Here is a 141643-nt window from a genome sequence, read left to right on the forward strand (position 1 = left end):
AACCAGACTGACCATTCTCTCAATGACCTTAAAACATGCATATTGCTTCAAAGAGATTTTAACTCCAGACTTCAAAGAGAAGCCTCAGAACTGTCATTCATGCTTAAATTTGACACTTTACGTATGGGTCTTAACAAAGATGCTAGTTATCTCACTCATTACAAAGATAGCTTCCCCAGTTATCCCCCCTAATGTCATTACCTCACAGATGCTAACATTCCCCCCCCTCCTTACCCCTCCTCTGTTCTTAAATCTGATTCGTCAATTTTATGTATTTACTTTTTTTATTGTATCACTTTGGTATATATGGTTGTGCTAATTTTCTTCCACGTATTGATCTGAGGATGTGGGTGTGGCCCACGAAAGCTCATCATCTAATAAACCATCTTGTTAGTCTTTAAAGTGCTGCATAGTCCTGTCTTTTCTTTCAGCTAGACCAGACTAACGCAGCTGCATTTCTATCACTAGTGAAATAGTTTTTCCTAATATCCAACCTGGACCTCTCCCACTGCAACTTGAGACCATTGCTCCTTGTTCTGCCATCTGTCATTACTGAGAACAGCTTTTCTTCATCTTCTTTGGAACCTCCCTTCAGGAAGCTGAAGGCTACTTTCAGTGTCACACTGAAAGTAAAATTTATATTGACTTTAGATGTGATCTTTATTTTTATGTTTAAGTAAACTTTATTTTGATTTGATATTTTGATATTTGAAAAAAAAATTAGATAAAAAAGACAGGAAAAATTCTCCAATTTTTTTCTTACAATGTAAGCTGACATATATATATAACAGCTCTTTACAATACATTTTCTTGACAATAATTTAGCAGTAATTGAATTGCACTCCCGGTGTCAACTTTTTCTGGCCAGCCAAATGTTTTCATAGGGGTTTCTCGGGATATGAAAAATTATTTTAGGGGTTCCTCCATGGGAAAAAGGTTGGGAATCACTGGTGTAGCCAGTGGAGAGGAGGTAGTGCTGGGCTGAGTGTTTGCCACAAAACAGGAGGCCAGCACTAGAGGCACTGCTGCCACTGAACCTCTGGCCTCCAAGGCCAGCCCATGGCCACAGCCATAGAATCTTGTGCTTCCAGGGCCATATAGCCATGGCAGGGGTGCCTCTGGGGCTGGTCCTGGGCTGCATGGCTGTGGCAGCAGCATCTCTGGCCCTGGGCTGAATGGCTGCAGCAGTGGTGCCTCTGATCTCTAGGGCTGGTCCTGGACCATGTGGCTGCTGCAGTAGCAGAGCCTCCCTCTGGGGCAGCCAGGACAGTCTGCCTAGAGATATTGCTGCAAGGTCACGGGGGCAGATGACCCTCTGGAGCAGTGATAGAAATGTAGCCGTGTTAGTCTGGGGTAGCAAAATGCAGGACAATGTAGCACTTTAAAGACTAACAAGATGGTTTATTAGATGATGAGCTTTCGTGGGCCAGACCCACTTCCTCTGGAGCAGCACATCATTGATGGTACAGACAACCTGAAGAGGGCACATAGGAGCACAGGGGATGCATGGAATAAGACGCAGTGGGTACATGTATGCTAGGGCTCCCTCCCCCAAGGGTATTCCCCCTCGCCACCAGTAGGGCTATGTGAGGGCATGCCCCCTGGTGCGGGGCTTTCTCCTACCCTCACAGCTCCCCTGCCTGGTCTGGCCCCTTCCCTCTCCTGGGGTGGTCCCATTATCCCGTGTGGGCCTTAGCTGCCGGACAGCTGTGCTGACAGTGGACCTGCCCATCCTGAACTGGTTCCCCACGGAGTGGTAGCTGTCCAGGATGCCCAGTTTCCAGAGACCCTCTTCTCCACGGGGAAGGCAGGGTACAGGCAGGTGTCTTGCCTCCGAAGCGCAGGGGTGAGCTCATGGAATGTTCCCCTGCTCATCTGGAAGTTCTGCACCCACTGCTGGTCACCCCATTGTCCCCACTGGTGCTGTGCCTCCACAGGTGCCTGTCGATGGTGGGGTGAGGTGCCCGAGCACAGCTGCACAATTGATGAGGTCCTGCAAGTGCTGCCCGGTTTCCAGCTCCTGCTAGAGCAGTGAGGCTCCCTGGTGAAGGAGCTCCACAGCCTCGATGATGGCCAAGAGGGGACACTGCTGGCTGGGGTCCTCCTTCAGCTCCATAGCTGTAACGGGGGGAGAAGGGGGTGAGGGTGCCCAGAGGCACTTGACAGGGGCTGAGGTGGCAGGCGCGGCTGTGGTGCTCAGTCCCTCAAATAGGTGCCTAAGCATGCAGCCACAGGGAAATGGTTGTCCAGGGGTCCCTTTAAGTGTGTTTCTCTGTGGGATCTGGTGCACGCCCACAGAGGCTGCTGGTGACCTCTTGACATGGCCAACGTTGTTCTGGGTCCAAGTTATTACTCAAGGGTATCCCACCAGTGTGGACGCTTTCTTGTGCAAGAACTCAGCATTCTTGAGCTGCGCTTCTGGCCAATGTGGATGCCCAACTGAGTGACTTCACCACTTGCTCCCCTGGCTCAGGGGCCTCCACTTCTCTATCTGGGTTGGCTGGGAGGAAGCCGGAAATTCTTCCTATGAGGGGGGCCCTGCCTCCTTCTGCCCCCTCCCCAAGTGACTGGTACTTGTTTTGAGTTTAGGGTGCTGTGTAGACACTGCTAAAGGATTTTGTCCCTCAGCCTCCCACAGAGCTGAACCGCCCCAGCTTTGAAGAAGGAAAGATTCATGATATGGAAACAACTGAAAGATTTAAAACCCTGTTTCCTAGATAATAGGGAGCAATATGGGCACAAACAGCGCTCTGAACCAAGCCCATTAAATAACAGAATCTTTCATTTCCAGCATAAAGTGTAACAATTATTTAATTCTATGTATCCATATTGTTGTAAAGCAGGCTTTTTCTGATTATGGCCTTCGTGTATAGCCTATCCTGCCACACAAGGCCCCTCACAGAAAACCCAGACCATGAGATACTAAGAGATAAGGCTTGTTTGACCGTGGCTTGACCGGTCCTTGAGGCAAGGGAAATAAACATAAGGTAATAAAGCACAACTGTTTCACACTGACCATGCCCCATCTGGTCCTGTCCATGAGGGGATCATGCATGCACCATGAAAACTCCTAGAGGGCAGTATTGTCATATTACCTCATTACCAGCCTATCAGACCCTGCCAAATGCAGACCTTAGCATGACATTAGACATCAAATTTTTGTATAAAAGACCCTTTACCCCTTTGTTCGACGGAGGTTCCGTGTATTGAGGGCATGTGTTTTTTTTTGTTTTTTTTTTTTTGCCTGGCTAAATGATTGATTAACCTGAGGTTACCTTCCCCACCCTCCGAGTAGAAGTAGGGGTGCGCGAGTCCTGAGCATGCTCCGAGTTTTTGTGTGTCTTCCTGTTGTTATCGTTGCTGGATTTGTAAGTATTACTTACATTTATTAGCTTAGTCAGTAGTTAAGCTGCATTAATCATATCTTGTAATCTTGTGAGGTATAAGCAAGTTATATGAATTGTATTGTATAGATAGTGTGATTTTGTGTTATGTGATAGTGTTATGTTTTAGTCCAGGTACAAGTGTTAGAAGAAAAACCCAGGAGTTTTTATCTTGTAACAGTAAAAATCAATGACTAACTCCACCAGCTGTCCTAAAGTAACATTGGAAGGATTGGCTGTGGGTGGCCTTTTTAATAATTATTATTATTATTTTGGCTTTGTTTTTTGTATTTTTCATTTGTATGCTGCGTTGCCTTAGGCGAATTAGAGATAGTGATTTAATATAAGTGAATTGTAAGCAAGGAATTGTAATCAGTTAGGTATAGTTATGTTTAAGTTTTCTACCCTGTAAAAGCATTGGGCAATTGTTAGTTTAAAAAGCCATTTGCTAATTGTTGGTTTTGATAAAAGAATCATTCCACTTAATAAAAAGATCATTAGTTTCACTATCAACCAGTTGTTTTCACTGGGTAGTCAGCTTTAACCCTTGAGGCTCCCACCACATCACCGAACCAAGGTGTAACATGGCGTCACGAACAGGCTGTGGTGAATGCCCCTTGGGAAGCAGACCCCCGAGTGAAACTCAGGAAGATGTATTCAGTCACTTAATGTATCACAAATTGGGAGATAATAAGAGTAGTGACCCTCTGATTATTTTTTAACATAAAAGTGGGAACTGGGCCAGTCGCAAAAACATGGGCAGCCCCCCTAACAATGACTTCTCTGGGGTGTTTGTTAAAGACACACCATTCCATCACATTTTATCTGGAAGAAGAGATGAAAGTCCCCACCTGTGTCACAACAAGATCAAATGGAGATGAAGTAGATTCGGCAAAACTTTTGACCACCACAGAAAAGATTTTAAAAAAATCATAGCCATGTGTCATCCACCCTTCCAGCTATCCCTGTTACCCATGGTAGTCCAGGGCACACTCTCTTAATAGAGTTAGTTAAAAAGTTAGAAGAATCCCGAGAGCAAAAGAGATTAAAGCCTGATAAATTTATACCCGAGAAAGTAGCAGAGGTTTTGTGGGTTATGTTAAAAAAAAACCTCCGAAAACTGGACTCAAGTCATGTGGCACTAAGTTTTGCGGCATGTAGCACCCAGCAAAAGAGCAAGGCTAACAATTCCAGCCGAGATCTGGATGTGTCTGATATGCCCCCTGAGGAGAGAGCAGGGTCAGCTGAGCCCCCCTCCCCTTATCCTTGGGAAGCTCTCGAAAAATTAAAAACACCAAGTACTCCACCTTTAGTAAAAGAACCCGAGGTGGAGGCATTTCCAGTGACCGTCACAAAAACAACTTTCGATGCTGCGACAGGACTTACTAACCGAGTCATGGTCCTACGCACCCGATCCAAAACTGGATTAAAAACCATTTTAGAGGACACACAGAGTAATGCAGGAGAGCCCCTGTGGTATGATTAGGGCATGTGACCTTAAATAATGGATCAGAGCTTGTAGACAAAGAAGAAGCAGAACACCTAGTAAGAGCCCCTGACTGGAGCAAAGGGGCAGGCACCACCTCACTAGTCGTAGGCAACGCCCTATACCCGTTAACAGTCCCTGGATTAATAAATTTAGTGTTAGGCGGGTCACTTCAATCGGTAGCTATGCAGCAAGGGGCTATCGTCACCAAGGAAGATTTAATGTACGCCTGTGCTGGCTTCAGCATTATGTTCTGGGATGCCCAAGCTGTCCCATTAGGACTTACGCCTGCACAGCAAGTGCAACCAAACCCCTTTCGATTTGTTTTGGACCCTCGCTGAATCCCTTTAAGTGGGATGACCATTCAGACAGCAGTAGAGGGCATGGTAAAAAAGGACCCAGGAATTTTGATGTGGCTCCGCATGGTGGAAGGCTACAGCCTCCCCACATATATCAAGTGGCGAACCAAATAGAAATGCCCAGGCCCCAGACAAAGGAGGCATTGCTGGCTGACATGAAACCAAAAAATCATGAAACCGTGAGATCCAAATACGAAAGAGCACTGTTTGGCTTTTTGTTAGGCCAAGGGCTCACGAAAGAAAAACTTAGGACCATGTCAAAAGAGGAACAGGAGGACACAGCTGTAACACTGGGTTGGAAAACCCGGACTCCCACCGATCAGCTTCCAAAAAACGAGTAGAGGCCAAATGTCATCCAGCCAACTGGGAACAGAAAGACTCTCGCCCTTATGTAAAAGTGCAAGTTAGTGAGCAAAAACGGCCTGTCAAATTTTTATTGGATATGAGGGCACAAGTTTCTATCATTACCCCCGATGTCCCCCACAAAACTACAGGAAAAAAGATGTGGCTACAAGGCTTAAACCAAGCCGCCCAAACCTCTGTTGTAAAAATAATTGTGATGGAAAAGGGAAAACCATATGTAATCAAGGCTCTCCCCGGCACAAAAAACTTGTTGGGTGTAAATGAAATCCGAAAACTCCAGTTAAAACCCGCATTGTTCGAAGCCCTACCAGCCAAGGCGGGTCCACCGGCACATGAACCGGAGCTTGTAAACGGAAAACCCTGGCCATATAAAAACATCCCCACCCCACAAGAAGGTATCCCAAATATCAGAGCTCTGCTGGAACAATTAATAGAGGAAGGAAAACTGCCAAAGGTGTATGGGGGCATGTATGTGTCTGCCGGATGGGGTATTAAGAAACCCCATTGCTCCCCCAATAGCCCGAAATACCAGCTGGTAATAGATTACCGCCAGGCCAATATACAGGTTCAAAGCATACCCATGTGTCTGCTATGACCATTACCGATATCCAGGCTGATTTAAGAGACAAGCAGTACCAATGGGGTGCCACCTTGGATTTAAAAGACATGTTTTATCAGGTACCCATGTACGATCAAAAAGGCATTCTAAACTTTAGTTTCGAGGGGCAGATATATAACCGGAAGGTCTGCCCGCAAGGGTACAAAAATTCGCCCAGCATATGTAGTATGCATTTGCAAAATACACTTGATAAGGTAATGGCCCCCAGAGGCACAAAAGTATTGCATTATGTAGATGATAGTTTAGTTCTGGGAGAGACACACGAGGGCGCTGTCACTCTGCTCCATGCTGTTAAAGCAGCTTTAAAGCAAGATGGATGGAGAGTGAATTAATCTAAAAGCAGTAGTTCCCCAAGCCCCACTTTTCAGTTCTTAGGCATACAGGTATCACAAGATAACATGCAGATAACCCCCCCCCCCCCCAGAGGAGAATCCCTTTAACCAATGGCTACAGAAACCCCCAAAAATCCAGAAAGAGGTTCAAAGTTTGTTGGGGGTGATCAATTATTACAGAAGCACATTACCCCCGGAGGCTGCTAAGCATTTAAAGACGCTACAGTTGTGTATCAGGGGAAAAAAGGATGCAGTAACTTGGGGGGGAAGAGGAAGCGGAGGCATTAAGTAACATAGCCACCCGTGTAATGAGTCCAGCTCCGATGGCATGAATTAACCCCGAAAAGGGTAACATAGAGGTTCGGCTTAACTGGGACCAACTCACACCTAACCCTGCAGGTGGTTTAAAAAGCCATTTGCTAATTGTTGGTTTTGATAAAAGAACCATTCCACTTAATAAAAAGATCATTTGTTTCACCGTCATCCAGTAGTTTTCACTGGGTAGTCAACTTTAACCCTTGAGGCTCCCACCACATCACCGAACCAAGGTGTAACACATGTGAATTATCATATCTTGTTTGCTAGATCAAGAAGATGGACAATTTTGTTTTATGCCTCAAAGGAACAGATCCTCAAAGGAACAGATCCAGTCGTTCTTCCTGAAAATAAACGGCAGAATGGCTCTGCGCAAGAGGGGGTTTTTTTGTGCAAGAAGGAGCAGAAGCCCATGCCGCAAAATGGGGGTTAATTAGGTATGCAAATGAGCTGCAGCAATATTTATCCCCATGCCTCATTTGCATATCTTATTGCACAACAATGCACAGTGTAGATGTAGCCAGGGTGTTCTCTTATTGCTGCTCCCTTTGGTGTCCAGGTAAGTGCTGCTGCTGCAGCCTGGCCTGTGCCTGGAACGAGCCCAACTCCCACATGCCAGAGGGCAGACATCAGCCAAGACTGCCCCTTGGTGCCAGCCTGGGAAAGCGAGACGGGTCAGGCCAGGCACCTGTGGGAGGCTTGTGGCTTGGCCTCCCCTGCCCTCGGAGGCTGGTGTATGGGACTGGCTCTTCCTGCTGCCTCCTTGTGTGACTGGCCAAGGAGACTATGAGGCAGGAATGTGGCAGAGGAAGGAAGCCAAGCTGAGGGAGGCAGGGCAGAGTGATTCAGAGGGACTCAGTGGAGTGAGCAGAGTCCCTGCTTTGTTCTGACAAAGCCTGCAGGATGGGGCAGGCTGGGGAGGGGCAGAGTCCTGTGCCTGTCTCAGGGCCTCCCAGGAAAGCTCCTTGCAGCCCAGGAGAAGAAGGGGGATCTGGGTGGAAGGAAACAAGCAAAGCTGGTCCCAGTGGGCATGAGCCAGGACTCCAGTTTAGCCGAGTTGAGGAACTGGGGCTTGTTGTAAGTCCCATGGTGTAAGGGGCAGCACTTAGGACTCTGAGTCCTCCAAGCTGATCTCAGTGGGACCTTTTATTGTTGGGCTGCAAAACCCTCCCACTTCCAGTGCTTTCACTTCCTTCCCCTTAGATTCATGAGAGACAATTTCTTACCTCATGCTGGGTGTCTGATGCCCTCTGGAGTGTGATTGCTGGCTCAGTGGGTGGCTGGGATCCTGGACTTACAGCCTGGCAAGTGGGCTGAGGTTGTGTCTCTTGCTGCTGCCACTGATGCCCTCATGTTTGGTGCCAGCAGCTGCAAGGCTCTACCTCTTGCCCTCTGGCACTAACAGGAAGGAGCATTAGGCCAGGCTGACTGGCCAAGGAATGGCAGGAGCCCTGCCCTACCAAGGAGGGGAGGGGCCACTGTGTGTGAGGCTGTCACCCAGACAGGCAGACCCAGAGTGGAAGGACAGAGCTGCCCGACATCTCGTGCTCCTGAGGCCGAGGGGATCTCAGCACAGACACAAGAGCAGCAGCCTTGGTCAATGGTTCCAGGTTTGCAGGGACTGTCCCTGGCTCCCTGCTCAGACTGGCTGGGGGGGGCTGGGGCACATTGGTGCTAACAACATGCTCAAGTGGTGCCATGTTCCAGCCAGGCTGACAGGGAGTGTTTCTTGTGGCACCACCTGAAGTGGGACCATTGCATGTACCCTCCCCACCCCCACTTTCCCCTGGCCCCCATGGGGCTGATAGGAAAGACACCCAGGGTTAGGCTGGAGCCAGGGGAAAGCAGGAGGCAGAGAAACACCCAGGGCCCAAATGTGCTATAAAATTAGAATAATAGAATCATAGAACCATAGAGCTGGAAGAGACCTCAGGAGGTCATCAAGTCCAGCCCCGCTGCTCGAGGCAGGACCAATCCCAACTAAATCAACTCAGCCAGGGCTTTGTCAAGCCAAGACTTAAATACCTCTAGGGATGGAGACTCCACTACTTCCCTAGGTAACCCATTCCAGTGCTTCACTACCCTCCTAGTGAAATAGTTTTTCCTAATATCCAACCTGAACCTCTCCCACCACAACTTGAGACTATTGCTCCTTGTTCTGCCATCTGTCACTACTGAGAACAGCCTTTCTCCATCCTCTTTGGAACCGCCCTTCAGGAAGTTGAAGGCTGCTATCAAATCCCCCCTCACTCTTCGCTTCTGCAGACTAAACAGACCCAACTCCCTCAGCCTCTCCTCATAGGTCATATGCTCCAGCCCCCTAATCATTTTGGTTGCCCTCCGTGGGACCCTCTCCAATGCGTCCACATCCTTTTTGTAGTGGGGGGCCTGGAACTGGACACAATACTCCAGATGTGGCCTCACCAGAGCCGAATAAAGGGCAATAATGACTTCTCTAGATCTGCTGGCAATGCTCCTCTTCATGCAACCTAATATGCCATTAGCCTTCTTGGCTACAAGGGCACTCTGTTGACTCATATCCAGCTTCTCATCCACTGTAACTCCTAGGTCCTTTTCTGCAGAACTACTACTTAGCTGGTTGGTCCCCAGCCTGTCACAATGCTTGGGATTCTTCCGTCCCAAGTGCAGGACTCTGTCCTTGTTGAACTTCATCAGATTTCTTGTGGACCAATCCTCCGATTTGTCTAAGTTACTCTGGACCCTATCTCTGCCCTCCAGCGTATCTACCTCTCCCCCTAGCTTAGTGTTATCCGCAAACTTGCTGAGGGTGCAATCCATCCTCTCATACAGGTCATTAATAAAGATATTGAACAAAATCGGTCCTAGAACCGAACCTTGGGGCACTCCGCTAGAAACCGACCACCATCCTGACATTGAGCCATTGATCACTACCCGCTGGGCCCAGCCTTGTAGCTATCTTTCTATCCATCCTACCGTCCATTTATCCAATCCACATTCCCTTAACTTGCTGGCAAGAATATTGTGGGAGACTGTGACGAGTCGATCCCGTCACTTGCGCCGGGTCTGCGCGCGTGGGCGGCTCAAGCAGCGAGCCGGAGGAGCACTGGCTGTGCTGCCGCGCATGCGTGGCAAGCCAGCGGCCACCTTTAAGCGTGGCGTTGGCACACCTGGGGGGGGCACACCCACGGAGCGGAGAGCGAGGCGGAGGGCGCAGAAGGAAGGGCGCCGCCAGACCGGGGAGAGGTGCAGACGGCAGGCGTGCCAGCGGCCGTCACCCCTCGTTCCCCCAACAGAAAGGGTCGGGGGGAAACCGGAACAGCGTGTCCCTGCCCAGACCAACGGGGCTTCGGACCAACGAGGACCGGCCAAGGGACTCCTGCCAAGAAGCCCGCAGAAGCCACCTGGAGCTCCACAGAAGCCTGCCGACCGAGGAGGTACCCAACGCCCCTTTCCTGGCAGGGCGCAGAGTCGGGACAGTGCCCCAACTCGCAGGACCGAAGGGGACCCCCCGACGCCGAAATAGTCTATAGGCAGAGGGCCCCGGGGTGTAAGTAGGAGGGTGTGAGCCCCACCGGAACTTCCCGGTACGTGGGAACCCTACTACGCCCTATAGGCCTAGAGCAAATGGACCGAGGGTAGGGGAGGGCCCCTCCGTGAACAGAACGTGGGCCCACCCTACCCCACACTCTTGCGGGGTTAAGAGGGAGGGGGGTGGTTACCACCGTGACAGAGACCTCATCAAAAGCCTTGCTGAAGTCAAGGTGTATCACATCCACTGACTTTCCCACGTCCACAGAGCCAGTTACCTCATCATAGAAGCTAATCAGATTGTTCAAGCATGACTTTCCCTTTGTGAATCCATGCTGACTATTCCTAATTCCTTTCCTCTCTTCCACGTGCCTCAAAATGGATTCCTTAAGGATCCCTTCCATGATTTTTCCAGGAACCGAGGTAAGATTGACCGGCCTATCGTTACCTGGATCGTCCTTCTTCCCTTTTTTGAAGATGGACACTACATTTGCCTTTTTCCAATCATCCGGGATTTCTCCCGATCTCCACGATTTTTAAAAGATAATGGCCAAAGGCTCCTCAATGACATTTGCCAACTCCCTCAGTACCCTCGGATGCATTAAGTCCGGACCCATGGATTTGTGTACGTTTAGCTTTTCTAAATAGTTCCTAACCTGTTCTTTACCCACCAAGGGCTGTCCATCTTCATTCCATCTTGCATCACTTAGCGCATTAGTCCAGGAGCCCACCTTGTCTGTGAATACAGAGGCAAAGAAAGCATTGAGTACTTCAGCTTTCCCCACATCATCTGTCACTAGGTTACTTCCTTCATCCAGTAGGGGCCACACCCTCTCTGATCACCTTCTTCTTGTTAACATGCCTGTAGAAACCTTTCTTGTTATCCTTCACATCCTTAGCCAGCCGCAATTCCATTTGCACTTTCGCCTTCCTGATAACCCCCCGGCATTCTCGAGCTGTTCATTTAAACCCCTCCCTGGTCATTTGTCCAAGTTTCCACTTTTTGTAAGCTTCCTTTTTTTGCTTAAATTCACCAAGGATTTCCCCTGTAAGCCAATCCGGTCTCCTACCATGTTTGCCTCTCTTGCTACGCGTCTGGATGGTTTCTTTCTGTGCCTTCAATAAGGTTTCTTTCAAATACTGCCAGCTGTCCTGGACTCCTTTCCCCTTCATGTTAGCATCCCAGGGGATTCTTCCCATCAGATCTCTGAGGGAGTCAAAATCTGCTTTTTTGAAGTCCAAGGTGTGTATTTTACTATTCTCTTTTATTCCTTTGGTCAGGATCCTGAAATCTACCATCTCATGATCACTGCTTCCCAGGTTGTCATCCACCTTTACTTCCCCTATTAGTTCCTCCCTGTTTGTGAGCAGAAGGTCAAGCTGCGCATGGCCTCTGGTCAGATCCTTCAGCACTTGTACCAAAAAGTTATCCCCACCATTCTTCAAAAACTTCCTGGATTGCTTGTGTACTGTCATATTGGTTTCCCAACAGATGTCAGGGTGATTAGAGTCCCCTACAAGAACCAGGGCCTGTGATCTGGAAGCTTCTCTCAGTTGTCTGAAGAAAGCCTCGTCTACCACATCCACCTGATTCAGTGGCCTGTAGCAGACACCAGCCACAACATCACTGCTGTTGCTCCTTTAAACTTAACCCATAGACTCTCAACAGGTTTTTCTCCATCTTTATACTGGAGTTCAGAGCAATCATAGTGCTCTCTTACAGATAGAGCAACTCCTCCTCCTTTTCTCCCCTGCCTATTCTTCCTGAACAGTCTATCCCCTTCCATGACAGCGCTCCAGTCATGCGAGTCATCCCACCAAGTCTCTGTTATCCCAATTAAATCATATTTCTTGGACTGGGCCAGGGCCTCCAGTTCTTCCTGTTTATTGCCCAAGCTTCTCGCATTAGTATACAAACACCTCAGATAACCAGTTGATCGCCCTATCTTCTCCATTCGAATCAGGAGTCCTCCTTTGTTGCTCGTTCCTTTTTGCATTTCTTCCCGGAATCTGACTTTCCCACTCCCCTCAGGGTTTGGTCACCATCCCCCAACGAACCTAGTTTAAAGTCCTCCTCACTAGGTTTGCAAACCTGCCCGGGAAGATGCTTCTTCCTCTCTTGGGGTATGTCTACACTACAGCTAATTCGAACTAACGCGTCTAGAACTACAAACTAGTTAGAATTAGCATTTTGCTAATTTGAACTAGCAAGTCCACATTGAGTGGACCCTGAACAGGGCTTAAGGATGGCCGGAAGCAGTGCCGGCAGGGCATCAGAGGAGGACTTAGAGCGTGGAGATGCTGTCTCAGGCTAGCCGAGGGCTGCACTTAAAGCAGGGGTGTCCAAACTTTTTTCAAAGAGGGCCAGATTTGATGAAGTGAACATGCGTGAGGGCCGACCATTTTACCTGACATTCTTTGAACCATTAAAATTAAATGCAAATTAACTATTTTATGCAAAGTTTATTGCAAACGGCATACTTTTCATTTCGTCACATGGGTGACAAATCTAAACAGGCGTTAAATCACTCTGCCTTTCATATCTGAAGGCCAGATGAAAAAAAAATCCAGGAAGCTGAAATATATGTCAGGAACATTGTAAAGTACATTACATATTATTGGTAATAAAGGTTGTCAGTCAACTTTTAAGTTCAAAAAATATGAACAGGAACATAACACCAACTATACATGTTGTGTCCAAATATATTTATAACTGATTTAGACCAACTGACATTAACTGAGATTTTACAATGTATTCATCTCAATACATATGGATTCGTTGGGGGCCATAAAAGATAGATATTGCCAAATTACCTGTGGGGCCGTATTAAACCAGAACACGGGCCGCAATTGGCCCGCGGGCCGGACTTTGGACATGCCTGACTTAAAGGGACCCGACCCCCACCCTGGACACACAGTTCTAAGGGGTGCCCCGCTTGCAAAGCAGTCCTGGCTTGGATTGCCCGGAGTACCCACACTGGGCATATCACACCACTCGGCCATCAGCCCGGCTGCACTTGCCGCAGGCTGCCATCTGGGGAGAGGGAGCAATCGGGGGGCTGCAGGAGAGCTTCCACCCCCAGAAGCCCGCAGAGCCAGCCCAGTCCTCCCCATTGGGGGCTCATACCCCATTCCTCCCTCACCTCCTTCCACTTACCCTTCCCTAGCCCCCTTCTTATTGATGTACAAAATAAAGATAACGTTTCTTCCAATATTGACTGTCTTTATTGAACAAAACTGGGGGAGATGGGGAAAAGGAGGTGGGAGAGGGGAAGAGAAAGGCTGGGAGAGGGGAGGGCAACTAACATGATCAGGGGTTGGGAACAGGTCCCAGATGAAGAGAGGCTACAGAGACTGGGACGGTTCAGCTTAGAAAAGAGGAGATGGAGCGGGGACAGGATAGAGGTCTCTAAAAGCAGGGGTTGGGTGGAGAGGGTGCATTCAGAAAAGTTCTTCATGAGTTCCCATAAAGAAGGACTAGAGGACACGAAAGGAAAGGAATGGGTAGCAGGCTTCAAACTAGTAAGAGAAAGTTGTTCTTCCCAAAGCAAATAGTTAACCTGTGGAACTCCTTGCTGCAGGAGGCTGTGAAGGCTACAACTAGAACAGAGTTTAAAGGGAAGTGAGATCAAGTCATGGAGGTTGGGTCCATGGAGTAGTCTTAGCCAGGGGGTAGGAGTGGTGTCCCTGCCCAAAGTTTGTGGAAGGCTGGAGAGGGATGGCATGAGACAAATGGCTTGGTCACTGTCTTCGGTCCATCCCCTCCAGGGTCCCTAGGGTTGGCCGCAGTCGGCAGACAGGCTACTGGGCTAGATGGACCTTTGGTCTGACCCAGTACGGCCATTGTAAGTTCAGGGCTCAGGGTTGGGGGTCTCAGTGGACCCCCTTGATTTTCATGCCAACCTGCTCCTGGGTGGCCAGGCTGGCAGCTCTCTTGCCCTAGACGGCCACTTTCCTGTGCCTAGTGCGGAGATCGTGGACGAGGTCCACGATGACCGCACTAGCCCAGGAAGGTGCCCGCCTCTTGCGGTCCCGGGCAAGCTCCCGGGAGCCGCCAGCCTGGTCCCGGGAAGAGGGGGTGGGCTGGGGGACATCGGGTGGGTGGCTCTGTGCCGTGCCAGGTGCAGGGTCTGCTGGCTGGGTGCTGGCAGGCTTGCACCTGGCACGGGCACCGTAGCCAGCCCGTGCCCCTTTAAGGGGTCCGGGGCCGGGAGGGGGGCATAGAGTTTCCCTGGTGTTGGCCAGAGTGGCCACCAGGGAAAGCTGGGGAGGGCTAGCCTCCCACTAGTTCGAATTAAGGGGCTACACACCCCTTAATTCGAACTAGTAAGTTCGAACTAGGCTTAATCCTCATAAAATGAGGTTTTCCTAGTTCGAACTAAGCGCTCCGCTAGTTCGATTCAAATTCGAACTAGCGGAGTGCTAGTGTAGCAGCTATGAATGTTAGTTTGAACTAACGTCTGTTAGTTCGAACTAACATTGTAGTGTAGACATACCCTTGGTTAGTGGATCCCATCTCTTCCTAACACTCGTTGTGCTCGTAACAGAGTCCCATGGTCGAAGAAACCAAAGCCCTCTCTGCGACACCACCTGTTCAACCACGCATTTACTTCCTCAATTTGACGATCCCTGCCCAGTCCTTTCCCTTCAACGGGGAGGATGGACGAGAACACCATTTGTGCTCCGAATTCTTGGATCCTTCTTTCCAGTGCTACATAATCCGCAATAACCCACTCAAGGTCATTCTTGGCCGTATTGTTAGTTCCCACATGGAGAAGCAGAAAGGGGTAGCAATCCGAAGGTTTGATCAATTTGATAAGCCTCTCAGTCATATCCTGAATGCGAGCTCCCGGTAAGCAGCACACCTCTCGAGATTCCAGGTCTGGATGGCAGATGGATGGCTCAGTCCCTCTTAGGAGGGAGTCCCCGACCACCACCACCCGTCGTTTTCTTTTGGGGGTGGTGGCCATGAAACCCCCATCCATAGGACTACGCATCCCATGCCTTCCAGTAGATGGTGTTCCCTTCCGGTTTCTCCCTTGTGAGGTCCTTTCTGAAGCATTCAGCACTGCAGAGCCTGTAGAGAGAGCATGAGAGTGATTACTTACCTCTATAGCATTGGGGGATTCCTGTGCTGGCCTTTTTCCCCTTCTAGAAGTTACATACTTCCAGTTCTCTTCCTGGTCCTGTACTGCCCTCTCTGGCTCTTCTGCCTGCTGTGCTTGAAGGATCAAACGCTACCTTCTATCGAGGAAGTCTTCATCCTCTCTGATCAAGTGTAGGGTCGACACTTGGGCCTCCAGTCCTCTAATTTTTTCTTCCAAAATGGCAACCAGCTTGCACTTAGTGCAGATGAAATCTGTTCTTTCTTCTGGGAGGAAGACAAACATGGCACACTCCATGCAGATAACACCAGCAGACCTATCACCATCCATTGCTGCTGTTCAGGAGAAGGGATTTAAAAAGAAAGGCAAGAGTACCTCACCCCTTCCCTCTCCCCTTCCAAACTCCCTCTCTAAACTCCCTCTTAGCACTCACCTGTTCACAAGTTCCTTGGTCGCTTGCCCACTGCCTTATAAAGCCCTGGTGTGCCTGAAAGTCCCTCCCCCTACCAAGGCTCAGCCAATCAGCAGATGCTTCTAGAATTCAAACTTTAATTAGAAGCCAACAGTTTCCACCTGCCAATCACAGCACACACTCCATGAAGGGGAGAGGGAGGGGAAGGGGAGGGAAAAAAAGAACACACACCAACCCTCACTCACAAACACAAGCTCAGCACACAGCAAGAAGCCCCAATAACACCACACACTTCCTTCAAGAGTCCTGTATCTGCTTCTCCTTTACCTGGAGAACTCCCCCTCTAAACTCCCTGTTAGCAGTCACCTGTTCGCAATCCTTTGCTGTGTTCAAAGCTAAATAGATCCTCTTGTTTTGTGCTGGGGAGAGTTGCTCTGGTCTAGAGAACAGGGTGGCACTATTCCTTCTGGGAGTGGAGGCCCCAGGGGTCCAGAGGGAGTGGACACCCCAAAGAGGCTCACAGCAGAGGCAGGCTGCTAAAGGCCCTGAGAGATGCTATCCTGGAGGTGGAGGGGCAGACCCCCCAGGTGAGAGTGGGACCCCTCAGAAAGGGGTATCTCTCTGCCACTGGAGTGGCATGGGCTCCCTAAGAAGGGACTGCTGTACTAGGGAGGGGGGTTTTGCCTTTATGAGCCGAGACACCATAATGAAAGAGCAAAGACTTGGCAGATCACATAAACACAGGTTTGGTTGTTTTCCCTGACTGGAAATCGAACCCAGGTCACAGCAGCAAGCCTACTGAATCCTAGCCACTAGACCACCAGGGAAACAAGAAACTGAGGGGTTTGCTCAGCTATACTAGCCCTTCACAGGCCACTTTCTGTTCCCTTCAGGATGTGGGTCCATTCTCGGAGAAGGCGCATGATGCCGGCATATTTTGTAGCTCCAGCCTCTACCAGAAGATGCCTCCCAGCACTTTTCCCCTGGCTGCGCCCTCAGGGCCAGAGACATGGACATAACCCTCCCAAGGCTAAAAGTTCCACAGCCCAGCAGGGTGTTCGGGCAGGATGGCTGCCAGCTGCGGCCCCATATGACTGGAGAGGAATGTTTGGCATCTAGATCTGGTGCAAGGTGTATTGCCCACCCCGAGCAATGCTGGGGGGGGCGGTCATTCCTAACCAATTTTCCTTCACATCTGGAGAAATTTATCGGTGACAACTGTGGGATCTATGGACTTAAGTCCACTTGTACTTCAATGTCAAAATATAAAATATATTTTAAAAATATCTATCCCAACACCAGGCAGGCAGTTTTCAGTACAATCCAACCAGGAAACCAAACCCTAGAATAAAATGATCATACCTCATCTCCCAAAAACCATAGCCCACAATACTATTATAACAGTGATAACTATATGTACCCCTTCGTATATTCTCCTGAGAACTTCAAATGGTGATGAACATCTGTCCTCGTGCAAACTAATTCTACCGAGGAATTTTGGGAGTGGGGAGGGGGAGAAAAAAGGGTAGATTGAAAAAGAGGGGAAAAATGGTGTTGAGACTGTCGAAGCAAACGCCTCACTCAGTTTACGCGGCTAAACAGACATTTTTATTGGCCAATAAAAGCAAAGTGAGCCAAATGTGGTCTCAGCAAAGCCGGGCCCAGTAAGGCTGCTTAATACAATCAATCCTAGTATCTTTATACCCTTAACCAAACAGTCTGACGTCAGGGCATCCAATTACAGAAATAATCAATTAAACTAGGAAAAACAAAGCCTTATCAACAAGATGGCGGACAGGTACGAGGGAGTACCTCTCCTCTCTGAACCAGCCCAATTAACACATTCCAATAGCACATCTGTCTTGGCCTGGCGCATGGGGTGATAGAAAGTTCACTCTGGCCTACGTGCAAAGACAAAAAGCTGAAATGGTTTCTGTTATACAAGATGGCTTCTAGCTAAACATAAAATAGCTTCTACAAGACAATCAGAATGCAGTTACCCTAGAGGAAAATGGGGACTATGAACGCCAAAGAATAAGGAATCTAAGAACAGCACCTAAGAATATAAGAACGGCCAGGCTGTGTCAGACCAAAGGTCCACCTAGACTAGTGTCTCAGAGGGATGCCTCAGAGGGAATGAAAAGAACAGCGAATCACCAAGTGATCTACCCTCTGTCATCCATTCCCAGCTTCTGTCAAACAGAGGCCAGGGACACCAATCTTACCCATCCTGGCTTATAAGTACTGATAGACCTAACCGCCATGAATCTATCTAGTTCTTTTTAGAACCCTATTAGAGTCCTGGCCTTCACAAAACCCTCTGGCAAGAAGTTCCACAGGTTAACTGTGCGATGCATGAAGAGATACAGACACAGGCCACCTTGTGGAGAGAGTATAGTAGCCAGCATGGACCACTATGGAGCCTGAACGTATCCGGGGCTTCCCAGTGCTACAACAACAACTAAGAAGTAACCAAAGTTCACCTACCTAATGGATCCTGGGCAGACATTTCCCAGAGTTCTCTCACTGATGCTTATGGCCACGGCTTGACAAACGGCAGCGAAAGCCGCTTGCCAGCCCCACACTGCACATGCGCAAGATCCGCATTGTGCGTACGTGCACCGCCGGTAAACGGGGTGCACAGCTGAAATCTACTCGCCACGGGCGAGTAGATTCTATAGTTTGTCGAGCCCTGCTTATGGCAGCTTTTGGATCCTCATCTTTTCTCTCGCATTGCAAGCCAATATTTCTAGTTATGGGCCTGCATAATGAATCATTCAGACCAGCTTCTCTTCCAGGATTTAACTAAAGGGTTCAGTTTGATTGTGACTGGCCAGAAGTCTCTCGCTGGACACTTTGACCCACTCAGAAAATCAACGTAGAAAAGGAACAGGAACAGGACAGTCTTTCAGTCCATAAGTTCGTGCGCACAATCCTGCTGAAAGGTAAGTTGACAGGGCGGTACCAGGCTATTTCCCAGGCTCTCCCTTCAGACGAAGGAAAGAGGTTTAAGGAGCCTCTTCTGCTGTTCTTCAAACACTGACTATCCCAACACCAGGCAGGCAGTTTTCAGCCTTGTTTTTCAACCCTTTCTTCACCTCACTCCCGAAATGAAGCCTGCCATGGCAAACGCACCAGAAATAATCTTGCAGCTCATCTGGTGTTTATGGTGAGTTTTTATTCCTGTTAGGTCTGAAGTTCAAAGCCCAGCCAGCTTCTGTTCCCAGACACTAGTCGCTCTGTCACTGGAAGGAGACACTATAAAGCAATATGAGGACAACTATCTATAGCATGAACTTGGCATAAGACAACGCAAGTTGGAATTATTACTGTTTACATGTAAAATTACCTGGCGTTGCCTGGTCAGTGGCTGCTCCCCAGGACAGGGTGGCAGAGGCCATGCTGCCAGGCAGCAACTCCTCTCCAGGGCTGCAGTGCTTGCTCCCTCCATGGTCATTTGTGAGTATAACTGTCCCAGCTACCACACCCCTCCCTTTCCATTTGACATGAAACAATCCCATTCCAGCACATCCCCCTGTATTGGCACCACCAATCCCTTCCCTTGCTGTGTGTTAGGATAAGAAGCAGGTGCATAGCAAATGTGGTGGTCCTAGCTCTTCCCATTTAGGAGGAGTTCTTAAACAAAGGAAGACACATACAAACTAAACATTTAGTAGAAGATTACAACCCACGTATAACACCATCATTCCTCCAAATCAAACAGTGGTCCCAAAACTTTTGAAGGTAGCGCCCCTCTTTTATCCATCCACCTCCCCTTCCAGGAGCAGGACCACAGCCAGAGGAATGGGGCTTGGATACATTTGAGGGTAGGACCAGAGTAGAGCTGGGAGCAGACTGGAGCTGGACACAGATCAGATATTAGGAATGGCAACATACAAAAACATGTAGGGGAACACTTCAATCTTCCTAGACACACAATTGCAGATCTAAAGGTAGCCATCCTGCAGCAAAAAAAATTCAGGACCAGACTTCAAAGAGAAACTGCTGAGCTACAGTTCATCTTCAGGTTTGACACAATCAACTCAGGATTAAACAAAGACTGTGAATGGCTCGCTAACTACAAAAGCAGCTTCTCCTCTCTTGGAATTCACACCTCCAGATCAGCTACTAGAAATGGGCCTCATCCTCCCTGATTGGATCCACCTCGTCATCTCCAGCCTGATTCTGGCCTACATATTTATACCTGCCTCTGGAAATGTCCACTACATGCATCTGACAAAGTGGGTCTTTGCCCACGAAAGCTTATGCTCCTACACTTCAGTTAGTCTATAAGGTGCTACAGGACTCCTCGTCGCTTTTGCAGATTCAGACTAACACGGCTACCCCTCTGATACTGGAGCTGGATAGTTTCCCCAAGCTATCCCCATGGGGCTGGTCCAGATCCCACCCCACCATGCCCAGCTAATGGAGCATATCCCACAATTTGGAGACATCTGAAAAAAAAAGGCCACTGATTTCCAGCTACAAAGCAGGAATGTGTCTCAGACCCAGGAGGAATTCCCACCAGAGGCCCAGCATGGGAACAGGCAAAACAAGAAGGGGAAAGAGCTCTTGGTAGACTGGGGAATCTTGCTGTATAGAAGAGACAGAAAGTGGTGTGTGTGATACCCTAGCACAGTCCCTCTACATCTCCAGAACTGCCAGCAAACATGTCTGTCATCGCTGTTCTAAAACTGCCCCTGTCCCTTCTGAATTCTTTGCTGTGTCGTGACTGCAGTTCCCCAACACATTGAGGGTACATCTACACTACAACGTTAATTCGAACTAACTTAGTTTGAATTAGTTAATTCGAACTAAGCTAATTCGAACTAACGGATCCAGACTAAAAAACTAGTTCGAATTAGCGTTTTGCTAATTCGAACTAGCATGTCCACATTAAGTGGACCCTGAACTAGGCTTAAGGATGGCCGGAAGCAGTGCCAGCAGGGCATCAGAGGAGGACTTAGAGCGTGGAGATGCTGTCTCAGGCTAGCCGAAGGCTCTGCTTAAAGGGCCCCGAACTCCACCCCAGACAGACATTTCTCAGAGGTGCCCCACTTGCAAAGCAGTCCTGGCTTGGAGTGCCCGAAGTACCCACACTGGGCACATCACAGCACTGGCCATCAGCCCGGCTGCACTTGCCGCAGGCTGCCATCTGGGGAGAGGGGGAAATTGGGGGGATGCAGGAGAGCTTCCACCCCCAGAAGCCCACAGAGCCAGCCCAGTCCTCCCCATAGGGGGCGCGTACCCCATTCCTCCCTCACCTCCTTCCACTTACTCTTCCCAAGCCCCTCTTCTTGATGTACAAAATAAAGGACAATTGTGTTCAAAAACAGGTCCCATCTGAAGAGAGGCTAAAGAGACGGGGACTTTTCAGCTTAGAAAAGAGGAGATGGAGGGGGATAGAGGTCTCTAAAAGCAGGACTTGAGTGGAGAGGGTACATACAGAAAAGTTCTTCATTAGTTCCCATAAAGAAGGACTAGAGGACACCAAAGGAAAGGAGCCCCCGATGGGGAGGACGGGGCTGGCTCTGTGGCCTTCTGGGGGTGGAAGCTCTCCTGCAGCCCCCCAATTGCCCCCTCTCCCCAGATCGCAGCCTGCGGCAAGTGCAGCCGGGCTGATGGCCGAGTGGTGTGATGTGCCCAGTGTGGGCACTCCGGGCACTCCAAGCCAGGACTGGTTTTCAAGCGGGACACCCCTGAGAACTGTCTGTCCAGGGTGGGGGTCGGGACCCTTAAAGCACAGCCCTCGGCTAGCCTGAGACAGCATCTCCACGCTCTAAGTCCTCCTCTGATGCCCTGCTGGCACTGTTTCCGGCCATCCTTAAGCCCTGTTCAGGGTCCACTTAATGTGGACATGCTAGTTCGAATTAGCAAAACGCTATTTCAAACTAGTTTTTAGTTCTAGACGCGTTAGTTCGAAATAACTTAGTTCGAATTAACTAATTCGAACTAAGTTAGTTCGAATTAGCGCTGTAGTGTAGACATACCCAGAAAGTTGTTCTTCACAAAGCAAAGAGTCAACCTGTGGAACTCCTTGCTGCAGGAGGCTGTGAAGGCTACAACTAGAACAGAGTTTAAAGGGAAGCGAGATCAAGTCATGGAGGTTGGGTCCATGGAGTGCTATTAGCCAGGGGGTAGGAGTGGTGTCCCTGCCCAAGGTTTGTGGAAGGCTGGAGAGGGATGGCACGAGACAAATGGCTTGGTCACTGTCTTCGGTCCATCCCCTCCAGGGTCCCTAGGGTTGGCCGCTGTCGGCAGACAGGCTACTGGGCTAGATGGACCTTTGGTCTGACCCAGGACGGCCATTGTAAGCTCAGGGCTCAGGGTTGGGGGTCTCAGTGGACCCCCTTGATTTTCATGCCAACCTGCTCCTGGGTGGCCAGGCTGGCAGCTCTCTTGCCCTAGCCGGCCACTTTCCTGTGCCTAGTGCGGAGGTCGTGGACGAGGTCCACGATGTCCGCACTAGCCCAGGCGGGTGCCCGCCTCTTGCGGACCTGGGCAAGCTCCCGGGAGCTGCCAGCCTGGTCCCAGGAAGAGGGGGAGGGCTGGGGGGCATCGGGTGGGTGGCTCGATCCGTGCCAGGTGCAGGGTCTGCTGGCTGGGTGCTGGCAGGCTTGCACCTGGCACGGGCACCGTAGCCAGCCTGTGCCCCTTTAAGGGGTCCGGGGCCAGGAGGGGGGCAGTAGAGTTTCCCTGGTGTTGGCCAGAATGGCCACCAGGGAAACCTGGGGAGGGCTAGCCTCCCACTAGTTCGAATTAAGGGTCTACACAGCCCTTAATTCGAACTAGTAAGTTTGAACTAGGCTTAATCCTTGTGGAATGAGGATTACCTAGTTTGAACTAAGCGCTCCGTTAGTTCGAATTAAATTTGAACTAACGGAGCGCTAGTGTAGCGCCTATGAAAGTTAGTTCGAACTAACGTCCGTTAGTTCAAACTAAGTTTGTAGTGTAGACATACCCTAAGGGATATAATATTGTAGTTGGTTAAACAATTAACCAATAAGTGAAAGGTTATCAGTTAATAAGTTATCAAATTATCAGTTGACCTCACGAGGTCCCTTCCAGTCCTAGTATTCTATGATTCTATGATTCGAATGCTACTGATCACACACATCTCCCCACCCCACTGTCATAGAATCACAGAATCCACAGATTCAAGAGGTCGAATCCAGTCCCCTGCTCTCATGGCAGAGCCAAGAACCATCGGATCATCCCTGACAGGTGTCTGTCTAACCTGCTCGTGATGGAGATTCCACAACCTCCCTTGGCAATTTATTCCAGTGTTTAACCACCCTGACAGGCAGGAAGTTTTTCCTAATGTCCAACCCAAACAATTGCTGCAGTTTAATCCCATTGCTTCATGTCCTGTCCTCAGAGGCCAAGGAGAATGATTTTTGTGACACCCTCTTAGATACCGAACAACCGTTATCATATCCCCTTTCCAAACTAAACAAGCCCATTTCTTTCAGTCTTTCTTCAGAGCTCATGTTCTCTAGACCTTGAATCATTCTTATTGCTCTTCTCTGGACCTTCTCCAATTTCTCCACATTTTCTTGAAATGTGGTGCCCAGAACTGGACACAATACTCCAACTGAGGCCTAATCAGCACAGAGTAGAGCGGAAGAATGACTTCTTATGTCTGGCTCACACCACCCCTGTGAATGCAGCCCAGAATCATGTTTCCCCACCCCCAGTAAATTTTTAAGCAGGCTGGCCAGCAACTTGGCTCAGTCCTGGCTTGTGCCAGTTCCAGGACTTACCCACACTGTGGCTCTGCAAGGAAAGTATTGTTACAGAGCCACAGTAGGGGTAGCTGCTGGACCAGGTGCAAGTTGGGACTGAGTGCTTAGAGTGCTAACCTTTTTCAGTTAATCATGTAGTCCAGCGGTTCCCAGTCCCCGAGTGCAGGGGCGGGTGTCACGCTAGGACCCACCAGCAGGCAAGGAGGAAACCCCCAGCAGCAGGAAGCGGCTCATGGTTATTCTGGAGCCAGGCTTTAGGCCAGATCCCTGAGCCCTGGTGGGGATTGCTGTGAGGCCTTGGATGCCAGGCTGCAGCCCGGAGGGGGGGAATCTCCAGCATGGTCAATTCCCAAGAGCCTCTCTCAGATCAGTGCCCCCAGCCCAGCCAGAGCACTGCCTGACCCAGCCCCTGCCGTAGGGTGGGCAACGCTTGGGGAGCAGGTAAGGGAGACCCCCTGGGAGCAGTGCCCCTGGGCTGCAGGGAGAGCATTTGGCCTCAGGTTGCTCCCAGTAGAGGAACTTGTGATCCCTGCCTGTGCCAAGAAAGCGGTTGCCAGCTCCCAGCCTGTGGAGGGAGAGTGGAAGCCAGCCCTGGGGGGCTCAGGAGGGGACTGAAGTGGGGAAAATAAGGGGACAGGGATGTGTGGAGCAGGAAGAGGCACTGAAGGGAGGTTGGGAGGATTCAGGGGACACTTATGGAGGATTGCAGGGGTGCAAGGGAAGGAAACTCTGAGGAAGGTCACAGGAAGGGACGGGGGATGAGGGGAAGCAGGGAGGAGATAGTGGGGGCAATTGCCTTAGTTGCCTCTCTCCGGTCGCATGGCGAGGGCTGTGATGGGTGGCCCCTACTCAGCATTGCCACAGCCCCGTTAGCACTGGCCAGCCGAGCTCTCTGGGCTAGAGAGAGGCTGATCTGGCTGCTGCATCCTGGCCTGGGCCCTGTGTTACTGGGGAGCAAGCTGAGCCCTACGGGCCCCTCATCTGCTCAGCGTGAGACTGGTCAGTGATTTGCTGAGTGTGGCTCTGTCACTGTCTGAGCCTCAGCTGTGTAATTGCAGAAACTATTTTCCGTAGGACATTGCTACAAAGGGTGTGTCTAGACTATAGGGTTTTGTCGACAAAAGTGGACTTTTGTCGACAAAACTAAACCTGTGTCTACACTACCGCTGAGTTCTGTCGACATAACGTCGACAGAACTCAGCAGTTTTGTTGACGCTGGTAAACCTCATTTTACAAGGAATAACGCCTTTTGTCAACAGAGTTCTGTCGACAGAAGGCATTATTGCATCTAAACTGTCCTTTGCGTCCATACTATTATATCGACAAAGCAGCTTGCTTTGTCGACAGAACTGAATGTAGTCTAGACACTCTTTGTTGACAGAAGCTTTGTCGACAGATACTGTCGACAAAACTTCTGTCGACAAAACCCTGTAGTCTAGACGTACCCTTAGTGTGCATTGCGCATGCCCCTGTGAACTCCCTCTCTCTAGTCCCAGGCTCCAGGCTAGGTGAGCTCTCCTGGGATCCCTTCAGCACCTCCCTGCCTCTGAGTCCTGGTCTCCCTTCATCAGGCTCATTAGCTGTTTAGCCTGAGGAATTAATTACAGCCAGGTGGGACTGGCTGGGCTGGTTCTCCCTTACAGGAGCCTGTCACAAGTAGGCTGAGCACTGGCTCCACTTAAAGGGCCAGCCTTTATTAGCCCCCACCCACACTGACCTGCACCTAAAGGTCCTCCCACCCACTGATGCCCACACATTCCCTTGGCTCCCCATTTGTCCCCAGTGACTTCCCCATCCCACACCTCACCACTGTCCTGCTGGCATATGGGTCTCCCCCACTTTGCCCCTCCTCCTTCCCTCACCTGCCTCCCCAGCCACCTTCCCTTTAGTGTCCCCCCAAATTCTGCCCCCTTCACACCACTCTCTAACCCAGGGCTGGGCTAAATACATCCCAGGGGCTGGATCCGGCCCACCAAGCCACCAGATCTGGCCTGCAGACCATCCTGCCGGGACCCTCAGGCACACAGTTGCCTGGTTTAAAACCCAGTAACTGTGGAGCTCTGCTCTGCGGGGCGGGAATAACTGTGAGATCTCTCCACCCCCAAGCCCAATCCTCAGCTCCTATTGGCCAGAGACAACTGGCCAATAGGAATTGACCCCAGACCCTCTCAGCTCTTAGAATCAATCAGCCAATAGGAGTGAGAGCTTGGACTGGGGGATAGGGGCAGTGCAAGTCTCTTCCCCCTCCCGGACCTTAGAGTCATGCGGGGAGAACTGCCTGCAGTACCCCCAAGGCACTGCAGGCTTAGGTAAGTGCCTCCGAGCCAGAGCCTGCCTCTGGCACCCCAACTCCCTCCCCCAGCTCACCATCCAAACCTCTATAGTCCCCTGCCCCTGGTCACAGCTCCCTCCCAGCCCCTCTACCTCCCTCCTCCAGGTCAGAATCCTCCCCTGCACAAAAATACCCTCCCGGGCACTGCATCCACACCCTCTGCACCCCCTTTGCCCCTTCTCCCAGGACACAGCTCCCTCCCAGACTCTGCAACCGCTCCTAGTGCCCCTCCCCCAGCCAAAATCCTTTCCTGCTCTCCAATCCCCTGACCCAGGTCACATCCCCCTCCTTCACCCAAACTCCCTCTCCAACCCCACACCATCTCTTGCACCTCAGTCCCTTAACCCATACACCCTTCTGCACCCAACCTCCATCCTAGACCCTGTGCCTCATCCACAGAAAAGTGCAGCCCTTGACCACTTTCCAAAATCTCTCCCTTTGTGACTGCCCTTTCCCTCTCCGTGGCCTTGGGAGTCTGCCCTCTGGCACCCACTCACCCCCTCACCTCTTTGTCCCCGGGTCCCCTGCACTCTCTCCTGCCCCCAGGACCAGCTCCTCCTCCTGCCCCTCTGCTTCACTGGCATTTGTCCCTCCCATTACAACGGTGTCCCCTTGTGCAAGCCTCTGCTCTCTGTGCCTCATTGCTTGCCCCTTCTCTGCCCACTTTTCGTCATGATGCCTAACACACCCCCCCCCACACATCTCTTTCCTTTGGCACCAGCCCTGCCTCCCATGCTGAGTTCTAACCCCTCCCATCACCCATTCTGCCCCCTGCACGTGCTCCTCTCCCCACCCCTTCAGAATCTTGGCACCTGCCCCTCCTCTACCCACTAGTGCCTGACCAGCCCTTCTGCACTAGGTTCCTGCCGCTTCCCGTCCCCTGTGACCACCCATTCATTCTCCCTATGGTTTTTGGCACCTGCCCCACTCCTCATTCCCCTGCCTCCAGCTCCTCTCTCCCCCCTTGAGTCCTCTGCCCCACTGGAGATTGCCAATTCCCTCACACCTCTTTGCACCCTGGTGCCTGCTCTATTCTTCTGAATTGGAGTCAACTGCTCTCATCCCCCCTACAATCTGCCGCTCGCTGTCTTCCTGATGCCCACTCCTCTTGCCTCACCCCATTGCCCTAGTGCCTTCACCTCCATATTCCTCCCCCACTCCGACTGACACCTTTCCACCCCTGCTCACTGCTTTTGCACTTCCTCTGCTCAGTCCACTCACAGGCACAGGGCCCATGACTCCCTGCAGGCAACTCCCCTCCCCACTCCAGTGATTAATGGGAAGGCAGGTGAATTACCCACTGATCCCAGAGACCCACCGCCTGCCCCAGGCCCTGACTTTGTGTGTGAGATACGGAGACACACGGCAAGATCGGCCCGACAAGCCTGAGAGATTTGATACTTGCCTCTGTGTGCTGGGTGCCGAGGGCTTTGCGGGCGGGAAGCGTTACTGGGAGGTGGAGGTGGGAGACAAGACTACCTGGGACATGGGGGTTTGCAGGGAATCTGTACGCAGGAAGGGGAAGGTAGCATTTACACCTGATGACTACTGGAGACTCACACTGAGGGATGGGGAATACAAAGCCCTCATCTCCCCTTCTACTACCATCCCCGTGAGCGCCAGGCCCAGCCGGGTGGGGATTTTCCTGGACTACCAGGCGGGCGAGGTCTCGTTTTACAATGTGACTGACAGGTCCCATCTCTTCACCTTCACTGACATCTTCTCCGGGATGCTCCGCCCATATTTCAGTCCCTGTAACAACACTGAGGGTACAAATGTGGCTCCCCTGACAAACTGCCCTGCCCCAGCCCAGGGGGGAGGGAATCTCAGTAAGGTGGAATGAGGATGCTCTTATGTCACTGCCTTTGCTCTCGCTGCTGGGGTAGAGCACCATGGGCAACTGCAGAGTGATCTGCAGTCAGTTTGGTGGGTCTTCACTAAACCTGTTATATCCATCTCCGGGATAGATTTAATTAATTTCAGTGCATGGATATGGGCTGCTGGGTAGATGGAGCCAGTGATCCCTGCAGCTCAGACTGTTTCCTCCTAGCACTGACTCCAGGCATGTTCCCATGGGGATAGTGCCAAGGGCATGGTCTACCTTCCTCTCACCCTTTTCCCTCCCAGTCCCCAGCCTCAGGCCTCTGAGTTGGGGGAGGGGAGAATGAAGTAAGGGGTGAAGGCTACTGGAGTGTGGGGTGCAGAGACAGTATGGGGTGATGGCTGCTGGGATGCAGACAGCTGGCTCTGGGCATGTGGGGGCAGGAGGTTGCAAGCAGGGGGAGCAGGGATAGAGGGTACAGACTGCAGGAGTTCTGGGGCAGAGGACTTGAAGCTGCTGAGATGTGGGGTGCAGGGAGATGTGTGAATGCAATGCAGGGCTAGCTGCTGTGGCCAGGTGTGGGGAAAAAGGAGCAGCAGCCAGAAGAGCAGAGCCCAGATGGCGGGTGTGGAGGGGACTAATCAAGGGGGGAGGGAGAGAGGCCCCAAGAAGGAAGAGCCCCTGGCAGAAATGACTAAGGGGGGCAGTTGTATCCCAAAGTAGCTACCCTGCATCTTAACAAAGCCATCTGTTATTTTGTAATATTTTTCAAAATAACAGATGCGCCATTTTAGCAGCTCTGCAATCCTCATTCCATAAGGGTTAAGGGATGTCTGGAAATAACGTATTATTTCAAACTTTGGTGCTGTGTAGAAGTGCCAAATTTCAAAGTACACTATTTTAAAATACAATTGAAATAAGAGAGCACAAATGGAGTATCTTATTTTGAGTTTAGGGTGTTGTGTGGATGCACCCTCTGCCCTGCAGACTCAGCTGGTCCCAACACACTGTAAAGCGGGGGTGAGGCAAGCTGGCAAAGTGGAGGAGGACCCCAGTTACAGGCCTGTGTGAGCGATGGGCCTAGACAGGGTGGCTGGAACCCCCACTCATGGGAAGTAGTCCATGCAGATTTTCTTCTCCTCTTTTCATAGACTACTTTGTTCTGGCTTGTCACAAGTTTTCTGCCTGTTTCCCTTGCCAAACACTGATGCATTAAAATGTTACCAGTCTATATTTGAACATTTATTATCTGTATAATGAATATGCAAACACGCAAATAAAATGTTACAAGGCCTCCAAAGGTTTATGAATCAGTTTTTTAGTCCTCGGGATGGAAAAAAAAAGGCTGCAAATCACTGCTACAGTCGACAAAATCTTTATTGACTACATGATTAATAAGTTATACATTTGTTAACATCCGTACAACACACACAGCCCCCTTCTGGGGGGCTGCAGACAGAGGAGTTTGAGAGGGACTGCAAGGGATCCCACTGCTGAGCCTCAGAGAAAGCCTGGCAAGGGTATTTGGGTTTGAGGTAGATCAAAAAGTGATCTTGTGGTTAAAAAGGTTGGAGACCACTGATCTATACCAATATCTAAATTGTTGATGAAGATATTCAACAGAACCAATCCCAAAACAGACCCCTATGGGACCCCACTTGTTATGCCTTTCCAGCAGGATTATGAATCATTAATAACCATTCTCAGAGAGTAGTTATCCTGCCAGTTATGCATATGCTGACCATATGGCCCCCAAAATCTGGGACTGTCCCGAATTTTAATGTGCTGTTCCAGGTGCCCCACGTAGCTATGATTTGTCTCCCAAGACCTTCACCCCCACTTTGGGCAGGAGCAGGCAGGCTTAGGGGAAGAGAGTAGCCCCTGGCAGACACGGCGCCCATGGGAAGGGGCAGGAGGAAGCTGACGCTGGGGCCAGGTTTTTTGCGTCTCTTTTTGTGCCCTCCCTGGCAGGAACGCAGCTGTGAGCGAGGCTGGAAGGAGGGGCAGAGGGAACTTCCCCCAACATGGGCTGGGTGGAAGGAGGGGGAGAGGTTGGAGCGGGCCCAGAGCTCAGGTGTCACAACGCAGCACGGGTCCTAGGGGAGGAGAGACCGTCCTGCGGCTGTTTCCACTGCCTGGCAGCGAGATGCACCAATCGGCCGACCCAAGGGGACCCAGCCTGCCGCACGCCAGGCAGACCCACGATGGGAGCGGGGCCCGTGCGGGCAGCTTGGCCCTGAACCGCCCCCACCGGGCTGGAACGGCGCCAGCAGCTGGTCTGGAAGTTCGCGCCTTACCGAGCGGAGCATGCGCAGTCGCCGCTACCCTCACTCTGCGCGCAGAGGCTGGAACGCAAGCGGGGGGCGCGCGCGGAGCAGGGGAAGCCCGCACGTGACTCCACCCACCTGAGGGCAGAGCCCGCGGCCGCGCGTCCTGCCTTGTGTTGCTGCGAGTTCTCGGAAGTCACGTGAGTGCCGCCGCGGGCCGGGTCCCCGCCAGGAGCCGGCCGAGGAGCGGAGGTGACGGGGTAGGTTAATGTCTGGGCCAGGGGTGGGAGCTTGTGCGTTGGAGCAAACCTCGCTTGGCTGGCCGGGGGGGGGGGCGGTTTCAGATACCAGGGCACCTCCCCCCCATAATGTTAATGGCTCTCGTGGAGCGGGAGCGGGAGTGGGGGCGGGGGCTGCTTCTGCTTCCTTGTGTTTGAACCCTGGAGGTTGCCCAGCCAGCAGAGTTTGCAGAAGCCGCCACTGCAGCGACTTGACCGGCCGGATCTCCACCACCCCCATCTCGGCCTTGCAGGCAGGGAAACAGTTTCTTCTCCAGCCCAGGGTGGTGAAACTGCCCGAGGGAATCCGCTAGAGGCAGAAATCTGCCTTCTACAAGGCATAACTCCTTTTTACGCTACAGCGCTTGTGCGAAAAGGCAAGTGTGGATGCTCCAAATTGGAGGAACTAAGGAAGGCAGAGAGGTTCATAGGTGAGGGGGTTGGGGCTGAAGGTGCAGGGTCTGAGGGTATGTCTACACTACAAAGTTAATTTGAACTAACAGCCGTTAGTAATAGAAATGTAGCCGTGTTAGTCTGGTGTAGCTGAAGTAAAATGCAGGACTATGTAGCACTTTAAAGACTAACAAGATGGTTTATTAGATGATGAGCTTTCGTGGGCCAGACCCACTTCCTCAGATCATATAGTGGAAGAAAATAGTCACAACCATATATACCAAAGGATACAATTAAAAAAAATGAACACATATGAAAAGGACAAATCACATTTCAGAACAGAAGGGGGATGCCGAAGGGGGGGGGGAGGAGGAAGGAAGGTAAGTATCTGTGAGGTAATGAAATTATAGGTGGGGAAAGTTAGATGTCTGTGAGCTAATGGTATTAGAGGTGATAACTGGGGAAGCTATCCTGGTAATGGGTAAGATAGTTGGGGTCTTTGTTCAATCCGCCCCCCCCCCCCCGGAGAGTGTCGAATTTTAACATGAATGACAGTTCAGAGGATTCCCTTTCAAGTGCAGATGTAAAAGGTCTTTGTAGAAGAACGCAGGTGGTGAAGTCGTTGAGACAGTGTCCTTTCTGGTTGAAATGGCAAGAAATAGTTTTTTCTTTGTGATCTTGTCTGATATCTGTTTTGTGGGCATTAATCCTTTGGTGAAGTGTCTGAGACGTTTGTCCAATGTACATAGCAGACGGACACTTTCGGCACATGATAGCATAAATTATATTTCTGGATGCGCAGGAATATGTGTTCTTGATCTTATAACTCACTTGGTTAGGTCCAATAATGGTATCAGCAGAATGAATATGCGGACAAAGCTGGCAACAGGGTTTGTTGCAAGGGAAGGTACCAGGGTTGGTATTAGTATGGTATGTCCTGTGGTTGTTGGTAAGAATCATCTTGAGGTTAGGTGGTTGTCTATAGGAGACTATGGGTCTGTCTCCCAGAGCCTCTTGGAGTATGGTATCCTGTTCCAGTATAGGCTGTAATTTATTGATAATGTGTTGGACAGGTTTAAGTTGGGGGTTGTAGGTGATGACAAGTGGTGTTCTATTGTTGGTTTTCTTGGGTCTGTCTTGAAGTAGATGGTTTCTAGGTATTCGTCTGGCTCTTTCAATTTGCTTTTTTATTTCTCCGGGTGGGTAGTTGAGATTAGTTAGTTCAAATTAACTTTTATAGCGTCTATACATGCAAACCACTAGTTTGAACTTAATTCAAACCTCATTCTACGGTCCATCTAACCCAGTAGCCTGTCTGCCGACAGCGGCCAACACCAGGTACCCCAGAAGGGATGGACCAAAGACAATGACCAAGTGATTTGTCTCATGCCCTCCATCTCCAGCCTTCCACAAACAGAGGCCAGGGATAGCATTCCTATCCCCTGGCTAATAGCACTCCATGGACCCAACCTCCATGAATTTATCTAACTTCTCTTTAAACTTTGTTATAGTTCTAGCCTTCATAGCCTCCTGTGGCAAGGAGTTCCACAGGTTGACTGTGCTGTGTGAAGAAGAACTTTCGCTTATTAGTTTTAAACCTGCTGACCATTCATTTCATTTGGTGTCCTCTAGTTCCCATAATAGAAAGACTAATGAAGAACTTTTCTTTATTCACCCTCTCCACACCACTCATGATTTTATAGACCTCTATCATATCCCCCCCTCAGTCTCCTCTTTTTTAAGCTGAAAAGTCCCAGTCTCTTTAGCCTCTCTTCATATGGGACCTGTTCTAAATCCCTAATCATTGTAGTTGCCCTTTTCTGAACCCTTTCTAAGGCCAAAATATCTTTTTTGAGGTGAGGAGACCAAATCTGTACACAGTATTCAAGATGCACTAATTCGAATTAGCTTAGATCGAATTAACTAATTCGAATTAAGTTAGTTCAAATTAGCGCTGTAGTGTAGACATACCCTAAGAGTGTAAGTGTGCGGGGTCTGGGCAAAGCAGGGTAGGACAGGGGGCTGATTATCTGGGTCACCTCCTCAGAGGTGTGCAAACTGCTGTATATTAAGGATGTAAACACTGGCTAAAATGTAAGCATGTAACTGTTAAAAATTCTACCAATTACAGAGCTACATGCTCTGCAGACTAGGGATGTAAAGGACTAGTCGCTCCCCTTCCCCACTGCCTCTATTAGAGGCAGCAAGGGGGGGAGGAGAGGAAAGGAAGGGACTTAAAAGCAGCAGCGCCGCTTGGAGCCTGGGATCAGCTGGGGACTCCCCAGCTGACCCCGGGCTCCATGTGGCATTTCAAAGTGACAACGCTGCATGGAGCCTGGAATCAACTTCCCAGCTGACCCCGGGCTCTGTGCAGCATGCCAGCTTTGAAATGTAGAAGAGTCTCCAGCAGGGGCTCTTGTGCATTTCAAAGCAGAAGCACCTGCATGGAGTCTTGAGTCTGATTTGAATAAATTATTAAAAAGGAGCTTTGAGCAAATTAAAAAGCCCCCCTGCCGTGGCCCTGCCTGTACTGGGGCTTTGCCCTCTCTGTTGCGGAGTTTACCTGCAGCTCCTCTCCCCACCAACCCTGAGTTTGCCCCAGTACTGATCCTAACCCTGCCTACATCCGCTTCACCCCCACCCCTCGGCCAGTCAGTTTTCATCCCCCACCTCTCTTTAGCCCCTTAAAATGAAGTCAGCAAATACTTATACCTAGAGTGTGCAGGGCAAAGGGCAGGGGCTTCAGCAGAGTTACTGAGCGTACTCAGTGCCTTTAAATTCTCCCTAAGTAGCACAATCTCACAGGTAGCAGCTCTCCACATACCATAGGCCCTACCAACACACACCCCCTTCAGTTGTGCAGAATATCCTGACATTTGGCCAGCAAATTGCCCCAAGTTTCCTGGTTCCCCTGCCACTGGGCACTGCCCATGGGCTCTGGTGTCCCACAGCCCCACCCCCTGGCAGGCTGCACCCAGCCCCACTCGCTAAAGGCAGCGAGCAGAGTGAGCACAGGTCAGAGGGCCCCAGAGGGGCAGGAGGTGGCCATGCAGCCGGCAGCTGGAGAGAAGCAGCGGTGGCCTCACGCTGCTCATTGGAACACGTGGCTCGTTGGTCTCTTGGTTGCTGCCATTTGCCTCTGGGATATGCGGCTGGTTTGTTGCTGTATTGACCATTTAGCGGTTCCCTTCTCCCCTGGGGCCCACTCTGAGCCCCCAATGCCTGGAGCTGCAGTTCCTACCAAATCTGACAAGAGAGGAGAAAAGTCCACACCTCCAGGCTCCCACTGAACACGGCCTTTCCCCTCGCCAAAGTCCACTCACACCAATGAGAATATTTCCCTTCAGCACAGTCTATTTCAGGGCTAAGTGACATCATTTCTCCTTCTCTCTCCAGCAATGTGAGCGCCCTACTGGGACCCCACCTCAGCGTGCCAGGTGCTGAACGAATGCACACAGCAGAGGAAGAAGACCAATGTTGTGTTATGTGTCTCTCCTCATGTGTGGCTTCGTGTACATGTATCTCACTCAAGAAATTTAGGCCAGTCAATCATTACTACAGAGACTTCCGAAGGGTGCTGGACGACACCCAGAGCAATCTAGATTAATTTCTTTCAGACACTTTATTTTCTTTGTGCTCTAAATAACCAAGGTAAGTACAGGGAACTCTCCCAGAAATGGCATATTCAGAACTGAGTAATTGCATTTGACAGGTTCATACTGCATCAAGTTTAAAATAAAAAAAAATAATCCTAGCAGTGAGGGATCATTTACATCATGTGACAACGTTTTGTAAATTAGAACATGTGTATTTCTGTCTATATGTTAAACTGAGATCTCACAGGGGTAAGAAATTCTTACAGAAGAGGTCTCCGTCACCATTTGCTGCCCTGAGCCAGTGGTTCGGCAAGGGAAATGGGCAGAAAACTTGTGACAAGGCAGAATAAAATAGTCTATGAAAACAGGAGGAGATAATCTGCATGGACTACTTCCCATGAGTGGGGGGTTCCAGCTACCTTGTCTGGGCCCATCACTCACACAGGCCTGTAACTGGGGTCCTCCTCCACTTTGCCAGCTTGCCTCACCCCCGCTTTACAGTGTGTTGGGACCAGCTGAGTCTGCAGGGCAGAGGGTGCGTCTACACAACACCCTAAACTCAAAATAAGATACTCCATTTGTGCTCTTATTTCAATTGTATTTTAAAATAGCATACTTTGAAATTTGGCACTTCTACACAGCACCAAAATTTGAAATAATATGGTATTTCAAGACATCCCTTAACCCTTGTGGAGTGAGGTTTGCGGAGCTGCTAAAATAGCGCATCTGTTATTTTGAAAAATATTTCAAAATAACGGGTGGCTTTGTTAAGATGCCGGGTAGCTATTTTGGGATATGTCTGTTTACATGACAAAGGCGGGCAGTTGTAATTTCTGTCAGGGTCTCTTCCTTCTTGGGGCCTCTCTCCCTCCCCCCTTGATTAGTCCCCTCCACCTCCGTCATCTCAGCTCTGCTCTTCTGGCTGCTGTTCCTTCCCCACACCTGGCCACAGCAGCTAGCCCCGCATTGCATTTACACATCTTCTCCCTGCACGCCACATCTCAGCAGCTTCAAGTCCTCTGCCCCAGAAACCCTGCACCTTCTATTCCTGCCCCCCTAGCTTGCAACCTGCTGCCCCCACAGCCAGCTGACTCCACCCCAGCAGCCATCACCCCATACTGTCTCTGCACCCCACACTCCAGTAGCCTTCACCCCTTACTTCATTCTCTCCCCCTCTCCCAACTCACAGGCCTGAGGCTGGAGACTGGGAGGGAAAGGGGCGAAGGGAAGGCAGACCATGCCTTTGGCACTATCCCCATGGGAACATGCCTGGAGTCAGTGCTGGGAGGAAACAGTCTGAGCTGCAGGGATCACTGGCTACATCTACCCAGCAGCCCATATCCATGCACTGAAATTAATTAAATCCATCCCGGAGATGGATATAACAGGTTTAGTGAAGACCCACCAAACTGACTGCAGATCACTCTGCAGTTGCCCATGGTGCTCTATCCCAGCAGCGAGAGCAAAGGCAGTGACATAAGAGCATCTCCCACTGATCCCACATGGTGCAGCCCCTGTTGTAACATGAGCCAGGGCAGCTGGAACAGACAACCTCATTCCACCTTATTGAGATTCCCTCCCTCCTGGGCTGGGGCAGGGCAGATTGTCAGGGGAGCCACATTTGTACCCTCAGTGTTGTTACAGGGACTGAAATATGGGCGGAGCATCCCGGAGAAGATGTCAGTGAAGGTGAAGAGATGGGACCTGTCAGTCACATTGTAAAATGAGACCTTACCCGCCTGGTAGTCCAGGAAAATCCCCACCCGGCTGGGCCTGGTGCTCACAGGGATGGTAGTAGAAGGGGAGATGAGGGCCTTGTATTCCCCATCCCTCAGTGTGAGTCTCCAGTAGTCATCAGGTGTAAATGCTACCTTCCCCTTCCTGTGCACAGATTCCCTGCAAACCCCCATGTCCCAGGCAGTCTTGTCTCCCACCTCCACCTCCCAGTAACGCTTCCCACCTGCAAAGCCCTCGGCACCCAGCACACAGAGGCAAGTATCAAATCTCTCAGGCTTGTCAGGCCGATCTTGCCGCGTGTCCCCGTATCTTACACTTTTCCGATCCTCAGACAGGACGAGTTTGGGATGAGCCGTGTCTGGATCCAGAGTCACATTCACTGGGGAGAGTCACAAAGTCAGGGCCTGGGGTAGGGGGTGGGTCTCTGGGATCAGTGGGAAATTCACCTGCCTTCCCATTAATCACTGGTGTGGAGAGGGGAGTTGCCTGCAGGGAGTCTTGGGCCCTGTGCCTGTGAGGGGACTGAGCAGAGGAAGTGCAGAAGCAGTGAGGGGGGGTGGAAAGGTGTCAGTCAGAGCAGGGGGTGGAGGTGAAGGCACTAGGGCAATGGGGTGGGGCAAGAGGAGTGGGCATCAGGAAGACAGGGAGGGGCAGACTGTAGGGGGGAGGAGAGCAGTTGACTCCAATTCAGAAGAATGGAGCAGATCCCTGGGGGCACAATGCAGCCAGAGAAGAGGCAGGCACCAGGGTGCAAAGAGGTGTGAGGGAATTGGCAATCTCCAGTGGGGCGGAGGACTCAAGGGGGGAGAGAGGAGCTGGAGGCAGGGGAATGAGGAGTGGGGCAGGTGCCAAGAACCATGGGGAGAGTGAATGGGTGGGGACAGGGAACAGGAAGAGGCAGGAGCCTAGTGCAGAAGGGCTAGTTGGGGCAGGGGCAGCCACCAGTGGGTAGAGGAGGGGCAGGTGCCAGAATACTGAAGGGGTGGGGAGAGGAGCATGTGCAGGGGGCAGAATGGGTGATGGGAGGGGTTAGAACTCAGCATGGGAGGCAGGGCTGGTGCCAAAGGAAAGAGATGTGGTGTGTGTGTGTGTGTGTGTGTGTGTGTGTGTGTGTGTGTGAGGCATCATGACTAAGAGGGCAGAGAAGGGGCAGGCAGTGAGGCACAGAGAGCAGAGGCTTGCACCAGGGGACACTGTTGTGATGAGAGGGACAAATGCCAGTGAAGCAGAGGGGCAGGAGGAGGAGCTGGTCCTGGGGGCAGGAGAGAGTGCAGGGGACCCGGGGACAAAGAGGTGAGGGGGAGAGTGGGTGCCAGAGGGCAGACCCCCAAGGCCACGGAGAGGGAAAGGGCAGTCACAAAGGGAGAGATTTTGGAAAGTGGTCAAGGGCTGCACTTTTCTGTGGAGGAGGTGCAGGGTCTAGGATGGAGGTTGGGTGCAGAAGGGTGCATGGGTTAAGGGACTGAGGTGCAGGAGATGATGTGGGGTTGGAGAGGGAGTTTGGGTGAAGGAGGGGGATGTGACCTGGATCAGGGGATTGGGGAGCAGGAAAGGATTTTGGCTGGGGGAGGGGCTCTAGGCAGGGTTGCAGAGTCTGGGAGGGATCTGTATCCTGGGAGAAGGGGCAAAGGGGGTGCAGAGGGTGTGGATGCAGTGCCCGGGAGGGTATTTTTGTGCAGGGGAGGATTCTGACCTGGAGGAGGGAGGTAGAGGGGCTGGGAGGGAGCTGTGACCAGGGGCAGGGGACTGTAGAGGTTTGGATGGTGAGCTGGGGGAGGGAGTTGGGGTGCCAGAGGCAGGCTCTGGCTTGGAGGCACTTACCTAAGCCTGCAGTGCCTTGGGGGTGCTGCAGGCAGTTCTCCCCGCATGACTCTAAGGTCCAGGAGAGGGAAGAGACTTGCACTGCCCCTATCCTCCAGGCCAAGCTCTCAGCTCCTATTGGCTGATTGATTCTAGGAGCTGAGAGGGTCTGGGGTCAATTCCTATTGGCCAGTTGTCTCTGGCCAATAGGAGCTGAGGATTGGGCTTGGGGGTGGAGAGATCTCACAGTTATCCCCGTCCCACAGAGCAGAGCACCACAGGTACTGGGTTTTAAATCAGGCAACTGAGGGTCCCGGCAGGATGGTCTGCAGGCCAGATCTGGTGGCTTGGTGGGCCGGATCCAGCCCCTGGGATGTATTTAGCCCAGCCCTGGGTTAGAGAGTGGTGTGAAGGGGGCAGAATTTGGGGGGACACTAAAGGGAAGGTGGCTGAGGAGGGAGGTGAGGAAAGGAGCAGGGGCAAAGTGGGGGAGACCCATATGCCAGCAGGACAGTGGTGAGGTGTGGGATGGGGAAGTCACTGGGGACAAATGGAGAGCCAAGGGAATGTGTGGGCATCAGTGGGTGGGAGGGCATTTAGGTGCAGGTCAACGTGGGTGGGTGGGTGGGGGCTAATGAGGGCTGGTCCTTTAAGTGGAGCCAGTGCTCAGCCTACTTGTGACAGGCTCCTGTAAGGGAGAACCAGCCCAGCCAGTCCCACCTGCCTGGAGCCTGGGACTAGAGAGGGAGTTCACAAGGGCATGTGCAATGCACACTAAGTAGCAAAGTCCTACAGAAAATAGTTTCTGAAATTACACAGCTGAGGCTCAGACAGTGACAGAGCCATACTCAGCAAATCACTGACCAGCCTCACGCTGAGCAGATGAGGGGTCCGTAGGGCTCAGCTTGCTCCCCAGTAACACACGGCCCAGGGCAGGACACAGCAGCCAGACCAGCCTCTCCCTAGCCCAGAGAGCTCGGCTGGCCAGGGGCTGTGGCAGTGCTGAGCAGGGGCCACCCAGTGACTAGAGAAAGCCACAGACAGGGCCATCCCTATCAATCCCCAGTGAGGGAAGCCAGGCCTTCCTAAAGGCAGGCAATGGTGGAAAGTAGAGCAAGGTCACTGGGGAAGGGAGGAGGGAAAGAAGTGCTACTGCCCTCAAACTCACCAGTGATGGGAAGCAGACTGATGAAACTGGGAGCCAATGGAGTGGAGTGGTCTATCTCCATGTTGCTCCATTTCCTGCCACTACTGATGGGAAGGGGTCCCTGACTCTTGGTGCAAGTGCCTGACCCCCCCCACTAAACCTCCAGGCTGTAACACTCAGGAGACAGGTCTTGGGGCAAGGACTGGGATGAGGTGGGATGGAGCAGAGGAGTTGTGCCAAGCCCTGCACCCCCTTATGAATGGTCTTGCTGTGCACAGACCGGGGAAGACTGGCTGGGAGATGGAGCTGGACACCTGTGCTGGTACACAAGCCTAATGTGGTGATTCAGGATTTGTGGTGCCCTAAACAGCTGCACATGGTGTCTATTTGTAGGGATGGCCCACATCATCCGTTACTAGGGTTGCCAGGTATTTTCAGAAAAAATACAGAAAAAAAAAAGACCCCGAGTTGTTTAGCAAGAAGCCCCCCAAACTTCCCTCCCCCCCAAAGAAATCAGTGTCGTCTTTTGAAAAACATGTGGTGAGGCTTTTTAGCCCTAACAGGCTGCCCACCATCTTTCCTCCCTGTGCGGGGCCAGATACTTCCTGTGTGGAACCCAGTAAGCACCCAGGATTTTTGCCTCCTGGCCGGGGTGGGGGGGAAATCAGAAAATAGCCGACATTTTAGGTGTCCAGTATTTTCTGAATTTTACCACCTGACAGGAGGTGAAAATCCCAGATCGTCCGGGTCAGTACCAGACACCTGTCAACCCTACCCCTTACTAGTATGTGCAGCAGCTCCCAGTACAATGGCCTAGTCCAGGCATCCCAGCACCTGGTCAGTGACATTGACCCAGCCAGGGAGGGCCAATGTGATGGGACTAGGTCAGATCCCCAGCAAGTGCCAGCAGCTGGGTGTGAGCAGTAGGCAAACTCCCCAGCACTGAGCGCATCAGCCTCCAGCTACCGCCCAGCTCCCAGCCTGCCAGCCAGGTCCCTGTATGTCCTGGGGCCCAAGGCTCCACCCCAAGCCCCCGACACAAAACAGCTCAATGTCCCAGGGGCTCCCACTCACCTGCAAATCTGTTCAGAGCTTCCCTCATATCAAGACAAATTTTATACATGTGCTTCAAGTCAGTGCAAACGGCTTCTGGTTCCTGGAGTTTGCTAATTTCACTCCTATGAAGAAAACATCCCAGCATCACTCGGCTGCTCTGTGCACACCTCCCTGCAGAGCTGCTACTAAGTAGGTCAGAGCAATGGGCACTGGACACGTACCTGCTCAATGTGGCCTTCACATCCTGGAAAGAGAAAGAGAATCCATGTTCTGAATTACAGCCATGTGCAAAACCCGTGAATTTCCAGTCTGTACTTTCATCCAGAAAGGGTTCATCTAGACTACATAGCTCCGTCAATGGAGCCATGTAAAGTAGTTTATTCGGCATAGTCAAAGAAGCAGGGATTTAAATAATCCCCGCTTCATTAAAATAAAAATGGCCACCGGGCTGTGCCACCAATCAGCTGATCCAGCACAGCATGGCAGTCTAGATATGGCAAGGTCAAGGCATACTGGAGCGGTCAACAAAGGCTTGCAGTGTCTAGACCGCTTCGAGGTGCCTGATCAGCTGATTGTCAGCACAGTGCGGCGGCCATTTTTTTTAAATGAAGCAGGGATTATTTAAATCCCCGCTTCTTTGACTCTGCCGAGTAAACTAGTTTACATGGCTCCGTTGATGGAGCCATGTAGTCTTGATGCACCCAAAGTGACTCATCCTTACTGGGCTTAACTGTGGTTAAAATCTCGTAAGGCATTTTGCTTTCCAATGGTTCATTTTATGCAGGTGAAACAGTAATTCCGTTGCACTATTCTCCCCTTGGGATCATGTCCCAACATTGCACATCTTGGAATGGCTGTTTGTAAAGCATGTTGGGCCCCATGCTCTCGAGTCAGAGGAGGGAAGGGTTTAGCTCGGTATCATTTTATATCAACCATTTAATTGTCCAGGGCCTCCCTTGAGCTCCGTGACCAGAATCCCTCTCCCACAGGAACTGTAACGTTTGGAACTGATGGAGCCCTTGGCATGAGGTTCTGTTTGTCAGTAACCCACGGAACATGCTGAGCTGTGATTCTGGCTGGGTGCAGCGTTTTGATGCCGTCTCACCTTCAGCAGCTCCACAGCTGGCTGCTGACACTTCCCCTTGATCTCTGTGATCAGCTGCTGCAGAGATGCACTTTGCTGGGAGAGTTTGGTGACATTTTCCTGGAGCCTCTGCAGAGTCTCCCTCTCTTCCTCCACCAGCCTCTGCAGAAGCAGCTGCTCCTCCTCCTTCAGCAGCGTGTGCAGCTTGTTAAATTCACCTGCAATCACCTCCCGCTTCTCCTGCACTTTCCTCTGGAGAAAGGAAAAGACAGAGGAAACCACAGGCCAGATGCTGAGTTACAGATGAGGCCTCTGCCCATGAAGCAGGAAAGGTTAGATCAGTGTCAAGTTTGTAAGGAGTGTTACTACTTCAAAGGGTACCATAAAGGGTTTGTTTTTTAGTCAGAGCTAATAGAGCCAGTTCCATAGCAGGGTTGTCCAGGGGACTTTGTAAGACTGCAGCCTGTTTTTGTAGGTGGCATTAGATAGAACGGGAGAGATGTACAGGGGACTGCAGAGGGTGTCTGTGGGAGGGATTTGGGTGCCCCTATGAGAGCACAAGGGCCAGGATGCTGCTGGGCTGAGGTCCCCACCAGAGACATATCCTGATGCTGCTGGCACCAGGCCCGTGTCATAGGGCAAGCACCCAGAACAGGTTCACAGCCACGTCCTGGAGCTTCATGGCCTTTCAGCCCTGGGAGTGCTGCTGGGGGGGAAGGCTCAGGGAGAGAAACCCAGACACCCACCTGCCACTCTGTGGTTTTATTCTCCTCTTTAGATGTCAGCACCTGGGCCTTTGTCAGCTCCTTCTTGAGTGGGCCCAGGGCCCTCTGGAGTTTCTCCTGAAGGGCATCATGGGAGACAAACAGCTGTTATCTGCCTGTCCAGCAGGCGGGGAGCGCTGTACACACCGGCCTTCCACACACACGCTCAGGACCCAGCCTGGAAGGAGGCAGCCGCTCGGCTCTGCCAGCCCCAAAGACACCATGGGAGCAGAGATGCCCGGCTCTGAGCAGGAGCTCTGCCTCCTGCAGCCACTCAGGGCAACTCCGTCCCGGTGTGTCAGCTGAGGTACCATGTCCCTGCGCACAGGCCAGAGGAGAAGTGGCTGAACGGTCCCTTCAGCCAGTGACAGCAAGAACCCAGCACCATCCCTAGGGGACTGTGGGATCGGGGACACCTTCCCTCTGCCCGAGGCTCTGCCCAACCTCTTCTCACCCCTTCCCCCAAACTCTGCCTCTCCTCCACTCCGCCTTTTCCTGCCCTTCCTCCACCCCCTTACACCGCTTCCTGCAAGCCTTTTCCCTCAAGCAACATGACCCAGGGATTACTGGGGAGCCTGGTGCTGGCAGCAGGTTTTGGGGCCCCCTGAGCCCGCCATGGCAGTGCAAAGTAGAGCAACCCGGCCCAACCCGCTACACTCCCGAGGTGCTTCCTGACACTGCAGTGACATGGAGTAACCCAGCTGGGAGATGGCAGAGTGGAGCAGGCTGCTGGGTCACATTGCTTTCCCTAGCTCATGCCATCACTGCTGGAGGGAGTGGGGGCAGACCCAATTCCTCTTACCAGTGCCAGGCCCCCAAGTCATCCTGCAGCCCCCTCAAGCCCCTTTCTCAGCCCCATCCACAGATCTCCCCATTTCACTCTTTTCACAGAGCCCTCAAGCTCTCTCCTGTCCCTGCCCAGGGGCCCAGGCCGCAGCTTCTCACACCCCGGCGGTGCTGCTGCAGGGACACCCTGAGCCACGGGGCCAGCAGGGGCTGGTGAGAGACAGGAGGAGAAGCAGCCTTTGCATCCAGCAAAACAGCTTCCTAACTGAGCAGGGATCAGCCTGGGGAGAGGGCAGAGGGACCAGGGTCACAGGACTTTGAAGCTACACCCACAAAAAAAACCCTCCACCCATGTGAGTCACCAAAAGGACACAGCAGGGCCTGTTCACAGGTACAATGTTCAGGGCAGGCTGGTGTTGCTGATTCGTTTCAAGTAGCTCCTTGAGCCTGGCTCCCTGGTTATATCTACACTATACAGTTTTTTTTGGAAAAACGGCCATTTTTTCTGAAATATCACTTACGTCCACACTGCAATCATGTTCTTTTGAAAGAAAATTGAAAGTCAGGGTTTTCTGACATTGGTAATCCTCATTCTATGGTAAAAGCCTTTTTCCGAAAGTGCTGTTTCAGAAAAAGACGTGTGTGTACGGGGAAGAGGGAGCTCTTCTGAGAAAAGAGGAAAAAGCACAGGTACCCTGGTGGCCACTCCATCCAAAGCAATCAGCTTACATGTGAGAGAGCATCCATTCAGTGTGGATGCTATCTTTCAAAAAAGCAGATCGCTTTTTCGATGCGCTTTGGCAGTGTGGATGCGCTCTTTTGGAAGAAGTTTTTTTTGGAAGACCTCTGCTGTAAAAGCTTCTTCTGAAAGAGCCCTGCAGTCTAGGCATAGTCCCTATGTGGGCTTTGCTGGGCTGTCTGGTTGGGCCCTTCTTCACCGGGGAAAAAATAAGGGCTGGTATCTTCCCTCCAGCACTCTCCTGTGGCACAAGGAGGCAGCATCACTGGCAGGAAATGGGGCTGGGCTTCTCTGCTCTCACATGGAGAATGGGATGAACAATGTTGATATTTAAATGATCATCCCTGGGCACCTGAGCACACCCTCACTGTAGGTCTGGGGCAGGTCTCACCTCTCAGAGCTGCTGTGCCCAGTTCCCTGCATCCCCACACATGAGTCAGGGTCCCAGGTTTTCTTCACAACCAGAGCATCAGGAGACCCAGGTTAACACGAAGTGAAAGCTGGGATCCTAGAGAACAAGTGTCATGGAGATGTGCCTGCCCAGCCTGGCTGTTTCTGAGCCCTGTTAGCACAGAGGCTGGGGCCTTGTTTTAACCTAAAATTTAGGATGCCCATGTTACTTGGCTGCACAGCTCAAGCATCTGTAGTGTAGACACGGCCTGGGAGATCTTGGGGCAGAGGAGTAGCTCATTGGGTGAGGGACTTGGAGCAGAAATTTGGGACAGTTCAGACTAAACTGAGACAGTCAGTGAGTCTGGTCCCTGGGGGAGTTCAGGCCATTTCCCGCCCTCCCTACTGCAGCCCCTAGTAGGCCCAACATTAGCCCATGCTCTCTCCACTCTTCTGGGGGTGACAGTAGGGAACCTCAGCAACATCTCGTCCCCAGCCTCCCACTCTCCAGTACAGATGCAGCCCCACCCAGAGAGGGGATCAGAACACTGATGTTTTCCTTAATTGGGATACCAGAGCCGTGTCGTCCCATTGGCGCTGCCCAAACTGAATCACGTTAGAGCACAGACAACCATGATACTGTGGTGTGTATACATGGTGCACCTATGTTGTATGGCAACCCACATCTTACTAACTATGCGTGGACGAATGGTTGCAGGAGTTAGTGTTGGTGGGGCAGGGCTGCTAGACAGGAAAGAGCTGATGGACTCAAAAGAACAGGATATGGAGAGAGAAAGGAGATCAGGCTGCAGATATCAGCTGAGGGTTTCTGTGCCACTAATGTTCAGGGATGTATTAAAGTCCTGATTGTCCTGGGCTGTGTCTACATTGGCATCCCTTTCAGGAAAAGGGATGCTAATGAGACACTTTGGAATTGCAAATCCGTGGGGGATTTAAATATCCCCCACAGCATTTGCATTTACATGGCTGCCGCTTTTTTCCGGCTTGGGGTTTTTGCCGGAGAAAAGCCCCAGTGTAGATGCGATTTTCCAGAAAATAAGCCCTTTTCCGGAAGATCCCTTATTCCTACTTGAAAGGGCTTATTTTCCGGAAAATCGCATCTACACTGGCGCTTTTCCAGAAAGGGATGCCAATGTAGACACAGCCCTGGTGTGTAAGCAGGGTTGAAATGAGCTCTCCCCTGACAGCTAGCTGGGGAGGGGGAATGGATTCAGAAGCTAGCTGGGGAGAGGGAAAGGATTCAGAACCAAGCTGTATCTACATCAACACCTATTCTGCCTAGGTGGACATAGGGTTGCCAGGTGTCTGGTATTGACTTGGACAGTCCAGTATTTTTGCTTCCTGTCTGGTAAAAACATTCAGAAAATTCCGGGCAATTAAAATGTCCGGTATTTTCTGATTTTTTTCCCCTGCCATTAGATGAAAATACTGGACACCTGGCAGCCCTACGACACACTCAGCAACCAGTCCCAGCCCCCAGGTGCCCACCCGGACCCCCCACTGTTTTCCCTCCCACCCCCCACTTACTGGGTTCCAAAGGGTAGCGGTCTTATGGCTGGAGCAGAAAAACAAGATGGCAAATTGTGTATCTTATTTATACTGTGTTTTGAAATAGTGTATGTCAAAATTTGGTGCATCCACACAGCGCCAAATTTTGAAATAACGCACTGTTTTGAGATGTGCTATTTTGGTTGCCTTGAATCCTTGTGGAGTGAGGGTTACCAGGATGCTGAAATAGCCTGTCCATTATTTTGAAAAACATTTTGAAAAAATGGGTGGCTTGTTAAGCACGGGGTAGCTATTTCAGGATACTTCTGGCATCCCGAAGTAGCCATGCTGTATAGACGTACCCCTAGAGACTAACAAAAATATAAGTAGTATCATGAGCTTTCATGGGCACAGTCTACTGGAGTGCAGGGGTAGTGACAAGTTGTCATCAGGGTTGTTGTTTTTAGTGTGTGTGTGTGTGTGTGTGTGTGTGTGTAAAGGGGAACAGAACTGTGCTAAGCCTGTCCTGAGTGGAGGGGGTCACCCTCACCCCAGAGTTTTAGGCATGATGTAACTTGCTCCTCCCTGCTCCACAGGGAGTTTGTTTTGCTAAGAGCTCCCTGGAGCTGATCTCACTTCTGGGACGGCATTTCCATCCAGCCTGCTTCAGCAAGGACGTTCCCCTCTCCCACCCAAGAGCTGACAGTCACTAATAGCAGGCCAGGAGCAGAGCTAAGGTTGGGCACCCTGGGGAAAGGAGGAAACCCACACTGATTTTACACTGAGGCTAGGTCTAGACTACGGGGCTTTATCAGAAAAAGCTACGCAAATTGCGCTCTGCACTTTATGTAGCTTTTTCCGATACTTTTGTCGGAAAAGCCTCTTCTGACATTTGGCCTGTTTAGACTGGGCCAAATGGTGGGGAAAAGCCCTCTTTCGGAAGCCCCCTTCTTCCTCGTGGAAGGAGTAATACAGGGGCTTCCGATAGAGCATGTTTGCACTTCCACAAGAAAAGCAGAAGTGCAAACACAGTCCCTAGATGCGGCCTCAGGCTCTGCACTTGTGTAACCACCACTGGGGGGGGGGGGATTTGAACCTAGGACCTCTGAAGCTTAGTATAAGAGCCTCTATTTCTGGAACTAAAAGCTACTGGGGTCACAGCCATGGCTGTAGAGGTCTCTTGTTCTTATCTGCTGCTGTAAGTGGTCTAAGTGCCATGGCATTGGTCAGTGAACCACACTAGGGCCGTGGGTTACACTTGCGAGAGAGGAAGTGCTGCCTGTTAGAGGTACCCAGGGTGGGGTGTAATTTTCCCAGGTTATTGGATGAGGACTCGAGTCGGTTTTGTATTGTATTGTTGAAAGGGAACCCCCCAGATATTGAGCTTGGCTCTTCTTGCCACCCCTCCCCCAGCAGGCAGGCCACAAGTGCACAGAAAGCAGCCAGCCCTGTTCTCTCTGTCAGGGTGTGTAGATTTCCAGTGTCAGAGCAAAAAAAGTCCAGATCTTTTCTTACGGCCCCTTTCATTTAGCTGCCTCCCTTAGAGCAGCCAGCTGTGCACAGTTGTCCGTATATTGGGAAGGAGATAAACCTGGGGCCTGCAGGGCTTTAATTAGGCAAAGTCAGCAGTGTCTCCTACCTTGTACTCCTGGGCAGCCTCCTCGATGGGCACCACCATGTGGGCACGGTGCACCCGGGACCTGTCGCACACCAAACAGATGGGGGTTTGATCCTCCTCACAGAAGAGTTTGAGATGTTCCTGGTGTCTCTCACACAGGCCCTCCATTTGCCTTTTCCCTGGCTTCTGTACGATGTTGTTCAGCTGGGAGTTGGTTTTTAACCACTCTTTCTGGAACAGGGCCCTACACTGGGGACAGGTCGGGTGTGTCCCTCTTCCCCGTTGCTCACAGTGCTGGGTGAGGCAAGCTCTGCAGAAGTTGTGCCCACAAGCTAGAATCACCGTCTCTGTCAGATTCCCTAGGCAGATGAAGCAAGTGGATTCTTGTTATTCCCCTGCTGTAGCTGCAGAGACCATGACGGTCAGGTTCTCTCTGCCCTTTACCCTGCTAGCTGCTGGCTTGTGCTGACAAAGATAAAGGAGGAACCAGGAAGGAGAGGAATGAAAACATGAAAGTGAAACTGAAAAGTGGGGGCAGGACAGAGAAATGGGGGAAGGAAACAGAACAGGATTGGAGGGAGATTGAAGGAAGGGATGGGGGAACAAGGGAAATAGAGAGAAGGGGAAGAATAGGATCACATCTGGTCAGTATTGCTGCAAGTTTGGAAGGGACAGCATATCCCCTGCTCCCCAGGAAGCTTTGTGTCTTTAATTCACTGATACTGAGGACAGAAGCCCTGCAGCTATGCCGACCATGCATCCTGAATTTTCTGGGACAGTCCCAAATTTAAATGCTCTGTCCCAGTGTCCCCACCAAATAGTGAAATGTCCCAGAAAGCCCCACCGGACATTTCACTACTTGATGAGGACACCAGCTTTCAGGGAAGAAGCGACTGAGAAATGGATCCCTGCCATTGCTCCTTGCACAGTGCAACAGTCTTCTTCCCCTGCTTAGCAGAGTGTGTAGGCAGCTCCATTGGAGTGTCTCATTAGCATCCCTTTTATGGAAAAGGGTGCCAATGTAGACACAGCCTTATGATTTTGGGAAGAAGTTAGTTTAGCAGGCTTCTGATGTAATTAAAAGGTAACTTGCTATTTTTTGAGTTTTGGACAGCTGTTCTTCATATTGTGTTTTGGCCTTCCTAATTATGTTTTTATACTTCATTTGCCAGAGTTTGGGCTCCTTTCTATTTTTCTCACTAGGATTTAACTTCCACTTTTAAAATTATTCCTTTTTATAGCTCACAGCTTGATTCTTTTACTTTGTCGTTAAGCCACAACCAAGTAAAAGGGGCACATTTTTGGTTCGTGTTTTGAAATTTGGGTGTATAATTAAGTTGAGCCTCTACTGTGGTGTCTGAAAAGTTTTCATGCAACTCGCAGGGATGTTACTTTTGGCATTGCACCTTTTAATTTCTATTTAGAATATAAAATCTGTAGGTTTATTCATGAAAAGAAAAGGTTTAGAGTAGAAATATAAAAGAACTCACATTACCTCCATCAATCACTAAGGGTATGTCTACACTAGAAAGTTAGTTCGAACTAACGGACGTTAGTTCGAACTAACTTTCCTATGCGCTACACTAGCGCTCCGCTAGTTCGAATTTGAATCGAACTAGCGGAGCGCTTAGTTCGAACTAGGTAAACCTCATTTTACGAGGACTAACGCCTAGTTCGAACTAGCTAGTTCGAACTAAGGGCTGTGTAGCCCTTTAGTTCGAACTAGTGGGAGGCTAGCCCTCCCCAGGTTTCCCTGGTGGCCACTCTGGCCAACACCAGGGAAACTCTATGCCCCCCTCCCGGCCCCGGACCTCTTAAAGGGGCACGGGCTGGCTACGGTGCCCGTGCCAGGTGCAAGCCTGCCAGCACCCAGCTAGCAGACCCTGCACCTGGCACGGCACAGAGCCACCCACCCGATGCCCCCCAGCCCACCCCCTCTTGCCGGGACCAGGCTGGCGGCTCCCGGGAGCTTGCCCTGGACCGCAAGAGGCGGGCACCTTCCTGGGCTAGTGCGGACATCGTGGACCTTGTCCACGATCTCCGCACTAGGCACAGGAAAGTGGCCGTCTAGGGCAGGAGAGCTGCCAGCCTGGCCACCCAGGACCAGGTGTGCATGAAAATCAAGGGGGTCCACTGAGACCCCCGACACTGAGCCCTGAGCTTACAATGGCCGTCCTGGGTCAGACCAAAGGTCCATCTAGCCCAGTAGCCTGTCTGCCCACAGCGGCCAACCCTAGGGACCCTGGAGGGGATGGACCGAAGACAATGACCAAGCCATTTGTCTCGTGCCATCCCTCTCCAGCCTTCCACAAACTTTGGGCAGGGACACCACTCCTACCCTCTGGCTAATAGGACTCCATGGACCCAACCTCCATGACTTGATCTCACTTCCCTTTAAACTCTGTTCTAGTTGTAGCCTTCACAGCCTCCTGCAGCAAGGAGTTCCACAGGTTAACTATTTGCTTTGTCAAGAACAACTTTCTCTTACTAGTTTCAAGCCTGCTACCCATTCCTTTCCTTTGGTGTCCTCTAGTCCTTCTTTATGGGATCTCAGGAAGAACTTTTCTGAATGCACCCTCTCCACCCAACCCCTGCTTTTACAGACTTCTATCCTGTCCCCCCTCCGTTTCCTCTTTTCTAAGCTGAACAGTCCCAGTCTCTGTAGCCTCTCTTCATCTGGGACCTGTTCCCAACCCCTGATCATGTTAGTTGCCCTCCCCTCTCCCAGCCTTTCTCTTCCCCTCTCCCACCTCCTTTTCCCAGTCTCCCCCAGTTTTTTTCAATAAAGACAGAGTCAATGTTGGAAGAAACGTTATCTTTATTTTGTACATCAAGAAGAAGGGGGGCTAGGGAAGGGCAAGTGGAAGGAGGTGAGGGAGGAATGGGGTACGAGCCCCCGATGGGGAGGACTGGGCTGGCTCTGCGGGCTTCTGGGGGTGGAAGCTCTCCTGCAGCCCCCCAATTACTCCCTCTCCCCAGATGGCAGCCTGCGGCAAGTGCAGCCGGGCTGATGGCCGAGTGGTGTGATGTGCCCAGTGTGGGCACTCAGGGCACTCCAAGCCAGAACTTCTTTGCAAGCGGGGCACCCCTTAGAACTGTGTGTCCGGGGTGGGGGTCGGGACCCTTTAAGCGCAGCCCTCGGCTAGCCTGAGACAGTATCTCCATGCTCTAAGTCCTCCTTTTATGCCCTGCCGGCACTGCTTCCGGCCATCCTTAAGCCCTGTTCAGAGTCCACTCAATGTGGACTTACTAGTTCGAACTAGCAAAACGCTAGTTCGAACTAGTTTTTAGTTCTAGATGCGTTAGTTCGAACTAGCTTAGTTCGAATTAACTAATTCGAACTAAGTTAGTTCGAACTAGCGCTGTAGTGTAGACGTACCCTGCGTTATTGATGAAGGTTCTTAGCAGAGACATAACAAACTGCTAGCTTAAAAGTCTCTAGAGTACATCCTTTGTTAGGCTGGTTCAACAAATCCTTCCCAGCCCTTTCTCCATAGCAAAGATGCTTCTGAAGTGAAGAGCAGGATTGAAGACAAATGGAGGAACCTCTAGGGCCCCTTTCAAAATCTTGTTCACAGGGAGAGAAATCCATTGTTTTCCTCTGTGAAGGTACCTCCCAAAATGGAGTCTGTCACATGAGTAAGTCACCTATCCATGTCCTTTATAGGCAAACCAGCCATAGTGCACTTGCTGATCTGCATGTTTGTAGCAGAATTCCTCCATTTTTATTATGCAGAACACACACTTAGCAGCTGTGCTATCTAGAGGCTCTGAACAGCATGTGTGAGGGTCAGCAGCTAACAAATGTGCTACAGTCCTGTACTATAGGCAAGTCCCAATTGTGTTGCAGTCCCACAGCCCATGAAAGCTCATGCCCAAATAAACCTGTTAGTGTTTCATGTATCACAGGACTCCTGGTTGTTTTTGCAGATGCAGCCCTCAGAGACTAATAATCCAGTAATTCACCTTTAGTGATGCTTCCCTCCTCGTTGGGTTCACAGTCCCACAGTAAATATTTTTATTTTATTCTCCCAATGCCAGATCACAAGCAGATGTGTCAGTGATTAATTTGGAATATATAATTGTGTTGTATGCTCATGGGTAGCAGGTTTAAATTAATGGGTAGCAGGTTTAAAACTAATAAAAGGAAGTTCTTCTTCACACAGCGTGTTGTCAACCTGTGGAACTCCTTGCCAGAGGAGGCTGTGAAGGCTAGGACTATAATAGAGTTTAAAGAGAAGCTGGATAAATTCATGGAGGTTAGGTCCATAAAAGGCTATTAGCCAGGGGATAAAATGGTGTCCTTGGCCTCTGTTTGTCAGAGGCTGGAGAGGGATGGCAGGAGACAAACTGCTTGATCATTGTCTTCGGTCCACCCTCTCTGGGGCACCTGGTGCTGGCCACTGTCGGTAGACAGGATACTGGGCTAGATGGACCTTTGGTCTGACCCAGTACGGCTGTTCTTATGTTCTATGTTCATGCTTTTAATGTTCACACAGTGATTTTATGCTAAACAAAATGGAGTCAGTCACCTTAGATCCCAGAGCTCCATCTTGGGCTTTGCCCTCTTCTTCTGGAACATTCCGGGGCAGTTAGGAAAATCTGGTTAGAACCGGATCTCCACCGTGGCCAGAGTTCTGTTCCCCTCAGGTGTCCCGCCAAGAAGGCTGGGAGTGAGGCCACTCACTGCTGTCCCCAGGGGCATTGTTCCAGCTCATAGAGGTTCATTATCAGTGCTGTGGGGGGAAGGGAGCTCTCTCTGCTTAGCAACCCAGGAATGGGACCCTCCCCAAACACCTTAGCTCAGGGGTGTCCAAACTTTTTTCAAAGAGGGCCAGATTTGATGAAGTGAACATGCGTGAGGGCCGACCATTTTGCCTGACATTCTTTGAACCATTAAAATTAAATGCAAATTAACTATTTTATGCAAAGTTTATTGCAAACGGCATACTTTTCATTTCGTCACATGGATGACAAATCTAAACAGGTGTTAAATCACTCTGCCTTTCATATCTGAAGGCCAGATGAAAAAAAAATCCAGGAAGCTGAAATATGTCAGGAACATTGTAAAGTACATTACATATTACTGGTAATAAAGGTTGTCTGTCAACTTTTAAGTTCAAAAAATATGAACAGGAACATAACACCAAGTATACATGTTGTGTCCAAATATATTTATAACTGATTTAGACCAACTGACATTAACTGAGATTTTACAATGTATTCATCTCAATGCATATGGATTCGTTGGGGGCCATAAAAGATAGATATTGCCAAATTACCTGTGGGGCCGTATTAAACCGGAACACGGGCCGCAATTGGCCCGCGGGCCGGACTTTGGACATGCCTGCCTTAGCTGTTCCTTGTGGGAATGAATTAGAACCTGCTGCCTTGCACACAATATGCAGGTGGAGGAGGTGGCAGGGGGAGGAGGGATTGTTATGCTGCTGCTACCAGGGGTAGTGGCCCTACTACTGGCTCTGTGCAGGCCTGGGGCTGTTACATAAAATAACCAGCCATTCTCTGAAGTGTCAAAAATGTGATAGAAAGTGTCAGTTTATTACAAGGGAGATTGTGTCGGGGTAAAATATTTCCCTGAATCCAGCCTCCTCTGGCAGCTCAATCCTACGGTTCAGACAGATCAGCTGCTGCTTCTGGGTGCAGGGCTGAGCTGGACTCTAAACAAACAAATACACACACACGCACCTTCCTTGTCTCCCGCCCTGCTGGGGAGGTGGGGCAGAGCTGGACCATTCAGTAAGAAATGCAAACTCTGTCTACCACAGCCTGTTTTGGCAGCCAAAACACTGAGCTCAACCCATGGTTTGTGGTACCCATATCCCTTATCCCCCCCTGCTCTTCCGTACTACAGGGTTTCCTGCTATGCCCCATCTAGCAGTGTGACTCCCCCTTTCTGTACCCCAGCTGCTGCACCCACATGTGCCCATCAGCGCCTCTTCTTCCCCTCCCTCACATCCACTCTGGTCTCTCCTCCCTGCTCCTTTTGGGCTCTGCACATATTCTGCCCTCCCCACCCACTTCTCCTCTCTATTCCCCTTTGGCTGCAGGAGGCAGTTTGCCCTCCCAAGCGAGGGCAGAGAGAGGGCAGCGGCTTCAGCAGATGTTACTGGGCATGTTCTAGTCACTCCAGTGATGCCACAGCCTCCATTCTCTTGGGGGTGGGGAGGGACTACCTCACACAATGCCACCTCCTCCTCCTTACTCTCTGGTCTGGACAAGCTACTCCCCTATGCCACCTCTTCCCCTCTTCTCCCAGGACAAGGCAGGGAGGACCAGCTGAGGGAAGGGGTATTCCCAGGGGGGTTAAATCTGTTTACCGACTCCTCTCAGCACCCTCCCAGCGGACTCAGGCTATGTCTAGACTACACTCTTTTATCAGAAAAAGCTACATATATTGCACTCCACAATTTGTGTAGCTTTTCCAATTGGTTTTTCGTAAGAGGCTTTTCCGCCATTTGACCCCATGTAGACGGGGCCAAAAGGCGGAGAAGCCTCCTCTTTGAGAGGAGCCTTTATTCCTCTGGAAACAAGGAATAAAGGGTTTCCCAAAAGAGTGTGTCTACTCTTCCACAAAAAAAGCAGAAGAGCAGACACATTCCCTGGATGCAGCAGGGTTTTTCTGGGATACCTCTAGTATCCCGGAAAACCGCCACAGTGTAGACATAGTCTCAGTCTTTCCTCTAACTCTCTCCACTGATCTGTTTCTGGAAGTCAAACAGAGGAATCAGTCAGATGTCTGCTGCAGGAGCAACTGGGGACCCAGGATTCCACAGCCAGAACAGGGCTACTGGGGAGGGTGAAAAATGACCCAAGTTTCCCCAGTGTTGAGCTCTGCCCCTCATGCGCCGATTCTCTCTCACCAGTGAATGTAAGTCTGGATCCAGACATGGCTCATCCTGTTCCTAATTATCCATGGGTATGGTGATCCTAATTTTGGTTCAAAAAATATGGACACATCAGCCACGCCCCTTGACCTCTATCAGCCATGCCTGCATGCCACAAGAAGTCCCACCCTTGGAGGGAGTACTCCTGGAGTCAAGATGGACACATGACCAGAAGTAAAATGACCCCTCTAAGAACTCCTCCCACCATCCTCCTACCAATAAGGATGGTTTGGAGCCCTATAGGATCCCCCCATGCAACTAGCCTGCAATTGCATTAACTCAACTTGCATTGTACTAACTCAGGGGGAGAAGCCAGGGGGTGCCTCTATTTCAGTAGTGCTCAAACTTTTTGGCCCATGAGCCACATGGCTCAATATAAAGCTTTCCATGGACCACCAGTTGCTAATGGAAACTCATCACTAATTACATAATTACACTCAAGCCAGTTTGCTAGTGCTGCAGCTGGGGAGAACAGTTTAATTGAAATTATTAAACAGACTAAGCATTTTAACTTTCTCATGTTAGCTTATTAAACTTCATTTTAAATAAAGTAGAATATTAATTCATGTCCAGCACAAAAGGTTTCAGTGTTTTCTTTATTGGGTTGGGGCCACTGACCCACAGAAAAATCAGCTGGGGACCTTACAACTGAGAAGCAAAAAAAACCTTCAAAAACCCCAACCCTCACTGGTGTGGACCCCAACTGAGACATCTCACTCCCCTGAGCCTCCAGCTCAGGGTGAGGGGGAAGGGTAGGGAGGACTGAGGTTCAAGGCCTCAGACCAGATTTACTTTTCTGGGATTCCGGAGTTAGTGGATTTTATGCCCCCCTTTAGGCTCTGGGGTGGGGACAAAAATGTGGGGGTTCAGTGTGTGGGACATGGTTGCCAGTATGTGGGATAGGCATGGGGTACAGGATCTGGGCAAGAAGTTACCAGGTCTGAGTGGGAGGTAGGGTGCAGAAGCAAGCTGGGGGTAGAGTACCTGCTTAGGAGGGAGGGTACAGAAAGGGGCTTGGGGCAAGGGTGTCTGACCAGGAGGGAGCGTGCAGGAGCAAGGAAGGGTCCTGGAGCAAGCTGCAGATGTGGGGTCTTGGTATGGGGAGGGGAGGGTGTGAGGGTCTGGCCATGAGTGGGCATCTGGCTTCATGCCCTCTTTCAGTGGGGAAAGCCTCTGGACAGCACACTGCCACTACCTCAGCAGGAGGGGAAGGGGGAGGGAGCTCAGCCCCCCTCCCACGCAGCATTGCATTAGCCCAACTTGCATTGCACTAACTTGAGGGGAGAGTCTGGGGATGCCTCTATTTCAGTGGTTCTCAAACGTTGTAGCCCATGAGCTACCAGGCTCAATGTAAACCTTTCCATGGACCACCAGTCGCTAATGGAAACTCACCACTAATTACATAATTACACCCAAGCCATTTTGCTAGTGCAACTGTGAGGCTGCAACAGCAGCTCCCCGCACGGAGGGCAAGTTGATGGTAAAGAAACCACGATCTTCCCTGCCAGACTGGGCTGGCTGCCAGTGGGGTGGGGAGGAGCTGCTGAGTGCCCCAGCCGGGCTACACGCAGCCCCCTGAGGCAGCAGCTCCAAGGTGTGGAAGTCCAGGAACAGCTCTGCCAGGTTTTGCCTTGAGCCCACCTGGCCCCTGGCAGTGGTGGCAGTAGCTGCTGTATTAACAAGCGGCCTGGAGGAGAGGGAGGCAGCACTGCTGGACCAGGAGCCCTGTGCGACACAGGCAGTCCCCTATGGGGGGAGAAGGGAGGGAGTCATGCAGTGCGCGGGCGGTGAAGTGGCTGGAAAATGTGTGCCATTGGAAGCCGCTGTATGATGGGGCTGGCCTGCCCTGCACTGAACAGGGGGGCAGAGAGCCCACCTATTGGGTGGAATATGCCCCTACCCTGCAGCCCTGCTGGGCATGCTCGCAGTGCAGCCCCAATATAAAAGGCTGTTGGGCTGCTCAATTGTGGGTGGCCTCCGGGGAGTGAGGAGCTCCTGTCCAACCTCCAGAGCCACAGCAGGACCTGCTGCCGGAGCAAGAGCCGCCAAGACCGCCATTGCTGCTACCGTCCCCGGGTCAAGCACGCCTGCAATGCCGACTCCAGGGGGCCGCCCGCCCCGCTGTGGAGGACAACCCCTTCGCTGCTGCCCCAGACACCAGACCTGCCAACATCGGGCTGCTGCCAGCCCAGCGTCTGCAGGTGGGGTCTCCGTCGGCCACAGGGCTGGGGTAGGAAGCAACCCTGGGCAAGGGGCAGAGAACCCTGTGGTGGGCTCAGTGTGTTTCAGGGAGAACTCCCCACTGAGCCAGTGGTGGGAACTACCCACCACTAATAGGGCCCTGGGTTGGGGTCCAGTGGAGAAGGAGAGCCCAGACCCCCCTACCCCATCCACCCAGAGCATGGGCCTTGGGGCCCACTTTGACCTTGGACTAGGCCGCTGGGGCTGAGTTTGTGCTGAACTAGGACTCAGGGCCCGCTTTGACTGTGGACTAGGCCGCTGGGCCTACATTGAAAGGGGCCAGACCTAGGGGAGAAGAGGGCGGGACTGGGGAGCCCGCCACATGCTGGCAAAGTAGGAATAAGGGATCTTCTGGGAAAGGGTTCATTTTCCACAAGATCCCGTCTAGACTGGCGTTTTTCTCTGGCAAAACCCCGACCCGGAAAAAAGCGGCAGCCATGTTCATGCAAATGCCACGGGGGATATTTAAATCCTCCGCAGCATTTGCAATTCCGAAGTGTCTCAGTAGCATCCCTTTTACGGAAAAGGGTGCCAATGTAGACACGGCCTAAGTGTGTGTATGTGTGAAGCCTGGCTGGGGGAGGGGTGCAGGTTCTTGGCATCCCCAAAATTTCTGCAAACCTGCCACCCCTGCTTGCAAGGAGTTTTAATGACCAAGTTTGAATTTCAGTTGAACTCTGGGTGGACAGCGAACGAAGCTGCAGCTGCCGGGGATCGGGAGACCACAGCGTCCTGTCATGTGACACATTGAACACCCAGAGAACAGGCTGGATTCTTATCAGTCATGTGGGTTCCCCTCACTCCAGCTACTCCCAGCTCCTTCCAAAAAAGGAAACCCTGGAGCAGGAGGGGCAGCAAACAGCCCTGGTGCCCTGCCCCCACTGCTCAGCGCAGACTCTCCCTGCCACTGCAATTGCCTAAATACTACCCCCTTTTGCCCACTCACTTCCCCCACAGCCCTGAGACACAGTAGCACCCCAGGACCAAACCGGTGATTGGACTGGGAGGGGTTGCAGAATGGGGCCCTATCCGGCTTTCTTATCCCACACGGCCCCACATGCTGTACAGCAGGAGGGGAGGGATTCTGGAGGGGTCTGACCAGAACATATACATGTTCAGAGTGTTCCCACAGGTAAGCAGTGCCCTGGCCTGGCAATTAAGGGAGGGGAGGGGAGAGATGAGGGAGACAGTGGAAGGGGACAGGGCCCGGGCAGGGTTGCTACTGCCTCCCTAAGTGGGAGCTTCACCCCTCTGCCCACACTGGGAATCATGGCTAAAGTTTGCCACCACCACCACCACCAAAATCTGCAACAGCACCTCTGGTTATGGTCCTTATCTAATAGGTGGCAGGTCCCAAGTCACATCCCCTGTACCTCTCATGCACAAGGTTGATTGAGATGGGGGAGAGGGGTGTCTTCCACTGACCAAAGTTCCCAAACCACCTGGCTACAGGTTAGGAGCAAAGGCCTCTCTTTGGATGAACCCCTGCCAGAGGGACACTGGCTGGCCAGCTGCCAGCCACTCATCTTCCCCTGGCTTGTGACTAGCTCCCAGCTCAGACTGGAGAGGGGTGTGTGGACAGGGAGAGGGAAACACATGGCCAGAGGCAGCAACACTGGCCCTGGGGAAACTTACTGCAAAAACATAGGCCCTGAGCTAGAGTTTAGGCTCCTACAAGGAGCATCTGGGAAGACATGTGCTCAGCGGTCACACATTAGTGGGTTAGACACACAAAGCTGCCTGGGGAGCAGGAGATATGCTGTCCCAGCCAGACTTGCAGCAATACTGACCAGATATGATCCTATTCTTTCCCCTCTCTCTTCCAATCTCCCTCCATTCCTGTTTCCCTCCCTCCTTCCCTCTGCCCTGCCCCCTCTTTTCAGTTTCACTTTCATGTTTTGTCCATTCCCTTCCTGCTGCCTCTTCTTTCTTCTTCTCCTTCAGTGTCAGCACAAGCCCGCGCCAGGCAAAGCAGACACACGCCAGATGGCCATAGCCTCCGCAGTGATAGCAGGGGAATTGCAAGATGAAGCCACTTGCTCCATCTGCTTGGAGTATCTGACAGGAGCCAGTAACAATAGACTGTGGGCACAACTTCTGCCGAGGCTGCCTCACCCAGCACTGTGATGAACAAGTCCAAAGATTCGCCCCCCCCCTCCAGTGCAGGACCTCATTCCAGAAAGAGCAGTTCAAACCCAACACCCAGCTGAGCAACATCGTACTGAAGCTCCAGCAGTTGGGACCAAAGCCAGAGGAAGGGTGAACGGAGGGTCTGTATGAGAGACACCAGGAACCTCGCAAACTCTTCTGCCAGGAAGATGGAGCCGCCATTTGTTTGGTGTGTGAGAAATCCCAGGCCCACATGTCCAACACGGTGGTGCCCATCAAGGAGGTTGCTCAGGAGTACAAGGTAGGAGATGCTGCTGACTGTGCCTAATTAAAGCCCTGCTGGCCCCGGGTTTATCCCCCTCCCAATACAGGGACAACGGTTCACAGCTGGCTGCTCTAAGGAAGGCAGCTAAATGAAAAGGGCTGGTTTTCAGAGGGGCAGTGGGAAAAGATCCAGACTTGTTTTGGCCTGACAGTGGAAGTCCCCACACCCTGACAGAGAGAACAGGGCTGGCTGCTCTCTGTGCACCTGTGACCCTGCCACGGGGAGTGGGCAGCAATTAGGGCTAGGTTCAATATCAGGGGGTTCCCTTTCAACAATACATCATGGAATGGGCTCAAGTCCCTACCCAGTAACCCAGACAAATTACACCCCTCCCCTGAGCTGTTCCCTCTAGGGGGTGGACCTGCACAGGGGTACACAAATAATTCTGATCCCACCCATCGCCTCAGCAGAGCCCCACAGCACTCCCCTTCCTGGGATGTGAAAGGTAAACTGCTACTGGCAGTGGGCTTGGTGGGAGAATGGGGGGCCAGGGCCACCTGGTGGCTGCCCAGCTGCTCCTGGGGAAGGGCTGTGAGGCAGGCAGCTGCCCCATGTGCTGGGCCTGGAGCTGGTACCTGGAGCAGCCACCTGCCACGAGGCCACACCCCAGGAGCAACTGGGCAGCCATCATGTGGCCCTGGCCTCCCACTCTCCCACCAAGCCCACTGCCAGCAGAAGTTTACTCCTATCCAGAGAAAGTTCAAATCTGGGGCTACATCTAAACTGCAGCCAGGTGGATGGGATTGAGATAGGGACCATGAGCTGTTCAAACAGGCCTTGCTGCTGAAGTTTGAGTTGACCCCCAAGGCCAACTGGACACCATTCCGGGGCCTGCACAAGTCCCCTGGCACCACCTACAAGGAGGTGGCCTACCTGCTGGAGGAATATCTCCACAAGTGGGGGAAGGAGGCCAGGGCCACCACTGCCGATGACGTGTACAACCTGATGGGACTGGAGTAGTTATATGACATTTGCCCCCCATACCTCAAGGTGTGGTTGGCTGACCAGAAGCTCAAAGACTGGATGAGTTTGTGGCCAGCAGATCAGGGACAGTTGGGAGACCCACACCAGAGTCCCAGAAGGGGAGTCACCCAGAGACCCATCAAAAGTGTGACTCCAGGAAACCTGGCCCAGAGTGCCAGGCCAGGACAACCCCACCATGGGACTCAAGAGACCTGAAAGGCAACTTATGTGGCCAAAAAAGGCGCAAGATGGCACAATCCCAGAGGGTGAAGGAGATGGCAGCCAGACAGGGTACCAGGAGCATCAACTGGTCCTGCCTAGAGATGGGGGCTGGACTTGATGACCTTCTGAGGTCTTTTCCAGCTCTATGATTCTATGATCTGGCAGGGAGAGCACCCGGAGGATGGCCCAGCCCAGTGGGATGCAGTTAACTGGGCTATACCAAGGAGAAGAGACTGGCAGGGCAGGCCATCGGGAGAGGGCAAAGCACCAGCCCTAGAGTGGCCATATTCAATCTGCAGATCATCACGTCATCCCCATTGAGGTGGGGGAAAGGAGTGTCCAGGAGTTCTGGGACAGGGGGATGGAGATGACACTGGCATGGCCTGAGGTGATGGGCCTACCCTAACCCTTGATGCCTACCTAACCCTGAGGGGAGTATTCGGAACCCTGGTGAAAGTCCCTGTAGCGAGGATAAATCTGAAATGGGGGGGACAAGGGGGGGCTCAAAGAGGTGGAGGTGCATGATCAGCTGCCCACAGGGGTGCTAATGAGAAAATCTGGAGGACTGGCCAGAAAGCTCTCAGAATACTCATGTCCTCACATGGAGCCAGAGTCAGCAATGGGTGCAAGACGCCCCAGGCTGTGTCCAGACTGAAGGGTTTTTTTAAAAAAAAGTAGCCTTTTTTCGAAAAAACTTCCACGAGGAAGAACGCCTTTTTCGACGGAGATCCGTCGAAAATAAGTGAGTGTGGACGCGGGGAGGCCATTTTTTCGAAAATAATGGCCTCCAGGAAGAAGCCCTGGTGGACAATCTGGGGCATGCCTTGCATGTCTCTGGTTCCTGTCTGCAGCCATTTGTTAAAGGGACAGGCACCCTCACAGCCACTTGTGGCAGCAAAGCAGCCAGAGCACACGGCTGGTTAAGTGCAGCATGTCCCAGCCCCAAGACCCTCCTGGCCTTTCTAGCGAGCCTTCTGGGGACCCCAACCAGGGGCTCCAAATGCTGGGCACCGGCATGGTCTGGGCCAGAGCTCAAGACCCTTCTCGAGCTCTGGGGAGAAGAGGAGGCCTTACAAGCCCTAAAAAGCAGGCGGCGGCATGGCAGAGGCCCTGGCCCAGAGAGGACACTACCCCCGCACCCAGGACCAGGTGTGCTCCAAAGTTAAGGAGCTGCGCCAAGGGTATGTGAAGGTCAGGGAGGATAGCTCCCATTCTGGAGCAGCCCCTCACTCCTGCCCCTATTATTCTGAGCTGGACCAGATCCTGGGTGGTGGTGAAGCACGCACACCGCGGCATCTCGTCCAGCCTGGCTTGGCGGACCCTGTGGTAGATGCGCCAGAGCAGGACCCAGAGCAGTCTGGAGATGGGGACATGGTGCCAGAGGAAGACAGTGAGGAGACGGTGACCCTGACCCTGGAGCCAGTCACACAGACCCCAGAGGCATCCCAGGTGTCATCTGATGCCGGAGATGAAGCAGCAGGTGAGTGCAGTGAGGTTGTGTAACACCCGGGGGGGGGGGGGGAGGTAGGTGGGTGCACAGTGGGTGATGCACAAGGGAAACCTGTGAAAGCGAAAGCAACGAGGAGCTCTCCAATCTGGAGCTCTCCAATCTGGAGTCTCTCATAAAACACCAACCTTCTGCACAAGTGGACTTTACTAAAATAAGACAGGAGATCTACATTACACACTTCACTTCTCTACAGAGGAAAAAGGACTGTAAGCTGTCTAAAATCCTACCTGCCACATGGGGCCACAACAATGGTACCCCTAACTCACCCAGCAATATCATCAATCTCTCCAACTACACACTCAGCTCGACAGAAGAATCTGTTCTATCTCGGGGACTCTCTTTTTGCCCCGCCACCCCCACTAACATGATTCAGTTCTGCGGTGATCTGGAAGCCTACTTTCGCCATCTCCGTCTCAAGGAATACTTCCAACATGACACTGAACAGTGCACTGACACACAGATACCTTCCCACCAACAGCACAAGAAGAAGAACTCCACATGGACTCCTCCTGAGGACCGAAATGGCAGTCTGGACCTCTACATAGAATGCTTCCGCCGACGTGCACAGGCAGAAATTGTGGAAAAACAGCATCGCTTGCCTGGTAACCTCAGTTGTGCAGAACGCAATGCCATCCACAGCCTCCGGAACAACTCTGACATTATAATCAAAGAGGCTGACAAAGGAGGTGCTGTTGTCATCATGAACAGGCCTGACTACCTAAAGTAGGCTGCCAGACAACTCTCCAATACCAAATTCTACAGGCCTCTTTCCTCAGATCCCACTAAGGAATACACTCAGAAACTGCACAATCTGCTCAGGACACTCCCTAAACAAACACAGGAACAAATCAACACACCTTTAGAGCCCCGACCAGGGTTGTTCTATCTATTACCCAAGATCCACAAACCTGGAAATCCTGGACGCCCCATCATCTTGGGCATTGGCACTCTTACTGACGGACTGTCTGGCTATGTGGACTCTCTGCTCAGACCCTACGCCACCAGCACTCCCAGTTACCTTCGTGACACTACGGATTTCCTGAGAAAATTACAATGCATAGGTGATCTTCCAGAAAACACCATCCTAGCCACCATCGATGTAGAGGCTCTCTACACAAACATCCCACATGCAGATGGAGTACAAGCTGTCAGGAACAGTATTCCTGATGATGCCACAGCACAACTGGTGGCTGAACTCTGTGAATTTATCCTCACACACAACTATTTCAGATTTGGTGACAACATATACCTCCAGACCAGTGGCACTGCTATGGGCACCCGCATGGCCCCACAATACGCCAACATTTTTATGGCTGACCTGGAACAACGCTTCCTCAGCTCTCATCCACTTACACCCCTTCTCTACCTACGCTACATCGATGACATCTTCATCATCTGGATCCATGGGAAGGAGACTCTGGAAGAATTTCACCATGATTTCAACAGCTTCCACCCCACCACCAACCTCAGCATGGACCAATCTACACGGGAGGTCCATTTCCTGGACACCACGATACAAATAAGTGACGGTCATATCAATACCACCCTATACCGAAAACCTACCGACCACTATACTTACCTGCATGCCTCCAGTTTCCATCCCAGACACACCACACGATCCATTGTTTACAGCCAAGCACTGAGGTACAACCGCATATGCTCCAACCCCTCAGACAGAGACCTACACCTACAAGATCTTCAACAAGCGTTCTGTAAACTGCGATACCCACACGAGGAAGTGAGGAGACAGATTGACAGAGCCAGACGTGTACCCAGAAGCCTCCTGCTACGGGATAAGCCCAAGAAAGAAACCAACAGAACACCACTGGCCATCACCTACAGTCCCCAGCTAAAACCTCTCCAACGCATCATTAGTGATCTACAACCCATCCTGGACAATGATCCCTCGCTTTCACAGGCCTTGGGAGGTAGGCCGGTCCTTGCCCACAGACAACCTGCCAACCTGAAGCATATTCTCACCAGCAACTACACACCGCACCATAACAACTCGAATTCAGGAACCAATCCTTGCAACAAACCTCGGTGCCAACTCTGCCCACATATATACACCAGCAACACCATCACAGGACCTAACCAGATCAGCCATACTGTCACTGGTACATTCTCCTGCACATCTACCAACGTAATATATGCCATCATGTGCCAACAATGCCCCACTGCTATATACATCGGCCAAACTGGACAGTCCCTACGTAAAAGAATCAAAGGACACAAATCTGATATTAGGAATGGCAACATACAAAAACCTGTAGGGGAACATTTCAATCTTCCTGGACACACAATTGCAGATCTAAAAGTAGCCATCCTGCAGCAAAAAAATTTCAGGACCAGACTTCAAAGAGAAACTGCTGAGCTACAGTTCATCTTTAAGTTTGACACAATCAACTCTGGATTAAACAAAGACTGTGAATGGCTTGCTAACTACAAAAGCAGAATTCACATCCTCCTTGATTGGATCCACCTCGTCATCTCCATCCTGATCCTGGCCTGCATATTTATTCCTGCCTCTGGAAATTTCCACTACCTGCATCTGACGAAGTGGGTCTTTGACCACGAAAGCTTATGCTCCTACACTTCAGTTAGTCTATAAGGTGCCACAGGACTCCTCGTCGCTTTCGCAGATTCAGACTAACACAGCTACCCCTCTGATAAGGGAAACCTGTGATGCTCAGGCTGATGCCCAGGTCACACACCGTGTTACCTTCAGAATGTCTGATTCCCCTGTCTCAAGGAAAGGGCATGCCCTTTTGGACAGCTGTTGCACACATGACTGATTGTGATAGAAATGTAGCCGTGTTAGTCTGATCTGAGGAAGTGGGTCTGGCCCACAAAAGCTCATCCCCTAATAAACCATCCTGTTAGTATTTTAAGTGTTACATAGTCCAATTTTTTTATGACTGATTGTGTCTTCCTCTTTTCCTCCACAGCCGGACCAGCCGTGCAAGACGACTGCAGCACCCCACCCCGCCTCCATCTCGGGGACATGGGAGCCGCAGACACAGGCGTGTGTATGCAGACATCATGAGGCAGCATGTGGAAGCCGTGCAAGAGCTCAACACCATCCTGCGAGAGAGGGTGGAGGCAGAGGATCAGTGGCATGACCGGCTGATGGAGGAGCTGGTCCAGCAGCGCACGTCCTTGTGTGCCACTGTCAGGGAGGTCTGCGGCTTGCCTGCTCCTGTGCCTGGTCCTGCTCCTCCAGCACCCCATGACCCCGCCCCACCAAACCCCCCTTCCACAGCAGCATCCCTTTCCCCCCATGGACCTCCCTCTTCCCCAGCCCCTCTCTCCCCCTGGCCCTCCTCTCTGCCAGGCCTCCCAGTCCCAAGAGCACCTACCCTCTGTTGTCCAGCCAACAGACAGTCACCCCACCTGATCCCGTGGCCATGGTGGACCCCGAACACAAGGCCCAAGCAGGAGACTGATGCAATCTGACCCCCTTCCTCCCTCCAGGTTTCAATCACCCCAGTTAAATAACAAGGATTGTGTTCAAGAAAATGTTTATTGTACATAGTTTGGCATGAAAGTATATTTTCTACATAAAAAATGAACAAAAGCTTTCTTATGTTTGCAACAGTGAGTGAGTGATATTTAAAAAATAAACCTGAATTTATTCTTTTGAGACAAACCCTGGTGTTTATTATTTCTCCAAACTGGGTCAGGAGATGGGTTGTGGAGGGAAGCTTTTATTGGGCCAGGGCCCAGTCTCCAGGCAGAAGCCCCTCAGTAGAGTCAGTGGCCTCCACTTGAGAATTGCTCCTGTAGGGCCTCCTGTATGCAAACAACAGACTGGTGAGCCTGGCGGATGGCAGCTGGGCAAAGTGCCTCTCCTGACCATCAGCACCTTTACCCCACCCTGGTAGGAAGGCCTCCCCTTTCCTCTCCACCAGGTTATGGAGAACACAACACACGGCCACCATCTCAGGGATGTTGCTCTCCCCCATGTCTAGCCGTGTGAGCAAGCACCGGAATCTCCCTTTTAAACATCCTAATGCACATTCTACCTGGTTACGAGCCCAGTTAAGGTGAGCATTAAACTGCTCCTTGCTCACATCCAGGTGGCCGGTGTAGGGCTTCATCAGCCATGGCATCAGGGGTTAGGCGGCATCAGCCACTATGCACACCGGCATGAGCACATCCCCAACCGCAAAGTCGTGATGCGGGAAAAATGTTCCTGCCTGAAGCCTCCGGTAGAGGTACGAGTTCCTGAAGATGTGGCCGCCCTGACCACTCAACACAAATGTCAGAAAACTGGCCATGATGGTCGATCAGGGCCTGGAGGACCATAGAAAAGTAGCCCTTTCTGTTAATGAATTGGGCTGCTCGATGATGCGGTGCACAGATTGGAATGTGTGTCCCATCGAGCGCTCCTCCACAATTTGGGAAGCCAAGGGCAGCAAAGCCGGCCATGACGCTGTCCAGATCTGCTAGACAGACGAGCCTGTTCAGCAGCTCAGAACTGATGGCCCTCACCACCTGCAGAAAGAGACAGACAACAAAATTTTAGAAGGGGTGCCTTATCTCTTAGGAGGAGAACCCACCACCCACCTTCCCTCTCAAACACCCTGGGAATCCCCTCCTCAAAACTCCCCCCCATTTTCCATTAAAAGCATTTTCGGAACAGAGCATCTAGATTGGCACGGACGCCTTTCCGCAAAAGTGCTTTTGCGGAAAGGCGTCCATGCCAATCTAGATGCGCTTTTCTGCAAAAAAGCCCCGTTTGCCATTTTCGTGATGGAGGCTTTTTTGCGGAAAACAAATCTGAGCTGTCTACACTGGCCCTTTTGCACAAAAGTTTTGCGCAAAAGGACTTTTGCCCGAATGGGAGCAGCATAGTATTTTTGCAAGAACACTGACAATCTTACATGAGATCGTCAGTGTTTTTGCGGAAATTCAAGCGGCCAGTGTAGACAGCTGGCAAGTTTTTCCGGAAAAGCAGCTGATTTTCCAGAAAATCGTGCCAGTCTAGACATAGCCAAGGGGTTTTACCCTTTTGGGCTGCCTTTTCCCCTCTCTGCAGCAGCTCCCTGGCCTGACCCTGTCATAGTAAAGAAAATATTCTTTTGCTTGGAGAATAGATCTCTCTCCTTTCATTGATTGCCCTGTTGAAATGAATGAGGTGTAAATGAGACTGAAAGGTGAGCACCTCCAGCAGCAGTTGCAATGGTGGAGAGAGGCTAGGAGCCAGATACAAGACAATACCTGTGAAGTGAAAAGAAGACTGGACATACAGACGCCTTGGGAGTCAAGCAGCAAGTGCCTGTCCTTGAAAGAACTCTCTTTGAAGCATTAAAAAGGTGAGGTGATGACTAACTGGCTGCACAAGAAGGATAAATATGAGGCATCTTGTAGAGGGACCCAGGGTTTTTGTCTTGTCAACATTGGAGCATTGATCCGGATCTGCAGAAGCCTGGCTCCACCCCTTCCCCATCTAATGCACCTGGCCAATGTAGTTAGGGGGAGCAACTATTGGTAACAACGAGTGTGCTTGTGTGTGTGTGTGTGTACACAAGAACATGAATGTAATGTATCATATGCATATGATAAAGTATTGATTAGTCTATGTATGTTCAATAAATGCAGTGTGTTACCCTATCCCCTAAAAAAGACCCTGTGTGCTTCTTTTAAGACCAACAGCCACTCCTAGGTGCCCAGGCCTGGTGCATCATTTCCCCGGGTTACTGAGTGACTGGCTGGAGCCAGTTCTGTATTGTCTCCTTCAACAACAAAACTGAACAAATGGATCTTGTGCCAACCTGGCTGTATGCTGGACTAGTGCTGTGTGCACCACGGAGTTTCCTGCATGGTGCCCACACAGGAGAGGAGAGGGGCAGTTTGAGTCACCCAGCTTTGCCCCTTCTGAAAAATAGGATGTCTTCCCAGTTCATGACAAGGACAAGTGTGGAAATGGAGCCTCTAACTGACCTGTTGGGTCACAGCCACTGTAACAACTTTGAGTGAGACCAGAGCAATGAGTGGTAGTTTTCCTGGAGAGAATCATGCTGTTCTCCCTGACACAGGATCAAACTCAAACCACAACAGTGAGAGTACTGTAGCCTAGCCACTAGACCAGCATTTCTCAACCAATGGTACAACTACCCTTAGGGGTACTTGAGAGAAGTCTGGGGAGTATTTCAACACAACTGAAACTCAGAAAAAATGGATTTTTTTGTATTAATTTTTACAATGCTTTATTATTTTTGTACTTCTTACACCCAAAATTTCATCACCCATCTTGCTACAATTAAATTGTTTAAACAAATGTGTTGCAATAGTAGAAAAAAATGGTGTGTCTGAAAACTGTAGGTACTGGGGGTACTTTAATATTTTTTTTAAAAGGGGGTACTTCATAAAAACAGATTGAGAAACACCGTACTAGACTGCCAGGAATGCAACAACAGCTCAGCTATACAAACCTTTCACAGGGCACTGTCTGTCCACTTGAGGACGTGGGTCCATTCTCCCTGGTTCAGAGGGGACAAGAACAGAAACCAAACAGAACATCAGAACAGCCAGACTGGGCCATGCCAGGCATCCATCTAATCCAGGATCCTGTCTCATGACAGCAGCCAATTCCATTGCCCCAGAGGGGATCATGAGAACAGACAACTGTCGAGTGATCCTACCCCCATCACCCATTCCCAGCTTCTGGCAAACCCCAGCTAGGGACACCTTTCCTGCCTTCACGTTGTCCCCAATGGGGTAACCTGACAGCCCAACTTCTTGATGCCACAGTGCCTACCCCAATGAACCCAATATAGGCAGGCTCCCCAACCCAAGCCATAGAGGGAGGCTCAATAGTCACCCCCTCAGCCTAACGCAGAGACTTAAAGAGCAGGCCTGGGCCATGTAAGGCCGGCTACTCAGTTCTTCCCTCTCTCTTCCCCCAGCAATCACCATGGTGCAAAGCACAGAGAGATGGGGAGGCAAGGCAACATGTGGGGCTCTGTGGTGTAATGACAAGCATGTTGGCCTTCTAAACTGTGGTGCTCAGTGTGAACCACACCAATCATTCAAAGGTTGTGGGTTCAAATCCCACCACTAGCCCAGCACACAAGCAGATCGGCACATTTTTGTTACTACCCCAGAGCCTAAGGAGGTCCACAAAATCTACTAACTCTGGAACCCCAGGAAAGCAAATTTGGCCTATGGAAAACCCTGAACCTCAGTACTCTCCATCCCTTCCCCTCACCCTGTGAGTGCCAAATGAGTGAGGTGTCTCATTTGGGGGCCACATCATTGGGAGTTTTGGGAGGAGTTTTTTTGCTTCTCACTTCTGTGTTCCCTGATTTTTCTGTGGCTTAGTGGCCCGGAACCCCAAAAAAGGTTCTCCATGCCTGCAATAAAGAAAACATTGAATTTCTTTGTGTTGGACACAAATTCATATTTTACTTTATTAAAAATGAAGTTTGATCAACCAACTTGAGAAAGTTAAAATGCTTAATCTTTGTAAGAATTTAAATGCAACTCCCCAGCTGCAGCCTTAGCAAAATGGCTCAAATGTAATTTAAAAATTAATAGTGAGTTTCCATTAACAGGTAGTCTGCAGAAAGTTTTGGAGTGGGCGAGGCCTCAAGAAAGGGGTGGAGGCTTGCAGAAAGATCTGGGAGGGAGCTGGGGTGCATAAACAGGCTGGGAGTAGGGTGTCTGGCCAGGCGGAGGGCGCAGAAACAAGGGAAGATGCAGTGTAGCCAGGAGAGAAGGTGCAAAAACAAGGGAGGGTGTCAGAGCAAGCTGAGTAGGTTGGGAGGGTGAGGGGATTGGGGTTGGGGGGGGTCTGGGGGTGAGGGGAAACATTCCCCAGCTTCATGCCCTGTGCAGCAACATCTCCAGCCACACTGTCCCTATCACCCCAGAGGGAGGCTCTGTTACTACCACAGCCCTGCCATGTAGCAGCAAGTCAACCATGGAGACCAGAGGCATTGCTGCTGCTGCCACATGGCCTGTGGCCAGAGGCACTACTGCCACAGCCAAGGAGCACAGAGCTGGCCCCCAGAGGCATCCTGCCATGGTCACATGGCACAGGAGGCATGAAATTCTATGGCTGTGGGCACAAGACAGCTTTGGAGGCCAGAGGAGCAGCCTCAGCCCCAGCACTGCCTCCTCTCCAGTTGCTACATGGCAGAAAGAGGGGGCAGGGCTGAGCTCCTTCCCTGGCAGCATATGCCCATTAGGGGGCAGGGCCTGGCCCTGCCTCCTGGGCAGGATCAAAGCCCTAGGCAGGCCCCATTCTATCCATTGAGAGGCTTTTTCCCACCTCTAGTATAAGGTTTCTCTCCTGTGTGGGTTCTCCTATGTGCAACAAGGCTTGAACTGTCACTGAAGCTTTTCCCACAGTCAGAGCAGCAGAAGGGTTTCTCTCCTGTGTGGATTCTCCTATGGGTAAGAAGATTTGAGCTCCGACTGAAGCTTTTCCCACAGTCAGAGCAGCTAAAGGGTTTAGCCCTTGTGTGGGTTCGCCTATGGATAAGAAGATTTGAGCTCTGACTGAAACTTTTCCCACAGTCAGAGCAGCTGAAGGGTTTATCCCCTGTGTGGGTTCTCCTATGTCTAACAAGGTGTGACATGCGACTGAAGCATTTTCCACAGTCAGAGCAGCTGAAGGGTTTCTCTCCTGTGTGGGTTCCCCTGTGCAAACGAAGATTTGAGCTCCGAGTGAAGCTCTTTCCACAGTCAGAGCAGCTGAAGGGTTTTTCTTTTGTGTGGGTTCTCCTATGTGCATCAAGGCTAGAGCTCCAACTGAACTTTTTCCCACAGTCAGAGCAGCAGAAGGGTTTCTCTCCTGTGTGCGTTCTCCTATGGATAACGAAGATTGATCTCTCACTGAAGCTTCTCTCACAGTCAGAGCAGGTGAAGGGTTTCGCTCCTGCGTGGGTTCTCCTATGGATAGCAAGGTGTGACCTCTGATTGAAGCTTTTCCCACAGTCAGAGCAGCTGAAGGGTTTCTCTCCTGTGTGGATTCTCCTATGGGTAACAAGATGTGATGTGTGACTGAAGCATTTTCCACAGTCAGAGCAGGTGAAGGGTTTCTCTCCAGTGTGCGTTCTCATATGGATAAGAAGATTTGAGCTCCGACTGAAGCTTTTCCCACAATCAGAGCAGCTGAAGGATTTCTCTCCTGTGTGGGCTCTTTCAAGTTTAGTAAGAGTTGCACAGTCACTGCAAGCATAGGGGGACTGTTGATGGTGTATTTGCTGTTGAACAGTTGCTGTGTTTGTTTTCAACCCTCTGCTTCTGTGACTGGATTTACTCTGCCCCTCTCCTGGATGGTTTCCCTGCAGTCTTTTTGGGCTATACTGTCTCTTACAGGTCTCTCCTTGCTCAGAGCTTTGAGAAACATGCCCTTCAGATCTTCTCAATAGCATCCTACATGGATCCATTTGTTCTAGTCCTTCCTGCTGAAGACTCATCTCATGGCTCTCAGTCAGCCTTCCATCACCTGCAGGGACAGAAAATCCAGACACGAATTATTCCCTTTGCTAAGCTAAAAGAAAACTGTAAAATACAAAGAGAAAAGGGGAAATATGCCCAAAGAACAGGCTGAAGAGTCAGTGAAACTTGATGAAAATGCACAAGTGACACCTGCTGTGAGGACTCAGAAATTAGTTTCTGAGTCAGTATAGCTGATTGCTCACCTGCGTGGGTGTCACTGATAAGCTCCCCTTCCTCACAGCTCTGGAGAGCTGGGATCCACAGTTCCTCCCCCTGCTCCACCCTGGAGATCACATGAGCTTTGGAGACTGGAAATCCTGTTTGGGGAGCAATTAACCAAGTGCTTACCATGTTCATTAAGGTCTATGCCATTACTGCTTCCAGAGTCAAGATCTGAGTTGCCCACCCAGAGCAGCTCCTTCCCCACCTTGCAGAGACTGGGCTCTGGCTGGTACAAGATCCCAAGACACACTCACTGCAGGAAAAGTGCATCCCCCCACCCTGGGAAGACCCAGCTGATTCCCCAGGGGAGCTGAGCACTCTGCTGCACTCTCCAGGGTACAACTACATCTCCCTCATGAGCTGTTCCATCCCAGGGCAGGAACACACTGCTGAGAAGGGGAGATCTAGGGAGGATTTTCAGGTCTGACACCGAGGTCCCCAGACAGGGCTCAGACTCCAGCTGCCATATGGCAGGTCACTAGGGCTTGGAGAGGAAGGACTGAGCAGAGCTCTAACTCCCCAAGGGCTCTGTACACAAAACTCCGGGCTGGGGGGCTGGGCTCACCCTGCTCTCTAGCTCAGATGTTCTACTTGGGGCAGAAGGAAGCAGGGGAAGTTGTCTGAGCAGGAAAATGAACCCTTGGCTGGCTGCTTCAGGCCCTGCCTATGTTCCACGCTCCTGATCCCAACTGCCTCTGCCTGGGTGGACCCTGCCAGTTGCCCACAACAGCTGTCATTCCCGCAGCCAGCCAGGATGGAGATGGGTTGTGCTGGTACTCTGGTGTTTGTGAGAGTTGCTGCAGCTCAGCTCCTCTGCAGAACCCTCTGCAACCTGGGTTCTACTCTGCCAGCAGTAGCATTTGTGTGATTTCCCAGTCTCCCTCTTCTGGCCAGTCAGGCCTGCCATTTGGTGCCCCTCTGGGCTGCACAGAATCTACCAGAGGCAGGAAAGGATTCTGAGGTGGCACCTTCCTTCCAGGGACTCAGCACAATAGCAGAAGGGGAGCCTGCAGGCACTTACAGCAGCTGCACCCAGCTGCACAACTCTGGTACCTGCTTTTCCTGCCTGAGCCCTTCCACTGACACCTCCGGCCAAGGCACAACATGGGTAAGATGGTGGGGAAGCACAGTGAGAACTTGGCTGTGGGAAGAGCAGCACCAATGTTAGGTCCCTGAACTTGCTTCTCTTAGGTGGAGGCGTGGAGGGAAGAGTCTCTCACACAGGAGCCAGGATTATTTGGCAGATACTCCTGACGTTGGTAGTGGGGGCAATGAGGGATCCTGAACCAAACCCAACCCAGTTGCTCCAGAGCCCACTCAGTTTCTGTTACCCAAGGGGACAGAAATCCTTACCCAGCCAGCTCACAGCCTCATAATTCTCCTGCATCACATCCCTGTAGAGGGCTCTCTGGCCCAAGTCCAGCAGAGACCATTCCTCCTCAGAGAAATACACAGCCACCTCCTCGAAGGTCACTGGCTCCAACACGGCCATTTCCTGTCCCTGGCTCTGCAGACCAGGGGCTGAGCTGGGGAGAGACATGGATGTTTTGCAGGCTGGCAAGGGGAGAAGGGCAATTGGAGACATTTCAGGAGGGGCTTTAATCCTTTCCTCACCCCTATTCTGGCAGCAAGGCGGGAGGGAAGCGACTAGTTGAGTAGTTACTTGACTACCCAATAAGCAAATGCTGGTCAGGTAGGTGACTACTCGACTAGTTGCTTACATCTCTACTCTGGACCCTTAAAAAAAAAAAAGAGAGAATTGATTTAAGAAAAACTGGATTTTGGCATCCAGAAGGGCTGTGTCTGGACTGGCAAGTTTTTCCGCATAAGCAGTTGCTTTTGCGGAAAAACTTGCCAGCTGTCTACAATGGCTGCTTGAATTTCCGCAAGAACACTGACTTCCTACTGTGTGAAATCAGTACTTCTTGCGGAAATACTATGCTGCTCCCGTTTGGGCAAAAGTCCCTTTTGCACAAGAGGGCCAGTGTAGACAGCTAAAAACTGTTTTGTGCAAAAGCGCGTCTAGATTGGCATGGACGCTTTTCCGCAAAAAGTGCTTTTGCGGAAAAGCATCCGTGCCAATTTAGACGCTCTTTTCTGCAAATGCTTTTAACGAAAAACTTTTCTGTTAAAAGCATTTGTGGAAAATCATGCCAGTCTAGACGTAGCCAAGGACTGTCAGAGTGAAGGGCCCCATTGGAACATATTGTAACAATAGAGATGGCACACACAGAAACCTTTACACCAAAATGTGTGATTAGAAGTACAAATATACAAGTAAAAAGCTAACTATTTGTATATACAATACAGTAATAGAAAAGTAAAATGTGTACTTCAGGGGTTGCAGGATGGGAAATGAATTACAGCAGTGTTTCCCAAATTGTGTTCTGTGGAAACCCAGGGTTCCGTGAAGTGAAAATAAGGAAAATTCCATTAAAACCTGAATTATTGTAAAGGAACAGAATTTTCATTCATTTATGAATTTCACTGAAAACAATTTTCATTTGTGTTTGCCACAATAAGTGTCCTTGTGTAATGCCATCTTAGCCAGAGAGTAGGGATGATGATGTCACTACCCAGCGCTGCGCATGCAGTCAGTCGGGAGTTCCAGAAAATTCTTTTGAGTTCAAAACAGTTCTGTAGCCAAATAAAATTGGGAAACACTGACTTACAGAAATATAGATTTTGGTAAGAAGTTTGCACGTACAAAATGATTTTCAAATGTAGCTCAGTGCTTTCACATTTAATCACCTGGGCCGTAGTAATCATCTGGGAAGCAAAATCTACCCAAGTGGCCAGCGATGGGGAAAAGCACCAGGCTAATGGTGACCGTATTTCCCTATGTTTCTGTATTTACAACTGGTAAAACGACTACTATACAAGTGGGCTCAGCAGCAATCCATCAGAACTGAACTGCCCAACAGTTCAATTAACATCAAATCCCTGTTAAGCATAAGGACTGTGTAGCTGGAGCCTTCTTAAAATATAAAGTGTACAGTGCTCACTTTATTATAAATATATCCACTGTCAAAATGACAAACAAAAATGACAAAGGGTGAAGGAGACACCCCCTACACCTCTCTCACATATCTATGTGTCTGACAGAACTGTCTAGGAATTTTAAATGTCAGTTAATTGAATAGTCAGGTAACCTCAAGAATTCTTATTCTATACTCCCTGGGGGTGGGGCCAACAGCCAGCACACTCCAGTCTTACTTCGGAGGAGCCCTCTGCTGGTGGGTAGGCGGCTGGGGAGCAGGGATTTGGCAGCAGCAGGACCTGCCAGTGCTGATGGGGAGACAGAAAATACAGGACTATTTACCCATTTTTAAGAACAAGTCAGAGCAGCTGAGGTTAAATCCAGCCCTGTCCCTTTAGCCCAGGACGTCTGCTCACTAACTAAAGTCCTGGAAAGGAGGCAAAACAACAGCTCTCTCAGGCAGCCCCCAGCCACTGAATCTCACCCCCTTGGACAGTGCCCACCTCTCAGGAAGGGAAGAGGCACCTCCTCCAGGCACTAGCCACCCACACAGCCCTGGCAAGTGGGCACTGCCACCCCCCATCCTGTATTTTTACAAAGACTGCAAATGTCTCTCCACACACACTGGAGTATTTTTGGGGGCGGGGGGAAGGCAGGGCTGCCCACAATTTACCCTGCTGCTTGTCCCAATTTTGCCCTTTGGCCCCTCTCTGGGCCCTGCAGCCAGTTCTCCTCACCCCCTCAGTCAGTTTGGCTCCTGCACAGACTGCCTCCCCTGCAATTTCATGCGTCATTTTCTCTCCACAAACTTGGGGGGGAGGGGATTTTTTGGGGTCAGAGGCTGCACACACGCAACCAAGAGAAGGAAAAAAATTTAACCCCCCCCCGCTCATGCGACCCTTGACTCTCCACATTCACCACACACGGGGGAGCGGCCAGGCCCTGGGGAGCGAGAGACTAGAAACCAGGGCGGGCTCCCCAGAGGTTCGGGGCCGGGGCCAGGCAAGGCCACCCGGGCCGCAGGTTCCCTGCCCCGCCTGACAGCGCGAGTGGTTCCCGTCAGACCCCAGCCCTGGGAAGAGCCCTGAGATGCCCCCCCAGCCTGGTCTCCCCCCTCCACTCCCGTCAGTTTAGCCCCGGGCAGCCCCCGCCCCGCACGCACCGGGCCTCAGAACGCGCTGCGCAGTCGCCAACCCAGCTGAGCATGCGCAGTAGCCGCGCTGCCTTCGCCATGCGCGCATGCGCAGACCGGGGCTCGACAGGCAGTTCCGGGTGCGGCGGCAGCTGCTGCGCAGCGGGTAGGAGGCGCGTGCCGGTCTCAGTTACGCGTGGGGTACGTGCGGGGAGGGAGTACAACGCCGGGTGCGATAAGCCCGAGTGCTGGGCTGAGACCGGGGGGGCCCCCGCTGGCCCGGTGCGCATGCGCAGTCTGACCCAAGCCCCAGCCTTTCGCAGCGCGCCGTCCGTGTTTTCAATGCGTTTCCCTCCGCGCGTCACTCCCGGCCCCGCTGCGATTGGTCCCTGGGCTGAGGCCGCCGCGGTGTTTGACTGCGCGCTGCAAAGAGGCAATAGCAGCAGTGCCCGCCGTGATCACTGCGCACCCTCAGGGCGGATGCTGAGGGGGCCGCTGGTGCAGTTACCGCCGCGCAGTGCCGGGGGGCGGAGGAGTAGAGCGAGGTGAGATGGGGGGGCGGCGTGTTCCTCTGCGACCCAAATCTCTGGCGGCTTCTGCCTGACCCGCCGCTCCGCGCAGCTGCTGCCCGGCCCTGGCTGGGGGCTCGGCGGGGGGGTTGTTTGTTTGTTTCTTTGTTTCCCGCCGCAGCACTTCATTGGCTCCCGGGTGCGCCCACTGCTTCTCGCGGTGGCAAGAGCCGGGCGCTGCGCATGCGCGGGTTAGGCATTCGGGCCTGACGGCGCGTGGCTGCGGGGCGGTTCGCTGGGGTAGGGGAGAGCCCTGCTCACTGTCTCAGTCACTTGCAGGGCATCAGTGTGGGAGGGGCACACGCAGGCTGAAGGGGTGGCAAGGCTGGGGGGGAGGGGCTGCAGCTCCGCTTGTGGGAGTTATTAGCTCAGCTGGGCTGGGGGAGGAGGAGCAATTGTCACCCACCATTCTGTGCTGCTTGTGGGTCAGGCTTTGAGTATTGGGACACACTATCTGGGGGCAGGGTTTGGGGCAGTGGCTCCTGCTGGGCAAAGGCCTTTCCTCCGGCCGGCTCAGTGCTGCCTGCCCCCTTCTCTGTTGTTAAATTAAAAAAATTCAGACCAGCATGTGTCGAATGTTCACGCTAGGCTGGGGGGCAGGGGCTGAGAGCTGGGTACGGGTCAGGGACACGCAGAAGGACTGCGAGAGAGGGCCACAAAGTGTGTGGGTGAGGGATTTGGACACAGGATCAGGAGGGGACTCTGGTATGACTGACACAGAGGCAGGGAGTTCTAGCTTGCCCAGTTGGTTGGGGGTGTCCAGTGCAGGCCCAGGCACGGGCAATGAGTGAGCAAATCTTTGGGGGATTTTTGGTTTTAATTTTGATATATATATATTTTTTTTTTATCATCAGTGCTGGTACCTCACACACATGCCCTCCGGACCTGCCCCTACGTTTCTGAGTTCAGGAAAGTGAAACTACCCTGTTCCCCAGCCCAGAGGCAGCTATAGCAGCAGAGAGCCCTGTGGAAAATCTCAGGGAGGAAGTGACTCGTCCCGTCTGTCAGGAAGATTTTACAGCCCCTGTCACTCTGGAGTGCGGGCACAATTTCTGCTAGGCCTCCTTCAGCCATCAGTGCAGAGTCCCTGAGCAGCAGGGACTTCTCCGGCCCATTCGGCAGCTGGCAAACATGAAAGAACTAGAGAAGCAGCTGAATGTGCAGACAGCAAAGAAAGCGAGATGGGACAAGGTGTGCAGGGAGCACCAAAAGAACCTGAAACCGTTCTGTAAAGAGGATCAAATTCCTATCCGTGTGTCCTATCTGAGATCCCGGGCTCACACAGTGGTGCCCATACAGGAAGCTACCCAGGAGTACAAGGTACAGAGTTGCTGTCCAGTGTAATGGGAAATAAAGTTGGGTTTTAATTACAGGATAATTTCACTGACTGTTACCTGGCACAGGTGTGACACAGCTCTGTGAAGCCTTCATGGTACAAGAGATGCTGTAAAAAGTAAATACTTTGGCTGTGTGGCAACTTACATCAAGTCTTTACAGATACCTGGTGTGGGAAATGTTTCTCTCAGGTTCTGAATCCTGAAACCCAGCCCTCACTAGTGATGGCAGTGGTGTTTACATAAGGGAAGATGTTAACAATCAGAGGTTTAGATCACAGGAACTGCAGGACAGTCTATGAGAGTGAGCTGCCTTGGGACTGCAGAAGAGGAGGTTACAAGCAGTTACTGATTGAAAGAGAAGCAGTAAGAATCCGTCATTTGCTTTATAGACCCACAGTGGAATCAGAGCCATGCACAACACCCAGCAAGGAACAGTCCCTGCCCTAAGCAGGTTACAGTTTAATTAGACAAATGGTGGGAAGGGAAAGTGGGGTAGAAACTTCCTCATGGTCACTAAGCACATTACTGATAGAGTTTATCCCAGAACCCCAGTCTCTCCAGTATCAGTCCAAGGCCCTAACTGCTAGGTTACCCCTTCATCCTCCCCCCCGCCCCGTGCCTCACCATCGCCGAACAGTGTGGCCCTTACGAGGGAAAGGTGCCTTGCTACAGGACCCAGGCTTAGCAGGCACAGGCGACTTCCCACTGGGATGCTGAACTCCTGGCCTGCTCCATGAGGGATTAAACTCTCAGATGCTCCAGCCGGCACTAGAGGAGGTCACTGGGCTGGATGCTGTGTGGGACTCTGAGTGCCCTAAGTCCATCCACAGCAGGGCTGCAGGCTGCACAAGACCATGCCAATCACCCCTGGGATTCATCTTTGTTGTGGCAAGAGTTCAAACTGGTCAACTGCTGAAGTAATGCTTATTGGTACCAGTTACCAGTTAAACTCCCCACTGCCCCCATTCGTACCTGCTTGCCCCTAGCAGCTAATGTCAGTCTGCAGCTGCTGGGAGTCCTCACCTGCCGGGAGTCCTAGTGACCACTCACGGCAGACCCTGTGAAAGAGCCCTGCCCCCAGGAGAGTACACATCCACTACCATCTCTTCCTGTTGGCATATTGACAGGTTGAAAATACTGTTGGGGTGTGTCTAGACTACAGGGTTTTGTCAACAAGGGTATGTCTAGACTACAGGGTTTTGTCGACAGATACTGTCGACAAAGCTTCTGTCGACAAAGAGCATCTAGACTGCATCCAGTTCTGTCGACAAAGCAAGCCGCTTTGTTGACATAACAGTGTGGACGCAAAGGACAGGGTAGATGCAATAATGCCTTCTATCGACAGAACTCTGTCAACAAAAGGCGTTATTCCTCGTAGAATGAGGTTTACATACGTCGGCAAAACTGCTGTGTTTTGTCAACGTTATATCAGCATAACTCAAAGGCAGTGTGGATGCAGGTATAGTTTTGTTGACAAAAGTCTACTTTTGTCGACAAAACCCTGTAGTCTAGACCAGTGGTCTCCAACCTTTTTACACCCAAGATCACTTTTTAAGTCTCAGAACAGGCGAAAATCTACTGCCCCGCCCCTTCCTTGAAGCCCCGCCTACATTACATGAGGAAATCTAATGTAAATGTACTGCGCAGGTGTGCAGTTCAGAGAGGGCTCAAGAGCTACTCTTAGAGCCCCTGAGATCTACCGGTAGATTGCGATCTACTGGTTGGTGAACACGGGTCTAGACACACCCCAAAAGTGGACTTTTGTCGACAAAACTATACCTGCAACATAACGTCGACAGAACTCAGCAGTTTTGTCGTCGGCTGTAAACCTCGTTCTATGAGGAATAAAGCTGTTTGTTGACGAGTTCTGTCGACAGAAGGTTTTATTGCATCTACACTGTCCTTTGTGTCTACACTATCATGTCGACAAAGCGGCTTGCTTTGTTGACAGAACTGGATGTAGTCTAGATGCTCTTTGTTGACGGAAGCTTTGTCAACAGTATCTGTTGACAAAACTTCTGTCGACAAAAGCCTGTAGTCTAGATGTACCCTTACTGATTAAATTGTAATCAGTTCCATGATTAGTATTTTTAACCCTTTTTACTGCCCTACTACCCACCTGCATCATTCTTTATGAAGGTACCACCATCGATCCGTCCCCCAACCTGACAGGCGTCTTGCTGTATCTGCTGTCTCTTCCTGTCTCTTTTTCTATGGACAAAGCCACGTCCAAGGCTGAATGCCTGCCAGACAGGGACAGAGCTCCACAAAACTGGGACTGTGCAGCTTAAAGGCAGACAAATGGGCTCCCAACATCTCATGGGGTTTACCCTGGTGCTTATTTCTGTTTCTTCAGGAAAAATTGGCTGCCCATTTGAAGACTCTGAGGGAAGAGAGAGAAAAGCTGCTGGGATGGAAAGCGATGCGGGAGGGGAGAATCCAGGAGTATCTGGTAGGTGCATGTGGTTATGAACCGACAGAGACTGGCAGTGGGAGAGCTGTGTTAGGAGGCAGACTCCTTTGTTGCCTTGGTGAGGTTGGGCTTGTTTGTGTCTCTCCTGGATCGTGGATTGCTGGGTTAGAACCATGTGAATACAAGCCTTGAGCTCCCATGTCAGTGCGTGAGTTAATGTCCAGCCCCTGTGACTTTCCAGAAATCCTCCCCGAGGGAGCTGAATGTCTCCATCAGGAGCTGTCTGCTGTATCTGCTCACCTGGTGCATTACCATGTTTGTTTCTTTTTCGTCCCTGAGTATCTCTGTCAGGCTGGTGCTGAGTCCTTCCTCCTGATGCTTTGGATCTGAATTCCCAGAGCCCATAAAAACAGAAGATGCTGCCCATGAGACATGGGGACATCCCTTTCATGTTGTGCTTAAAAGAAGCACCTGGGATCTTTTTCAGAGGGATAAGGCAACACGCCACATTTATTGAACATACACAGATCAATCAATATTTATCAGATGCATGTGACACATTACACTCATGCACTCTCTCTCACACAAGCACACTCCGTCTTGTTGTTACCAAAAGTTGCTCCCTCTAACTGCACTGGCCAAGTGAATTAGATGAGGGAGGGGTGGAGCCAGGCTTCTGTTGATCTGGATCGATGCTCCCATGTTGACAAGACGAAAAAACCCCAGGGTCCCTCTGCAAGATGCCTCATATTTATCCCTCTCATGCAGCCAATTAGTCATCACTTTGCCTTTCTTAATGCTCCTTCAGTGAGAGTTCTTCCAAGGGCAGGCACTTGCTGCTTGACTCCCAAGGCATCTGTATGTCCAGTCTTCTTAATGAGTTCACTTCACAGGTATTGTCTTGGATCTGGCTCCTAGACCTTCTCCACCCTTGCAACTGCTGCTGGAGGTGCTCCCCTTTCATTCTCCATTCACACTTCATTCATTTCAACAGGACAATCGAGGAAAGGGGAGAGCTTTAAAGACATTTTTTCTTACAAGATCTATACATATACAAAGGAAAGTGTCTCTTAATACAAAGTTATAGGAGAAATGTTACAAAGATTCTATAAGAACACTTAAAGATATATCTAAAAGGATAAGATCTTAATACAAAGTTACATGAGAGTGATAATATCATCCACATTGTGAGGGACATGGGGGCCAAAGGAAATGCTGGGAGAGGCACCTCTGACTCTTATCTACAGAATAGAGTCAAATGTCACAAATTTGAGGGTTTTCCAAGAATTTTTCCCTGCTGCATGCTCGGCTCCCCATGAAAGGGCCCCAGGTTCCATCCATGCCCCGACCAGCCCTTTCCCCTTTTTCATACAGAAACAGACACAAGTCGAGAGGCAGAAGGTTGTGGCTGAGTTTCAGCAGCTGCGGCAGTTTTTGGAGGAACAAGAGCAACTCCTGCTGGCCCAGCTGGAGAAGCTGAGTGAGGAGATTGGGAGACTCCAGACTGACACTGTTAGGAAACTCTCTGTGCAGATTTCCCATCTCAGCGAGCTGATTGATGAGCTGGAGGAGAAGTGTCAGAAGCCAGCAAATGAATTCCTGCAGGTGAGACTGAGGGAGAAACATCCCAGCTCCCCACACAGCGAAGGGAGGCTTCTGAACCACAAGCACTGGGGTCCAGCTGTCAGATCTAGGTGTAACTTGGTATGTGCATTGCTGCCATGTGAGTGACTTTTGTGCTTTGTAGAGTGACAGCCACAGAACTATTAAGGATGTCAAAGCCACATTCGCTCACAGGTTCCATGGCCCTGGGGACAGCACAGGGCCTCTCTTCCCCATATATTTGCAGACTCCCTTCCCTTGGGTCTCCTGTGTGTATCTGATGGGGCTGAGATTCTTTTCTGTCTTTTTTTTTTCTCTAGGACATCAGAAGCACCTTGAGCAAGTAAGTGACTCTCACTCCCCTCACACTGCACAGCGCAGGGAAAGGGCTTGGCGGTGATGTTAGCACCACATCTCCTGAGGGCTCTACAGCCAAATGTTCAATACAGACATCTCTGATTCCTTTAATTCTGAGGCTCTCACCCTTGCAAAGTAGACTCTGGAATTCCCCATTCAGGGCACAGTCTGATGTCAAATATTTCCTAGAGCTGTCACCTCCCTGGGGACTGGCTGCCTCAGGACTGTGGGGCTGGAACATTGGCCTGTCTGCTGGGATCAAGAGTCTGTCCCTCGTAAGAGCAATTTGGGCACTTTTGTGGAACTAGCTGGGGAGGGGAGAGCTTGTGTCCCATTCTAATTCCTAGGGGGCACCTCCTGTCCCTGAGTGTGGTTGGAGGCCAACAAATGAACTGGCCATCAAGGCTCAATTCTCCCTTTGTCCCCCAGCTGGTCTCTCCGGGCCAAAGGTGAAGAACAGCAATGGGACCATTGAGGGGAAGGTTGCACATCTCTGGGCTGTGTTGCTCCTGCTCTCAGGCTGGGAGAATTGGAGGAATTCTAACTCCAGACCTGTTGGAGCTGAGACTCCCTAGCCAGAAGTTATCAGTAAATGAACTACAATCACATGTAATTGTTTCTGCCAGGTGTGAGATGGGGCAGTTCCAGCTGCCGGAGGAGATTTGTCCTGAACTGGAAGAACAAGTCAGTTGTCTATCCCGGAAAACGATTGCGCTGTCGGAAACTCTGAGGAACTTCAAAGGTACTTAAAAGGGATGGAGGAGGGGTGAGTGGTTTAAGTATATGAGACAGTTGAATCTGGCCTCTGAAGCCAACCTTCCCCTGCCTCAATTCCCACATGGAGCATGATGGCCCCGTCATGCTGCTCTCCTTAGAGACACTGAGCGAACAGACCCAAGTACTTGCAGATAGAGCCAGAGGTTTGCAAACTCTGAAACTCCTGTTAGTGTCAAAGGGATTGAAATAGGTAAAGTTACTGTCATGGCAACGCCTTCACTCAGTGCAGGTCTAGGTTATAATGAGGCAGTAAGTGACTGAGAGAAACCAAATGGGAGGAGGTGAGGAGGGAAAAGTAAATCTCACTGCTTTTTTCTCCTGGGACTGGTGTGAGGCTGCTGGGATGTTTGCTCCATTGCTGGGAAGTGCCTGAGTGAGAAAGGAAACAGAAGGTTTCAGACCTTTTCATATGAAACACCTGCATGTGTCTGTCTGGTCTCTGATACAATTGAAATGCAAAGTGCAAAATGGGGACATGGTTATGAATAGGAGAGCCTGGAATCTCACCTCTTATCCCTTCCCTCACCAGACACTCTGCCCTCTGCACTGGAGAGAGCAAGAGAAAAATCAGTGGGAGCTTTCAGACAAGGTGAGTTTCCAGGTGGAGATTCTTTAACTGATCAGAAAATTCCTTGTGAAAACATCTTCATGGGCTTGTCATTAAAGTTACCAACCAAACCAAGTAACCACGGCACGCACAGCCCTAAATCTCATCCACTGATCAGTGAGGAGACCCAAGGGCAGTGGATTGGAGACCTGTGGACATGTTGAGAAACACTTCTGTCTGGGGTGTGATACTAAAGGGGTGAAGTTAAAGCACACAACGGACAGCACCTTCAGGCTCAGATTTCACTGCTTGGTTGGTTTCAAACAATAAATAGGCTGAAAGGTTGAGAGTGGTTTCCATTATATCAGTCAGTTTCTGGCGAGAAACTGCTGGATCCCCAAGGGCTCTTCAGTTTAGTGCAAACCTGGGGAAAATATATTCCATGGGCTGGATCCATCAAATCCAGCCCATGGATGCTGGGGGGAGCTATGGGCTGGTTTTGTTCTTACCACATCCCATCTGCAAGCCACTCCAAAAATGACTGAGAGCCCAGAGGGAAGGGGAAATGCTTCAGGAGCTGCTTCCAACTCCAGGACAGTTTAATTGGTCGGATCCTGGCCAAAAACGATGCACCACTCCTCCTTCTCCCTTCCGGCTCGTAATTATTTACACACACACATGGCCCTGCAGCCTCTGTGAGGTTTGGGCAGGCTTCCTGCCTGCCTGAGAGCGGTGCTTAGCTGCTATCCAGATAAGTCTCCTGTCCAGAGGTTGTCTCTGACACCCAAACCTCTCTTTTCCCCTCCTAATCTCTGCTCCCTGCTCCTGCTCCTCACTCCACATACACAAACTCTCTCCCCTCCTCTTGCATCTAGTATATGCAAGAGCTCTCAGTGGTCAGAAATAAACAGCACCTAAGTCACTTTCTCTAAATTAAAGTTACTTTAAATTTCTAATGAGTAGTTGGCTAATCCAGTGCCCCATATCACACCTGCCTCCTTCACCCAAACTCCCTCCCAGAGTTCTCTCTCCCTCCTGCATTCCAATTCCTTAACCCAAGCTCCCTGCTTCTTCCAAAGTCCATCCTAAACCCTGCATTTCCTCCACTAATGCCATAGAAGAGTGCAGCTCTCAACCGCTTTCCAATTTCTTGGAGTGGCCTCCATCAAAATGTATTGCCCACTCTTGGTCAAGTGGCTACAGCTCAGTGAGAGCCAATAACTGAAAGCTGAAGCCAGACAAATTTCAGGCTTGAAAAGAGGCACAAATATTTGATAAGGAAGAGGATTAGCTGTTGAAACAAATGAGCAAAGAACTTGTGGATTCTCTATCTCTTGATGTCGTCAGATCAGCACTGGGCAACTTTCTAGAAAACATGCTTTGGGGGAAGAGAGCTTTGTGCTTGGGTACTTGGGCTAAGTGTAATAGCTTGTGCCACAGAGGAGGTCAGACTGCGTGACTATGGCTATCTTCTGATCCCATGAATCCGCTAATTTCAAGATTTCATCCTGCACACACTCACCTCTCTTGTTTAATAATCACCCGCATACTTAACTTCACTTAATCTCTGGTTCTCACATGTGACAGAGACTTTATAAATCTTTTCTACAACAAAGTTTTTGTTGTGAGTCAACCATTGAAAACTAGCGGTTTTTAATACAGCAGCCTAAATTGAATCTATGTCCATGTTCAGGCAGGTGAATATGTGGGGGTTTTTTTTTATTGGCAACACTGGGTGCTGAGAACTGAATCCCATTGTTGCAGGTGCAATAATGTTGGAACTCAAACCAGGTACTGAGAGAAATGAATGTTGCTTTGGCATCTAACTTGGGTGTGGTGTTTATGGAATATCTAGACTCAGCATTTGCCCACAAGTGCTAGACTCTGCCAATGTGTGTCACCAGGGACAGAAGCTTAGGAGAATGGGGGTGTGAAAAGGATTAAAAGATCCTTCTGACATGTCTCCAATTGCTCTTCTTCCCCTGCCAGGCTGCAGAACACCCACGTCTGTCTCCAGCTCAGCCCCTGGCCTGCAGAGCCAGGGACAGGAAATGGTTGTAGCGGAGCCGGTGAACTTCCAGGAGGTGGCTGTGTATTTCTCTGAGGAGGAATGGGCTCTGCTGGACCCGGGCCAGAGAGCTCTCTACAGAGATGTGATGCAGGAGAACTATGATGCTGTGAACTGGCTGGGTAAGGATTCCTGTCCCCTTGAGTATCAGAAACTGGGTGGGCTCTGGAGCAGCTGGGTTGGGTTTTGTTCAGGGTCCTTCATTGCCCCTGTCCCCCAATATCAGGAATATTAGCACGAGTAATCCTGGCTTCTGTGTGAGACAGTCCACTCCATGCCCTCTCCCAGGGGAAGCAGGTTCAGGGACAGAATGATGGTGCTGCTTTTCCCACAGCTGAGGTTTCAATGTCCCCACCATCTTGCCCATTGGCTGCATGTGTTGGGATGTTAAATATTGATTAATTGAATAGTCGAATAACCTCATCGATGCTTTTCGGTTAGTTGACTATTCTATAGTCTCCAGAAGGTGGGGCCGGCAGCCAGTGCATTCTGGCCTCACTCCTGAGGAGCCCCCTGCCACTTCACATTGCTTCCTCTGATAAAGAGGCAGCAGCTTGGAGTGTTGGGTGGGAGTTGGTCTGCAACGAGAAACAGTTTAAAATCCAGCTTCCTGGGCAGACCAGCTGCCTTCCACCCAGTGCTGCTGCCTCTGAGAAAGAGTTAGCAGTGTGGAGTGGCAGAATCCCCTGTCTGGGGGGTGTCAGAACTCTGAGACCTAGCGCAACCCATAACTGAGCCGGGCTGCCTGCCTGTCCAGCTCTTAAAATAGTTTAAATGAAGAGCTAGAGTAGGAATAGGTCAAAGCTGGCCAGCCTGCTAAAAGATGTACTGGTGTGGGGGGAGGCAAATGCATGTAGTATTAACCTATAAGCTTTTTCCTCTTGATTAATCAGTTATACTAGTGAATGGAAGTACCAGGCAGGAATGGCAAATACTGGAATTGTGGGGCTGGGTTCAGCTGTTGTTAGTGTCTGCAGAGTACCCTTTTGCCAGTGGGCTGAGCCCCTCAGAGTCCTTTCCTGCCTCTGGTAGATTCTGTGCAGCCGAGTAGGGCATCTGATGGCGGGCTAAACTGGCCACAAGGGGAAGGCTGGGAAACTACACAAAAGGCTGCTGTTGGCAGATTAAAACTGAGGCTTCAGAGTGGGAGCTGAGTTGCAGCAGCATCCACCAGCAGAGAAGCAACACAGCCCATCTCCACCCTGGCGGGCCACAGGAACAGTCTGGCACTGCCCTGGCTGGCCATGGAGCGGCAGCTGTTGTGAGCAGCTGGCAGAGCCCACCCAGGCACAGGTAGTAAAGCATAGTGTAAAGCATGAGTGTAAAGCATAAGCAGGGCCTGAAGCAGCCAGTCAGGGATTCACTTTGCTGCTGAGACAACTTCCTCTGCCGCCTCCTAGCCCAGGTAGAGCATCTGAGCCAAAGAACAGGGTGAGCCGAGCCCCACAGCCAGTGTCTTTGTAGACAGAGCCCTTGGGGCTCTAGAGCTTAGCTGGGTCCTTTCCCGCCAAGTCCTAGTGATATGCCATGTGGCAGCTGCAATCTGAACCCTGTCTGGGGGCCTTGCTGTCAGACCTACAAATCCTCACTAGGGCTCCCCTTCTGAGCAGTGTGTTCCTGTCCTGCCCTGGGATGGAGGTAATGTAAGGGACAAAGAGGGAGACTGAGGAATGGCCCAGCTCATTCTAGGGTATAACTAAGGCAGAGGGGATGCACTTTTACTGCAGATGAGTGTGTCCTGGGATCTTGTATCATCCAGAGCCCAGTCCCTGCAAGGTGAGGAAGAAGCCTCTCTGGGTGGGTGACTCAGATCCTCGCTCTGGAAGCAATAATGGCACAGACCTTAATGAACAAGATCAGCACTTGATTAATTGCTCCCTGAGTAGGATTGCCAGTGTCCGAAGCTCATGTGAACTCCTGGAAGGAGAGAGGGGAGAAGCTGCAGATCCCAGATCTCCAGGGCTGTGAGGAAGGAGAGATCATCAGTGACACTCACACAGGTGAACAATCAGCTAAACTGACTCTCAAACCAATTTGTCCCCCTCATTGTGTGTGTCACTTCTGCATTTTCATCACGTCTAAACTACATCACCCTTCAGCAGAGGTGTGTAGATTAGGCATGTCGATATTGCAAATGAAGCTGGGATTTAAATATCCCATACTTCATTTGCATAATGGTGGCTGCCATTTTTTTCGAAAAAGCCCCATTTAAAAAAAAAATAACAAAAAAGGCAGTTTAGACGGAGATCTTTTGAAAAATCCTGTAAACCTCACTTTTTGAGGAATACAGGATCTTTTGAAAAAGGGTTTATTTTTGAAAAATCTCTGTCTAAACTGTTTTTTTTGTTTGTTTTTCCAAAAGCCCCATTTCAAAAAAACCAGCAGCTGCCATTATGCAAATGAAGTGCAGGATATTTAAATCCCAGCTTCATTTGCAATATTGATGTACCTAATCTACATCCCTCTGTCAACAGAGAGGTGTAGTTTAGACAGACCCCAAGTTTTACTGACCCTTCAGCCTGTCTTGACCTCCAGTCAGAAGGTGGCTGACAGGGGAAAGGCTAGATTTTTGCCTTTGGGAAAGGGTTATGGGGAAGGAGGATGAACTGAGCTTTTGATTATTGAACCTTTCCAGTAATTCTTTGGGTATGTCCCCCATTTCCTATTCCCCATTGAGAATTTTTTTCCAGTTCAGCACAGTGAAAGACTCCTGTTTGGATTCCCTCTGTCCCAGCAGGTGAGGGGATGCTGACTAAGAACAGTGAGAGGAGTCTTCAACAAGAAGGACCAGAGCAAATGGTTCCATGTGGGAGGTTACTGGAAAGATCTGAAAGCCCTGTGCAGGGAGACACCTGTGAGAAACAGTGTAGCCCACAAAGGCAGCAAAGAAACCATCCAGGAGAGGGACAGGGTAAATCCAGTCACAGAAGCAGAGGGGTGGAAGCAAATACAGAAACTGTTCAACAGAAAATCCCCCATCAACAGTCAGCCTGCACTTTCAATGACTCTGAAACTCCTATTAAACATGAAAGAGCTCTCACAGCAGAGAAACTCTTCAGCTGCTCAGACTGTGGGAAGAGTTTCAGTCAGCGCTCATGCCTTATTGATCACCAGATAATACATAGAGGAGAGAGACCCTATAACTGTTCCAGTAGCGGAAAAGACTTTGAACACAGGTCAGATGATGATAAACACAAAAGAGCCCATACAGGGAAGAAACCCTTCAGCTGCTCAGAATGTGGGAAAACCTTCAGTCGGAGTTCAAAGCTTGTTTCACATCGGAGAACCCATACAGGTGAGAAACCTTTCAGATGCTCTGACTGTGGGAAAAGCTTCAGTCACAGGTCAAACCTTGTTGTACATAGGAGAACCCACACAGGAGAGACACCCTTCAGTTGCTCTGACTGTGGGAAAAGCTTCAAGGAAAGGTCAAGTCTTGTTACACATATGAGAACCCACACAGGGGAGAAACCCTTTACGTGCTCTGACTGTGGGAAAAGCTTCAGTCAGACTTCAAATCTTATTGCTCATAGGCGAACCCACACAGGAGAGAAACCTTTCCACTGTTCTGACTGTGGGAAAGGCTTCAGTCGGCGCTCATGCCTTATTGATCACCAGATAATACATAGAGGAGAGAAACCCCATAACGTCTCAGATTGCGGAAAAGGCTTGAAGCACAGGTCAGATGATGTTAAATGCAAAAGAGCCCATGCAGGGGAGAAACGCTTCAGCTGTTCCGACTGTGGGAAAAGCTTCAGTCGGAGTTCAAGCCTTGTTTTACATAGGAGAACCCACACAGGAGAGACACCCTTCAGTTGCTCTGACTGTGGGAAAAGCTTCAAGGCGAGGTCGGACCTTGTTAAACATGTAAGAACCCACACAGGGGAGAAGCCATTCGCCTGCTCTGACTGTGGGAAAAGGTTCAGTCAAAAGCCAAATCTTGTTGCTCATGGGAGAACCCACACAGGAGAAAAACCTTTCCACTGTTCTGACTGTGGGAAAGGCTTCAGTCGGCGCTCATGCCTTATGGATCACCAGATAAAACATAAAGGAGACACACCCTGTAACTTCTCAGATTGTGGAAAAGGCTTCAAACACAGGTCAGATGATGATAAACATAAAAGAGCCCATACAGTGGAGAAACCCTTCAGCTGCTCAGACTGTGGGAAAAGCTTCAAGGAGAGGTCAGGCCTTGTTAAACACAAAAGAACCCATACAGGATAGAAACTCTTCACCAGCTCTGACTGTGTAAAATGCTTTAGTCACACTCACACTTGATTCATCACCAGATGATAACAAACAAGAGCAATACTTCCTAACTTCTTTGATTGCGGAAAAGGCTTCAAATACAGGTCAAACTTTATTCAACATAACAGAACCCACACAGGGGAGAAACTCTTCAGCTGCTCTATAGGGAAAGTTTGAGACAGAGTTCAAATCTTGTTAGACATCTCAGAACCCACACACAGGAGAAACCATATAAACCTGAGTTCCCTTTTTTTGAAGCCTGGGTAAAATACAGCCTGTGAGCTGGATCCAACCTGCTAAGCCATTAGATCTGGCCTGGAGAGGGAGCCGGGTTCCCCAGGCATGCTCCTCTGCAGCCATGCAAGCCACTTAATTAGGAATGTTCAATTTAGTTGTGTCAACTTATCAGCTATTTGATGGAATTTCCCTGCATTAGTCAATACAAGTATGTGTACACTTGCATCCTCTTTCGATAGAGGGATGCAAATACAGACAATCGAAATTGTAAATGAAGCTGGGGTTTAAATAACCCACGCTTCATTTGCATAATGGTGTTATGGTGCTATTTCAAAATAAAAATGCTATGAAGATGCGGTTATTTAAAAAGAAAGCCCTTCTTCTGAAATAACTGTTCAACCTCATTTTATAAGTAATAAGCATGTGGCCGGCCAGGCAGGCAGACTTGGCTGCTAGTTGGGAAGTCTCCTGGCTTAGCCTTCCCCTGGCACTCCATTCCCCAACCCTTTGCCCTGCCCCCTCCTGTATCCATACCCTTTTCCAGGTCTGAAACCCCTGTCTCCTGCTCCAGATCACAATCTCTTCCTACCCTACGTCACATCCCAAAAGCCTGCATCCCAATCCCCTGTTCTAGGTCACAACTGCCTCCTTCACCCAGACTTCCTCCCAAACTCAATTCTCCCTCCTGCAGGCCAGTCCCTTACCCCAAGCCCCCTTCTGCATCCAACCTCCATCCCCAATCCTGCACCTCCTCCATTAATAGCATGGAAGAGTGCAGTCCTTGGCCACTTTACAAAATCTTGGAATGGCCCCTCATCAAAAAACATTGCCCAGCCCTGCTTTAACCTCTATCTTAGCCCTGAGGCCCTTATCTCCAGCCCCACCCCAGAGCCAACTCTCATACCCCTGCTCCTCAATTCTTTGGATTGCACAATGAAAGGTTAAGGGCTGGAGCAAAGTGCTAGTCTCCAGTCTTGCCACATGAACTTATTTCCGTGCACCCATTTGGAAATGGTATGCCACACATTTCCTCCTTATTGGTGCCCCTAACAAACATCATTCTGCACAGGTGTGGGAAAAATTCAGTGGACCATTGTTTATGAATGTCCAGCCTGTAATACAAGACATCGGTCCTTGTTAGAGCTAAGAGAAGCCACACTGCAGATAAACCCTTCAGCTTCTCCTGTGCCACAACCAGCATCGCTCCTTCTACCGAAGGTGGTTATAAAAACCAGTTTCACCAAATCCAAGCAGGTTCTCACGATCCCCAGGGATTGGCCACACTTTCAAGTCCATTTATACCTTAAAGCCTACGTACAAGAGCACACTGCCAGTCCTTTAGAATTTAAAATCAAAAGATTGATCACTAATGAAAGGAGGAAAATGTTGAGACTAAAATTGTTAAAGGAAGCAAACTACATACACCAGTTGCAGGGTTCAGGTTCAGGTTTTACCTGACACAAGTAAGACTACTCATATGCACCCCCCTCAGCATGGAGCCCTGGGCAACCGCCCTGGTAGCTCAGGTCTCAGAATGGCAGTGCCTACAAAGATACTGGTTTGAAAGGAAAAGGTGATGGGGCTATTAAAAGGCTTCTTCATTGGCAGGGTCATTGTGCTGGTGGATTGCTTATTTTGTGGATGACTGGGTGCTTGCACATGCAGCTGAGCTTTGCAGAGCAGAATGATGCAAGTCGTGAGTAACTCAGCACTTCTGGAAATGGGAGTGGAATAAAAAGTATATTTTCTAAAAAAAAAAAAATCCTACTCGAGTAGAAGTCGAAGTATTGCAAAAATACATTACTTAAGTACAAATATGCAAAAAGTGTACTTGTTATATAACAAAATATTTCTACTTAAGTTACTTTCCAAGTCTGGCAGGGCACTCATTTACTTAAAGGGGAATTAGCTCAAGTGGCAGAGTGCTTGTTCAGTATTTGATAGGTAGTGTGACTGATACCCCCATTCTCCAGTAATGGGGAGTCCCCTTTTCACTGACCGAGCCAGACAAAGGGGCTCTAGGGACCCTCCCTCTTCCTGCTTGCTCTCCATAAGGAGATAGCGACAGGCCTAGGGGGGCAGAATTGCTCAGGTGGGAAAGTAGCAGCTGCCTCCCTTAGGCTGAGGCATTGGCTGCTTTCTTGCTGACCTATTATGACAGCCATTTGCCCCTCCCCACAAAGCTGATTGGCTAGTAGAGAGCGCCACTAAAGGGCACAATCACTTAGCACCCTGTCATGCACTGAGTGATTGAGCAGAGCATTGGGAGGGACTTGATGGCATCTTAGCTGTAGGTCAGGTCACCCACAGGGTCCCTGAGCACCACAACTTAGAAATCCAAGACACTTTCCATTGTGCCACAGAGCCCCACATGCTGCACAACCTGACATCTCATCGCCCTGCTTTTCAGCATGACAGTTGGTAGGGTAGAAGAAAGGGAAGCCAGGTCTGTCTTTTTGGGAGCCCTAGTAAGAAAAGAGGAGTTATTGGAAGAGCTTAGCCCCTGAGTTGACTCTTCCAGTGAAAACAAGGAATGACACTGCCCCTGCCACTGGAGAATGTAGCATCAATCCCATTGCCTCCATCATGCAACCCTAACCTACCTCCCTTGCTACCAGGGGCTGTGTATGTGTCTGCCAGGGGTAGGGAGGAGGGATGTGTGTACCCAGCCAATGTGAGAGGTGTGCCTTTGGGGGAGAGGATTTCTGTCCCTCCTGCTCCCTACTTGTCTGGCCCCGGTGGCCTAATGGGCAAGGAAAAGGTGGGAGGGAGGCAGGCTAATCCCATGAACATGATTTGTCAGTGCCAAGCATGACATCATAATCAAACATGGGAGTAATTCTGGGTTACCAGAAAGATCCTTGCTACATGTCAAAACCTGGGATTGAACCAGGGGCTTTTAGGCTAAGGGTCACCCATCTGAGCTACTTTGGCTGCTGTAAGTGAATGTGTCTGGCCTGTAATTCTGTTTGGGTACGTCTAAACTACATGCCTCTGTCAGCAGAAGCATGTAGATTTGTTTGTTCAGCAAAGGCAAATGAAACCACGATTTAAATGATCACGGCTTCATTTACATTTACATGGCTGCCGCGCTGATCAGCTGTTTGTTGGCTCACACGCTAGTCTGGACGTTCCCCTTGTCGACATCAAAGCCCTTTGTCAGCAGCCCCAGTAAACCTCATTCCACAAGGAATAATGGGACTGCCGACAAAGGGCTTTGATGTCGACGGGGATCGTCCAGACTAGCGTGCGAGCCATGTAAATATAAACGAAGCCGCAATCATTTAAATCGCGGCTTCATTTGCCTTTGCCTATCCGTCTAATCTACATGCCTCTGCCGACAGAGGCATGTAGTCTAGACACAGCCTTTCAGATGTTTGGCAGTCATGCAGCCAAAATGGACATTGTCATGCACTGCCCAAGAAGGCAAGACTAGCCTTTCCACAGCACCTGTCCCTCACAGCCCACAGCCAAGGTTCCCTCTGTACTAGGCCTGGGCAATATAGGCCAGCAGGCTGGGTCCAGCCCAGCAAGCCACTGGATCTGGCCTGCAAATGCAGCAAGAAGCCTCAGGCAGATTCCCTGCTTGCCCTACTCCCCACACACTACTGAGCCCTTTGGATATGTCTACACTGACAGGTTCTTGCGCAAGAACCCACAGAGCGTTCACATGGCCTACCCACTCTTGTACAGTACAGCATCGGAAGACAGGGCTTCTTGTACGAGAGCTACGCTCTTTTCTAACAGGTTTAAGCCTTCTTGTGCAGGAGCAATTGCTCAAGAGGACAGTATGGACACACAACAGGGATTTGTTGTGCAAGAAAGCCCTATGGCTAAAGTGGCAATCAGAGCTTTCTTGTGCAAGAGAGCATCCACACTGCCATGGATGTTCTAGTGCAAAAGCACATGGCAGTGTGGACATGTTCTTGCGTGAGAGTTCTTGAGCAAGAACCCGCCAGTGTAGACATAGCCAAGGAGTTCTGTGGCATCTTATAGGCTATAACGCTGCCTCTAGACTTGCAAGTTATTCCGCAAAAGCAGCTGCTTTTGTGGAAAAACTTGCCAGCTGTCTACACTGGCCACTTGAATTTCTGCAAGAACATTGACTTCCTACTGTCTGAAATCAGTGCTTCTTGCGGAAATGCTTTGACGTTCCCATTCGGGCAAAAGCCCTTTTCCGGAAATGTTTTTGCACAAGAGGGCCAGTATAGACAGCTAAAAACTGTTTTGCGCAAAACAGCCTTGATGGCGATCGGGGCTTTCTTGTGCAAAACCATGTCTAGATTGGCACGGACACTTTTCTGCAAAAAGTGCTTTTGCGGAAAAGCGTCTGTGCCAATCTAGATGCTCTTTTCCGCAAATGCTTTTAATGGAAAACTTTTCCATTAAAAGCATTTGCAGAAAATCACACCAGTCTAGACGTAGCCTAAGGGTATATCTACACTTCATTCCCTTTCAAGAGAGGAATGCAAATGTAGACACTTGAAATTGCAAATGAAGCAGGGATTTAAATATCTCATGCTTTATTTGCATAATTGTGGCTGACCTCTATTTTGAAATACCTTATATCGAAATAAAAACCACTGTTTAGACAGTAATTTCAAAAGAAAACCCTTCTTTCAAAATAACCTTTAAACCTCATTTTATAAGATTAAGGGTTATTTCAAAAGAAGGGTTTTCTCTCAAAATAACTGTCTAAACAGCATTTTTATTTCTAAATAAGGTTTTTTGAAATAGCCGTCATCTATTTAAATCCCCACTTCCTTTGTAATTTTGGATGTCTACATCTGCATTCCTCTCTCAAAAGAGGAATGCAGTGTAGACATACCCGAACAGATTTATTGGAGCATAAGCTTTTGTGGATGCATGTGTCGAAGTGGGTCTTTGCCCACGAAAGCTTATGCTCCAATAAATCTGTTAGTCTGTACTAGTGGTCTCCAACCTGTTTACACTCAAGATCACTTTTTAAGTCTCAGAACAGGTGAAGATCTACTGCCCCGCCCTCTCTATTCTCCTGTCCATCACTTGCTATCCCCAGCCCTTATACACTCTGTTAAACAGTTTATTTTTAAATTATGCAATATATAAAATTAAAATCACATTTATAGTTATGAAATAAATGGTCTGTTTTTATTTCATGCTATTTAAATGTCAAATGAAGCATTTACAATTATACATTTTGTTCTCTTCTGTTTTGTAAATCTAATATCAAGTATTGATAATTATATATTTTTTCTTCCAATAACAAAGTCTCAGTGTGACACCTGTGACTGAACAGTATCGGCCAGTGTCTTGAAGTCTGGGTTGTAGTCTGAGATTGCTAGTAGTATACATCAGATGGACATCTGTGATCCTGTGCTCAGCCTGGGAAGCTTGCTCCAGCACAGCTGGAGCAAGACGCAGCCTCCCTGGGCTGTGCGCAGGGCAGCTGGGCTGGAGGGAAGAGAAGTGGCTGCCCGGCCAGCTGGCCATGGCGCTCAGCCAGAGTGCAGCAAGCTCCACGTGAGCAGGCTCTGATCAGCTGGATCGCGGGGCAGCCTCTTTCAGCTGAAAGCCACAGTCAGCTTGCTGGGGTGTTTCAGCCCTTCCAACCTCCCAGCTCCCACCATTCCTCGCAGCTACTCACCTGTGCTGTTGCTTGGTGAGTAGCTGCTCCTCAAATGAGGAAATCGAATGTAAATGTACTGCGCAGGCACGCAGTTCAGAGATGGCTCAAGAGCTACTCTTAGAGCCCCTGAGATCTACCAGTAGATTGCGATCTACTGGTTGGTGACCACGGGTCTATACGGTGCCACAGGACTCCTTGTCGCTTTTGCACACTACAAGTGTGGTTTTGAGCAAGTAAATTTACAGTAAATTGGAAGAAGAGAGGGTTTTTTGTGCAAGAGTTCTTTCTATGAGGAATAAGCCTTTTTGTGCATGAGTTCTTGCACAAAAAGGCATGTGTGGACAGACAACAGGGATTTCTTGTGCAAAAACAGCCTATCAAAAGAAGCACAGGTGTGCTGGTGGCCATTTGGTTAATGGCAATCAGAGCTTTCTTGCACAAGAGCATCCATGGCAGTGTGGATGCTCTCTTGCACAAAAGTGCATCACTGTTGGAGTGTGGATGTTCTCTTCCACAAGAAGTTTTTGTGGAAAATCTCTTCTGCAAAAAGCTTCTTGCACAAGAAGCATACAATGTACATGTGGCCCCAGCTGCCTCCTTCACCCAGTGGCTGAAAGGGCCTGGGCCTGGCCTGCTTTCCCCAATAGCAAGGAAGACTCAACACCTTCTGACTGAAATGCACATGACAATTAAACTTCCCCAGCACTCATGTCTGATTCAGCTCTGTGTTTCCATGAGAACCAAAATCTTTCCTATCAGACCCAGCCAGTCACAGGAATCTCCTTTCCCTTGAAAAAGACTCTTTGGTGCTTCTCAATCCAGGCCCTACAAGGAACAATTGGGGCAGGAACCAGCCCTTGGAACTTGACTTGCACTGGAACTGGCAGTTTCCCACCATGTCTCACCTGAGAAGAGGTGACTTGTTCTCATTCCTGTCACCTGACATCTCTGTTCCCTTCAAAGGTCTCCTCTGCCTCAGGACCTACCTCCTAAGGGCACTGCCTCTCTGCCACTGGGCTGGGAGTGGGTGACTCTACAGTCTTTGCACTTGGGCTGAGAAGTCTCACTGGGACTCTTCCATTGATGGTGTTAGCCCGACGGCCAGCCTGATCCCATTAAGGCGCACTGCCTGAAAAGTAGCGTTACAAGTGCCTGGTGTCCACTGGTATCTCTTGGGGCTTTTTGTAGGGGGATTGGGCTTGTCCATCTTCTTCACAGGAAATGCCTCTTCTTTGGACCATATAACAATAACTCCCATAAGTTCATGGAACAACTTCTCAGCTTGGGAAAGGGACAACCAATGGGTGATAGGATAGGGGTTTATGTAATGATGACAGGAGTGCAGGAAGTAAATAATAAATTATTTTTTCTCCTGAAGTATCATGTTGAGAGAATGAAATTAGTAGGTAACCAATTCAAAAATAAACCACAAGAATTCATTTTTGCACCCAACTCATAGTCAGCCAGTGGAACTCCTTGCCAGAGAATATTATGAAGGTGAAATCTACAAGAGGGTTAAAAAAGAAATGGATAATTAATGCAGGGAAGCTCAATCAATGGCTTTTAGGCAAGATGGACAGGGGAGGTGTCCTGAGCCAGTGTTTGCCAGAAGCTGCGAATGGGCGACGGGAGGGACGACTTGAAAATTGGGCAATGGAATTGACTGCTATTGTGAGACCAGCTCCTAGGCTAGATGGACATCTGGCATGATCTAGTCTGGCTGTTCTGATGTTCTGTTTGCTTTCTGTTCTTGTCCCCTCTGGGCAATAGAGAATGGACCCATTCTAATAAAAAAAAGTTCTTCACACAGCACATAATCAACCTGTGAAACTCCATGCCAGAGGAGGCTGTGAAGGCTGGGACTATAACAGAGTTCAAAGAGAAGCTAGATAAATTCATGGAAGTTAGGTCCATAAAAGGCTATTAGCCAGGGGGTAGGAATGGTGTCCCTGGCCCCTGTTTTCAAAGGCTGGAGATGGATGGCACAAGACAAATCGGTTGATCATTGCCTTTGGTCCACCCCCTGTGTGGCACCTGGTGTTGGCCACTGTCGGCAGACAGGCTACTGGGCTACATGGACCTTTGGTCTGACCCATTCTTATGTTCTTATGTCCTGAAAGAGACAGAAAGTGTCCTGTGAAGGGCTAGTGATTCTGAGCAAACACATGGGCTATATCTACACTGATGGGTTCTTGCGCAAGAATGGCCGTTCTTGCACAAGAATCCACAGAGCATCCACACTGCCCACCCACTCTTGTGCAAGAAGATTTACAGTACGGCGTCAGAAGACAGGGCTTCTTGCACAAGAGCTATGCTGATTTCTAACAGGTGTAAGCCCTCTTGTACTGGAGCTCTTGCACAAGAAGGCAATGTGGATGTGTGGCAGGGGATTCTTGCACAAGAAAGCCCTATGGCTAAAATGGCCACCAGAGCTTTCTTGCACAAGAGAGCATTCACACTGCCATGGATGCTGTTGCGCAAAAGCACATGGCAGTGTAGACGAGTTCTTGCGCAAGAACCCACAATTGTAGACATAGCCCTTGTTGCTTTTGCAGATCCAGACTAACACGGCTACCCCTCTGATGCTTGTAGTGTGGACACTCCATGAGTTTTTGCACAAATGCTCTGCTGTGTAGACACAGCCTGAGAGAGAAGAGGAAAGGAGGTGGCCTGAGCCTCCCTGCAGCAGGCTGGCCCTCAACAGGGTGGGTGCGTCTACACAGCATCCTCACCTCGAAGTAAGCTGTGCAATGTAAGTGGGCTGCCCAGGGCCCCGGGAAAGGTCTGTGAGGAGTTTCCAAAGCAACAAGAACAAAAGTTTCATAATCTATATTCATTTGAATGTGATTTATTCCTCCACTAACAAGTGACTCTGAAGGGATGAGAAATGCAGGGCCCGGGTGCAGGAAGCTGGGTCACATTCTCCTTCCTGACAGTCTCAATCCTGGCTCAACCCTGGCTACAGAGAGGAGGCCAATGCAAACAGCCCCATGAGAGTGAGGGCATCAGTGTATCAGTTGGTTAGTGGAGTTAGCTCAAGTGACAGACCACTTGCTTTATATGTGAGAGGCAGTGAGGTTGATGCTCATATTCTCCAAGTGCAGATCTGTCCTTATTTCTTGTTTTCACTGTCAGGGTGCTCAGTAGCCCCTCCCCCTTCCTACTTGCTCTTCCAAAAAAGACAGAGCTGGTTCCCTTTCTCTTCCCTCAGCAATTGCTGTGCTGCAAAGCAGAGAGAGGAGATAGCAAATTCAGCACTCTGTCAAGCTCTGTAGCAGAATGGACTTCATAGCTAACATAGTAAATGTGAGCCTGGTCTGTCAGTCAAAGGTTGTGGGTTCAAATCCCACTCTCATCATGTTAGCTGCTCCTTCATTTCTAGCACACCTTTTACAAAGCAGGCAATGCTTAGGCTGGCACCAGGGAGGCCTGAGTCTAGACAGTTCCCAGCAAAGCCTAGTGAGGGCGGAAGGAAAGTCTGGTACTTGAGAGTCAGGCAGGGGGGTATTCTGAAAGGTTGCAGGTGCCGTTAGGTCCTTTTGTCCTTCCCTGTCTCCTACCAGTGCTGAGCAACACTCAGGCTATGTCTACACTGCCCTGTTCCTTTGGAAAAAGCTACACAAATTTCAGAAGAGGCTTTTCTGGCCAAATGTTGGAAAAAAACCCTTTTTTGGAACATCCCTTCTTCCTCATAAAATAAGGGTTACAAAGATGCTGAAAAAAACACCTAGCAGGAGGCACAAAACTCTCTCTGGTGAGGCTGCAGGCAAGGGAACCAAAGCACATGTAGTGTGAGGGGTTTGCAGCAACTAGCCCAGCCTCAGAAAGTCCCGCTAAAATTTGAACTCAGATTGCAGGATTCAGAGCTCTGAGTGATGCCCTTTACTTACCACTACTGACTCAGTTGGGCCAAATTGGTGTCCCAGTTTGTGCTCACTGAGATCCACCTTTGCTTGTTTTCTTTCCACCCAGAAAGAAAGGAGCCTCCCTGGGATGCCCTGAGACAAATACATCACTCTGCCTCCCCACAGCCAGCCCCACAGGCTTTGGCAGAACAAAGTGTGAGGGGGATCTGGTCATCCCACTGAGGCACTGAGCTTCTGCCCTGCCCACCTCAGCCCAGGTCCTGCCTCATGTCCTCCTTGGGCAAGTCACACAGGAGGAATCAGGAAGAGCTGGCCCCATACACCAGCCTCCCAGGGCAGGGGAGGCCAAGCCACAAGCCTCCAACAGGTGTCTGGCCTGAGTCATCTTGCTTCCCCAGGCTGGCACCAAGGGGCATGCTCACCTGATGTGTCCCCCCTCTGTCATGTGGGAGTTGGGCTTATCCCAGGCACAGGCTGGGCAGCAGGAGCTGTGCTTACCTGGGCACCAAGGGGAGCCGCAATAAGAGAAGACCCTGGCTACATCTGCATTGTGCTCTCTTCTGCAAGAACTTATGCAAACACATGATCATGAATATTGCCGCACCTCATTTGCATACTGAATGAGCCATCATTTTTGCACAAGGGGCTTTTGCGCAAGAAGGAGCTGTCTACTGGCAAAAGATGTTCTGCTTATTTTCAGGCAGAACGGCAAAAATGGTGGCTCATTAAGAATGCAAATGAGGTGTGGCAATATTCATCACCATGACTCATTTGCATAAGTTCTTGCAGAAGAGAGTACAATGAAGATGTAGGCTCTGTGTTTTTGCCTGGCTTTGATCCAAAGACTTTTTGCATGTGAGGCAAACATGATAACCATACACCATAGAAACGCCCTTTTATCTGTCTCCTGCTATACTCAATAGCGGACAAATATTCTGTTACTACTGCTTTGGCCACAGCCTTGGCTAAGAGGCTGAGCAAGAGCGGGGACCAACTCCCTTCCTTCCCCACTATGCTTTTTCTCTAGACTGGGAAGATGGCAGGGGCCCATGTGCCTGGGGAGGGGTGACCCAAATCACATCCTCAGCTTTTTCCCCCTGCAGAGATGGACCTTTGGGGGCAAGCCCAGACTCCCCAGCCTCTCATCCAGCTTCTGTTGTACTCTGGGGCTATGTTTACACTGGCAGGTTCTTGCGCAAGAACAGACATTCTTGTGCAAGAACCCACAGAAAGTTCACATGGCCTGCTCGCTCTTGCACAAGAAGATTTAAAGTACAGTGTTGGAAGAGAGGGCTTCTTGCGCAAGAGCTACGCTCTTTTCTACAAAGTGTAAGCCCTTTTCTGCAGGAGCTCCTGCGCTAGAAGGCAGTGTGGATGTGTGGCAGAGGTTTCTTGCGCAAGACAGCCCTATGGCTAAAAGGGCCATCAGAGCTTTCTTGTGCAAGAGCGTGCCCACTCTGCCATGGATGCTCTTGCGCAAGAGCACATGGCATAAGATATTCTTGTGCAAGAATCCGCCAATGTAGACATAGCCTAGGGTGGAACAGCCCTTGGGGTAGGGCCTAGCCATGGGTCACTGGATGAGTGGCAGGGGCTGTAGGAGCTGAGAGTTTGCTTCAGACCTCAGAGACCTAGCGTGAGGCACCATCTCTCTGACAGGAGTAGAAGGGGATTGACAGAGGATGGGGAGTGTCTCAGGGGTTGTGTAGCTTGTTGCCCTGGTTAGGGGTGTGGCCAAAACACAGGCCTCACCGTGAGCAGGATTTGAACCTGCACAGGGAAACTATATTGGGTTTTTAGTTGCATACCTTGACCACTAGGCCATCACAGCTAGCAACTTTCTAGTGCTTTATAAAATGAGGTTTAACAGTTATTTTGAAAGAAGGCTAGTCTCTCGAAATAACCTCATCTAAACAGTGCCTGTTATTTCGACATAGCAGCTGGACATGATTATGCAAATGAAGTGCGGGATATTTAAATCCCCGCTTCATTTGCAATTTTGAATGTCTACATTTACATCCCTCTCTTGAAAGGGAGTGCAAGTATAGACATACCCTTAGCCTACGTCTAGACTGGCCCTTTCTCCGGAAGAGGCATGCAAAGCAGGCAAGTCAGAATAGGGAAATCCGCGGGGGATTTAAATATCCCCCGCGGGATTTAAATAAACATGGCCGCCGCTTTTTTTCCGGCTTGGGGAAAAGCCGGAAAAGAGCGTCTAGATTGGCGCGATCCTCCGGAATAAAGCCCTTTTCCGGAGGATCTCTTATTCCTACTTGCAAGTAAGAGATCCTCCAGAAAAAGGCTTTATTCCGGAGGATCGCCAGTCTAGACGCTCTTTTCCGGCTTTTCCCCAAGCCGGAAAAAAAGCGGCGGCCATGTTTATTTAAATCCCGCGGGGGATATTTAAATCCCCCGCGGATTTCCCTATTCTGACTTGCCTGCTTTGCATGCCTCTTCCGGAGAAAGGGCCAGTCTAGACGTAGCCCAAGAGCCTAACTCTGACCCCTGCTCCACCCACAGATGTACTGACTCCCTTGCTGCCATGGGGCTGTTTGCATTGGGTTTTTAGAGGAGATGGAAGGCTTAGTTTTGTACAATAGGGCAGGAAACATTATGAAAAGACAAAGGTGCCACTTATCAGACAGCAAGTGGCACAAAAGTTCCCAACAGCGCTGACTTTGGGTAGTTTGAAACAAGCACCCAGGACTGTAGCTAGGGTGGGGTAAGCGAGGCACTCACTTTGGGTGCATCATAAATTGTGGCACAAAGATTCAGTAAGTAAAAATAATAAGCTGCAAAAAAAGTAAAAGGTGCAATGGGTGCTAATCTAAGCAGAGGGGGCACATAAGTAATATTTTTCCCTAGGCACAAAAATACCTAGCTACAACACAGCAAACACCCATAGCCCAGGTGAGGTGGTTGAGGTTACAGACTGCTAATTCATTGTGGTCTGCACACATGGGTTTGAGTCCCATTCTCATTAGGTGTTTGCCTCTCCCAGAGCTCTCTTCAGTTCAGTGCCAGCCCCTCCTGTAACCCTGCCTGCCTCAGCCCACTGCAACCTGGGGAAAGGTGAGACACTCCCAGATGAGACCCTCAATCTCTTCTGCCCTCAAGGGGAAACCTCACAAAGGAGATTCCAGGCCATGGGGGTCTCTGAGATTGGCCCAGCCCTGCAGCCTGTCCCACCTGGCTGTTGCTGTGGACCCTCTGTGAGGTCATGCCTCCCAACCAATAAGCTGAGGTGTGCTGCAAAAGGCCCTTGTGATGTCACTGCTGCCTTGCAGGGCTTATGGCCGTCCCCTTGGCATGTTTGAGCTGCTCCTCCTGTGTCACCCCCATTCCCTTAGGGCTTGTTCTGGGGCTCAAGCAGGGAACATCAGAGAGTGCTACATGCAACCTGCAGACTTTAAAGGCCAAAGTGACAGACTTCAGCAGCTTCCTGCATGGTGCAGCAATGAGTTTTGCACCCAAGAACACTCCAGAAAGGCATCTGATCTTCATTGCCCGCCCCCCAGAGGCAGAGAAAGCCCCATGCATCTTGGTCCAAAGAAGAGTCATTTCCTGTGGAGAAGATGGAGAAGTCCAATCCCCCTACACAAAGCCCCAGGAAATACCAATGGACACAGGACACTTGCAAAGCTACCTCTCAGGCACTGCAACTGAATGGATCCAGCTGGCTGTCAGGCTGACTAATGCCATCAATGGTAGAGTACCACTGAGACTTCTCAGCCCAAGTGCAAAGACTGTGGAGTTGCCCACTCCCAGCCCAGTGGCAGACTCCAGCAGCAGGGCCATGCAAAGCGGATAAAGAGGATGTCTGGTTAGGAAGCCTGCAAGGTTCTATGGACACAATGGCAAGCATATTGGCCTTCTAAGCTGTGGTGCTTAGTGTGAGCCAGGCCCGTCATTTTGGGTTCAGATCCCACCCGTGTCACTTTACCTATTTGCTCCCCAGAAGCAACCCCTAGTATGTGCCCAAAGGGGCCCAGGACAGTGGAAGAGACACAGGGCTGGCCACCAGGCACTATGAGTCTTGTGCACTACAGGGAGATGCACTTGCACCCTCTGCCACACACAGTCAAGTGAAAACTGGGATGAGAACATGAGAGTCAAGCTGCCTTCTGGGGCTGCCCCTCTCCAGAAGTGTGATGTGGGAAAATGCTGCTGCCATTTTGCCACCCACTGACAATCATAGATGTTCTTTTCTGCTGCCCAGTCTCTATTCTCTGACTCACCCCTTTCCTGTCTTCTAGTCCTGCCTGGCTCTGGCTCCCTCTCAGCTGTCTGGCTGCCTCCAGCATGCTCTGGGCTCAGGGGCCTTCTGATATCATCAGCCCCTCCCACTGGTCTGCTCTGTCACTCAGTGCATTCAGGGAGCTGAGTGATTGTCCCTTCGAGTGGCACTCTCTGCCAGCCAATCAGCTTTGTGGGGAAGAGCATGGTGGAGGGAGCAAAGGACCAGGACTCTTGTGTTAGGTCAGCAAGGAAGCAGCCAATGCTCCACTCCCAGGGAGGAGCCAGCTGGAGATCATGTGGAGGGAGCCACTGCCTCTCCCTTGTGCAACAGGCACTTTCCTAGTGAGAAAACTCTGCCAGCCTGGGGCTTGTCTTCATTGCTCCTGTCATTGCCAGGCCCAGCAGCTTTCTGCCCAAGGGTGGCTGGCTTTAGGGGAAAGCAAGTAGGAAGAGAGAGGGGCCCCTGGAGGCCCTAAGCCCCCTAGCTGGCTCTGCCTGTAGAATGAAGGGAGAGAACTCTGCTGCTCCTGGAGAATGTGGGTATCAATCCCAATGCTGCTCACATGCAAAGCACTTGAGCTAATTCCCCTGTGTTGGAGGAAATGTCCTGCCCCATCCACCTTGTCTCACACAACATCCCTGCAGCTGCCTGAGGCACCTTTCTGAAATGACCAGCAGCTGCAGACGTGACTGCCAGGGGTAGGGAGGAGGGACATGTCTGCCCAGCCAATGGGAGGGATTTGTCTTTGGGGAAGAGAATTTCTGTCCCTCCTGAAGTTTTGTCATAGAGCCCCAGTTGTCTAATGGATAAGGCAGGGGCCTTGAGAACTACAGGTTGTGGGTTCAACCCTATGTTGAGTAGAAAAACCTATTCCCTGAGAATTTCCAAGGCACCCCTGGCTTTTTCTTCACCATGGGAAATGTAAAGGTGATTGAACACTTGGACCTCTAGGATGGCAGTTGTCTAGTCCCCCAGCCCCAAGTGCAGTGTAGACCCAGACAGGATTGTTTAGAGAGCCAGACAGGAGATGGGGATCCAGGTGGGAGGCGGCAGGGGGGAGAGAAGAGGAGACGAGGTCCCAGCTGGGTTGTGGGGGCTAGGAGGTGGGGTTGCTGGGCAGAGGCCAAGCTGAGGGAGGTGGGGGGGTTGCGGGACAGTGGGCATGGGCACACAGGCCGGGTGGAGGAGGGGGAGTTGTGGGGAGGCTGCACGGGAGGGGGGTGGCCAGCCGGGGGGGCACATGGGCAGGGGGGCCACACTCACGAAGGCAAAGAAGAGGACGCTGGGCTCAGCCTCACCAGCTGTGGTCTCCCCTTGCCACCCTCAAAGCAGGGGCCAAGCCTTGGGGCTGTCCATGCAGAGCTCCCAAGGCCAGGCGCAGGCTACAAGCAGCCAGGCACAGAGCAGCCAGGCGCAGGGCTCCCAGCTGGGGGTAGCTCCAGGAGGCTCCCCGCTGCCCTGCTCCTCCTCTGGGCCAGAATGCCACCCCTGGCAATGTGCCGCCCCAAGCACTTGGTTGTTTTATTAGTGTCTAGAGCCAGCCCTGGGTGGGAGCCAGTTACAACAGAACAGAGGACATCAGGAGTGGGTGAAACTAACAATCTGCTTTATTTGCAAAGGAGGAACAAAGACAGACTCCTGTCCCCACCCCACTCAGCCTGGCACTTTGCATCCCAGCCCAGCACTCCTCCAGGCACCTGCCAGGGAGCAGCATTCACACATGGGGGGGCTGGAAAGTAGAGAGAATCCCTAAGGTTCCAATTCAAAGGGAAATGCTCTGACTGTGTCTGTGACAGGGTGAGGTCCCAGAAGACCCCTTGGGGAGGGCCTCCTGGTATACTGACATGGCCACTGCCACTTGCCTTCCTGCGCTCTGGGGCTTCTCACCGCCCAGTCCTGCCGGGGCAGCTCCTTAGTCTCCCCTGACCAAGGCCCCAAGATGAGATTCCTTCCCCACCTCCACCCCTGCCTCTGAGCAGCAGTAGAGACACTGAACCTCTTCAGGTCTGAGAAGAGTGCAGTTTAGGGCCCAGCTTCCTGGGATAGCACTCCCCAAATGGGATCAAATCCCAAAGAATGGGGTAAACCTTATTTAGCAATGAAAGGGGAATGTGCACACCGATTGCTCCCATAGGTAATAATTGTTTACACTGGGCTTGATAGTAAAAGTGGTTTTATTAAGTAAAAGCTGTAGGATTTAAGTGGTGATAAGTGAGACCAGGCAGAGCAAAATAGATTACAAACTCAAAAGCAACAAAAAAATGCTTGGCTAATGCTACTCTAAAACCTCATTACAAACTCATCCTAAAATTTCTTTTCCAGCTTCCCTTCCAAATCAGGGCTTTCCCCCACCCTGGGGTCTTTGGTTCCTTCCTTCAGATGCAGTCCAGCCAAAAGACCAAGGCCCCTGCTTCCCCAGTCTTCTTAAGGAATTTAGGCGACCCCTGACCAACCCCTGACCAACCAACTGTCACAGATAAAAGATTGTGTAACAGTTGCTCATCAAGACATTGAGGGTAACACCCTCGATGCCTCATTCACACACTGGAAACCCATCAAGTATTCCCTACTCCATAGGTCTAATGTTACATACAAAGATGATACATTGAAGTCAGACACACTGCCAGCAGATCATGACATGAAGATTGATGAGTTGCATGAAATAATTTTCTCAAAGCATCTTTGAGTTAGGTACATTTGTGTCCATCAGTCCATTTCATAAAGCATTGCAGGGGGGGGGGGGGGTGTCCATCCCAGCGTCTATAGTGAGATAACAGCCCTGTGGCCAGGCTGTAGCTGGCCAAACTCAGCTGGATCCCGCCTGCAGTGCTTCGGTTGGGGGATTAGAAACCTGCAGCCAAGCCCATCCTTGAGGAGGTGCAGTGTCAAGGCATCCCCCATGCCCTCCATCTCCCCTTTCTCTGCCCCCTCCCACCCCACTGCTGAGAGATACTGACCACTGTCATTGCCCAAACCACACACACACAGCTTGGGCAAAGGCTAGAACATGGTTAAAATACAATGAAAATTCTGGCAAATGATCATTTGTGTTGTGTTGTCTGCACATTTAACTAACTGGAGATCAAAGCATGCAACCCAACAGCCTTCGCACAAAGAGAAAACCCATGATACAGGGTGGGCTGTTAAACACTTTCAAGTTTCTACAGTGAAACATCAGGGAATCATTTAAGCCTTGAAAGCAGGAAATACATTTACCACTTTTCTTCTGAAGTGGCTAAACCTGCTTTACTTCTCACCTCTTATCATGGCTGTGTTAGTTACAAAAGTTCTCTATGTCATCTCACTAAAACAAAAAGAAAAAAAACCCACGTTCCCATGAACAAATGATCTGGAGTCGCCCAGAAAAGCCCAGCAACAATTGCACCCGGAGATGGAACCAGGGCTGGGAGATGGGATGGGTCACACTGTGCTGGGAAGTTCATTGGGATTTCCCTGCCCATGCCCAGGCCTATGACACTTTCCCCTGCAGCCCTCGGGAGCCTGACTTAGGACACACAGAAATCACTCTGGGATCCCTGCACACGAAGAGCCCAGGCTGCTCTGGGCAGTGACCCTTGGGGAGGTACAGCGGTAGAACAGGGAGAGGATAAAACTCTCCATAGCAGGGACCAAGGTTCCTGTGTCTAGGGTGGAATTTGAGGGTGGGGGGAGAAGGAGGGAACCCTCAAACTCACCTACCCCCCTCCACTGGCACTGGCGGGAAAACACATTTCACTGTTGCACTGTTTGAGCATCTAGTGAGCTCTGGCCCAGCAGGCGGGAAATGGACAAACAATAAATGCTTTTCAGTACAGCATGGAGTCACTTGAGCAGGGCTCAACAATACGCTCGCCCACTCACCCGTGACGAGTAGATTTTACCAGCTGGCGAATGATGGGCCATTCTGACGGGCTGGCTGATCCACCAGCTGGGCGAAGGAGTGGAGCACCACCAGAGAGTGGGAAGTGTGGCGATTCTCAGCACTGGGCTGCCTGCGTGCAGCTCCAGCACAAGGAGGCGGGGCATGAACCAGAGGACGGGACGCCAGGATGCTGGCATGATGTGGTATCATGACATCACGGCCGGCGACCACCGGATTTAAAAAGGCTCTGGCAGCCCCGCAAACTAGAAGGCAGAAGCCAGGTAGGGAAGGGGAAGGGAAGGGGGAAAATAGGGGGAAGGGGCTTGCACTGAGGAGAGGGCAGGGGAGAGGAGGAGAGGGGAGCAGGTCAGAAGAAAGGGGAAGGCGCCAAGGGACAGGGGTGCAGGAGACAAATGCCAGGGGGCCAAGTGGAGACAATGAGGAAAAGGGCAGGAAGGGAGGTGTCAGTGGAAGGGGGGACAGGGTGGTGCTGGGAGACGAGAGAGGAGGGGCATTGGGGGCTAGAGAGGGAAGGAGGAGGTGCTAGGACAGTGGTCCCCAACCTTTTGAGGTTGTTGGGCGCCAGGGGGCGTGGCCGTTCGCCCACCGGGCGACAGGGGGTGGGGACACTTGCGCACCCGGGGGCGGCCTCCCCCATAGCCGCTTGCCCGGGGGCGGCCCCCCCCATAGCCACATGCCCGGGGGGCCAGGGCCCCCCGCAAGCACCCCGCAAGCGCCGCGCGCCCGGGGCCGGCGCTTCCCCCTCCCCCCTGCAAGCGCCGCACGCCCGGAGCCGGCGCTCCCCCCTCGCAAGCGCCGTGCGCCCGGGGCCGGCACTCCCCCCGCCCCGCAAGCGCCGCGTGCCCAGGGCCGACGCTCCCCGCAAGCACCGCGCTATGTGCCCGGGGCCAGGCCAGCCCCGAGCACCTGGCGGGCGCATGCAAGTGCCCCCGCTGGCGCCATGGCGCCCGTGGGCACCGTGTTGGGGACCATGGTGCTAGGAGAAGGCTTGAAAGAAGGGTGGGCATGAGAAAGGCAGGGATGGAGCAAGGCATGTGTGAGGACAAAGGGGCATGAGAGGTATGGGGGCAGAGTGGTGAGAGGGTTGGCATCAGGGAAAAAGAGGGCAAAGGGGGCAGGGGCAGTGAGGGAAGGGCGAGGCACCAGAAGGGTGCAGATGCAAGGGGATTCTGGGGGTGAAGCAGAAGGGCAGACACCTGCAGGGGAGGGACCAGAGGAGAGAGGTAGGGCAGGTGTGTAGAGGGAGGTGTTAGGAGAGCGGATGAGGAGGGGTAGCTCACATGATCAGAGTGGGGCTACTGGAGGAGTGGGCATGGTGGGGAGAGAAGGGCTGGTTGAGTGGGGCAGATCTCAGGAAGGCTGAGGGCAGTGAGAAGGGGAGGAGTCAGGACAGCAGAGGAGAGTGAGGGGTTGGGGGCAGCAGGCACCAGGGGACCTGATGGACCAAGGGGAGGAGACAAGGCAGCAGAGGGAAAAGGTAGAGGTTTAAAAGATATTTATTAATAACTTGGGTACCACAGTGGCACATCAAACAAGCCATATGAACTCAGTACTGGTGCACAACACAAAATTCATTCTGCTCATGGGAGGAAACTCTTAGAGGGAACACTTCCCCCAGCCTCTCTGCCCCCGAGTTAACGTCACGCACAGTGGGTTAATGCAATTGCAGGATAGTTGCATGGGGGGAGGGGGGGTTGTTGGGGACCAAACTAATCCCTCTTGGTAGGAAGATGATGGGAAAAGTCTTTAGAGGGGGGTCAAATGAAACCTTTTCCTTCTGGTCACATGTCCATCTTGCCCCGAGAGTGTTACCTCCAGAGGCGTGGCTAATGGGGGTCAGAGGCATGGTTAACAGGAGTCAGAGCTGTGGCTAATGGGGTCAGGGGCATGGTTAATGGAGGTCAAAGAGTACATTTTAAAAAAATTCTTCAGGTGCACACCCTAATGAAATGTTCTGCACACACCTATGAAAATACTGTTGTAATTTTCACTGAAGTTTTTGAGACCACGTCAAAACATCAAAGAATGACAAAACAATAACCGTGGCCATGATAACTGACGTAAACAAACATGCCGTCCTGGTCGTCCTGTTCTCCGGTGATGCGCGCCTGTGCGGTGGGGGTGGGGAGAGTGGCGAGTCCCTTTTTTGTCTGGCAAGTAGGATGTTGCATAATTTGTTGAGTCGTGCACATGAGAGTGTCTGGGAAGGAGCCAATCCAGCCCCACAGGGTACTCAGGGACTAGTAATCACTCTACTAATGGGGAGCAGGACACCAGCTGCTCAGGGGCAGGTTACACTAGGAAATCTGGTCCCAGGGACGCACTGGCCAATCCCCACCACATTTCCTTCCACAGAGACCCTCCGAGGAGGAGGCTGCAGACTCAGAGGTAGGGGCTTTGGGCCTCCCACAGAAGAGCCCGTGGGAATCACCCCTCTCCTGGGACTGTCTGACTGCAGAGGGAGCAGGGAGAAGGCAGGGGCAGTGAATGGTCAGAGGTAGAACTTTCTCCCTGCTCCACCACTCTCCCTGCCTTTTTATCCCATGTTCCTCAAGCACTCAATAGCCCCAGCCGCTCCCTCCCCAGGCAGTGCCTGCACTCATAGAATCATAGAACTGGAAGAGAACTCAGAAGGTCATCAAATCCAGCCCCCTGCTCTAGGCAGGACCAATTCCAACTAAATCAACACGGCCAGAGCTTTGTCAAGCCGAGACTTAAACACCTCTAGGGATGGAGACTCCACTACTTCCCTAGGCAACCCATTCCAGTGCTTCACCACCCTCCTAGTGAAATAGTTTTTCCTAATATCCAATCTGGACCTCTCCCACCACAATTTGAGACCATTGCTCCTTGTTCTGCCATCTGTCACTACTGAGAACAGCCTCTCTCCATCCTCTTTGGAACCTCCCTTCAGGAAGTTGAAGGCTGCTATCAAATCCCCCCTCACTCTTCGTTTCTGCAGACTAAACAGTCCCAAGTCCCTCAACCTCTCCTCATAAGTCATATGCTCCAGCCCCCTAATCATTTTGGTTGTCCTCCACTGGACCCTCTCCAATGAGTCCACATCCTTTTTGTATTGGGGGGCCCAGAACTGGACACAATACTCCAGATGTGGCCTCACCAAAGCCAAATAAAGGGGAATAATCACTTCTCTGGATCTGCTGGCAATTAAGAGGAGCATTGCAGGGAGCCGCTCTGTACCTGCTACCCATCGAGCAGTTACCAGGGCAGGTGTGGATACACATTTTGTATCTGCACATGGCTATGAGGGTAAGAGTCCAGGCAGCTGCTCTGAGGAACTCTGGTATGGACCCTCCACCTGCCTGGGATGGGAGGGCTCCTCAGAGCCCATTCCCAGGGCAGATGAAGGGCCACTGCTGCCCTACAGCTGCCCACCTTACTCTTGCAATGGCCACTACAGCGCTAAGCCACCCTGTGACGAGAGCAGGGGCTGGGAGAGCCACACGGGCTGCTGCAGGGAACTGCCCTCCTCCTCCCCCCCACGTGCTCAGGTCTGGGGCAGAGCCCTGCAAATGCGCACATATCTCCAGAGATCCCCAGAGAAGTTTTGCAGTTGCGGACACAAGTTTTTGCATCTGCACAGGGTTCTGAGGGTAAGAGCCCAGAAAACAGCTGTGCGGAGCCTGTGCTATGGGCTCACTGTCTGCCCAGGGAATGGGGCTCTTATCATGGCCAGACTGGATCTCTGAGCTGCCCTGTCACAAGAGCAGGGTCTGGGACAGCCACACAGGCAACTGTGGGAAGCTGCAGCCCCCTCCCCTCCCCACACACACACACCTGCCCCTTTCTGGGACTGAGCCTTGCAACTCTGTGGCTCTGCACACACTTTTTTGCATCTGTGTGGAGCTCTTGCCCCAGTTTCCTCCACAAAGTGTCCTGGCCCCTCAGAATTTGGTCTCACAGATCCCAGTGTCCCTGTGGGATTTAGGGAGGGGAAGATTTAGCAGTCTTGCTCCACACGCCTCTTCCAGGGAACAGATCTAGGGCAGTGCAGGAGCCCAGCCAAAGAGAGATGGAAAATGGGGGTGGGGACAGATGTCTAGAGGTAAAGTGGGGCCTGGCCCACGTGTCCTTTTCATAATCTCCATGGCAGGGGGATCCCAGCTGGGAGTGCAAGGGGGAGGGGAAACTTGAGGCAGGCCCAGGGAACATCTAGAGGAGTCTGTGTCTCTTCGTTCTCACCCTATGGCCCAGCAGCTTAGCATGCAGGGCTGCAGCCAGCAGGAGGGATGATTGGGGTTTCCCACTCTGCCTGGAGTTTGCTTAGACCAGGCAGAGCCAGAGGGTCATTGACGAGTTGATGGTTAGGTGCTACTGTCTCCTTACTGCAGCACTGGACACCTGGATCCCTGGAGGTCAAATGCCACTCACCTGTGTGTGGGAATTAGGCAGAATTTCCCTTGGTTGTGGAGCAGTCTCTGGTGCCCAGGCTCTAACAGATGTGTTTTACACACCAGGTACTGAAATCTGAGAGGTTTCTTCCCTGGGGGATTGGCTGATGCAAGGAATTGTGTGGATTCTCTCTTGTCTAGTAAGTTCTGAGGTGAAGCTTTTCCCACAGTCAAGGCATTTCTATGGTTTTTCCCCAGTGTGGGTTCTCTCATGTCTAATGAGGGCTGATCGTGCAGTATAACCTTTCCCACACTCAGGGCATTTATATGGCCTTTCTCCTGTGTGGGTTCTCTCATGTACAGTAAGAGCTGATTGGCGAGTGAAATCTTTCCCACTTTCATGGCATTTATATGGTCTCTCATCTGTGTGCAGTCTCTGATGGGCAATGAGGTGTGAGGTGAACTTGAAGCTCTTCCCACAGTCAAAGCACTTATATGGTCTCTCTCCTGTGTGGGTTCTCTGATGTCTAATGAGGCCTGATGGTGTAGTAAAATCTTTTCCACACTCATTGCACTTATATGGTTTCTCTCCTGTGTGTGATCTCTCATGGACAGTAAGGGCTGACGGTACAGTGAAATCTTTCCCACACTCATTGCATTTATATGGTCTCTCTCCTGTGTGCAGTCTCTGATGGATAATGAGGTGCGAGGACAAACTGAAGCTCTTCCCACAGTCAAAACACTTATATGGTCTTTCTCCCATGTGGGTTCTCTGATGTTTAATGAGTCCTGATTGTGCAGTGAAACCTTTTCCACATTCATTGCACTTATATGGTTTCTCTCCTATGTGGGTTCTCTCATGGACAGTAAGGTCTGATGATATATTGAAATCTTTTCTGCACTCATGGCATTGATATGGTCTCTCTCCTGTGTGGGTTCTCAGATGTCTAATGAGGCCTGATTGTGCAGTGAAACCTTTTCCACACTCGTTGCACTTATATGGTCTCTCTCCTGTGTGGGTTCTCTCATGGACAGTAAGTGCTGATCGGTGAGTGAAATCTTTCCCACATCCATGACATTTATATGGTCTCTTGCCTGTGTGCAATCTCTGATGGATAATAAGGTTTGAACTCCGATTGAAACTTTTCCCACAATCAAAGCACTTATATGGTTTCTCTCCAGTGTGGGTTCTTTTATGTCTAATGAAGGTTGATTGTTCAGTGAAACTTTTTCCACACTCATGGCATTCATATGGTTTCTCTCCAGTGTGGGTCCTCTCATGGACAGTAAGGTATGACGGTCTAGTGAAACCTTTCCCACACTCATGACATTTATATGGCTTCTCCCCTTTGTGGGTTCTCTCATGTCTAAAGAGGGCTGATCGGGGAGTGAAACCTTTCCCACACCCATGACATTTATATGGTCTCTCTCCTGTGTGGATTCTCTCATGGATACTAAGACTTGATCTGTGACTGAAGCTTTTCCCACATTCCAAGCATTTATGGGATTTCTCTCCCTTGTGGGAAATCTGATTTTCAATATAGGATGACAGTTCAATTAAACTTTTTTCACACTTCTGGCACTTGCAGAGTCCCTCTCCTGTGTGTCCGCTCTGAGGCAGAATAAGGCCTGACTTCTCTCTGAATCTTTTCCCACAGTCTGAGCATTCACAGGGTTTCTTTCCATCTTGATCTGTCTGTTGGGCTGGAATTTCCTTAGGATCCTGTGATCCTCCTCTACATTCACTGGATTCTTCTGCTTTCCTGCTTGGATTGTTTTCCAGCTGCCTCTTTGCCCTGTATCGATTCCCCCAGGCTTCCCCCTGCTCTACATGCTGGGGAAAATCCCCTTCAACTCTTTCCACAAATGTTCCCTGTGAGTCTATGGTTCCAGGACCTTCCTGCTGTTGATTTTCCTGAGTGTTCTCCTTCATTGGCCTTCCACTTGCTGGGAGAGAACCCAAGCAGGACTCACTATCTCTGCTGGGGACAAAGGACCGACATGGGAATGACAAAGACAGAAAGCACAACACAATAATAGTTCGGGAAACTGAGACATTGGATTCTGCCTCCACATCCCACCCAAACACTCTCAAGGAAGGAAATGTAGAGAGGAAACTCCTGCCAGCTAACAGGATGGCTGCCGAGTTATGACAGGCACTTGCCAGGATAATACCTGCAGCCCTACATGGGGCAGAAGTGAGGGCTCTCCCTTCCTCCCTATTCATTTTTGGGAGCCTCAACTTTTTCCTACATTCACTGAGTGGTTTCTGTGTCAGTTTCCCTGACTCCTTACCTGTGTGGGTGCCTCCCAGGATTTCCATTTCTTTGATGGGCTGGAGATCTGGGACCCATGGCTCTTGCCCTTGTTCCAGCCGGGCGTGTAGCTAGACAGGAACTCTTTTTTGTAACATCTATTTTTGCTTGCTTGGAGCATCTAGGGCACACAGAGCAGAAGGCCCAGGCTGTGTGACCGTGAATGGCTGTAAACAGAGATATGCTAATTGTTGACTAAGAGGCTGCCAAGGAGTGCCCTTGACTCAAACTTATATTGATACGAACACACATCTATCTGAGGGGGAAGGAATCTCTCGCTTAGTAAAAAAATGTCTAGTATTTACAATTTAGTTATCTCTCTTGCAAGTGTAAATTAACTTGAAACTTGCTTGTAAGAACTGGCGCCACAAAACGGACCAGTACAATTCGGCATCTTAGATAAGAAAGAAGATATAGGCCCCCAGGGGTATAAAGATAGGTCCAGCAGCGCATTTTCTCTGAGTGTCAATCTACCATCTATCTGCTGGTCGGGTTAGGTGTTTGATCTCCCGAGGTTCCAAGGGGACGCCCACCTCGTATTCGTCTTTCCTAGGAATTGAGAGACCGGCCCTGGCCTGACACGCTGGAGTCGAGAGGCACAGAAAGGGGTAAAAATTGTACCTGGATGTGGTCCTTTGTTTAAGTATATATATACCTAGTGTTAGAGCTCTTTAAAGATTAAGCTGTCACTTGGTACCATTATTTCTATTTTCTATCTTTACCTTTTTCCTGTGATCATTTTTAAGACCTATATATATATATATTTGCTAGCATTTAAAAAATAGAGCAATAGCCATTGTAACCATATGATTTATAAGCTTTTTTAATAAACCTGTAACTGTTTAAGCTTTAACCTGACTCCTTCAGTTGCTGTAATAGAACCAAGCACAATTTAAAAGAACTTCAGCCGGTCATAAAGGGACAGACATAGGGAGAGCTTAGGCGTTTGGATCTGTGTCACTCCCAGGTGACAAGATCCGTTGGGGCACCTTTTCAGCCTTTCCTAGGCTGCGAAGGAACCCCTGTGTTCTAGCAGTTAAAATCTAAAGTGTAATAAGCTCTTCCTATATAACAGGGCGTCTGTTGGCCTGCTGGCCACCCTCTGCGACGGGACCCCGGTCCTAGCAGTAAAAACACAGACGTTAAACCTTTTCTTAGAAGCATACACACACACACTGCCCTGACCGTCGGCTGACAGGGCGATCAGGTCAGGTTTGGGAATGGGGAATCCTGGGTGAGATCAGGCAAGGTGAAGGCACATGGGCTATGTCTACACTGGCGGGTTCTTGTGCCAGAAATATGCAAATGAGGCTGAGCGTGGAATATTGCTGAGCCTCCTTTGCATATTTCTGGTGCAAGAACCCGCCAGTGTAGACACAGCCATGGAGTCAGGCAGAGTATGTGTCAGAAGGAACATTCTCTGAGCTCAATCTCATCCTACATAGAACTGGGGAAACTCATGCAGCTTGAGAGCAGCAGACTTCTGGGGTGCACTGGGGTGGGGATGTGACAATGTCTTTCTAGTGTTGCATGTGATTTCTACTATCCTGTAATAACCCCGTGTGCGCCTCAGTTTCCCTGGGCACTGAACCACTGTCCAGATGGGGATGGGAATTTGGGGGTGACTCATTGAGGGAGGATGCCCAGGCCAGCACATTCACAATGGCCCAGGCTCATGGCAATCGGAGCCTGGGAGGGTTGTGCAACTCAGACACATTTTGCCCAGGAAGCATTTTGCCTAAAATAGATGGCTGAAGCCAGGGATGAGCTGTGGAGTGTGGAAGTGAGTCTCACTGGCTTAGGGAAAAGAGATGGGGGCATGGGGAAGTCCTTGGCTCTAGGCCCCTTTCTCCCTGAGATGGATTGTACCAATTGCTCCTGGTTCCTGCGCTAAGAAATCTTTTTTAGTCTTGTATCCCTGTGAGCTAATAAACCTTCTGTTTTACCTGCCATCTGAGAGTTGTGTCTGGCTGCTGATGGAGTTGCAGGGCCTGATGACTCCACACCCCTAGGTGACAGAGTGTGTTGTCATGCCTCACTAGGAACTGTAATGATCTGAGGGCTCTGGGGGACTTGCTGACACACACACAGCTCTGGGGTTAAACTCCTGCCTATTTCCAAGCCTGCAGAACCTAGAGCCCTCCCCACAATGGAGCTAGTCCTAAGGTGGCAGGTAAATGGTGTGTGTAGGAGAAATAATGTAGACAGGACAGTTCCCTGCTTCTGGCCCCTGAAAGCTGGGGATGAATTAGCATGTCCCTTAGGTGCCCCTTGTTCCAGAGAAATGGACATTGTGATGAAAGTGTCTCTCACTCAGGGGCTTTCGGTCCCACTTCACTTTCATCTAGGGGTGATCAAAGGGGGCCTCTGCGAGTCAGCTCCAGCCTGCCAAGCCAGTGGATCCAGTGTTTGGCCACCCTGCCACTCCCTCACCTGCAGACCCACTGAGATCTGGGGACAGGGAGCACACAGAATCTCTTTCCCCTCCAAGGGCATCCAGCGGAGGGAAACACTGACTGTTTTAAAACTGTCTAGCCACTGTATGCTCCAGGCCTGATTGGTCCCTCTTCCTTTTAAAATAGCTGGTGATCCTCTGTAGGCACTGAGGGAGTGGGGCCAGAGGGGGAAACTACCCCAGCTGCCACTCCCCCAGGCCAATCAGGGTCTCTGTGCGGGGGAGCTCGAGAAGTCTTCTGGCCCTGGCCCTTCCACAGCCCTTCTAGGGTGGGCTGGAGCCACTTCAGAAATCTGTACATGACCCCCTTTTAAAAACTATTGCTCACCTCTGCTCTAATCCAATTGGCTAGATACAGAAATGCTGGCCCCAGGGCTCTGCTAGGAATCCTTACCCAGCGAGGCCACAGTCTCATAGTTCTCCTGCATGACGCCCCAGTGTTTCTTAAACTCTTGAAGACCAAGGAACACCAAACAATTAATTTTTTTTTATGGAGAACACCAAGCATTTTTGGTTGAGGGAGAAAAAAAGCAGCCTCAGGGAAAAGTTGTTGACCAAAAAAAAAAAAAAAGGAAGCTTGCCCCTTTAAGGGCAGTCAGTTTGAATTCAGTTCTCTGCACAGCACACCTCCAACTACCTCGCAATGCACCAGTGTGCCCAGGAACAGTTTAAGAAATGCTGCTGTAGAGGGCTCTCTGAGCAGGCCCAGCAGAGCCCCCTGCCCTGCGGTGAAATACACAGCCACCTCCTCGAAGGTCACCGGCATCAGTGCCTGCTGCCCCAGCCACAGCTCCACTAGTCATGATGGAGGAAGACCTAGAAGCTGAATCCCACCCTGCACTGCCCAGAGAGGCCAGGAGACTCCAGGGAAGAAGGAGGGGAGAGCTCCTTGTGCCTCCCAGCAGATGGAGCTGGGCAGGGTCTTCTCAGTCACCCACTTGCCCCACAGGCTGAGGTGGGAGCAGACAGGCAACAGGGACAGGAATCCCAGCCCCTTCCTAGTTCATGGCAGCTTCTGGCTAGTGAGCTCTGTCTCCAGCATGAGAAACAGGAACAGCCAGGCTGGGTCAGACCAAAGGCCCCTCTAGCCCAGTGTCCTGTCTGCCCACAGTGGCCAATGAAGGTGCCCCAGAGGGAATGAACAGAATAGGGAATCCCCAAGTGATCCACCCCATTGCCCGCTCCCAGCTTCTGGCAAACAGAGGCTCGGGACACCCTCCCTGCCCATCCTGACTAGCAGCCAATGGAGACTCTGGTCAGTTTTCCCAGCCCTGTCCATGGGAAGTTTTCTCTTCCAAAAATGGGAGAAAGAGGAAACTCCCCTACCAATGGGTCTGTTCTCCTCCCAATGTCCCTGTTCTGACCATCAGACCCTAGGCTGAGCAGGTTTATCCCACCCTGTCCCATGCTGTGTATTTCCTGCCCATCCCCATCTGCCACAACCCCCCTGCAGCTCCCCACACTATCCCCTAGTACTCCCTCCCACCTGAGCTCCTAGATCACAGTGTCAAAGGTGGCAGCGTCTGACACAGGAAACTCAGCCAGCTCTGGGGCTCTGTATCCTGAGCAGACAGACACCAGCCTCCTCTGCCTGTGCTGTAACCAAGGTCCCCTCCCCACATGCCTGAGCCCCTCTAGGCTGCCCCAGTGCCAGCTCAGCAGATGCTGCTTTGATTCGAGCAGCTGGAATCACTAGAACAGAACCAGATCCGGAGAACCGGGATTTTTAAGTGACCAGGAACCAGACTGGAACCATCAGTTGTCTTGTAACTCAGCGAAACTGAACTGGGCAATCCCAGCGCCCTACTGTGACTCTGGCTTGACATTGAAGCCTGGGCACCAATCAGACAGCAGGCGCCCAGCCCCGTCCACTTGCCCCCGCCCCCAAATGCTGAGACGGGTTTTAACAGGGACATTAAACTGGGAGCCGTGTGTTGGGGGGGGGGGGGGAGGCGCCCTACATATTTGCCTTGTAACTGCGGAGGCTTTAGACCCAGAGGTAAGTTTCCTGCCCCCCCCCCCCCGTGAGAGCAACTGCAGGGAAGCAGATTCGCTCCCTTGGGTGAGGGAGCTGCCAGTGTCCCTCCCCCTCACCAGTCACAGCCCCGCAACCCTCTCTGCGTCGCTCCACCCCCCCGTGTCCCGGTCCCCGTCTGAGCTACGCCCTGGCTCAGGCGCCGAACCCGCTGCGCACGCGCGGCTTGAGCCCCCCCATTTCCGTACCGGCCGAGTTTTCAGTGCGCCCGCCCACCAATCACTCCCTGCCTCTGCTCCGGCCCCGCCCATCTCCGCACGCGGCAGGGGGAGGCCGCGGGCTCAGCCGTGGACGCTGCACCGCACCGAGGGAGCCGTTGGGTCCGTTACTTGCTGCTGCTGCTGCTTCCGCTTCCCTTCCGCTTCCGCTTCCAGGCAGAGGCGCCACCGAGCGGGCGGCGGGGCTGGAATCGGGACAGCCGAGGTGGGGGCGGGGCCGGCGTGGGGGCGGGGTAGGTGATGTGTGAGATGTGGGGGGAGGGCGCTGAGGCCGGGGCAGATAGATCGGTGCGGGCGGGCGGTTTTGCCCTGGGAAGGCTCTAAGATCACGTGACACCGACCACAGCCATAAAAAGCTTCCAACAGCTCGTGACGGGGGCATCCCGTGCGCATGCGTATTGTGGGACGGGAGGCCTGACGATGGCGGTGTCTGTGGGGATGGGCGGTTGGAGACGTTGGGGTAACTCCTGGGCGGGGCGATGACGCGGGTCTCGCACTGGTCTAGCCCTGGGGTTGACTCTTGGGAGCCTGGTGCCCGCTGGTTCCCGGCTCCCAGCCCGGCCCGGCCCCAGGAGCCGGGCAGCGCCCGCCTGCCGCTGCGAGCCCGCCGGGAAGTGAAATTTCCTAGAGCAGGGGTGGGCAAAAGGGCTCCCGCAGTCCGGATCCAATCAAGGTCTGGGGGCGGGGCGAACATGTGACGCTTCCTCTCACTTCCCTCCGCCAGCAGGAGCACATGGCACTTCTGAGCGCGCTCTGCGAGGGAAGCTTCACACAGCTCCCCTGCCCCAGGCCAGTCAGGACTTGGGAGAGTGGGTGACGGCTCCTTCTGCCCTGCGAGCAGCAGGTGGCTCTTTTGAAGCCTCTTCCCACTCTGCCAGGGGCATGGGTGCCTCGTGGGAAGGGGAGAAGTAAAGGAGTTCCCCTCAAGACCAATTATGGTCTGGGGATGGGAAAGCCCAGAAGCATTCTGGCCCCACCCCTTATGGGCCAGTCCACAGCCACTGTAAAAAAAAATTTGAAGTGGCCCCTGGCCAAAAATTATTGCCCACCCCTGTCCTAGATGTTGTCTTCATGTGTGTCAGTTCCTGGTTGCTGACAGTGATAATGCTCCACTGCAGTGTGGGGCGCTCCTAGAAGGATCCTTAGTGCTCTTTGCTGCAAAGCTTGCGGCAATGAGAACTCCTTAGTTGATATATCTGTTGAAACAGCTTATCCCATAGCATGTAAGCTCATAGGTGTAGGACAGTGGTTCCCAGCCTGTGGTCAGCAGACTCCTAGGCTATGTCTACACTGTCCCCTTTTCTGAAAGGGGCATGCTAATTTTCAACTTCAGAATAGGGAAATCCGCGGGGGATTTAAATATCTCCCGTGGGATTTAAATAAAGATGTCCGCCGCTTTTTTCCAGCTTGGAAAGCCCTATTCCGGAGGATCTCTTATTCCTACTTTGAAGTAGGAATAAGAGATCTTCCGGAATAGGGCTTTATTGCGGAGGATCGGGCCAGTCTAGACGCTTTTTTCCGGCTTTTCCCCAAGGCGGAAAAAAGCGGTGGACATCTTTATTTAAATCCCGCGGGGGATATTTAAATCCCCCGCGGATTTCCCTATTCTGAAGTTGAAAATTAGTATGCCCCTTTTGAAAAAGGGGCCAGTGTAGACGTAGCCCTAGTGCTCTATGATGGTACTGTACAGGGTCTGTGGAAAGTATAAAATATAAATTAAAGTAAATGTACATCATGCAAAACACTTATGTATTTGAATTAATATTGTATGTTGCATAATTATAAATATATATTCAATATTTTATTTCCTTGATCATATTATCAAGTAATGGAGTGTTTGAAAACAGCTATATTGTTTGGGGGGTCCATACAACTTTAATAGATTGAAAAAGGATCCCAGTGCTCAAAGTTGGGAGCCACTGGTGTAGGAGCTTGTCTTTTGCTTCTGTGTTTGTACTGGGCCTAGTGGATTGGGACCTCTTGCTCTATGATTAGGTTTATTAGATGCCATTGCAGTACATGTAACTAGTAATTTTCTTTTAATGCTTGTTTGGTTTAAATTATTTATGGTTTTATATCTTGAGTAATATGACAGAGATCCCCTGACAAGCAGCAGGAGTTCTCTTGATCAAGAGCTTGGCTGTACCAACCGGTGTCCTGCTCCACCTCTCATTCAATGGCCCAGGCTCTAATCTGAAGCGGAATGTGGACCATCCCACACTTGTTAATTGGAGCATGTGTAAAGCCAACGGCTGTGACTAGACTGGTCAGTTTTTCCAGAATATCAGCCGCTTTTCAGGAAAAACTTGCCAGCTGTCTACACTGGCTGCTTGAATTTCCGTAAAAGCACTGACAATCTCATGTAAGATTGTCAGTGTTCTTGTGAAAATACTATGCTGCTCCCATTCGGGCAAAAGTCCTTTTGCGCAAAAGGGCCAGCGTAGACAGCCCAGATTTGTTTTGCGCAAAAAAGCCCTGACCGCGAAAATGGTGATCGGGCTTTTTTGCGGAATAGCGCGTCTAGATTGGCACGGACGCTTTTCCGCAAAAAGTGCTTTTGCGGAAAAGCGTCTGTGCCAATCTAGACGCTCTGTTCCAAAAATGCTTTTAACGGAAAACTTTTCCGTTAAAAACATTTCCGGAAAATCATGCCAGTCTAGAAGTAGCCAACAAGTGGAACTGAACCTGGGACTGCATTAGTCCCTTGCATGGCTTGGAATTCCAGGATCCATGTGTGGCTTTGCTGATCCTGGAGCTGCTTTAACAGGTGTATCAAAGTGTCCCAATTTATCCAGATTGAACTAAAGTGATACTTGAACCTATCAGTGGGCACCATTAGGTGTCTGATTAAATAAATACATGAAATGATTCTGTGAATCTATGAATCTTAGGATCTTATCCTGCAACCATTCAGCAGCTGCATTTAATTTTAAGCATCTGAATGGTCCCCTCGACTTCACTTAACTTCTGCCAATTTAGTCCTGATGAGAGCACCTAGGTGTGTGTTGCAAATAAATGAAGGCAGACTAAGGACTTGAAATATAGGAGCCTAAATGTAGACACCTACGTCCATGTTCAGGCTGCTGAATATGCGGCTTGTTTTTCAGAACTACTGGGTGCTCAGAACCGAATCCCATTGTTGCAGGCACAGGAATGTTGAAACTCAAACCCTGTATTGAGAGAAATGCATGTGGATTTGGGATCTAACTTGTGTGTGTTGCTTATAGGATATCTAGGCTCAAGCTTTTGCCCAAAATGGCAAAGACTGGCATGTGTGTCACCAGGGACAGAGACTGGGGACAATAGGGGTGTGGAAAGGGTTACAGCCCCTTCTGAAATGTCTCCAATTGTCCTCCTCCCCCTGCCAGGCTGCAGAACACCCATGTTTGTTTCCAGCTCAGCCCCTGGCCTGCAGATCCAGGGGCAGGAACTGGCTGTGGAGGAGCTGGTGAGCTTTGAGGAGGTGGCTGTGTATTTCTCTGAGGAGGAATGGGCTCTGCTGGACTCGGTCCAGAGATCCCTCTACTGGGATGCGATGCAGGAGAACTATGAGGCTGTGAGCTGGTTGGGTAAGGAGCCTTAATAAGATGTTAAGTAGCATGTTCATTTGCATTTAATTTACCCCTTCTGCAATATACATTGCATATGTTACAGGAAAATGCACATTCCTTTTGGAGTTTAATGTTATGAAAATTAGCCATATACATTTTTGCACAAGATGGAACTATTTCCTTTGTGCTCACAGAGTTTTCATACACTATTATCAAAATGATAGTCTGGTTATCAGCCACCTTCAGCATTTCTAACATTGCTGTTTTTCTTTAATTCTTTTACTATGGCGGCTATTTGCCATTTTACCAAGAAATAAATTCAGAATCTCTTCCATTCTCCTGGTTCTGGCTGCCCCATGTAACAGCCACAACTTGTCTGATAAAAAGATATTGAACTTCATACCTTTAAGATTAAATGCTAAATACCAAAAACCAAGCAACACTAATTACCTGTGTATGGCAAAAAGTGTCCTGTCAGTTTTACAATTTGAAAAGAAATGGCATTATAAAAAAAACAATTCATTTCAAGCTTTCCGAACAGAATTTTACAAATCATGATTGTTGGTTAAATTCTAAAACCCTTACATATTTACACTACAAACAAACAACAAATGGTGTGGTAGAACTTTATAGACTAACAAAACATGTAGATGATATCATGAGCTTTCGTGGGCACAGTCCACTTCTTCAGATGACCGGAGTTATGACTTTTGGATGTGGACACTCGAAATAAATAGGAGAGGGGAAGGGGTGGGAAGAAAAGGGGAGGAAGGTGGGAGACAGAGCATCGTTAAGTATCTGGAGAATGGGCACTTAAACTGAAGTAGATAAAAAAATCAAAGTCAGAGTTAACTTTTCACTCGCTCTTTTTCCTTAAATTGCTTGCTTTATCTCCCAAAATGACACTTCCAATAGTTCCCAGGATAACCATACCAAATTCCCACCATTCACAGGGATCTGAATTCACTGTGCCTGTACTTTTTTCCTTACTTCTCTCACTATGCCTCCCACTGCCCACACGTTTTTAAAGTTTACCTGTTGTGTGCCAGCTTCTCTGGGCCTCAGTCATTTTTCTTGGGCAGAATGATACCCTTCCATAGACACAGGCTTGTTTTACTACCCGTTTAGCAAGGAAAATGGCCCTCTCAACTAGCCTCCACATCTCCTGACCCTCTACTTAAGAAATTTTGAAATGTCCTATCTTTGTGTACCTCTATTGGGGGAGGGAGGTGGAAAGGCATTTTTCTTTAAGGTGTCTACTTGACCCTTCAGAGGCAGATTCTCTGACTTAAGGCGATTAAAAATCTATATAATTCTTGGTCATTCTGGCTGCTGGCACACACTGATGGGTAACAGCATGCTGCTTTTCTTCAGCAATTTGTTGCAGAGTTTCTATTTTACTTCTAAGGTTAGTAACCTCCTGCAAGCCAGACAGGCCCTCACACAGAACCTGTATCAGCACAGCGACCTTCTTCTCCTGGGAAATTTTGAATGAAAGAGAGCATTCTACCCATCCCTGAATGGTCAGCCAATCCTGACATTCCCCAGAGGAACATTCAAAAGGCCCTTCTGTTTTCCCACCAACTTGATAATAAAATTCCTAACAGTTGTTGCAGTCTTACCCAATGTGGAAGAAAACATTGTCCTCACTCTGAGTTTGTAAGCAACAAGTAGCCAGAGGCAGTTTTATTACAAGCTGCAGCAAGGGAAAAACTGGTTCGGACAGGGGGGGAGTCCCCCCCCCTCACCGAGGCAGATCTTCGAATACAAGCAATTATGAAGCAGTTTATATACTGTCTATTAGATATAATAACAATAACAATTAGTCTCCTTCCCATTACAAACACCAATGGCTAACAGTTATTTAGTTCCACCCAGATGCTCCTTATCTCAAGGTCCCTACCAGAGTCAGTATTCTATCCTTATCTCCGTATGGAGGCGAGAGGCAAAGGCAGCGTCTAATTACAGATCTCGCGTTGTCAGGCCACAGACTTAGCCTGACTCTTGCTCTCTTGTTAACAAGACCAAGATGGCTGCACACAAATTCCCTTATTCTCTTTTTCTGCCTCCACAATCCCCCCTTTTGAGCTTACAGCACAACTACCTTTCTAAACCTTTATTTTCATTAAACATTACATAATTAGTACAAACATAAAAGCTATTTCTATTACTACATCTTTTACAACAACAATCAAATATGAAACTTTTAATAAGCAAAAGCAATATAATCATTAATATCCCCAATATAATTCTATGATGGGGCTGTTCTATAATTTTAGTAACATCATACAACATGTTTTTAAAGCAGGCTTTAAAAAGCCAGAGCAGTGTGACCAGGGGAGCGAAGCGGATAGGGGACTGCAGACAGGGGAGTTGAAGAGGGAGTTGAGCAGAGGGAGTGACTGATGGTGATGAAGACCCGAAGCGCTTGTGCCAGTACTTCTCCTGTCTCCTCCACCTGTGCCTGTATCCAGACAGAGAACCTGAGCATGGATGCCTCTACCCAGGTCCTGGTGTGGTCTTGCAGTATTTGTGGCTTGCAATTCCCACTGAGTGATCTCCAGGCTGGGGGAGACAACCATTGTGAAAGGTGCCTGCTGGTGGAATCTCTCAGGCAGCAGGTGGGAGAGCTACAGGAGGAGGTGGCCAGGCTGAGGAGCATTCGAAGCCATGAGGAATTCCTGGACAGTATTCCTGTGGAGTCCACTGAGGTCACTGTCCTAGGATGTGGGACTGTTGACCAGCCACTTATGGAGGATGCGGTGGTGCAGGGTGAGCACTGGCAGCTGGTTACTTTCGGCAGCAGGCAGTGTTCCACCCCTGCTCCTAACCCTTCCACTGTGTTGTTACATAACCGTTACACTTTACTTTCCGCAGGAGACAAGGAGTCACCCCCCACAGTGGAGGAGACCAGGCCTTGCACCACCAAGGTTGAGCAGTCTCCTGCCACCACTGCGAGGAGGAAACGTAGGGTAGTGGTGGTTGGAGACTCTCTTCTGAGGGGAACGGAGGCACCCATCTGTCGCCCTGACAGTTCATCTCGAGAGGTATGCTGTCTGCCAGGGGCCCGTATCCGAGATGTTACGGAGGCGTTGTCGAGGATTATCCGGCCCTCTGACTACTACCCCATGCTACTCATCCATGTGGGCACAAATGATACTGCCAGGTGTGACACTGAGCAGATCAAGTGTGACTACAGGGCTTTGGGAGTATGGGTGAAGGAGTTTGGAGCGCAGGTGGTATTCTCTTCTATCCTTCCTGTCAAAGGTAGGGGCCTGGGCAGAGAGAGGTGCATCCTGGAGGTGAATGCCTGGCTGCGACGATGGTGTCACCAGGAGGGATTCGGCTTCCTTGATCATGGGGTGCTCTTCCAGGAAGGACTGCTTGGCGGAGATGGAGTTCACCTTTCCAGGAGCGGGAAGGCCTGGTTTGGACACAGACTGGCTAACCTTGTGAGGAGGGCTTTAAACTAGGTTCGACGGGGGCAGGTGAGCAAAGCCCACAGGTAAGTGCTCAATGTGCGGGACTGGGAGATGGGTTGGAAATGGGGGGGACTACGGCCTATAATGGCAAGGAGAAAGGAGGGTCAGGGCACAACAGGGAGGCAAGATCAAATCAGTATCTTAGATGCCTATATACAAATGCAAGAAGTATGGGTAATAAGCAGGAAGAACTGGAATTGCTAACCAATAAATACAACTATGATATCATTGGTATTACAGAAACCTGGTGGGATGGGACGCATGATTGGAATGTTGGTATGGAAGGGTACGGCTTGCTCAGGAAGGACAGACAGGGAAAAAAGGGAGGAGGGGTTGCCTTGTATATTAAAAATGTACACACTTGGACTGAAGTGGAGATGAACGTAGGAGATAGCTGTGTAGAGAGTCTCTGGGTTAAGCTAAAAGGAGTAAAAAACGAGGGTGATATCATGCTAGGAGTCTACTACAGGCCACCTAGCCAGGTGGAAGAGGTGGATGAGGCCTTTTTTAAACAATTAACAAAACTATCCAAAGCCCAAGATTTGGTGGTGATGGGGGACTTCAACTATCCAGACATATGTTGGGAAACTAACACAGCGAGGCACAGGCTATCCAATAAGTTTCTGGACTGCATTGGAGACAACTTTCTGTTTCAGAAGGTTGAAAAAGCTACCAGAGGAGAAGCTGTTCTGGATTTGGTTTTAACAAATCGGGAGGAACTAGTTGAGAACTTGAAAGTGGAAGACAGTATAGGGGACAGTGATCACGAAATAATAGAGTTCATGATCTTAAGGAAAGGTAGAAGGGAGACCAGCACAATTGAGGTAATGGATTTCAGGAAGGCAGATTTTGATAAGCTCAGAGAACTTGTAGGTAAGGTCCCATGGGAAGCAAGACTGAAGGGAAAAACAACTGAGGAGAGTTGGAAGTATTTCAAAGGGACGTTGTTAAGGGCCCAAAAGCAAACAATTCCGCTGTGTAGGAAAGATAGAAAATATGGCAAAAGACCAGCTTGGCTTAACAAGGAGATCTTGCATGATCTCAAAATAAAAAAGGAGTCATATAAAAAATGGAAACTAGGACAACTAACAAAGGATGAATATAGGCAAGCAACATGGGAATGCAGGGGCAAGATTAGAAAGGCAAAGGCACAAAATGAGATCAAACTAGCTACAGGCATAAAGGGAAACAAGAAGACCTTTTATAAATACATTAAAAGGAAGAGGAAGACCAAGGACAGGGTAGGCCCACTGCTTAGTGAGGAGGGAGAAGCAGTAACAGGGAACTTGGAAATGGCAGAGATACTCAATGACAACTTTGTTTCGGTCTTCACCGAGAAGTCTGGAGGTGTGCCTAACGTAGTGAATACAAGCAGAGAGAGGGTAAGTTTAGAAGATAGGATACACAAAGAACAAGTTAAAAATCACTTAGGAAAGTTAGATGTCAGCAAGTCACCAGGTCCTGATGAAATGCATCACAGGATACTCAAGGAGCTGATAGAGGAGGTATCTGAGCCTTTAGCTATGATCTTTGAAAAATCATGGCAGACAGGGGAGATTCCAGAAGACTGGAAAAGGGCAAATATTGTGCCCATCTATAAAAAGGGGAATAAGAACAACCCAGGAAACTACAGACCGGTCAGTTTAACGTCTGTCCCAGGGAAGATAATGAAGCAGGTAATTAAGGAAATCATATGCAAACACGTGGAAGGTAATAAAGTGATAGGGAATAGCCAGCATGGGTTTGTGAAGAACAAGTCATGCCAAACTAATCTGATAGCTTTCTTTGATAAGATAACGAGCCTTGTGGATAAGGGAGAAGCGGTGGATGTCATATACCTAGACTTTAGTAAGGCATTTGATACGGTCTTGCATGATATTCTTATTGATAAACTAGGCAAATATAACTTAGATAGGGCCACGATAAGGTGGGTGCATAATTGGCTGGATAACCGTAGTCAGAGAGTTGTTGTTAACGGTGCTAAATCCTGCTGGAAAGGGATAACAAGTGGAGTTCCTCAAGGGTCTGTTTTGGGACCCGTACTGTTCAATATCTTCATCAATGATGTAGATATTGGGATAGAGAGTACGCTTATTAAGTTTGCAGATGATACCAAACTGGGTGGGGTTGCGACTTCTTTGGAGGCTAGGGACATAATTCAAAATGACCTTAGCAAGTTAGAGAAATGGTCAGAGGTAAACAGGATGAGGTTTAATAAAGAGAAATGCAAAGTGCTCCACTTAGGAAGGAACAATCAGTTCCATACATACAAGATGGGAAGCGACTGTCTAGGAAGGAGTATGGCGGAAAGGGATCTAGGGGTCATAGTGGACCACAAGTTGAATATGTCAACAGTGTGATGCTGTTGCAAAAAAAGCAAATATGATTCTAGGTTGTATCAACAGGTGTGTTGTAAGCAAAACTCGTGAAGTCATTCTGCCGCTGTACTCTGCACTAGTTAGGCCTCAGCTGGAGTACTGTGTCCAGTTCTGGGCGCCACATTTCAAGATGTGGAGAAATTGGAAAGGGTACAGAGAAGAGCGACAAGAATGATTAAAGGTTTAGAGAACATGACCTATGAAGCCAGGCTTCATGAACTGGGCTTGTTTAGTTTGGAAAAAAGAAGATTAAGGGGGGACATGATAGCGGTTTTCAAATATCTAAAAGGGTGTCACAAGGAGGAAGGAGAAAATTTGTTCCTCTTGGTTTCTGAGGACAGGACAAGGAGTAATGGGCTTAAAGTGCAGCAGGGGAGGTTTAGATTGGACATTAGGAAAAAATTCCTAACTGTCAGGGTGGTCAAATATTGGAATAAATTGCCAAGGGAGGTGGTGGAAACTCCCTCTCTGGAGATATTTAAGAACAGGTTGGATAGACATCTGTCAGGGATGGTGTAGACAGAGCTTGGTCCTGCCTTGAGGGCGGGGGGCTGGACTCGATGACCTCTTGAGGTCCCTTCCAGTCCTATTATTCTATGATTCTATGATTCTATATCATAATTAGTAACCAAATTAGGGAGGGCAGGTACATGCTGATGGTACCTGTCCATAAGCACAGAATCCAGATCAAAGAGAGAAACCCAAACCACTCCCACAAGTTTCTCCTTGGCAATATACAATACTTCGCTTCTTTCACCAAGGTCAGTTCTTAATGTCCTTTTGTAGTCAGAAATCTTTGGGCTTTGGCAGTGTCAGAGGAGCGGATTTTTCCTCTTTTTTTTTTTTTTCTTGAAACAGTCGTGGTTCAACATCATGCAGGGGAGAGGTTACCAGAACATCACCCCGTAATATTTTGGTTCTTCTGGTGTCCAGCAGGTAGGAAAGCAGGACCAGAAGAGAGAGGCTTATCATCAATCGGGGTAGGATCATTTCGAGATGGAGGGATCTTTTTGCAGAGAGAAGCATTGGCCAACAGTCAGTTCTTGGCACTTCACAGCAGTGTTGGTGGTTAGCAAAACTTGGTAAAGGTCTTTCTAGAGCAGTCTTTCGCTGATGGACATACGAGTCTCTATTCTCTGAGCTAAAAGCCAGCTAGCTCCTTTGGAACCAAGGTTATTTCCTAGGAATAAAAAAAAAACATAAAACAATCCCGCGTGGTTGTTTGGTACCAGCCTTATCAAAGTGAGGCCCTTTTGGAATGTGGTTGCCAGGGGAACCAGGGTCACAGTAACTGTTGAACTGTTTTACTTCCCAAGCTGGCCTAATACTTTCAGGTTTGAGTTGTCAGTTCTCAGCAAGATACCATGGACTGCCTCAGTTTACTCCTATAGTTCCTTTCTCTTGACTTTGGGGTTCTCCTTAACCCACAAGGTTAAATACAATTTAAGGGGTTTTAATTTACTCTGGAAGTACGAGTACAGCACCAGCATTATTATAAATGTTATAATCAAAACTTCCCACATAATTTGGCAAACACTATTTAAATCCATCTTTAAGATATTTCATCGCCTTACTGGCACTGCCCATGATTATAGGTTTGACCTCTACTGCCTGGTTGAGTGCTGCAGAGGTAGGTGTTTGGCATGGTCCACGGTGTTTCCCTATCTGTGTGTACCTCAGACGGCCAGCCCCGACATATCTTTGGGCATTGGCCACCAACTCCTCGATCTTCGCCTGCAGGGCCAGTAAGCCCTCCTCTAGGTACTTACTTCCGCCGTGCCACTCAGGATCTCATGTTAGGTTACTTATCAATGCCGAAGTGAGATAGAGCCACATTCCATCAACGGTCAGGATCATCCGGCGAGGGGCTGTTATACACACAGATGGATATGTAGAGGGGCAGGATGGAGTGATCTGTCTGGGTAGTCAAACACCAGTAGGTACCGTTTATTTGGACCAGCTCGATGTTTTTGTTTCTCTGAGACAACCACATCAAACCTAGGCAGATTCGTCATGATGTTAAATGGGCAGGTACATAAAATTTCCTTATCAAAGTGGGTGCAACAATCCCTGGGTATAGGGAGGCTCCCACACCTTCAGAATAAGCAATGCCCTCGATCTATCTATATGCTCCTGCTTTGGTACAGGCAGGGAGGTTACCATTCTGATCTGATCTGAGTGAGGAATCTCCAGAGGGGCCAAAAACAAACTGTTATACTATGCCCTGTCCAGGTGGGCCTTTGGGTCCTCATGGATTCTCTACTTCCCCACTCCCATGGGTAGGACGGGGGAGATGGGGACTCACCACCATAAGGGCTGGGTGGTCAAAGCTATCCTATTCTTCAATACTGGCCTTCTAATTCCTTTAATTTAGTTCCATTAATTAAAAATCCAATTAGTCTCTGGTCCAAATATCTGGTTAGGTTTAGTGAAATGGACACAGAGCTGGACAGATCCTTCAAACTATTCAGGATCAATCGGTTGGCTTGGCTGGTGTCTAGGCCTTTACAGGCACTGGATATTACTGCATCTACCAGCCTGGATTCTCATACGATTTCTGGGCTATGACATAAGTGTTGCTGACAGAGTTTCCAGGCCCAAACCAATCTGCGATGGTATCTGCTAAGCCCCTTCGTTGCCTAATCAGGCACTTGCCAATTTGATTAGCCAGTCTAGCACACAGCTGGTCTGTACCAGTGTGGAACGTCACCAAGGTAAGGACCAGTGACAGTTGTCCTAGTTCTGGGACAGGTCTGTTCAGGACATGATGCACAATTGGGAGGCTCTATTTTGTCCTTAAGGACCTGGTTAATAATATCCAAATGAGGGCAAGTTAGCAATGGCCATTGTTTAACAAATGACAGCCATGCCTCAGGCGTTACCTTTGTCTGGGCTTTAAGTGGTAAGTCCCAGTGGGAGTCAGTAGGTCCAACTTCAGTAGCCTAATGTTAGTGTTTAGCTTCTTTCCCACAATATTCCATACAAACTTTAACTCAGAGGACTGTGTATTCTTTGTCCTTGTAGTGTTCATGTTGTTACAATAAACAAAATAATTCTGTGTGAATGAGGGGAGGCCCAAGGCCATGTATTCCCCATTGCTATTAGTGTGTATTTGTTCTATGTATGTGACTTGAAGGACGTTACATTGACTAGAGTCACTGTTTCTCTTATAGGACCAAGCATGGTTCACAGATGTTTAATTGTTAATAGGAACCCATGCAATTCCATAATTCTTGAGGCCTTTTAAGGCATCAGGCACCAATGAGTAGCAGGGCAAGTAGCTGTTATTGCAATGGTGAGGTTACTAGTTTCCTCATTGTTGTGGGCATCTTTACTTAAATATGCTGATGTCCCACTTGCCCATGTTGTTACTTATAGATTTCTTATTATCTCTGGCCAAACCACTTTTATGGTTGGTGTGCAAATTTGCAGAAGCTAAATATTTCATTTGTGTAGCCATTAAAGCAAAACCAATCCGGTGGGGGAGAGGGCTGGTACCCCACTTCCAGTCCTTCTGTTCACATGATGCACTCCTTGCTTCCTTCCAGTTCCTTTTTTGTTCACCTGTGGAGACATTGTTAACATTCTCCTAGCCTAAACAATTTCCAAACTATTATCCTTTCACTGAATTTTAAAGTTGCCAATTGATTGGGCCCAATTATTAATTTTGATGGTTTAAATTAATGCTTCTGCTTTACTCAAATTATCCTTTCATTAAAACAATATCCTACACACAACAATATTTGCAATACGTATTACAATTAAGACACACAAGACAAACTTGGACAGAACACAAACTTATTCTGTCATGACATAGAACCATGGTTTTTTTGTTGTTGTTGTTTTGTTGTTGTTTTTCTTCAGCTGGCACCAGCGCTTTCTGATGATCTGAAAGACAAGAAAATATTTCTACCCCTGTCTGGGTGGCCCATTATAACTTAAAATACTGCGTAAGATCTGTTAGGGGAACTGGTTACAGCTAGTTCCTTACCACTCTCATGGGCGAGTGAGCTATAACTTTACGAGAACAAGGGCGCTTCATTGGTACTCGTGACCTTCCACTCCCTCGAATTACCTCTAGAGTTGCTAGCCCTGCCCAACAGTGGCATGCCTCAGTTTCCCTCTTGTACCACAGATCAGGCTTAATGTGTGAAGCTATAATGCTTCTCCTTAGCACAAGGTGTTGGTTAATTATTGTTCCAGCAAGCAAAAAGCTTTTCTTTTCCTGAAAAGAATCATATACAGTGTTACTTATTAAGACTATAGTAATAATAATATTGTACATTAAATTTTGTTAAATGGGCGCTTATAAATATTTTGTTTGTATTTGGACAATTTACTTGAGGGGACAGGTGTTTTATATTCCTTTGAAATAGCCAGGCAGCCTGTATTCACATATAATGTTGGATTTGAAAGCAAGCCAAAAGTGTTATCAACTCAGCCTTGAACAGAGACACAGGGCTTGGATTCTTAAAACAAAGATTTGTTTTCTTAAAGCAACCTTAAGGATTGAATGTATAGATTTCATTCTTTTATACAGTTAACCAGTTAAGTGTCAATAGAATTCCTTATTTTCCTTTTGCAGATTTAACAAAAGTGTCTGTAGCCAAATGTTTACATTTGATTGTTTCTTTGCCTGGATTATTGAAAAAGGCTGCAAGAAACAAGGAGTCACTTTTTAAAGCAGGTTTCCCTTCATATATTACAACAATTGCTTAATTCCTTCTTATGATCTGTCCTGATTCCTGCTAAATGACCCTTCCCAATGACACATGTTTGTCCAGTATTAATTTGGTAAGGAGGGTGGGCTTTCCCATTAGCCCCCTCACCTCCTAATTCTTTTCAATAGGTAAATCCAAATGTGTATTATTGCAGTCAGCTATTACTAATTTTAAACTGCTCAGTATAGGGTTTTCATAACATCCATGCTGCAGCAGTTGATCTATGCTGCTGACTCTGGGGTAGATCACTCGACCATGCTCTGTAAGGAGATTTATTTTGCAGAATGTGTCTCCTTGTTAGGGCAGATTTAGCTTCTAGTGATTACATCTTCAAACTCAATTCCCACTAGTTGGCTTTTAGGGTGGCTTTTAGGTTACGTCCTCCCACGCCCTCAAGCTAATTATAACAGTGTGTGAGGGAAAGGTTTTAACTCTTTATTTTTTTTCTGGATGGCCCCCACTTGTGCATTGTGAAACATCCTTGGGTAGCCTGCGATTCCAGCCAGAGAGGCTGTAGTTATCTATTCGCTAACAATGGCTTAAGAATCTCCTAAAGTTGCTTGGCAGCCCTTTCCTGCTCCTGCGTTGTGTTCCGTGTATATGTTTCCAACCAAAATGCCTAGGGCCAATATGGCTTGATGGTCGGCAGGCATTCCTTCCTTGAGAATTTGGAGGAATACTTCCCACAAGCTGTTAAGTCTCTTCCAAAACTCAGTGTTTTGCTTTGGATCGGACAGATTTGTAACTAGAGCCCGTTCTTCCAAAGGGAAGATCTGATACCTTTCAATTATCTTCTGTGCCTCCTCTCTATCTTCAGTAATGTGTGGTAAGGGCCCATATAGGGCTGGACATAGAGAGGAGTAGAGGGGGTAAAGTTGGGCCAAATTCCCCCCTAAGCTTTGGAGAGGCTGTGCACTTGCGTGTAAGTTACATTTCTCACTGCAGGGCGGATTTTTGTTTTTCTGAGCTTCAATCTCATCCCTCAGGGCTTTAATTTCTTTCTCTGTCAATCTATCAAATGCTTACAGGTCCTTGGACCATGATGCACGTACATGTAGTACGCAGGGGTGCCTTTCAGTGGTCGGGGGGGGGGTATGCTTAGACTGATCCCCATCCATTTTAGTCATTCAGGGGAGCATCCTGTCCACTCTCCGTCTGTTCAGTGGCTTATAGGAAACTAAATCTACACACTACAAAGAAGGGGTCTGCTGGGTCTAGAGTGTCAGACCTTATCAGCAGCTCATGAAATAAGGGGAGTCATCACTCCCTCACATATCTGCTCAGTCTTGAGGTTCGGCTGACCCACCTTGCGCTCAGAACTCCCTTGTGGGAGAGCCCTGGTGCGGCTGGAATCAGCTTACTTTTCAGAGACCTGGGCAGCGGCATTCACACTCCACTCATTACATTCATACTCAGCATGCTTTTCACACAGAAATTTTCCCACTTTTAGATGCATCTCTCATTATGGACCTCGTCCATATTTGGGGCGGCAAACAACATGTTTCCCCCCAGAACCACAGCAGTTCCCAGCACTGCATAAACCTAGGTGCCTTATGTCCAGATGCAATACAACCTTCTTCCCGTACCCGGGGCGGCACCACCAATACCACAGCAGTTCCCAGCACTGCATAAACTTAGGCCTACTCGGGGATAACAAAACAACCTCCCCGGAACTGTTTTGCGTCTGACCTTGTTGCAGATTCAAGAAGTTCGGATGGCGTGAGCCCACAAGAAGCAGACGACCCTACAGGCAGTCCTCCTCCACACCCCAGATGGGACTTCAAAAGGTCTCTTACCTCTCATTTGGTGCCATGGGAGTGAAGGGGGACGGTCTGCAGCCGCTGTCGCTGTCTTCAATCGGGCGTTGCCATCCGAGTCACGGCACCAAATTGTGGAAGAAAACATTGTCCTCACTCTGAGTTTGTAAGCAACAAGTAGCCAGAGGCAGTTTTATTACGAGCTGCAGCAAGGGAAAAACTGGTTCGGACAGGGGGGGAGTCCCCCCCCGTACCAAGGCAGATCTTCGAATACAAGCAATTATGAAGCAGTTTATATACTGTCTATTAGATATAATAACAATAACAATTAGTCTCCTTCCCATTACAAACACCAATGGCTAACAGTTATTTAGTTCCACCCAGATGCTCCTTATCTCAAGGTCCCTACCAGAGTCAGTATTCTATCCTTATCTCCGTATGGAGGCGAGAGGCAAAGGCAGCGTCTAATTACAGATCTCGCGTTGTCAGGCCACAGACTTAGCCTGACTCTTGCTCTCTTGTTAACAAGACCAAGATGGCTGCACACAAATTCCCTTATTCTCTTTTCCTGCCTCCACACCAAGCAATCCATCAAGATGTGGTGATCCGGCATGACTTTCCCCTGTAATCCTGTTTGTAATGCCAGTTGTTAAAGAAGAAACAGGTGACTCATGAGTGGATTGGGTATACACATCTTTATTTCAGATACTCATTCCCCTTGGGCACCCAACACGCTGTTGTGAGTGAGCAATGTTTTGGCACCAGTTACACTCCTTTATACATTTTAGTATGTTAATTAATTCATATGTCTATTGCTACTTCCCCATAGACTTTATTCAGTAATGTTAACCCCCATTTGATGAATATTAATAGGCAGATGATATATATTATTATACCCACTCCTGTTTACTGTTTAAAGGATTTTCAGTTAGATCAGCTCTTTTCTGCATTACAGACTTCCCATGTCAGAAGGTTACAAAGGATGTGACCCTGAAGGTATTTTTAGAGAGTAAGTGAAAATAAGCAAGAGACAGAACAAGACACTGTTCAATATAACTATCTTTCTAGGCTGCAAGAACGACAAGAAAGAGCCAGTTTATAACATCAGAAAGGACAATGCCTGCACTGGTCAGACACTTTATCTGTCTTTCCAAGCTGCAAGAACAAAGGGGAAAAAACATATTCAAAGGACAATGCCTAGTCTGGCCAGACCCCTACCACTGTTGTATTCTTTCCTGGGCCCCTATTAATTCCTACATATCCCAACAACTTTCAGCACCATGCTCCCTTCTGGGGCAAAGGGGAGTCAGACACCTAAGGGCCATGCTAATTCATTCCCATCTCTCCAGCTTTAAGGGGCCAGAATCAGGATACTGTCCTGCGTACATTATTTCTCATTCACAGACCATTCACCTGCCTCTCTTGGATTAGTTCCATGTGTTGGAAGGGCTCTAGGTTATGCCAACTTGGAAATAATGCAGGAGTTTAGCTCCAAAGCTTTGTGTGTATTAATAAGTCCCCCAGATCATTACAACTCTTAGTGAAGGCAAGATATCACCCTCTGTCATTGAGATGTGGGGAGTCGCTGGGTCCTGACTCCCCCTCACCCTCTTGCAACCAGAGTGATTCTCAGAACAGAAGGTTCATTAGGTCACAGAGATACCGCATAGAATAGTCTAGAGATGCAAGCAGATATTGGACTAGTCAACTACCTGTTAAGTCTAGACTTGTGTTTCAGAAGCAGCAAGCGAGGGAGGAGAGGAGCCAGTGCTGTCCGAGGCAGCTGAGTGGGTGTGGGCACCATGGGAGGCTGCTTCAAAGCATCTCTGCCTGCAGCAGATCTCTGGGACTACCCCACAGAAAAGTACTGCAGGACCCAGCAAAAGGCAGGACTGAGTAAGCCCAGCTGAGCCCAAGTCCTACTACATTTAAACTGCAGCGGGGGTAGCTCCTGGACACGGTGTGAGCAAATGCAGCTTCCCTTATTGACTAATTGTGTACTCGATAAAAATTCTGTCAACTACAAAATAGGTTAAATACCCACTTCTTAACATACCTAGAACGGACTTGTTAGCACAGGACCCAGGAACAGTCAGTACAATCCATGTTGGAGAGAAGGGGGCCCAGAGCCAAAGGCTCTGCCCTTCATCTGTCCCCAAGTCAGGGAGACTCACTTCCACCTGCCACTGCTCATCCCTGGCTGCAGCCAGCCCTGTCTCAAACCTTCGTCTAGCTTCGCAAAAGTGTCATTGGGTCACACATCCCACCCAGGCTCAGATTACCTGAGCCTTGGCAATTGTGAATATGCTGGCTTGGGCATCCTCCCATAGTGAGTCACCTCCAAATTCCCACCACCATCTAGATAGAGATGCAGTGCCCAGGGAAACTGAGGCACACAGAGGATTATCACAGTACAGTAGAAATCACATGCAGCATAAGAGAGACTACAATCCCAACTTTGTCACATTCCTCACCCAATTCTGTCCCACAAGTCTGTTGCTCTCAAGTTGTCTGAGTTACCGCAGTTCTCTGCTAGCTCAGTCTGAGCACAAGGAATCTTCCCTGTAACACATATTCTGCCCAGATTCCATGTGCCTTCACCTTGCCGGATTTCTCCCCTATGCAGGATTCTCCATTCCCAAACCTGACCTGATTCTGTGGCTGGAACAAGGGGAAGTGCCATGGGCCCTGGATTTACAGCCCATCGAAGAAACAGAGCTTCTGAGAGGCACTTGTTCGGTTGAGACAGAAACCATCCAGTGAGTGCAGGTTTCCCCAAAATGAGCAGTGAGTGAGAGATCTGACTTCTACCCCATGTCTCCCAGGTAGGTCTGCAGGTGTCATCCTGGCAACCACCTGTCACAGCTCCCCAACCATCATGTAAGCTGTCAGGAGTTTCCTCCCTACATTTCCTTCCTTGGGAGTGTGAGTGGGGTGTGGAGGCAGAATCCAATTTCTCACTCTCCTGAACTATCATTGTTTTGTGCTTTCTGTCTTTGCCATTCCCTTGTGGGTCCTTTCTCCCTAGCACAGACAGTGACTCCTGCCTCAATTCCCTCTCCCCCTGCAAGTGCTAGGACAGTAAGGGAGAACAATGAGAATCAACAACAGGAATGTTCTGGCACCATAGAATCACAGGGAACATTTTTGGAAGGAGATGAAGGGGATTCTTCTCAGTGTTTGGGACGGGGAATCCTGGGGAAATCAACAAGGCAGAGAGGCAACTAGAGAACAATCCAAGCAGGAAAGCAGAGGAATCCATTGAATGTGGAGGACTATCCAAGGATCCTAAGAACATTTTAGCTCTGCAGACAAATCACAATGGAAAAAAATCCTGTGATGAATGCTCAGATTGTGATAAAATATTGACTTAGAAGTCATGCCTTATTCTGCCCTAGAGAGAGTGCACAGGAGAGAGAGACTGAAAATGCCTGGAGTGTGGAAAAAGTTTTATTGATCTGTCATCCGATATTGAACCTGAGGTTACCCCCATGAGAGAGAAATCCTATAAATGCTTTGTGTGGGGGTGGGGAAGTTTCACTTTCAGATCACGCCTTAGTAGCCATCAGAAAACCCACACTGGAGAGAGACCATATAGATGCTTCCATTATGAGAAAAGCTTAAAACAGAATTCCAGCCTTATTGTACATCAGAGAACCCACACAGGAGAGAGACCATATAAAGCCACAAGTGTGGGAAAGGTTTCACTGTACGATCAGACCTCAGTAGACATGAGAGAACCCACACAGGAGAGAAACCATTTAAGTGCTTTGACTGTGGAAAAGGTTCAAAGACAGGTCACACCTTGTAAGCCATCAGAAAGTGCAGAAGCAAAAGAGAGAGAGATCCTATAAATGTCAGAAGCTTCAGGAGGTAGCCAAATTAGTCTGTACAGCAGGGGTAACCAACCTGTTAGAGACAAAGAGCCAAAATAGCAGTGGATAGGGTACAAAGAGCCACATATCCCCTTGGGGGAGGGATGACTCATTATTGAGCCCCCCAAAAAATGTGCTGGGGGAAAATAGGTGCTGGTACACTATCCTGTGGCATACCATCACAAAAAAACCACTGGGAAGGGGTGACAGGTGCAAGCTCGGGGAGGGGAGGAATTTGGGTGCAGGAGGAAGTAGAGAAGAGGATGCTGGCTCAGGGAGGGAGCTCCAGGCTGGAGAGTGTTGGGGTCAGGTGGAGGATTGGGGTGGTGAGCAAGCTGCAGGCTTGTAGCTGTGACAGTGCACGAGTTTGGGCTGGGGTGTATGAGGGGCTCAGGGCAGGGAGGCTGGGAGTATGATGGGATCAGGACACAGATTTGCAATGTGTGGATGGTGCAGGAGTTTGGAGATGTGAGAGGCTCAGGACAGGGGGTTCCAGTGTATGATAGGTTCAGGTTTGGCATCTGGGGGGAGGTGCAGGAGTGTTATGATGTTGTGGCAAGATGGGGGCTTGGCCCCAATTGGGGGCTTGTTGGTCAGGCTTCATTTTTAATAAAATGTTATGTAAAACACAAAAGATTTCAGCATTGTCTTTATTTTTGAGACGGGCAGGGAACCTGTTTTGAGTCAAGGGTCACTGACCCACAGAAAAGTCAGCTGGGGCCACACAAGTGAGATACAAAAAAACCACCCCTCCAAAAAGCCCTAAGCCTCACTAATGTTGCCCAACTGTGCTGGTGGGGACAGGTGGCAGGGTGCTGGGGAAGGAGGCAGGGGGGGCTGATGGGTGCGGGGGGGGGGGTCTGGCCGGAGGAGGGGACAGAGACATCTGGGGTCAGTATCTAGGGATCCCGGGTCTCAGGAAGCACATGGGCTGCTCTTTCTCCTTCCTTCCCTTCCCCTAAAAAATGGGGTGTGTGTCTAGAAAGGCAAGATTTTGCGCAAAAGCCATCGCTTTTGCGCAAAAACTTACCAGCTGTCTACACTGGCTGCTTGAATTTGCGCAAGAGCACTGACTTTGTAATGTACAAAATCAGTGCTTCTTTCGCAAATACTTTCATGCTCTCACTCAGGGATAAGCCTTCATGCGCAAGAAGGCCAGTGTAGACAGGCACCTTAATTTTTTGCGCAAGAAAGCCCGATGGCTAAAATGGCCATCGGAGCTTTCTTGCGCAAAAGCGCGTCTAGATTGGCACTGATGCATTTGCGCAAAAGCACTTTTTGCGCAAAAGCATCCTTGCCAATCTAGACGCTCTTTTGCGGAAATACTTTTAATGGAAAAAATTTCCGTTAAAAGCACTTCCGCAAAATCAAGCCAGTCTAGACGCAGCCCAGGTGTGGTCCCTCTCAGGGTGTTTTTCTCCTCAGCAGCACACAAGAGAAACTGTTGCCAGTGGCCCTGGAAGGCAAGATGAGCTTTGCCTGCTCCCCTCAGCCTGACTCGCTACTTGGTTCCATTCCTGCCTTCCTTGCCGGGCTAACCCAGTGGCTGAAAGGGACTGAGGCTGCTTATGACAGGGAAGAAGGTAGAAGGCCAGATGCCGGCAACAAGAGATTCTGGCTGCCTCTTTGCGCTGGGTCTCAATGCACCGTGCCGGCCACCAGTCACCTGGACCAAACCTCAAACCAGCTGAAGGAGCCAGCCCACATCACACTGAGGCACTAGTGGCCCTCTCAGAGAAGAGCCATTGGCAGCTGCAGAGATGTCCCTGCAGCTGCCTGAGGCACCTTTCCGAAAGGGCTGCTTGTGAGATGGGCTCCTATGAGATGGCTAGCTCAGTGGTTAGAGTGTGGTGCTAATAATGCTGAAGTCATGGGTTCAAGCCCCATGCTGGTCACAGGGTCATTTGGTTTGGTGACTTGCTCTCATTTAGCTGCCTGCTATGGACAGGGAAGCAGAAACAAGCAAAAGGCTGAAAGCTTTGCAGGAAGCAGGCCAGAGATCTGGTAGGAGGAGGCTCCAGTTTGCACAGACCCAGTGGCTAAAAGGGCCTTGGCCTGGCCTGCTTTCCCCCAATAGCAGGGAAAATGCTTCTCTTCCCTCCATTGTCACCATTGGGTGACCTGATGCCCAAATACCTGCTGCTCCAAAGCTCCCTGCAGGGGGGCAGGCTTTCCAGCCCAAGCCATGGAGGGGGGCTCAATATGTCCAGAAGGTCTGGAGTATGTGCCCATCACACAGCGTTGCTGCTAACCTCCTAGTCACCTGCTTCAGCGGCCTGGAAGCCCCTCACCCCAAACCTGCTCCTGCTCAAGTCCCCTCTGAACCTGAACCTGTCCCTGCACCTCTGGCTTCTCCCCCTGGAACCACTCCATGGCTGCTGAGGCCCCTACACATGAGGCAGTGGGACCACCCAAGGTAGGCTCCAGTCTCAGCCCCATCCCTGAGCCCCACCTCTCCAGTCCTTCCCTTTCTCCCAGCTGTTGGGATTGAAAATTTTATTCTTTTTATAATTGATTTTAGGTTTAGTAATGTAGTCATTTAAGTGTATATTTGTTTTAAAGTGTCGTGAGTTTAGTAAGTAAACTCACTTACTTTGGTATTGTGTCTGTTAATGAAAGGAGTGTTGAAGGCTGAAACCTTAATTGTTTGACTTACAATGTCCTTTGATTTGCCCAATATGAGATGTGTAGTAAGTTGAGGGTCAGTAACATGGAGTAAGTAGGCCTGAATAGAAGCCTGTAATATGAAAACAGCAACAGGCCTAGAATCTAGCGAGCAAGACTTTGGTTCAGGAACATAGGAACCAAGAAAGAGGCCCTACTGATAACTGTGTAATTGTGTAAGTTAGGTGAAGCATGGAAGGACACCGGCTACGTCTAGACTGGCATGATTTTCCGCAAATGCCTTTAACAGAAAAGTTTTCCGTTAAAAGCATTTGCGGAAAAGAGCACCTAGATTGGCACGGATGCTTTTCCGCAAAAACACTTTTGCCCGAACGGGAGCAGCATAGTATTTCCGCAAGAAGCGCTGATTTCTTACATGAGATCATCAGTGTTCTTGCGGAAATTCAAGCGGCTAATGTATATAGCTTGCAAGTTTTTCCACAAAAGCAGCTGCTTTTGCGGAAAAGCTTGCCAGTCTAGACACAGCCCTCGAGGCACCAGGAACAGACTGTAAGCCAAAGGGGAGTAAAGGAACATAAGAAATGTCTTGGTACAAAGACTCCCTAAAAACTAATGCACATACCGACCTACGTTCAGGACCAGGTTGGAACTGACAGCATGAAGGATAGTAAGTAAGCCCCCTTCCATAAGGTGAGGGGTGGCAACCTGGTACGTAAAGAAGTGATGTAAGTTGTTCGTACCTGTCTATAAAAAGACACTGCAAAAGGTGCTCTCTGGCCAACCTGGGGGAGGGAGGGCGCACTGGATGCCTAAATAGAACGCACAGTAGCTTAACTCTGACTGACTACTCTTAATATCTGTTATATGGCAATAGGCCTGCCCAGTGTTGGTACCTTGTAAACATGGGCCATAGTGCCCAGTGGTGTAACATTGTACTGATCTCTGTTACCAACTGGTAGAGCTTCGCATTTGACAATAAACCTGCTCGATTGATTGCAAACCTTGCCTGCATCTGTCGTTTCCGGGGCCTCTCAGAGATCTCCTTTGTTGACCCAATATCTAAACAAATACTTTGCTTTCGTCTTTAATGAGGCTAATGAAGAGCTTAGGGATAATGG

At 50.1% G+C, this 141643-nt stretch overlaps 4 protein-coding genes across 8 annotated transcripts; 2 read left to right on the plus strand and 2 right to left on the minus strand.

Moving 5' to 3' along the window:
- Positions 1-31087: 31087 nt before the first annotated feature.
- Positions 31088-47558, minus strand: LOC106732943 (E3 ubiquitin-protein ligase TRIM39-like). 2 transcript variants are annotated; one of them, XM_075913206.2, is made up of 5 exons: positions 46969-47558; positions 41888-41983; positions 41163-41393; positions 40076-40301; positions 31088-36433 (listed from the first exon to the last, which is right to left on the minus strand). In XM_075913206.2, exons 1-5 carry the CDS (start codon positions 47113-47115, stop codon positions 35871-35873), a joined length of 1263 nt encoding a protein of 420 aa, XP_075769321.2. In that variant the 5' UTR covers positions 47116-47558; the 3' UTR covers positions 31088-35870. The 2 variants fall into 2 exon arrangements, with proteins under 2 accessions (XP_075769321.2, XP_089627280.1); XM_089771154.1 differs by lacking the exon at positions 31088-36433 and having other exon boundaries at positions 38353-40179; positions 40279-40301.
- Positions 47559-59156: 11598 nt separating this feature from the next.
- Positions 59157-64707, plus strand: LOC149522258 (uncharacterized). The gene is made up of 2 exons (XM_089771195.1): positions 59157-61192; positions 64171-64707. The coding sequence occupies exons 1-2, from the start codon at positions 60811-60813 to the stop codon at positions 64266-64268; spliced, it is 480 nt and encodes a 159-aa protein (XP_089627321.1). The 5' UTR covers positions 59157-60810; the 3' UTR covers positions 64269-64707.
- Positions 64708-65581: 874 nt separating this feature from the next.
- Positions 65582-114726, minus strand: LOC142818222 (uncharacterized). The gene is given in 8 exon segments (XM_089771520.1): positions 65582-65719; positions 67660-67707; positions 69501-70682; positions 70879-70992; positions 72251-72423; positions 75040-75432; positions 95840-96053; positions 111237-114726. Coding segments are annotated over 8 exon segments (4347 nt in total). The 5' UTR covers positions 113437-114726; the 3' UTR covers positions 65582-65696.
- On the plus strand, positions 75065-91029 carry LOC102453118 (uncharacterized). 4 transcript variants are annotated; one of them, XM_025178361.3, is made up of 10 exons: positions 75065-75175; positions 76433-76898; positions 79272-79367; positions 80703-80933; positions 81251-81273; positions 81914-82029; positions 82594-82653; positions 84601-84801; positions 86566-86679; positions 87414-91029. In XM_025178361.3, the coding sequence occupies exons 2-10, from the start codon at positions 76710-76712 to the stop codon at positions 88901-88903; spliced, it is 2520 nt and encodes an 839-aa protein (XP_025034146.1). In that variant the 5' UTR covers positions 75065-75175; positions 76433-76709; the 3' UTR covers positions 88904-91029. The 4 variants fall into 4 exon arrangements, with proteins under 4 accessions (XP_025034146.1, XP_006136973.1, XP_075769164.1 ...); XM_006136911.5 differs by lacking the exon at positions 75065-75175 and adding an exon at positions 75259-75554; XM_075913048.2 differs by lacking the exon at positions 75065-75175 and adding an exon at positions 75261-75554 and having other exon boundaries at positions 87417-91029.
- Positions 114727-141643: the final 26917 nt, after the last annotated feature.

This window comes from Pelodiscus sinensis, chromosome 19, assembly GCF_052426305.1.
Source record: "Pelodiscus sinensis isolate ZL-2025 chromosome 19, ASM5242630v1, whole genome shotgun sequence".
Lineage (NCBI taxonomy): Eukaryota > Metazoa > Chordata > Testudines > Trionychidae > Pelodiscus > Pelodiscus sinensis.

Bases quoted from the DNA above. Each gene is read 5' to 3' on its own strand.
- LOC106732943 (XM_075913206.2), bottom strand. From the start codon at position 47,115: ATGGAGGGCCTGTGTGAGAGACACCAGGAACATCTCAAACTCTTCTGT. The intron at 41,984-46,968 runs GTAGGAGACACT...GATGCCCTTCAG, and splicing joins AGGCTGCCCAGGAGTACAAG to GAGAAACTCCAGAGGGCCCT. The intron at 40,302-41,162 runs GTGAGACGGCAT...TTCTCTTTCCAG, and splicing joins CAGCTGTGGAGCTGCTGAAG to GATGTGAAGGCCACATTGAG.
- LOC149522258 (XM_089771195.1), top strand. From the start codon at position 60,811: ATGGCAGAGGCCCTGGCCCAGAGAGGACACTACCCCCGCACCCAGGAC. The intron at 61,193-64,170 runs GTGAGTGCAGTG...TTTCCTCCACAG, and splicing joins TGCCGGAGATGAAGCAGCAG to CCGGACCAGCCGTGCAAGAC.
- LOC102453118 (XM_025178361.3), top strand. From the start codon at position 76,710: ATGAAAGAACTAGAGAAGCAGCTGAATGTGCAGACAGCAAAGAAAGCG. The intron at 76,899-79,271 runs GTACAGAGTTGC...CTGTTTCTTCAG, and splicing joins AAGCTACCCAGGAGTACAAG to GAAAAATTGGCTGCCCATTT. The intron at 79,368-80,702 runs GTAGGTGCATGT...TTTTTCATACAG, and splicing joins GGAGAATCCAGGAGTATCTG to AAACAGACACAAGTCGAGAG.